This window comes from Cyrtonyx montezumae, unplaced genomic scaffold (genome assembly GCF_038088225.1).
Source record: "Cyrtonyx montezumae isolate F1298 unplaced genomic scaffold, pur_monq_1.0 scaffold_17, whole genome shotgun sequence".
NCBI classification, from domain to species: domain Eukaryota; kingdom Metazoa; phylum Chordata; class Aves; order Galliformes; family Odontophoridae; genus Cyrtonyx; species Cyrtonyx montezumae.
Genome location: NW_027071903.1, coordinates 5,027,981 through 5,172,159, shown reverse-complemented (window position 1 = coordinate 5,172,159; position 144,179 = coordinate 5,027,981). Strand labels below are relative to the sequence as shown.

Here is a 144,179-nt window from a genome sequence, read left to right as displayed (position 1 = left end):
CTGTCACTGCACTTCAGGTCTGATTAATACTATGTAAAACTGAAGATTTTTGCAGCGATTCCTCAAAAGGATTTGAAGTCTCCCAGTTTCCCACAGTGAAGAAAGCAATTGCATTATTTCAATGTGAAAGAGAGAAAATTGAGATCAATATCCCGTCGTAAATACAATGCTGCAATTCATAATAACAACTGTGATTTAATTTTTTTGAAAGCCAGGGGACCACGTATGTGACAGTTACTGTATTCTTTCATAGCCACATATTTATGTGCTAAACTGCCCCTGTTAGTTGTGTCGATGTCACAGGGCTCAAGGAATATGTCTTCTGGGGCTGTTCTGAAGAAAATGTCGTTTTCTTTTGCAAAATATGGGGAAAACATTCTGTCAGTTCCAAGCATCTGTGTGTTTTTCAGCCTCTGTGGTGATTCAGGTTGCCATTCACCCCTGGGCTACAAAAAAAATAAAAATAAAAGAGATCATACACTTGATCAGGTTGGAAATCATTCATGTGAGGTCTTATTAGCTGCTAGGTGAAGATTTAAATGGTGTCCACCAGGTTCAGAAATAGAAAGGCAATGATGAGTTGTTTGAGGGGTGACATTTTCCTGCAGAGAACCAGAAGGTTCCTGGTGCTGTGATGCTTCAGTGTGGAGGCAGCAGAAGTGACACTTGGGTATTCTTTCAGAAGTGATGAAGTTAGGGTGCTTTTGATTAAGTTACATGAGAGGAATTGCAACACCACAGATGTGCTCGTGCTGCTGAAGGAACAGGGCTTTTACATGTAGTGGTAGTACTCCAAAGACAGAATCCTGAAGTCTGAATTCTGGGAGATAGGGACAGCTATTAATGTGAAGCAGCAAAATCTCCTAGGGATTTTTGGGAAGTATACGATGCAGAGTAACTGCACAGTGAAAGTAAGATTAAAAACAGAATGGGTTACATTATTTGTCTCATCACATTAACTATATCAATTAATATGGATCAAAACATGAAAACTACTTGTTTTAGCCCTTGACCTCAGTGTGAATTATATAACATAAACATGTAGGTGATCTGCAGTTAGGCAGTGCACATGCAAGCCTCTATCTGAATAGCAAATTCATATTCCTATCATACACATCCAGAGAGATTTTCCTTTTCAGAATTCTTTCTGATGCTGTAAAATGGCTGAAAACCTCTTTTAGAGATGAATTGGTTCACTTTCTGTTTCCAGAGCCAGTGGAGATGGTAATAAATTGTTTTGGGAATGGAGGGATTGAGGGCATGAAGTATATTCAGTAGGAGTTGGAATTAATATCAGATCCAGAGAAGTCTGCATGTTGTAGCTTGTGATAACTCTCTGAGTCTGACCATTCTGCTAGATTTACTTGAAGAGAACCTATGCTAAGGGAGTGAATAAAGGTTAGGTGCCTCTCAAAGAGACTCAGGAAGCACAGAATTTATGGATCCACCCTGTGGCTGAGATTAGATAGCCAGCAACAGTAGCCTGGAGGGAAATGTACGATAATTTGCATGCAGCAAGGTAATTACAAATTCCTCCATTAAATCTTCGCCTCTGCATATGGATCTATGGCTTAGCTGGGACAAGTCCAATTACCTTCCTGCACTCTACATGGAAATCTACTTGAAGTTCACTTGATGCAAAATAAGGCTGCCAATATGTTGGGGAGTATTAGTTTGATGTGAATATACTGTACCAGCTGGAGAGCCGCGATGTGTTTCCATTTGCTTCCATGTATAATTCAGGATGTTCATAAGGAGCATGAGCATCCTGGATATGTGAAGGATACTTTGTGGCCATCATGGGAATTCAATTGATTAGTTATCAGGGGAGCACTTGCAGAAAGTTTCACTCCAGCTAGCAAAATAATTTCAGACTGGCCTTTAGTGTAACATTCAATCGGTTTCCATAGCAGAGCAGGAGAAATAGATGCATGTAATGGAGCCCTGGGTTTTTTGTAGGGGGCTTATTGCTTTAATGCAGCTTTGAATATTAATAATAGGAAGGTGTCATCAGTTCTTTCCGTGGGCTGTATTCTTCAGCTTTTTTCGGTGTACCTGCTTAAAGTTGTGCTTCTTCCTGTCTGTTTCTTATTCTTTCACAGCAACTTTGTTAAGACAGGCTAAAACAAGATTTACTTTCTGTCTGACAAGTCTTTTAAAGTTCAGCTTTGCCAATACTGTTTTTTCAATGGATCTGGGCTGTGTACTTGCTCCACTGAGAAGGAACTAATTCAGTTTTCACGTTCCTTCATTTAAGCGATCCCTGGAGGTAGAAGCAGTCTGATGTCACACTGCTGTCCAGCAAGGGCTGTAATAAAATAGCTGACCACGTTGTACTCATGCCAGCTTATTTTTGACTCTGATATCTGAATGATTAAGACTTTGCATTAAACTACAAGCTCTTCTTTTCTCTCCGTCTCTTCTTCAGCCTCTCCTTACTGATAAATAATAGATAAAGAAGAATGAATAAAGCACTAAACTTGTGCTCCTGGGACTGGAGTTTCCATCTAATCGGTGGTCCAGTCCAGCTTGAAATCTAGTTGGTCATTTAAGCTTGGTCCTCCTAGAACAGTATTCTTCCTGCAAAGATACTGAATGTAAGAAAATGCAGCACAGTGAGGCAATCACAATGTCTGTTTGAGAAAGGCCAAAGATTAAGTTAACATAGAAGCAGATTTACCTCCCACTCATATAGAAGTGTCTACAGGTCAGCCTTTGCTGGAATGCTGCAATGGAGTCGTTATTGTGCCTACTGCACTTTGACTATTTTCTGTTCAGTAGGGAACTTCTGGTTTTTTGTGTGAAGTTATTGATTTATATTGTAATGTATAGATTCATAAATGTAAATATGTATTCATGTGTATATATATATATGCAAAAACACACATCTATATATATGCATATATGTGTGTAGTGGATAAAAAACAACAAATACCTCGCCCACCATTGGCTTATGTAGAGGTAAACACCATTTTTCTGCAGCTGAAAAAGCAAAATTCTAATGCTATTCAAACATAACAGTAAGGATTTTTCTTTTATTTTTATTTTTTTAAGAGAGAGAGAGAAGAAAAAAATCTGTAGCTGACACAAATATGCTGTTTGCAAATCTTCATAATTCCAGTGCACAAAATGTACTGTTTTCATTTTTTTAGCTTAACATATCCTTTGTCTTGGATATTGAATATAATTAACCATAAGTTATACGTTTCAGCTCACATTCTGTTCTTTTCAGCTCCATGCAATCATTTCCCTTCCTTCAAATGAGTAATGATAATTTTATGTGAAGAATTGTCGCATGCCAGAGTGACCTCAGAATCCTAGCTAAGGTTCATTGGCAGAAAAATGCTGAAAAAGGGAACATTTAAGCACTTCTGTATTAATGTGGAGACAGTTCAGTGCTTTCAAAAATATTCAGAAGTGACAGTGTCAGAACTTCCTGAATGTAACAGTTGGTGCTGCAAGATGGAGGTGATCTGACACCATAGAATTGTAGAATATCTCAAGTTGGAAGGAATCCATACGATTCATCAAGTCCAACTGTGTGTGTTTTGTAGTTCAGGGTTAGCCAATGGGGTACTACCAAAATGTTCATGGCACTGCTGTTCTTTGAAGGTGTCCCCTTGGCCATTTTAAAAATTCTCTTTGTTTTGCTTTTCATCTGAGTACTTCCAAGAGGGACTGGATGTATATGTTGGTAAGAAAATTATGTATATGTGGGAACAGTAGGGATACTATGAGTGGGCTTTTCCCCAGACAGCCACTAACCAAGGCTTTGGGTGAGTGCTGTAAGTCATGGACTTTGCAAAACATTCCAACACCTAAAGACACTGGCATGAAGCTGATGAAGTTAGTGAAATCCAGGTGAGATTCATAACTTTGCAGTTGTGCTTTTAGCTGTAGATTCAGTGTAGGAGATTACAAGGTATGCCACACTTACTAATTATTGATGACAGTTCAGTTGTTCCTGGATCTTTAAGAATAGTAATAACAAAATAGAGTCTTCTAACGTTGCCTGTAAAGCTTTCTCACATTGCAGAACAAAAAAAAAAAAATCAAAGTGTGCTGAGGTCAACGGGAACTTTTTGTTGGCTTCAGTGAATACTGAAGCAACTGCCAAATGAAATTTTACTGTGAACCTGCAGTGTTTATACTTTCTTCTTGTGGAAAGAAGGCAGTAGATGGGAAAGGCAAGATATGCACAAAGGCTTTGCATTGTTGTTCACTGTGAAGTAAAGTACAGAGAAAAGCTTTCAGAAGAAAGGAAACAGCAATAGTGTCTGATGGAAGAACTTCAAAACCAGTGATAGGAGCAGCGAGGGGTTGCATCTTCCAGTAGTACCAGGATATGTCTCGATGGAAAAGCAGCAGTGCAGCAGGCAGTGCCAACAGAGTACAACAAAATCCCTTCAGTAACAAATTATTAACAAATAGCAACTAAATTTTGTGACTAATGTGCTAAATATAACTATGCTATCTCATTCTGTAGCACATCAACAACACATTTCAGCGTGTTCGCACTCATCACGTTCTCTTCTTTTGAAGGAAATAAATAATATTGACCTTTGGAAATATGTGGCTTAATAGTTTATCTTGGCTTTAGATCTTGCCAAACCTCATGACTATGTCTGAGGGGATTGTTTCAGATATATCCATGTCAATAAGATCTTATGTGAGCTAAAATAACCAATTTAAGAGTGCAGAACTCAGTCATCTTGTTGACAAGCTGACTTCACGCTAGATATATTTTCTATTATTGATGGCACTTTCAGCAGATCCCAGAACAAAGCTAGGTGAGTTCTAAAATTAATATCCTTTTTCGTGGTTCATTAGTTTGACTAGGGCTGGATTATAAATGGAGTTACAAAAACAAACAAGGAAACAAAGCCTGCATTCCATCTCAGAGCCAATTCCATAATTGAGTTCTGTGGGGTTATTTTTTTCTTTCATTGTTTGTTTGTTTAGAAAACTTCAACCATGAGAAATCTTCATGGAAACTCTGAAAATGACATCTTCATTTTCCTTTTCTTTTCATATGCCTTCTGAGCCCCAATCAGTGATAATTAAAATGCTAAAATGCAATAAAATATTCTGCCTGTAAAGTATTTCCAACAAAAAAAACTGATATCTCTTGCAATATGTATAGCTCAGTTTTACAGACCCAGAGGATCTGGCTATTTCTGATAAGCCAAGATAAGCCCTGGACTTCTGAATGCTTATCAGAGCTGAACTCAGACTCTGAGCTTGGTGAAGTTCACTTGTCTCCAGCTTTAATATTGTTTTATCAGCCATTATTATAGAATTTTCCTTCTTTCTTCCCCTTTAAATGCCCCAGAATCCTACCTGGCATTTTAAACCTAAATCCAACTTACCTGTTGTTGGCTGCAGTACAGTATTTTTTAGATCACTGTTTTTTAATTGTAATCTATGGGACCTGGGAGAGATTGACAACTATATTAAGCAGCACGATGTACAAGGAGTCAGTGCTTTGTAGATACCCTGGTGAGAGTTTTAAATAGCTTTATCTCCAGAACTTGAGACACGTAATTTCAACCCTCAAATATTCGGTATCATTGGAACTGATGTATTACCTTCTTATTTCCCAATGTGTGGTATCTATAATGTTATTATATTTAGGGCAATTCATTATAATGGTAGGTTTTTATTTTTATTTTTTGAAGGAGTAACTCTTGCTTACTAATCTGTATTTGGCAATGATTATCACTTCATTTTTGAAATATCTGAAGGTGATTACACGTATCTTGAGCTGTAATGAAAAGAGCATACAAGCTTGCTTAAGGGCTCTGCAACATTTGTTTTCTTTACCAGTTCTTCACAATTCAAGATTTATAATTGCCTGTGACACCCGCATGATGTGCTGAGCTGAATTTGCTTCCAGTGACCATTGGTGATGCAGATGTCTGGCTGGAAAAAAGGCATTCAGAGATCTGCAACTGGGGCCCAATGTGGGCCCCTGGAGTTCGACAGAGTGCCCCTTCAATTAGTGACTTTTAGAACATCTGTTTCCATCATAGATTTGGCATTTCATTATTAATATTTGATTCGCTAATTGCTTGACCATTAACTTCCTTATTCTGCATTGGGAGGGATTGAAAAAATAGTTGCTTTCTATGGGATGAAGCTTCTAAATTCTAATGTTAAATTGCTACATTTTCAGATATGAAATAGTTCAGTTTAATTATTCTGTCGTTTTAACTGCCCTTTCATTTCTGCCCAATGTCATTTCCAATCCCTATTGAATTCCTGGATACTTTACTCAGCACTGGAAAGGAAACTGTTATCAAAGAAGCAGAACTTTGTATTTCTAAGCAGCAAGGTGCATATGTAATCTCTTGCATCCTTAATGCAACTTAAATAGGAACATGAAGTTTATGTAAGCGAACATAAAAAGCTGGCCTTTTAAGATGCCACATCAGATGTTGAAGAAAATATAAAAGGAATTGGGTTATATAACATTGCAAATTCAAGATTTAGTGTGAAGAAACGTGCCTCATCTAACCAATATTAGAAGGATAAGGTCATGCCTATTGCCAAATGCTTCTATGCCGTGCGCTGATGACAGTAATGTGGTGTAATTATCATTTGTTCATGATGTTCTGTCTAAGAGAATGTAAGGGAATAACTGTTCTTTTGTCTGCAGAAAAAATCTGCAGAAATTGATAACTAAGGACATCTCTGATAAATACTGGAAGAGAAAGATTTATGCTCTGAAAAGTGAAGTTTCTGGTTTGCTTTTCATCTTTTGTTGGAAAGCTGAGATGAATCTACTGTGTACACAGGCAGCTTGGAGAGCTGTGTTGTTCCCCAAAGCTGAGCATTTAGAGGTCCTTAGGAGGCTACGTAGAAGACATTGACAGATTCTGAAAAGCAGGAACGTTGTAGATTCATCTGCCACGTAGATGAATCTTTATTTCTAACAATTATAAAGTAATTTTAGTCAGGCAAGCTTAAAAAGTGGTAGAGTTCTCACTTATTGTGCCTGTTCAGCTGAAATCACTAATTGAAAATGTAAGTTTCTGGAACTCCCATCTCAGAAGACTCGAAGCAGCCGTTCAGACTCCTTGGTGAATGGTGCTGCTTTAAATACAGAATGAAAACATGTAATGGCTGTAACGTTATTGATTCTTTATTGCAGATATTAATCTTTCTTTTAGCAGTAAATAGCAAACATAGAGGACGAGGGGATAAGGGAGAATAGGATGTGCTTCCCAGTGGAGAATTAAGTAATTAAATTTTGAGCTACAGGTGTTGGATGGAGATATTTCATACGTGGACCATGCTTTTATTACCTCTCTCTCTCTCTCTCTCTTTTTTTTCCCTTCAAAATCATTGTGTGTGCATTTTAGGTAGGAAAAGGGGAACTTAATTTGTATAGATGGAAACTTTACTGAACTTCATGACTTTGGAAATGACTCATTTATATTGAGTTTCCCCTGTGGAGTAAAAGGAAAGGAGTAGGATGGAGTCCAAAAGGAGAGTACTCTTTTTCTTCTGTATGTGTGTGAAAAACAGAAGAGAAGTGAAAAACAAATGTAGGGCAGTAGGATTTTTGGAGAAATACAGCCTCGGGTTAGATTCTTATTCATATTTAGGCTGCAGGAATGTTTGTCCTCATTTCTGAAACTGTTCAGCACTTTCTAAATTCACTGTGAGTGGATTGAGCTCAGCAGTATTTAAAACCTTGCCACTTATTTTGCCTTAGATGTGGACAAGAGACCAATTATAGCCTGTTTATTTTAGGCTGGGCCTAAGTGTGCTATATACCATCCTAGCATATTCAGTGAATCTCTACATAGTGGAAGATATTTTTTTCTATCCCTTAAGACATTTACAAAACCAATATGAAAACCTCAGCCTGGTAAAACGGTTTGAATTACCCAGAGGCAGAGCTTGCGCAGGCAGTTGAGTTTTGTGAGCTTAAAATAGTGTTGGTAAGGTGTGCTCATTGCCCAGCTGCTCCTCACTGAGCCATCGAGTGACAATGCCTTCCTCGGAGCGGGGGCGAGCACTGTGGGCTCTCCTGGAGCCTGAGTGGGACTGAGGTGTCTGTCAGTTGCTGCACTGGATGCAAACTGCAAAGGTCTGCCGTAATTGGGGACAGGACTCCACTTTATTTAATAGAGTCTGTGTGTTAGGTAGATAGTGAATGTGATCTGAAACGCGTCAGGTGGAAGACAGACTGGCAAGTTTTTGAGAATTGCAGCCAGAGATTTTCTTTATTGTAATTGACAGATTAAGGACGTCTTTACCTTTTTGATAGTGCTGTAACTAACACTTTCAGCTGTGACATGATCACTGATAGTAATGACAGACAATTGCCTCTGTCTGCCCATTTTAATGAGGTCTCATTGCAAAGGCCTTCTCCAAAGCAATCACTGTGTCACTAACACTCCCAGTGCCTATGAAATTAAACTGGGGTCTTTTTGAAAATGTTCAAAGGTTGTTTTTTTTTTATTTTTTGAAACTGTTTTCTACTCAGAAAATTGGATTTTCAGGACTGTTTTACACTGAAAGCTTGTTTTGGGGCCTGCTGGAGCTGGTTTCATTTCCATGTCCTGAGATGCTCCACCCTAGAAATATAAAAAAATCCAATCATGTTGAGCACCTGAGGAGAATGGGATGAAGAATACTACATTAATAAGCACTCCACAGATACTTTAGAAGTAGAATATTTTTATTCCTCATCACCCTATATCCTCAGACTACACGTTCCAGTGGAAAATGAATGGTCTTTAGCTGATTTAATTACAAATCCACAGTTCCAGTATGATTAACTTATTTAATGAATACCATGTGACATGGAAGTTTACTTTTGATGCATTTATCCTGAGGCTGTCCAGAGAAAGCACAAAAACATGCTTAAGACAGAGCCCAAACAATACCAGCACATAAGTCCTGCATTTTAATAGCACTCCTTGTACAGAGATTGGTCAATTTATACTTTTAGAAACATGTCAACATTCTATACCCATTTTGGTGGCCTCCTTTGAAAGATGTGAAAGTCTTTAATGTATTTAGACAAACATCGTGTTTTGCAGGAGAAATTTCCACATTCCTGTCCAAATTACTTTTAATTTCTGAGCCAAGCACAAAGCCACGCCTGCATGCCATACAAATTAGGTAAGATTCTGTTTTAAACTTCTTGTACAAAGCGTAATAACACTGTCTGTGCTGGTGGAACTCATCATTTACTTTGCATATTACACTGCATGTTAATGTGCACTGTAGCTGGTGTTGACTAACGCAGCTCAAATAAATGCAGTCTTCTGGATCAGAATCGGTGATTGTGAAAGCCATTCCCTAGAGGTATAGTTCATGCTAATTGTGCTGCTGAAATGCATGGGGTCTTCATGGATTGTTTTTTCTTATAATTCCCTCACCCCAAACATACTGACCCAAGTGCAGGTTTCTGGAGCTGTGCCAGAGCTGGGGTCCACGCTTTCAATATTTTCAATATTTTCAATAATCGCATATGTTTGCAGGCAATATTTTGAGACTTGGCATACAGTAATGTATAATGCCAGTTAAATTAGCAACAGAAACTTTACTGATTTATATATATATTTATTCTAGGGTGTTTTTTTTCTTTCCATGCTTTCCCTTTTTAGGCTAAGAATCTATAACATGCATCAGTATGTAGGAGTTGCACTAAAAACTCCCCTTAATGGGAAGACTCAATTATTAATGCAGAGACTGGGAGCTAAATGCAGGGTAAATTGTGCCAAAAATGAGGGCAGAATATTGCTGATGTACTACAGTCATTCAATATGGCAGTCCACAAGTGAATTTTCATCCCATGCTAGGTAGACATGTTGAAAACTTCTAGACAAACGTGTTACAGAGGGGCAGAAAGGAGTTTCAGCCCTTAGCTGATGCTAGGTCCTCCATAAGTCTAAAAAAGGCCAAGAATTTTAGATTTACTATGTTGTTTCCAAAATCAAATTGATTTGTGAATAAATATGTAGAAGTGGTAGTGAATGGTTTCATTGTTGTGCAAGTTATGAGGGCTGCTCTGAAAGCAGTATCTCTTATTTTATTATAATGGCCCATGACATTAGAGGTGGGTGTTGGTGGTAAGGCAGCAGAGGTTGAACTTTCACACCAATATTCCATTACATTTTGTGGGCAGATGGCAGCAGAGGGGCAGTCTGACATAGTCTTGTGTGATGTGGAAGAGTGTATGAAGCAAAGATGGAATTGAATTTCTCCATAGAAATAATTAGGAGCCAGTACTTTTGGAGCAACCTACATGAATGTAAGATACTTCAAAATCTCTTCAGCCTGGGGTCAGAATATTGCTAGTACAAACACCACTGTATTTTATCATTAGAGCCAATAGTCTTGAAGTCAAATTTGTCATTCGTTTTTATCATTTGTGTTCCCTGATAAAAAATAGAAATTAAAGAAACAGATTTGATCTACAAATATTTAATGTTCACCTCACTGTGCTAGAGTACACTTAAGGGTCTGCAGGCAAGGACATAGCTCTGTTTATGAAGGAATATAATGAAAACATTTCCATCAAATTATTTTCTCTTTGTTTTAACAAAATATAATGTGTGAGACCTGGTAGCCCTAGGCTTTGGTTATCCATGTGGCTTTTCATGGGTTTCCTTGAGCTGAATTTCTTTCAGACTGTTTAGGATATGCTGAGTTCTGATTTTCCTGAGATGGGCTGATCCTACTGTAATCATGCAAAACTTTATTCCCAATTTCAAAATGAATTGTGGCGTAGAAGAAAAGGAGTAGGAACAGGAAATTATTCTGTTTTTAAAACAGGCTTTTTACGAGTGCCTTCCAGGAGTGCATTAAGCAACATGACTTACATCTGTCTCGTGTTTTGTTCTCTGATTCTCTCCCTAAGGGAGAATTGTGTGTGCAGCGAAGCATTTTGTTTTGGTAGGGTTTGTCATTTGATTTGTTTTATATACAAACTGTCTGTGTTTATATTGGACAAGAATGTGCCTTGAATTTGGAGCACAGGTGGTAAAATCTGCGATGCCCTTTTGGGCCTGCAGGAGTCACTGAGGGGAACACCACAGTGCAGACCCACTCTGATCACTTTAAAGTGTGTCTCGAAGTTGTACAGTGCTTAACAAGATAATTCTGGTTAAATATTTTGAAAAATCATGTATTCAATCATTCATTTATCTCATGGAGTGTTCTCTTTGTTTTGATCCGGAGATTCTTTTTCATAGTCGCATTAGTAGTTCCTAGGGCTAAATTGAAAACCTTAGTAACTAGAAGTGACTCTGTGTTGAAGCATCACACGAGTCCTATAAGATGAAGGAATTTTCTAGGAAATGTCTACCAGAGCATCCCTCCTAAAGGCCAGCAGTAGCAACTAAGCCTTTGATTTACTAACAAAATACATTTTGATAGACTTAGTGAAGAGCGCAAGAATAAAATAATAGGAAGAAAATCTGATGGGAACAAGTATGTTTTGCTATCATTACCATTTTTCATCTGGTTTAGATAGAGTTCAAAAAGACCAATTAAAATTAGACACATCTTGTATTAGATTTTATATAAACCAGAACAAATTATACAGCTTTTTCTCAGCTGTATATCCCTTAGATAAATGAATGTGTGATAGAGAGGCTCAATACTGAGCAACACTGAGATGTAAGAAATGTGTGTCCTCCTTTACAATGCACATGACTAAGTGACGGAGTGCTGAGTTCTGCTGTTGTATTCACATCTGTATGGTAGAAAAGTACATGTGTAGCTGCTCTGAAGTTTCTTGGTACATTATCAACAGATAACAACAGTAATTAGGCTAGGTTTATGTACAGAGTGATGTTTTCAACTTTTCAGAACTAACTTATGCTGGAGTTATTCACATAAGGATGCATTAAATTGAGCAATGAAAGAGAAAAGAATGGACAGTATCACTTTTAATTATCTGAAAAAAAGAAAGCTGTAAAATATGGTCAGGAATGCGAAAAGACAGAGAAATACCTTTGTAAGGTGAGGTTCAGATTGGGTCTCATGTCTTATCCTGATCTGAAACAAGAAAGAATTGAAGTTTTAGCAGATTTATACAGCCTTGCCAGTGCCGCTCTGATGCTACAGCTATAACAATGAGATCATTTCCTTTAGTCATCTGGCAGAAACAGAAAGGATGCATGCCCTTCTAGAAAGAGTCTAACATAATTCTTTGTAATTTGTGGGAATGCAGCATTCCTCATGCAGTCAGCATGGGAAAGCCAAGAAAGAACCACAGTCTGATCTATAGATTTGTTTGAGAATGGACGTTACAAAGGTCAGAAAGTTTTTTATTGGTATAATATGTTCTATTCACAATTTTACCACTTTTTTAAATATTTGAAAACTTAAGAAGAATAAAGAATACAGCCCCATTTTATTCTAACTGCTTTAGCTTAAAACTGAATCTGTATGAAAAGCCCATCTTCTTACAAAGCATACCTAAATATTTGCGATTGAGAGCATATAGGTGTCTGTATGCATCTTTCAAGCATTTGAAAAGAACATCTATACATCATTAAGAAGCCATCTCAAACTAATAAAAACATACACTATTCTTACATCACTGTTACTTTTGAAATGAGAAGCAACGGCCTGGTGTTTATCGCAGTACATGAAGCTGAAAAGCAAATACTGTGCCAATGAGTTGTGTGGCTTCAGGTGGCAATGCTATGCCTGGATCGCTACAGCCTGGTGCCAGGGATGGCAGGTCCTTCACCCTTGACAGGCACTTGTCTGCCATTTTCTGATAGCAAATATTCATTAAGTCACTAATGTACTTTGAAAGTTGTACATTGCTTAACTTACATAATTAGGGTAGTTTCAAGTAATGGGAGTCTAACTTGTTTATTCTTTTATTCTCCCTTTTTTTTTTTTTTTATGTTGAAGGCAGAGGGAAAGCATATTTTTACCTTACCTTTTTTAGAGAAATAAAACTTCCTTTGCTTGGGGAACTGGGCTGTAAGAAAAACATGCAGTATGTCAAAATTGGCAGTAAAGTAATGAGCTCTCATTAACACTGCATTGCACCCAAAAGTTTCTTACTCTATCTAATAGCTTTTCATTCTAACATAGTTTTTCCCAGTACAATTAGAGACTATGTATAGTATCTAACCTTATAATGACAGGTACATTCAAAGACACTTGGACTTTTAGTTATTGATTACTTAAAATAAATACACATTTCCATCTTATTTTGTCGACTGGCGAAATAAAGATACACAATTGCATCTTGCTAAAACGTTAAGTTTTTTAGCTCTTCTGTAACTTTCTACCATGATCAATCATTTGAAAGTATCTTGTATAAGATACAATGGTAATTGAATTCTGGCAATAGCTTTTAGCAGCATTTGTTTGGAAAAAAAATAATTGAGAAGGCATGTAGGTAGGGATGGGAATTTTATTTATTTTATTTAATTCAATTTTGAAGTTACGTCATTGTATTTTAACTCAATCTATCACCAGTAATAACACAGGAGTAGAATATTTTAAATGAAACTAACGTACAGTATATGAGAACTAGGTGCAAGTGTATACAACTGCAGTCTGTTTATTCAGGTCTTAGAAACTAAACAAAAATGAGCTTGTAAAGGGGTAGGCAGCATGTGTGGGTGGAGGGTGGATGTAGAGTGAAAGAGAAAGTGGGTGATAGTTTGTTGCATTATAAATGTTTCAGCAGGAGGTACTTGGATTGGTTCCCTCACTTCCATGTTTTGAAATCATAAGGGAGTTATGCTGCATCCCAAATGAGTGCTAATGAAACCTTTATACCGAGCACCATCATGTATTCTGCATATGTTACATATGATGTGGGAAAACTCAAATTAAAATTGAGGGAGAGAGAGAGAATATATGATGGAGTGGCATAAAGGTTTTATCAGCATGAGATTGGGAGGGAGTGCCTTACAAAAGCAAAGCTGAATTCATTAATTCTTATTTTTCTCTCCCTCTGTGCCCTGAGTCTTGACACTCACTTTAGAACTTGGGTTTATGGACATTGGGTCCAGAAATAATGCCAGTAATCTGTTTTAGAACTCCTTTTAATCTTTCAATAATAAATACTTCTGTGACAGAATATATAAGATGATTAGGAGACTGAAGTCTTACCAGCACTTGTTTGGAATGTTTGACATTTCTTGCTCCTCACTGGAAAACACGTGTGTGTGTGCGCGTGCATTTTGAGTGCTTCTATTTTCCCTTATCTGAGCTTCAACTATTAATCCAGCCAACAAAAACTTCCCATAGAAAAGTAGCATTTCTTCATCCTTTATTGTTTCTCTTCTCTACTACAGTATTCTGTTCCTTCTCTCCACCTCTGTCAACTGCTCTTCCCTCTAAACTCTCAGCGTCTGAACTCTGTGTTTCTGGATTGGGGAGTTTCCTGTTATGCCCTGACAGTGATCAGAAGTTGTAAGTGTGAGTGTGTTGCTTAAGTCATTGCAGGGTATTTAACATGTAATGCTCATTTCAGCTACTGGGGTATTTTTCTACAGGTATTACATACACCTCCTGCTTCCCACTCGTGCCAAGCTCTGTACAGTTGGGAGTCATGGTGGCTTGAACAATCAAAAAATATTTTAAAAGTCTTGTAGAAAAAAATGCTGAGGTGAAATGATTTATAATTCAGCTTGTAGTAACGATAAGAAGTCATATATGTAAAATTAAGCTTTTTGAGGAAAATATCCATTATGAAGTGCTTGTGCCATTAAGAAATATCTTTCTCTCTTCACCTTTGGCTTCTGCCGTATTATTTCTGGTTTCTGCCTCTCTTTCCGTGCCATTTTGTTTGACCTATCCATGATTACAGTTCTAGATCAACCAGTAGCACTAGCATTGTTTTAATATGTTGTCTGACTTCTGATTTTCAAACTAGTAATGGGCAGAAACAGTCTTTAAAAAAGATGACCTTTAGTTATACTGCAAGATAAGCAGAGGGAGAGGGAGTGAAAGGATGCTAAAGCACAAGGAGTTAGTGGTACTTATTAGTGGCAGGAGGAAGCAGTGCAAGTCTTTTATTACTCATTAAGGTCAATTGGTCATTATGTCTTTGCATCTATTGACTTTGAATCATGGAAGAAGAAAATCTTTGAGACTTTAAAGAAGATAAGGTAGCATGGAGGAGGAATTTTCCTCCCTAGATTTGTTGTCTTTCTGACCTAATGCTTTCTCTCAGAAGCAGAAATTCTTCACCACACTTCCACCTCCTAGCCCAAAATGAGTGCTGCAATAACCAAACAAATCATACACTGTCTACAAAGAAAAAAAACAACAAAAAACAGGAAGGTGGTCCAAAAGATTTGTTCCTGCATCTGTTAAAATTTCAACTTTCTTCCTGTGGTTACTCTACATGGATACATTTCTCACTGATATGTGGATAACAGGGAGAAAAATCAAATCATGAACAAAGAAATGGAAACTATTCCTTCCATAAATCTTTCCTTTTCCTTTATTTACTGAGATAGAACATTGGCTAGGAGTTGAAATGCAGAGTGTGTATATGCATGTGTGCATGCTTCTGAGCCTTTCTTACCAATGTAAGTGACATTTTCCTAATTTCAGTTTATATAAAGAAGGCTTTGCATGACTTTGATTTTAATAACATGAAGGTCAAACAATTCAGAATAGAAACAATAATATTCTTCAGAAACTGACCCATGAAAATATATTCGTTTCTGGAAAACTGCCCTTCAAAGCTCCTTCCCAAGTAAATTTGCAATGACATTTCAGAAACAGAACATGGATGCCTGTAACTATGGGGAATTTTTGGATTGTTTCTGCTCATTTGCTAACCACACACAAAATGCCTGTTACACAAATCAAACTCCAGTAATTTACTATCCAGGTGTCTGATCTTCTAACAGCCAACACGCTGAGAAAACATTTGAGGATATTCGGCTCAGTTTATATATGTCCTGTATTGCTTTTTCTATTACTTTGATTGCAGATCTAACTTCCTAAGGCCTTTAGCATTGGGAGAGATAAAGCTGCTACCCCATTAAGGCAGAAAGAATAGAAATTCCAGAGTACTTCGATGTCAAACAGATCATTCTGTTAAGAATTAAGGTTTCATTTTTGTTTTATATCATTTTCTTTTCTTTTTCATAAAGAAACAATATGTAGTGCTGCCTAGCTGGGCTCAAGTGTTTGGTTAAGATAAATGTACTGACTGTGTAGATATAACACCCCATGCCTTTAGCAATAACATGGACAGGAAGGATTGTAGGACTGGAAAATCGCAGGTCTGGACTGTCCAGGGATCTGGGTTATCTTCTCATCTCTGTCAGACTTCAAAAATGAAGTTTTTAGTTTGTTTTGTTTTGTTGTATTTTAGAGAGGAGAAAAGAGAAAGACAGAAACTCAAGAACTAAAAGCAGTGTGTAGGTTTTACCTGAAGACATAGAAAAAGCCTGGCAGAGTTGGAAAGCCCTCCAGAGGCTGGCAAATTCAGCCTCAGTTTTCCTTGAATTTAGTGTCAAACTAGGCGTCTTTGCTCTTGTCAAAGATGAGATACTGCAAGAGGGTGAAGAAGAGGAAGGGATTCTGATGGAAAATTTGTAAGGATTAAATCTTAATTTAACCTTTCATGCATATTCTTTCACCAATGCTTAGAGCACTCTTTCCTTTGTTGCAGTTTATTACCTGGTATTATGAAGTAGGTACATTTAAATAATCCATTACAAATATATTAAATAATGTATTGAAAAATATGCAAGTAAAAGCTCAGTCATGAAGATCTGGTGAAGGATAAAAGATGAAGGGGTTTTAGGAAGAGGCGTTTCCTATTCTGAGATAGCTCTGTTTGGTTCCACTGACTTGTGCTGGGTGCACAGTCATTTAAAGTTGAAAGCCATGATTCCTATGGAGAATCTTGAATAATTTTGAGAGTTTAGCCTTCCTAGGTAGCACAGTACTGGCCTAGTGTTTCTTTCTGTATAATGCTTGAATTTTAGACTTTGATTACTTGAAACAAGCTCTCACCAATATTAGTGATGCTAACATACCATAGATATTTGGTGGGTGGCTATTTAAAATATATATTTCCTCCTGGAGACTAAATGTAGCTGTGGATAAGTACATGTGGGTACATTGACCGTACAGAGGCATACCCATGGAGAGAAATGCTGAGTTACCTGTTTCATTTTTATCCTTTTGGGAGTGATTATACTGTGAATCTCTACTATTTCTGCTTAGTCCTTACTCCTAGACCTGACCAAGTTTTCCTTTTCTCTGCTGTTTTAAAGCAAGAAAAAAATATTTTCAGACTGAAAACCCTGTGACATGATTTCTAAAGGAAATACCAGCCATTGATCCATAGCCATGTGGTCTGTTGCGGTTGGCATTGTTTTATTGCCAAGGTTTAATAGTTTTTATTGGTTAAAGCTTTTAGTCTCAAGTCACAGCAGTTGCAAGGGAACATTGTGAATGTCTTGTGGATGTAAGCAGGGTATTAACCTGTCTTGTTTAACTGCTAGCTCATTTCTCTAGAGGCATCATGTTTGTCAGATCATTTTTCAACTGTGCCACACAGGCCTGTGTGTGATATTTATTCTGCCTGTAACAAGTTCTTTAATTAATTTATCAATAGGGCACTTAGGAGCTCCATTTTGTTAACTGCTATTATTACCATTGCATTTAGATAGGTTTGGGATAAGTCTTCATTTTGTCAGTTGTTTATTATTATTATTGTTATTATCATTAAGAATGTATTCTACGCAGGGTAACCTTGCTATTGTCATGAATTAACTGAGAGCTATATGGTTGTGTTCTGGTGTAAGGATGAGCACAACTGGGCAGTATAATGTCTCCTGTTACTGCTGAATTTCTGCCTAGCTTCCCATAGATCTCCAGGTACTTTTCAAGACTTCTCAGGAGGAAGGAGTCATGGGGGTATCACATTGCCAGTCTGAATCTGGGCTGAGGGAAGATGGCTATAGGTTTTCCCCAGACTTTCCATGTTGAGTTAATTGTAGGTCCACTTCAGAGTCAAAGTTCCCATCACACAGAAGCAAATGAGGAAACACGACTGTATTAGAAAATCTGATATACAGGGTGAATGGGCATGGGCAGAAGCAAAGGGCAGTTTCTTTGTCTGAAATATGTCTTTTTGAGGTAAAGCTCAAATAAGTATTTCTTCATTGTGAAGCAGCTTGCTGCTTCCTTATAGCTCCTGTCAGTCACCTTTATCTATCCCAGGTATTTATAAGGCACCTATCACTTCAGGATCTAAATGGCATTGGCCTCCCAGGGAAGGGAGTTGAGATAAAATAACTACATGGAAAAAACTAACTGACAGACTGCAGAATATCTTTGGATGTGACTTTTCTTGGGAGAGTGAATATATCCCACAGTGCTGAACTACAAATATATAAACTCATTTGTATGTAATTGTGCTTTACGTTAGAACACAGTTTTGTTACACTGTCTATATAAAATTGTAGTATTTTGAGGCTGGTAGGATTTAATTTTCATGTAGATTATGCATCTATATTTTTAATCAGTTTCACACAGAATTCTGTGCAGAACTGTAGCAGGAGTAAAGTAAATATTAATGAAAGCATATTGGAAATAATTGTTTACTAATGAAGAAGTACTGGGTAATACCAGGGTAATTGTATGTTTGTATATAAAAATATGCTTGGCTAAATTCTGAAGTATTACTGTGAGTCAAGTTTCCAGAACCTCAATTGGTAGTTGATAAGTGCAGGAATGATAGTCCTGGGGCAGAATATGTTTCCTGTAGGCATGATGGCTAGAACCATTCAGTGGTTTGACTGGATATCACTGAAATGCTGATTTCTGCAGCAATAAAATTCAGCTTCTTAAATCTATTGCTCTTTTACACTTAGCTTGGATTTACAGAGAGAAATAGTTTCATTGATCTCTGATCAAATATCCAGCCACTTTAGTGGAAAGTGGAACTGCTCTGAAGATAGAGGCTGCTTTAAAAGAGAACTTTTATCTGGGCAGAGGGAAATTAACTCTTAACACCTTTCTAGTGAAAACGCTTAAAAAAAATCTAAATGTTTCTGTATTTGAGCTAGAGGTTTTGGCTTGCAGTCTTTTTTGATACTTGAAACTGTTGTCCCCAGTAATGCTGAATTCTGTATTGAAGGAACTATATTATATTATATAACTATTGTATATTTAGTAATATACAATGAGGAAATAGATGTAAATTATCTAGATAAAATCTAGAAATCAATGGAAGGCCAAAAAAAAAAAAAAAAAAAGAAACAACCTGCTGTTTTACTGTTATTAGAAAAGGTGTGGGACATGAGGGAGTTTTTTGTTGTTATCACTGAATCTTTTCCTTTTGTTAAGGAGTTCTGTAGGTAAGAATACTACCACGAGCTGAGAGAGCTTCAATTTATCCCATTCTTATGTCTAAATCTGAAAAATTGACAAAAAATGGTAGTTTCAGTGAGCTCTTTCACATCATACTAGACCTAAAATCGAGAATATCTGTAACACATGTGCCATTCTTTGCAAAAGTAGAATGCATTTTCTATTCCTAAACAAAGTTTAATGTTTTTCATCTGGAGTTGGTTTTCTACTGTCATCAAGAAAAAAAAGAAAAAGATCATGGATGCAGTTGTGTATTTATGGGCAAGTTTTATCTCTAAACAGATTTGTAACTAAAAACAGAAATATCTTTTTATGGGAGACAGCTGGTTGGGAGATTAAAGAAACACAGCAAGGGAGGGGAGTTCAAATTAACAAACATTCCTAGACAAGGAATGCCTGTGAGCATTAGCAAGCCTTTAGATTGCGACCTAAAAACATACCTAATCTCATCGAAGAGTCTGTACTGATGGGTTTCAGTTTGTTATTCGATGATAAAGAAATCTGTGAAAAGCCCAGTGTGGAGCCATAGCTCTTGTACATTTTGAAGCATCAGACAGACCCTGCAAATGTGTGTTTGGGCTCAAACAGTGTCAAGCAATTAAATTTGGCACTGGAAAAGTATTTGCTGGGACAGACTGCTCTGAGTCTTTAGCAGCTCTTGGGATGTTTTAAGGTCCTTAAGAAGCGTTGCAGAGACTTCTTACAAAAGCGGATATTTTGTCCTAGGGAAAGCAAAATTTGCTCCTGGAGGAGCGTAACATCTGAATGGGCAGACAGGGATCAGCTTGTCCACAACTCACAACGTAACATCCATCATTTTAAAGCCTTTATCTCAAAAAACAGTGTAAGAGAAAGTGAGTGATATTCCTGCTGGTATACAAGATGGCCGCCCTCACATGGAAGTTTCTTTTTTGATAATGATACAGCATGAACTCTTGAAAGAACAAACAGTTTTCATATGCAGTGAATATTTGAATTGCAGGACCTCAAGTTATTTGACAAATCTAGTTGAGCTTTTCTCATAAAGTATACAGTAATATGTCATTTTAAAATAGTTGGAGTATGCCTGTGCATATTGTATTCTGTCTTTCCTTGTTTAAATATTATTATAGGGAACGCTGCCAGTTTCTAACAGAGCTATTGTTTGTTTTTAAATCAGTAAAGTTAGATTTGGAATTGTGTTCATCCTCATACTGTGTTCATTTTTATATGATTTTTGAAGCTTGTCTTATAAGGGCACATCTTCTGCAGGAGTAAGCTAGCTCAGATTTGTTGACTTCCAATTGCACCATCATGAAATCTTATCCATTCAGAAAATTTCCAGCAATATTTGGACCAAAGGGACATACAGTGTATCATTAATCTTAACATCAACTGTGTTGAAGGCAGTCTTCTGAAGTCTCACCCAAAGTATGATCTTGGTTTTGTGCTATCTCTCATATGTACCCCTCTACAGAACTGAAGGGGGGAAGATTCTGTCCCGTCCTCAGTGTTGTTTGTTGTATGCTTCCCAGTATCCACATATTCAACACATCTGATTTTGTTGTTAAAAAGCCCTTGTTTGCTCTGAAAGAATGAAGAGAAGAAGGGAGACTAAAATTATCATTCTGATATTCATTAAATGCCTGAAAGGAGGAGAAGGTCTGTCAGTATTTAACTTTCTTTAGGTTAATGACAAGAACATGAAGGAAAATGTTGAGGAATCACTATGCTATAACAAGTGTACGTGTGCTCTGAGTGATCTTTGTGCTCTGAGACTCATTTCCCCACAAGTCGATATTTGGCCATAAAACGTGGACTTATTTGGTAAATGGATATGAATGGCAACAAGATGAGATCTTTTAGTCTCTGTTCTGTTTGGAAACTTGCAGTAAATCACACTTAAAATATCAGATATTTGGGTATTTTATTCAACAGAAAGAATGAGTCTGTGCTCTGCAACAATTCTCATTATTGTCTTTTGAATGAGAAAACAAACTATGCAAATGAAAGTTTAAAATGGAAGTGTTATAAGGTTCTCAAATTATGATTTTGTCAAATAACATTCAATGTATATGTAGTGTGTGCGATTTTTTTTTTTTTTAAGTCACAGAGATTTACAAAAAGAAAATGATCTTTAGGTACTGGGATATTCTGGGGAGCTAACTATGGAATTTTAGAACAGTTCTATTTACTTTTTAAAGTGAATTGATCACAGGTGTTTTTAGCAATTGATGCTTTCTCCTTTGTAGTTACAATTATGTATATACTCTATGAAATCAGAATTTAATCTCTGAAAATCTGTTTCTTTCATTGCTTTGTGAGAGTATCATCAGTTTAGATCTTTCTCACACATGTTGCTGATTATATCCTAACGAGGAAACATTTTTCAAATTCATAATTAAAAAAAAAAATGGAAACAATATATTCTGATTCTTCAGCTCAAGAAAGTAATGTGGGGTTTGCTTTATTTTGGATAGAATTCTTTCTTCATTATGTGCAAGTTTAATCCAAAGCACATTTTTCATTTCCCTCAAATTGACATTTTTAGTTTCAACATGCTTGGACAGAGATTTACCTCTATGAAAATTCTGCAGTACATTGTAAAAGTGCAAATTTTTATTACAGAAGAATAGTGTTGGTGTTTATCTATCCTATATAATTACGCAGGTAATAGTGCCCTATACATACTGATTTCAGGAGGCTTTTCCATCATAAAAATGGAGATGGAATGGACTGTAAATTATTTGATGTACGTATTTATCAGTATAGATTTCACTAGATATTTCAAAACTAGATTTGCTTTTTCAAAACTATCTAATAATTTTTTCAATTTACATTTCTGCCATGTTAACTAGTCTTGGCAACTCAACTTTATGGCTATTTCTGTAGGCAGCAGAAAATACTAATTTTATTCATTCTACGAGCATGTCTCTATAAATAGTCAAAATTGTATGTTTCATAACCATAAGAAAATGTAATATAAAATTTTCATTTGAACATTTTTTACTTCAATATAAACAGTCTTTGCTACGCTGACAAGGAATATTGGTGTTGAAATTATCAGCAATAATGGGGCAAGTTCTGTAACTGGCATTTAATACATACGTAGACATAAATGAATAAAAGATAGTAAAACTCCCCTGCTAGCCTTTTTTCTGTACTAAAAAAAATAATAATAAAAAAATCAATGTGCAGAACAATAGCAATTACAAGTGAAGAAGCAGTATGGAAGAAATTCCATGTGTAGTGCAGTGCAGGCATTTATAAATGCATGTGTGTGGAGCTTAGAGACCAAGTAATCAAAAAGGGTTTTTAATTTCAGGATTGGATGGAACCATTAGATTATATAGTTTGACCTTTTAGATGTAATAAATCTTGCCCTTTTACTTCACTGTACTGTGCCCCATCATATTAATGAAGCAATATCATTTTAATAAGAAAAATATCTAGATGGGAAAAAATGAAGACATTGTCCTCCTTATTTATTACTAGTCAGTTATCTATTATAAATAAATACCCAGTTTGGATTTGTCCAATTTCAACACATTTTGTGCCAGATACATTTAGGATTTCCCCCATATAAATTTGCTGTTTATTATGTTAACTGTACTCGTCAAAAATTAATATTCTTCTGTAAAAATCAAATTCAGTCTTTTCATTTGTCACTGCAAGTTCCTGTTTTCACAGTGACATTACTGAGACAAAGTAGTATGTTGGTGCAGTTCTAGCTACCAAACAAATTGTTAAACATTAGTATGGTTTTTTGTTGTTATTGTTGTTTTTGTGTTTTGTTTTGTTTTGTTTTTGCAGAGGGTCTGGTTAAAATGATTTGAAATCTACTCTTTGTTCTGTCTCATCTGCATTCCAAACCATTTCCAGTGGGCGTAATCACGTTAAATGAACTTCCTAATGTTTCTGAGAGTGAAACTCAAATATTTCCTTAAAGTGCAGAGCCAGTAGAAATATGCTATTTAATTTCGGAGTTTCGTTTGTGTGCACTGTTTATTTTAAATGCTACTGCTAATATTTTAATACTTGACAACTTTACAACTAGTACTCTCTTAGTAACTGAAATACTTATTAAATCTGTTAAGACATTTATACTTTGCAGGACTAATTCATAAAAGCCACTGGTAATGGGTAAAACAATAGGATAGCCAGAATTGCAACAAATCTGAAAAGTATGTTACTTTTTTCTTCCTCTTGCACTTCTTGCTCTTATTGGTAGGGCTCCATCAGCTTCAGTATTAGAGCACTTTACTGTCACTTTGTCAATGAGAATTCTGAGAACTTTTAAATAATTCTGATTTAAATATTGACTGATGCAATAATTAAACAGTTGTTGCCATATGGACAGACGTAAAGTTACACCCAGATCAAAAATAAGTCACTGGCAGGAAGAGTAAATTAAGCCAAGATCTTAGTTTGTACCAGGGAGGCATTTATCAAAATTTGAAAAATAATTACAGTAACAATTGAAAGCACTGCAAAGAATGGAAAATACATTTTCATCATACTGGGAACATTAAAAATGTTGCATTAAAAAGAAGAAAACCTCCTGATGTTAATGCAAAAAGCAAGATTATATACCACCGTATTGATTTAATGTAATTATTACTGCTGTTCAGTGGTTACTTAAATGGTTAGCTTAAGGTTAAGTAAGAGTAGTAGTAAAGAAAGAAGAAGTAGCAGAGGAAGAAACAGAAAGATAGAGTGGAATTTTATCATTAGGGTGGATCAATTATTTTTTCTCTGTGAGACTTTACGAGGTGCCCCATCATCATCCATAATTATCTCCTGCTACCTCAATAGCTGTTTCCCTCTTCCAGCAGCCAGACAGTTCTGCATCTACAGTGCTGCATCCAATTTATTTTTATGTTGTATTCTTCATTCAAGGAATAACAAAATGCTTTTCAAATAGAGACAGTGTTGCTTTTTTTTTTTTCATAAAATTTCCATTACTATTTTCCCCAGTGAATTTTACCAGGTGCGAACATTGTTCACTATAATGGTAGTATAAGATGTGCAACATCTAGATGTTTTTGACTTTCTGAATTGATACTGCTGTGTTGTAGTGAGCAAGTCAATATCAATGGGTCACAGATGGCATTAGTCTAATGGGAGATTTTAATAAGAATGTCTAAACAAAACATTTCTTCACTGGATGTTTCAGTATGTTCTGATGGGTATTTTAGTCCATATAAATTCCTGAGAGCTGCTATAGTTTGAGATTTTCTTTGGCTTCCCCTGAGGAATCTGCAAATGCTAGGACTTTTAAGATTACATATTCTCAAGATGATATAGAAGATTTGAATCATGAATTGTGGAGCATGTGCTATTTATTCTCATACTAATAAATGAGTCATTTTACACAAGAAAATTCAGAGGAGGAAGTTGACTACAGTGCAGCTTTTCTACTTGCCATAAGTTTTGTGACCTGTTCCAGCAGGACTGAGGAAAATCGAAGAGAAATTTTTTAACTATAGATCAATGACTAAAATTGAAATAATTATTTCAGCTGAAATGAGATGAACGTTTCGAGATGAGCACAAGTTTGTGCAGTATCTGTGAAATAGGGGAGATTTCTTGTAGATAGAGTCATGAATGGCAGAACAGAATCAGTTGTACAACAACTTTTATGCAAAGGTTAAAAACAAAATAAATGATGCCTGCTAGAGAATTCGGAACAGTAATTTTTTTTTCTTAGAACTTTATCTTTCAAATACTGCTGAGAAATAATGATAGAGGACATCATGTTTATTACTGCTATACACACCATATTGTTTTTAATCTAATTTGAGAAAACAGCATCTGCCTACAATTTTGTATTTACTATTGTAAAACATGATTTCTACTGTTCTTGATCTTTTGAAATGTTTTGCTTTAAACATTATCTTAATGGACATCTCATCACATTTGAAGAATCAGTGGAGGAAAACAGAGTTACTTCTCCTGTCAGAAGACTTCCAAAATATATGAACTCTTCCAAAAAGTTTGGTTGGATATAGGTACTTCTACTCCATAGTGATGGGATTGTTCCCAGAACAGTTCCCTGAGGAGCTACTAAGAGGAAATTTTATCCAGTGTTTTCTGAGACTGAGAAGTGATTTCAGTCACTGAATTAGGGCTGTAAGTGTATGGGAAGAACTCCAAAGCTTCCATATGCTCCTTATTTCCTTGGCTGTAAACTGTACTGCTGAGGGTGTATTCTTCTACGAATTTCTGTTGAATAAGGAAACATGATACCTAAAATTCAAGAAGAAAATCAATTCTTATGTGTTTGTTTTAACAGTAAATATAACAGTTAGTTAAAAAGAAAACATTTTCTTTCTTAAAGTGATAGTTTAAGCTAAACTATGACAAGCTTTATAAAGGAACAAGCCTGGGGACTCCTTATCCAGATGGTCATGCTAAATGATACAAATAATCATCTTAACTTACTCAGTAAGACATTACTTACCAAAAAATGATGTAATGATTAAAGACAGTGCACTTTCTGATTTTTATTTTATTTTTTTCCAAATTCAATGGCCTTTAGTACAATTTATTTAGAATGTTCAGAGCGTGGCTGTTATGGGGGAAGAGGAGGTTCTTATTCGATTTTTATTTTATTTGGCTTTGTATTTGAAGGAATCCATCTGAAACACTTTTTTCCATACTAACAAGAATAGTATGGCTAGTTATGGTGCTTTGGAAAATTCATATTTTTAAGCTGAATGGTGATTAGCACCTTTTTATTTTTGGACTTCTATAATATTTCTTTTCTTTTACCTTTGTATGTTGCCTTGAAGCTATAATCCTCACTGTTTAATATTGCATTTGATGTCTTACCTAGGTCTTTTCTGCCTTGCAACTCAGACATCAGGTGTTTGTGATTTCTGTAGGTCACTTCAATGTTACATTCATACTTCATTCTTTTAGGCAATCTGTGCTTTGAACAGAAGCAGCAATTTGTAGTTTCATTCTGTACCTTTAGTTTCATTTCCTTCATTTTATATTGCTTTATTGGGCTTCCCAGACAGCTTTTCATGTCTTTAAGTTTTCTTGGAGGATCAGCACTTCATTTTTTATAATCATGTTGTGAGCTGTAGAGGGGCTAGGATTACCATATACCTGAAGAAACATGGTATTTCTCTTTGCCAATGGCATAAATGTGAACGGGTGTAGCAGTGATTTGGGGGAAAAAAATAGTATACCAAAAGAAAATGTTTCTTGAATCAAAAAAGCATTACAAATAAGTTGTGGAGAGCAAATGGTAGTTTAAGCAGCATAAACTTCTGTCTGTGGCCTTTCTGTAAAGAGTTGTTAATCTGTAATCCAAGAACTAGCGCAATGTTGGTTCTGCACTGCCAAACTATTCTATTCCCTATCTGACACCTTCAGTAGTTTCATCTTTTGACCAACATCAGTAAATACTGTGGTAGAGGGATGTCTATCTCTGATGTGGAGATATTATACTGAACTATCCGCAAAATACTTCTCGGTATATAGGATTAGTGCTATGTCACCATTTAGCCGCTAGGATTAGCACTGTTCTAATAATTCCTCTGAATGATGATGTGTATGTCTGGTTTGCTCTGATGTCTGATCAGGCTCAGGACGAATAGCCATGTTATCTGTTTTGCACCCTGTGTACATGGCATGTGTGGCCATTAATTACCCCTAAAGCATTCTGTGCTAAGAGCTGAGAGTGCTGATAATTGTTTTCCAAGCCAACAGAAAGAGATAAAAGAAAAGATACTGTTCCCAAACTAGTCTATTTATTATTCTATTAAAGGTAGCAAATATGTTAATTTTCAGTGAACTCTAATGGAAACCTTTTCCAAATATCTGATATGATATTTCCGCTGAGAATTAACATTACCTTGAACATTATCAAGGCAAAATGAACCCATCGTTCCTTAGAGGAATTTACATAAAAATGAAGCTATTCCACCCCCATGTTGTAAGTAATACAGTAATCTACTCTTTATACTCCCTTGGCTTTTTAAGCTTTTTCAAGACTGTTGTACAATACAACACACTTGATTTAAATAAACTGGTTCTTGATAAAAACAAGGAGTCTGGCGGAGCATTTCTGTAATTGTATGATGTCAGAATAATGGGCAGAGTATTCTGCACAGGAAAACTGGCACAATTCCATTGACTTCAGTGCAGTTTTATGAATTAATGCCAAAATCCAACAGCTGTAGATTTAAGTCTCAGCAGGCCTCGTATGTGAAGACTGGACATGTTGGTGTTAATAGCTTTGTTTAGCTTTAAATTGATAAAAAAAACAATGGGAGTTTGATCCTTCCAAAGCAGGAACCAAGGATTTCAGCCTCAATAAAGTTACTTCCATCCAAGGGTGCTGCAAAATTTTTAATATACGATTAATATACTTTCTGTCTGCCCCTCAATAGTGACAAAAAAGTTTCAAAGAAATTCAGGAGAGAAGCAAAATGGAAAGAAGTAGTTAATTATGATTTATAAATGTATTAACTTGCTGAATATTCTAATGAACCAAAGCAGGAATTTAATTTTAATGCTTTTCAACTGAGAAATATTGCAAAAAATGCAGCCTATGGAAAAAAAATATACAACTGTCAAATCACGGTTTTCAGATCAATAAAAAATTTAACCTTTTAAACCTTCATGTCATTTGCTTGCTTTTAGATAAGTGAATGAAAGTGACAGAATACCAACATGGTATAGCTGACGCTGTGAAGAATCACTATCACTAATACTTTGTCAGTAGGAAATGCCAGTGGAGAAAACCATAACTCAGCCACAAGTCTGCCTGGAGAAGGGGTTCCCCAAAGTTTTGTTACTGGTGAGCAGCATCTGCAGTGCTCCCCACAAATCTCCCTGTGTGTGCAGATGATGGAATCAGGGTAATATATGGCAAAATGTGGATGGAAAAAGTCAGTATTTTGAAAAAAATACACATTATTTTTTAATGCATCTGCATATATATTTTTTTACTTTGGCACCCTCCCTGTGCATTGTTCTCTACAGCAGCATCTGCATAAGGGTAGGAGACAGTTGATAAGCACAATGTCCTAGAGGAGAGGTGCTCCTGAGCCACAGCTGCTGCTCACCAGGGTAGGTGCTGAATTGACAGACATAGACCAAATGTGACTGCACTGTGCAAAGCTGTAATTTAGATACAGCTCTCTATAGTAATGATGTCTTGGGGCTGGCAATGAAAGGATATAGTCTTGATAGTTTCACTCCCTAAATCCAGATTTGGATCTAATAGCAACAGAAGCTTTGCTTTGGAATAAGTGAGCTGTTAGAATCACAAATTAATTCATGTGTAAAAGTGCCCTTTCCTAAGGCACTTTGTTTGATGACAATGATAATACAACTTTGTATTATGGTGATAATACTTTGCATTTCCTTGGCATCTTTCATCTCAGGATTTCAAAGCGCTTCACGAATGTAATGAATCATGCCTCACGACACCCTTGTAAAGGAGATGAATGACAAGTCTCATTATAATTGCTTTGTTATGGAGACAGATTTTTAGAATTTATATTTAATGGAGTTACGGTACTTTGCTTGTTGAGAAGGCAGTATGTAAGTTTTTAGTACATTGGCAAGTCCATTGATTCTTTAGACAGTGTTTCATTTTCATTTAGATTACAAGGTATTTTTTCCTTTTTCTGTGATATGGATCATCATTCCGTAGATTAGTATGGTTAAGAACACGATTAAGTTTGCTTCTTGTTCTTTTTGACTTGCCACTTCATAGTATTTTAAAGTGTTTCTAAAAAATGCACTATCTCCTTACCTTGGTCACAAGTTTTTCACCTTTAGAAGCCACATATAACTCACCCCTCTATACACTAAAATTAAGTTGGTTGGGTTTTTTTTGGTTGTTGATTTTTTTTATTTTTATTTTTATTTTTCAAAACTTAGCCATCACCAGAGACTTCTATTTTTGTTGTTTTTGTTGTTGTTTGTATTAATGCCCTAAACACCCACCAGCCTCCTCAATGGCTTTCCTCTGTTTTGCATAACTATTTCATTAATTGAGGTAAGCCTGTTTGTGTATGTGTTTTTGGGACATAGATCAAATCTATTTGTTTTTTTCTGGCACTGCCTTATGAAGACTGCAAAACAATAACATATTTTTGTTTTCCACTAAATATATGTTATGTTATGATGACCAACATTATACATTTTTCTGTTTATTTTTAACTATTTCAGTAATTTTCTACTTACTTAACAATTAAAAAAAAATCTAACTTGGTCTTCATTGTTTAGATACTTAGGTTTTCAAATATGTGCCTTCAAGGACTTTGATTACAATACAATATTCTGATGACTGATGAGGCTTAGCTGTTATTCTATCCAGAAAATGGATAATGGTGTGATGACACTGTTATTTTTAACATCATGCTGCTATTAATAGAACTCCACTTAACCATCTCCATCAATCATCAGATGTCATATAAACTGCACCATGAATAGATAGAAATTTGTGCTCAAACTTCATTTGTGTCATTATAAATGTTTGTTTTTACACATTTAAACTGCTGCCTTTTCAAGTGTCATTGGTTTTTACATATCTAATATGTATGAAGATTGATAAAAATATGCTGGCTTTTTTTTTTTCTGGAATATGTACATAATGAAAATATATTCACTCTGGATATGTATTATCATGAGAACCCATCCATAAATTCCTGAAGAACAAACTCATGAAAATATTATGAAACCAGTGAACTTCATGATTTGAAAGTTCAGTGGAATATTTCTGTGCACATCGTTATCTCACTAATTGATGGAACCACTCTTAGGTGTTCTCATAAAACTTATACTGAGTAGTAAACTAATTTTTCCATTCTGCAGGCTGCAGGAAACAGTTCAAACAGCTATTTTTTCTTGGTGAAATGAAACTCGCAAATTATTTATACAACAGAACTAAGTGCTGTATTCTGCTCAGAGGTCATTGCAGCTAGATTTTAACCATGTAGATTTTAAAAATGATTTTAGCTACATTTCATTTTGTTCTTCAGTTAGAAATAGCATTTTCACACATCTTGTGTAAAATACATGAAAGCAATATATTTTCTTTTCTAAAATGCTTTCCTTCCCCATTTCCTCTCATTCAAGCGTGCACTCTGGATTTAATGGCAGTTTACCTATGATTTGTTGTTAAAATTTTAATTTAGTATTTTGACTAATAAAAAGAATTAAACTTCAAGTGAATCTATTATAGAAATAAACATTCTAAACCATAGATAATTGAAACAAGTGAACAAAAAAGGACATGTGAATTAATGCCAAATTAGACACAGAACTGAAAATTTTGTGCTGAAAAGAAATATTATTTTTATTAATTGGTTGTATAGTTGGATTTTTGCAAAAGCTGAAGTGCCAAGTGCTCCGAAAGGTGACTTCGAATTGCAAAGATGGAGTGTCAAGAGTGCTATTTGCTTTTGGACAATGAGGTGAAATGCATATAGACTATGTATATAACTCCAGGCTACACAGACTATATTGTAAAAATAATTTGTATTTAATGGACACTATTCAGAAGTGTCATGTGGGATGTGTTTGTGTACATGGTATATAATTTTTATTTAAATAGTGAATAAAAAATAAGAGTATTTTATTTCCTAGTGACAACTTTGCTCCCAGAGAACAAAGTTGTGTTGACATTTGAATACTTTATGTAGTCTTTTATAGCAGGCTCCCCAGCCTCAATGCCTGATTTCAGGGTGTAATTTCTCTAGGCAATAGAAAATAAGCTATTTTACTCTGTATGTGCATTTTATTTCAGAAAAGCTGTGACATAATTGTATGAAGTGTGAATTAGAGCATTGTTGCCTTTACTGTCCAAATACTGAGAAATCACTTCACTTCTCAATTACAGAAGATGCTTTCTTTAAGACTTTTTTTCTAATCCAAATTTAAGGGTAATAAATTTTGGAGACATCTTCATATTACGCCACTGTGTATTGCTGCATACTTAATGTAGGATGTCTGTATGTAGTTTAGATTATTTAGAACTTGGTATCTTTAAAATCTTAGCATTTCAGTTAGTGCAGTAGCTCCCTGAAGAGGATGATTTACGGTGCTTGATTTTCAAGGTGAAAAATGCAAAAAAATGTGTTTGTCTTCTCTGTGTGGATGTTATTCAATACTTCTGTACACATAACCATCATAGTTTTACTCAGAAACCATATGTGCCTTTGCCCAACTTCATGGTTATTCATTTTGTACATGCGTGCATAGATATACTGAATGGACACAATACTAAAAATTGCAGGTGTGGTTTGGGAATGTGGCATTAACCTCTTATCAAAAAATCTGTTATCTGTAGATCAACACCAGAACAGAATTCACTGTTTGTTAATCAATTCTTTGAGATTCTCATTTATTGAGGAGAAGTTATCAGATGAGCCTATGACTTTCAGAGGAGAAGATGGATATTGTGTCTTCTTAATGCCAGATGAGAAATTAATTTGGGTGAAATGAAAATCAACTTCTTCCTCAAGACTTACAAGTTAGATTGTTGCACTCATCTCTCTGATGCTCTTAAAAATATGCTGCAAATGGCAGTATAACATCACAGACCTGCAAGAAAAAATACATTTTCAATTAAATTCTATAGGAATATGATGTTATGAATTACGAAAGAAAGGAGGATGAAGTACTTTCTTTATATCGTATGAATTAATATTCAGATGTGAAAGTGCTGAATTCAGTCTTGTGTCCAGCAAGAAGCAAAATAACTCAGATCTGTCTTCTGAGCTGATTTCAATCATATGAACAAGAATTAAATATTTGACATTTTCAGGGATGTTGAAATATATATACCCGTGCTCAGAGCCTCTGCACAAGGTTTTACTGAATAGCTAAAAGAATAATGTAAACCTCTCCAATAACTGTAATGGAATGAATCCAGCTACATAGACATAGTCTCACAGATACCCATGGAGTTCCCTTCCTCTTGCTTGCAGACATACGTGTTCTGTTACGCTCTGCCATGATACTTGGTTTCACTGCCAACTTTCAGGTCCTTAAAACAGGTTCTTTTGGCAGCTGCAAATGCTCTTATCAGCAACTGCATTTGAAATTTATCCAGCGCTCAGACAGTGGTAAAATCTTGCAAATTGAAAATCCTTGGATCTCCTGGGATATCGCTGTTTAAGATCATGTTTAATCTCCTTTTAATATCCCCTCAGCAGTTTGATCCTGATCTCACAGTGATGTAAATTCAGCTCTCCTGAAGTCAGTGTAAAACCTAAGAAAACCAACGCTGTTTCTTTGGAATTATGGCATGAGAGCAGAATCTGGAATAGCATCTTTATGTTTTATCTCATGGACATAAACAGTGGAAAATGTGTGAAATGTGTAGTCTTGCTTCTTCATCTTTACTAGCCAAAAATGTTTGATTTTTTTGAGCTTGGTATGAAGAATAATTACATTTATAATTAATTGGTTATATTCTCCAGCTTCTTTATTTCATCTGTTTGTAATTCTTTACTTTGCAATTCTCCTATAGAGAACTTGTCTGTTAACTTTGTCTGGACAGCTAATATGCTACCATATAGTTTCTGTATGACATAAAAATTGAGTTGTATAGCCAGGACTCCGTTCACAGAAGGGGATAGGGAGACTCCACTGAGATAAGTGAATACTAATATCTGAGGAGTCTAAATGGTCATTTTACTTTCTTGTGCATATGCTCTTTCAATTTTATACCAATCTTGGTCCAACAGGGTGCCAGATGTTGGAAAACATGATGGGCAGCAATGGGAGATAACATTGACTTCTTTCTGAAATGCTTCAGAAGGCATCCACTGTCCAAAAAATGCTTAGAAAATACAAGGAGAGTCAGTATAATAGCTGAATCTCTAAAAGCAGAAAGCAGCTACAGAGAACCTTGAGCAGGTTACTGCACTGGAGAGGCTTGCAGGTACTGCTTTCCATGGAAATGAGTTCATCTAGATGCTAAACAGTGAGGGCTACTTGTGCATTCTTAGACCACAGCAGCGGAAAATGGAGAAAGATGAGACTTTCTCTGTGTATGTATCATGGAAATGAAATCATTTTCCATGGATTAAGGGCTCTGCAGATCCAGAACATCTGTAATTTTCTCTGATACTTCTAGGAATGAGCCCCTGAGATGTGTTAAATGGTATGAAATGCTTATGTGAAGCATTTCTTTGTATTCTATAATCTGAACGCAGGCTGAAGAGGCCTAGTTCACATGGAAATTTGCATTAGTTTCGTAATTAATTAGGCAGTTTTTCTTCCTTTGTTGAATTACATTGGTGTATTGAATTTTCAGATGTTACATATTTTACTTCTAGTTGTATTCGACAGTGTGTCAGTATAGTTTGAGCATGTTTTCCACAATACATTAACAACCACAGTAATTCATGGGAAAACCTGACATTGTTTGATGTTTTAAGCATCTGTGTTAATTTGCCTTCTGATTTTGAAAAATTGAAGGTAAACAGTAAGACATCTCAGATATTGAATCAAGAAAAGATTTGTGTTATTTTTTCTCTTAAAAGTAGAAAAAAGTTAACAAACTTGAAAAACAAATAAACCAATAGGATCAAATGATGAGTCAGCTAACATTTATTTTATAAAGTTGTATTTCTCATTGGTGTCTTTATGGAATACACCTGGGATAAAAATCTTGAATTTTAAATATGGAAACATAATAAATTAAACTGATATCCAAAATATAAGTTGCATAAGGATTTTTTACATTAGTTTACATGACATTTGAAGTGATCTCATCCCATAATAGTGGTAGTATATTTGTAGTGGCTGTTTGACCATGTGGATGCTCAATGAATCTATGTGATGAGTTGATAGGAGTGCTGAAGATGAGCCAACATGTCTTCTCATCAGTATGTGCTGGTTGCCCACTGCATAAAAACAGCTTGTTCAGTCCTATCCCATGTGTGAATGCTGCAAAGCTGCTGGGCCTGATCCAGAGCTTGCTGAGGTCAAGGCAAAGCCTTTCACAACTCTTGTAGTCATTGGACGTGCCATATCAAGATCTCTCTTCTCAAATTCCTCCACATTTTTAACCTGAATGTTTGCATGGATTTCTAACAGATAGACATGTCTAACAGGACACAATTTTTTTCTTAGAAATCTGGAAGGGTACCTATCTAGACATCAATTAAAGATAAATGTATATCTGAGATTCCTGAAGGAGAACCTATCATTTTTCAATATGGCTTTTATCACTTCTTAGTATGTAATTTATAACCCTTGATCTACTTGTATATAAAACAGAAAATGAAGTGCAATATTTTTTTATGTTATCAGGAAATTTAGGAAAAAATATTACAGGCTCTTCAAATAGTTATCTGAATTCAAGCAAAACAATGCTTATTATGCATTGGATTTTAAAAAAAAAAATATGCTCTTTTATTTAACAATCAATGAAATTTTAAACCACATGGCAGGTTTATAGTAAAGCAGTGACATTTCATTTTTCAACAAGTTTAATAAGTGAGATTGTTTTCCTGTTTTGTGATTGATTATTGTGTGAATCATCTAATGTTTTTAGTTATGACTCATCTGACAAACTGTAAAGTCTAGTTATATTTTTATCTTCTGATAAAAGCAATATTAAGAAATTATAATCTTGTGGACTTTAAATAGTCAAGCAAATCTATATTTCTTCTTATAACATTTTTATTCACTTCAGCTCATTTGAGAGAAATGACAGTATTTTTCAGTAACAGATAGATGTTAATGCAGTGATAGCATATCACTTGGTTTAGTGTTCTATATGGCATAAACTAGAATTTATGGCTAGAGGTTTATCATTTTGTTATTATTTTTCTACCCTATATGCAACAGCTCAATTTATAATTGTTTACTGAACTCTTGCAATCGTGATAGTGATTGATCTCCTGGATCTGTGCTACATGGCCATTCATATTCTGGTGTAAATATGCCTTTGATTATGGCCTTGTATGGACAGATAAGTAGCTACTGACTCATAGTACCTGGAAGAGCGTGGGGATATACACAAAAATCACAAATAAAAATCTGAAATACGTGAGGTACATGCTGGGCGAGATTGACTATCTCAAGCTGCGGGCATTAAATGAAGAAAGATCTTTGTGGTAGATAAGCATGACTGCCTGGTGTTTGTCAGTACAGAAGGGTTAGCAGCTGAGATTACAGGAACATCATTCTCTCTTAAATCTTCTTGGACACAGTTTGGACTATTTGCAAACTGATGTTAGATATATCCAATATACATGAGAAATTATTCATAGCAGAGCAGAAATATATTCTAGAAATGTGTATTGTTTGGGCAAAACACTGGAGAGTGGGAAAAAATGCAGAATTATGTAGACGAATTTTTTTCTTATGTTTTGGGAGAACTATCTTCATTGATCCTGCATTATTTGCAAAAACAAAAAACAAACAAAAAAACCAGCGATACTCAGAAATGGAATTAAAAGACTTAATTACAACCAATTATTTAGCTATGTTATATTCTGCTATCAAGTGATACATGTTGAAGCTGTCCATACTCCCTAGAAGATGTAGTGATTTTTTTTTCCAACTTGTTTTCTAATAAAATAAATTGTATACCCTGTCTTCTCCATTAAAAAAAGAAGTTGAATAGAGGAATGTATTTGAAGTACTCATCCTTCTTGACAGCCCATTCAGACAATGACATATGCACAGATGTGTGTAGCTACACACATATAAAGAAATGCAATTCTTTATTTAATGTGCAGTGTCAGAAATAAATGAGTCTGAAGTTCCTAACTAAATAATACCTTGTCTAAGTGAGAAATTTAATTCTCTGATCTCTGTTTCTAAAAACCCATTAGTGAAAGGCATCTTTCTTGGGCTCAAATGGTAAGTTGGACAAACTTCATAAACACTGTGATGTATCAATGTTTATGAAGTTTGTCCAACTTACCATTTGAGCCCTTTTTCCCTTCTCTGAGTGTTTCTATGCTGTAATTTGGGTGTTAGGTTGTAACTGTAAATATTCTATAGTAGCAAATCTACATTGGTCAAGCAGACTCTTGTAGTTTTTTAAAATTGAATGCCCTTATTAATACTATTCTTTGATAATGTTTTTCAGTGTTGTACAAACAATCCATGGGGAGCTTGATCCTAGGTTGAACCTGTTCTGTAACCCAAGGAAACTAAAAGGATGTCTTGGATGCCATTGGAATTTTCCTGAGCTTGAGAGACCCCTTCACAACACAACAGGTAAAGAATCCAGTCCTGCCTTGTCTTCCATATACTGCAGCAGAGCTGAGGGAGTGGGACAATGGCCAGGGTGCTGAGGCAGTTTCTAAAACTGAGTAAAATAGTCCCAAAATATCCTCAAGGCTGTATCAGGGTAAGATGGTCTCAAAGTTCAGAGAATGACTGAAATGTTTAATTGTGTATGCTCAGTACCTGTCAAACCACTTCCTTAGATTTTGTAAAACAATGTAGCTCGCCACATCAAAGTCTTAATAAAACCAGAGCTATCTTTAAAAGCTCTCTGAAAACTGGAGAAAAATGGACTTTTCTTCTACTGCAGCTTGAGCTATTTTGGATTTGGTTTTGCTGTCTTTGATGGGTAGGCAGGTTCTTATCCTGGGGCCCATGTCTGGCCACTTGAGTTAGACTGAAAATGAGGAATTTTATCTTCATTATGAAGATGAATTAAAATGTGGAATGCCATCAGACCAGACTCCATCAGCAGTTTAAAGGGAAGAGCTTTCTTTTGCTCTGGTATAGGAATGAGGACTTTTCTTGCAGGGGTCAGAGAAAGGAGATAACCAAACCTCAGATCTGGATGTCTCCTTGATATGCCAGGCACATGAATCCTGGTTTTGAGAGTGCTGTCCTGTGTACCACTTGGAATGGGTTATTGAAGCTGATTATTTCTCTGTGTAGCTGGTGCATTGATAGGGAGGTCCATGTGCACATCTGGAATGAAAACAGAACAAAACTGTGGAGCACCCATTTGTATTTCCACAGTTCACTGGTTCTTTCTACTTCAAAATTCCCTTTTCTTTCCAGGTTTCAGTCCTTCAAGGAATATGCTGGTATATTGTTAACTTTGTGGAGATAGCTTCTGTATCTGTTGTTTTGCACTCTTTTTTTGGTGTTTTTGCCTTTGTTTTAACCTTTCCCAAGGATATCAAAACATAACTACACTTTGTTGTTATAACAACAACAATATTCTTCCATTTCCACAAGGAAAAGTTTTTCATTAAAACAAACAAAACGAACAACAACAAAAACAGCTTTGGATAATGGTTGCTTTGAACTGTACATTCTACAAGATGCACACTTTTGTTAAGTTACTTTCATCTTGCATACTTTTTCTCAGTGTGCTAGTACTGTGGCTTTCATTAGTTTTCCTTCTTTTAGGGTCATTAGGAAAAACTTTCTTCATCTCTCCTTCAGTCCTGCATGCTTTATACATATTCACATAGGAAGCAATTTTTTCTTTGTTTCTGAATTTGAAGGACATTTGGAACAAACACTTTGTTTAGTCTATGGAATATCTTTTACTATGACTCTCTTCTATCCTTCTTTTTCACAGTCTCTTTTCTTCCTGAACTCCCAGCTCCTGCTGCTAGCAATATGCCCTTTAAAATTTTGAATACTTTCCAAGCAAGAATAAAAGTGAAGGAAATTACAGGTCTTTTAGAGGTAGCTGAAGTTGCATGGGAAAACAGCCTGTAGGGCTTGGAAAAGAGGGTCAAAACGTGGAAAGAAGAGTTTTCTTTCACATTTATTGCATCGGTGTGCCTAAGGTATTCAGTAAATGAGACACTGATGAAATCTTTTCAGCTGTGGAAGGCTTATTGGTGTTCCATTTCTGAAGTTCACAGTTCAAGGTTTTCTATACAAACACTAATAAAAATGCGCAGCTTAAAGTTATGATACACCTGTGTATGTGTATTTCATGAACTCAGTTGCAGTATTTCCGAGAACAATGATTCAATTAGCAGAAGTGCATGTACCCCTTCAGAGAGTGAGGAAGCAAACTGGCTAGCTTATTTTGAAATGATAAATGAGTTAACTTAACAAGCAATGAGCAAGATTTTAACTTCAGACTCTGTAAGCCCACAATAGGTAAAGAAATCTTTTTTTAGGTTTCGCAGATTTGTTATCACAGATGTTCTTAACCTAAATATATGGATATTCAAAAATAGATACTGTTTAAAATATGTATAAACTTCCTTTATTTATGTCTAACACTGATTGCATTTTGCCACCAGGTTTCAAGCAGCTGTAAGTACAGACCTTCCTGTACACCCCTGCTGCTCTGCCACGACTTCCATGGCAGCAGGATAGCTGAGGCCTGCTTTTAGTTTCATGTGTAGCATGTTGTAAAGATGGGTGGGGATTGTATTTGGAAAGATTTCTCATTTTAAGCTGGGTTTATTCTGATACTGTCCACGTTGAATTTATATTGGCTACAACATGACCTTCCTAAAGGTAGTATCTTGCCTAAGGCTTTACAGGTGAGAAGTCATCAGGAGAAATAGCCTGCAAACACAGAACTTTGCGATAGTTTATCCTCATTTCCTCACCTTTATGTGTGGTAGGAATCACAAGGCATGACTTGGGTGTCTGTGGAGTTATCTGTCCAACATGCTGTGAGTGCACACATGAGCACTGAGCCACCAGAAGTTCAGCTGTGTAGTTCTGCAGATGTTCTGGGGTACCCTTCCTCCCTGCATGTTTCTCTTTATGCAAATCACTGTCGTGTCTTGTGCAAGGACTCTGCAGTAGTTTTCCTGAAATTATGACAGGATTGTTGTCTGAATATAGTATATAAAAAAGGGAATATGATGAAAGTCCTCATCTATCGGTACCACATAACTGTGTTTTTTTTCCGTATCTAACATAAAAAACAGAAATCATCTCATCAACTTCAGATGGTTGTAAGGTAGGTTTCCAGTATAAGCTAGTGGTCGAAAACTTTCAGCGCATAGAGAAGTGTTATCTCCAGCTAGTGGCCCAACCTGGTTAGAGAGACTACTTTTTACTGACATAACATACAAATTTAATTATTAATGTGGTCAGAATTGAGACTCAGCAGAGTGATGCAAACATACAGTAGGAGTTATCTGTGAATTGTGCAGATAGGACCTTCCATCTATAGGTCTTATCAGAAGATGGACAAATAAAAGAAAAATAGTATTTGATCTGGTTAGCTTAACTCTGATATTTTAGTGCAGAAAGAAGAGAGGAAACTGAAGGCATTCACCAGATCAGATGTTACTGCCCTCATTTGTTAACATGCCTCCTCAAATGGAATTAATGAAACCTTCCATTATAGATCAATACGCTCTTTGACTAGAGAATATTATGGGTACCTATTGTATATGCTTAATTAGATTGAAATTGCTTTCACATTTCCTTTATATCCAAAAAAACCCTGATCTCAGCAGTTTGAAAAAGGGAATTACAAAAGTCATCCCCTCCACTGTGCTGCTGAAGCCAGCAGGAGAAGGGAAAAAGGGAAAATTCTTCAGCCAACTGCCCAGCCCTAGGCTTTAGTGAAGTGGTGATTTTGGCAGCCCCAGCAGCAGAGCTGTGCTAAGTAGAACTGCTGCATTGTGCCCATAAAGAAAACAAATGGTAATTCTCATATTATTGTCACAGGAGACTGATGACACACTGAAGTCAATAGGTTTGGGCTGGAATTGTATGAAACTATTCTGAGACGTTTCCCTTCCTCTCATGTTTTCTCTCCAAAACCAATTTCTTGACAAAACTGTTCTAAATTAATGTGCATCACCTTTCTTTCTTAGCTACTTCCCCTCAAAAACTTCCTCAAATGCTATTCTTTTCATGCTTTATTTCTTGATAGTAATTTATTACTCTTCACATTTCCTATCAAAAACCACTTCTTCCCTGAAGCTAGTTCTCTTACCACCATGGCCCTTTTCCTATCCAAATAAAGCCTTTAGTACTTCAGGATCAGTTAATTAGCTGTCTGGTTACTTCAGGCTCTCAGCTCAACCCAGGGTATTTCTGGTGTTTCCAGTGCCTGCCCCAAGCTCTGAGCTCTCTGCAGCAGCTGCTGTCCCTGTGGCTGGTGGGCACCACGCTCGGGGGCTGGATGTCAGGGCACCCCAGGCTGCCTTGTGATGCAGGCAGGCTCTGCTTCCTCTGTGGATGAACTGGGAACTCTCAGCATCTCTCTGAAGCAAATGGTAGCTTTAATTCTCAATCCCCAGCCCTGCAGTCAGGAGGAAGTTGCTGCTCCTTCCCCAGGGCTGACACCAGGCCCAGGGCTAGCTGCTTGCTGGGCTGAGTTCAGTGCCTGCTGGCCTCCCTGGGACGTATTGTTTATCAGCTTCCCTCCTTCCAAATTCTTTGTTTGTACAGTGGGAGCTTTTTGTGCCAGTATTTTTTTTTTTCTTTGCCTGGAGTTATTGGCAGAGCTAATTAACCACAGCATATAAAAGCCTTGTTCTTCGGGGCTGAGCGGTGCGATCGCTGAGCAGTGCTGCCTGGTGGCATGGGGGATGAGCGGGAGGGTGGGCTGCCTGAGGACGGGCAGATTCCTTTTGCAGAGGTGTACACCAACCTTTTCCAGACTGATTCTTGAGGGGCTGTGCATCGCATCCCTCCCTGCACTGTGCTGAGCCTCCGAGTGAGTGGACCTCGGTGCTGCGGGGGAGCTGAGGGCTGAGCACGTCTCGCAGGCCGGGGTAGGCTTGCGTGGTGGTGGGGCAGGGGACAGGCTGTGCTGCCGCTGGGGTTGGCACAGTGCATCTGCCACCGAGGTGCAGAGCAGCTCTGCCCCACCTGGGCACTGTGCCCCAAGTTTTACCTTTGTGTGAGGAGGGGAGGGCTCACCCCTGCATCTCGAGGGTTCTGAGCAGCACAGGCTGAGATCTTCCGTGCGCAGAAAGGCATGGGAAACTTTTATCTTTCCTCGAGAAATATGTAATTATGTGAGGAAACGTGACTGCGTTTAGCACAACGCTCCCCATCTGCTCGCCCACCCGAGCTGCTTTCTGTCCGTGTCAAGGTGTGTCCGGGCAGCAGAGCCCCACGGTGTTGACCGTGCCCAGGGCTTTGCGTGGGCTCGGGCCCACCCGCGGAGACGCTGCCGTGGGGTGGTCCCGGGCCGTCCTCAGAGGAGCCGCTGCAGGGCAGGGACGGGGCACATCCCGTCGGCGCAGCGGGGTGGGCGGCCCCGTCCCCTCGCGGACGCGCGTGGGTGACTGCGCGGCCGAGAGCAGCGGAGCAGAGCCGCGTGTGCGTGGGTGGGCTCCGCAGCCCCTCACCCCCAGCACCGCTTCTCCCTGCGCGGACACTCGGGGCGCGGCCCCTGGGCGGGCTCGGGGGTTCACTTCCCTCTGGGCTGGGGGGAAGGGAGAAGGAAATAGAGGAGAAGCAACAGCCTCCAGCTTCTCCCTTCCTCTCATCTCGCTTCGCTCCCCCTTGCTCCCTCTCTCTCCCTCCCTCTCCCCTTTCCCCTCCCTCCCTCTTTCTAATTCCTGCCACTAGCTCGGAGCCTCATTCAGCAGCCGCTGCCGGTGGAGTGTAATAGGCTGAAGATGCTGCCGCGTCTGCTCGGCGTCTAGTTGTGAATGGGACTCGCTTCCTCTCCCTCCTTCGGAGGTGGCCCCGGGAAGCCTCCAGCCCCGCTGGACGCGCAGGTAGGCACTGCCCGGAGCCGCGGGAGCAGCGCGGAGCCGTGCGCGCTCGGCGGAGCGAAGGGGCGGCCGCGTGAGCGCTGCTCTCCCGTAGCCCTCAACGGCAGCAGCGGCAGCGGGAGGGAGGATGCGCGCGTGTCCGCGCGTGGGTGCGCGGCAAACTTAGCGGCGGCAGCGCGGGGCCGGGCGGGCAGGTGTGCGCGGGGAGCGCGCCGGGCCGGGCGGTGCGCGGAGCTGCCGGAGGGGCCCGAGGGTTCCGCAGCAGCGGCGGGGAGAGGGCGAGCGAGCAGCGGCCGCCGTTGGGTTCTTGAGCGGCGGTTCCTTTCTTATTATTTTGCTGTTGTTTTACTGTTATTTCTGCATCTTGCCCGGGGGAGCGAGGGGGCTGGAAGGGGAAGGACGGGCATTTGTCCGTGTTACAGTGTTCCTCCGGATAAGCGGATACGGAAAGCTCCGAACTGCGAATCTTTTACTTGTGCTGTAGCTCCCAGGCATGAAATGGATATGCAGAAATTAGGAGTGCGTGAAATGAAGGGATATTCTATCCAGAATGAACGAGGGAAAGGCTTTGATTTATATCTTTCTCCTTTTATTGTCTTTTTAATTTGCTTGCTGGCTTTCAAATGCATTACTATTCACAAGGTGCCAAAATGGTATCTGTCTCAAAACACGGGCTGGTGCAGAAAGCATCAGACTCCTGGGTGAGATGTGCGTGAGCACATCCCACAGAAAGGCAAAATAGATCGGGCTGTGGGTCCCCATAAATACCATTAAGTTTCAGAATAAAAGTGCTTCCTGTGCAGTCCTTGGGGAGCACATATAGCAATCTGACATCATGATACAAATGCCTTTACCTCCTATAGAAGCCCCCCCCCTTTATTGTCTACTCTTTTAAATATTCATCTGCTGAGAAGAGGACCGGTATATGCAAGGGGATCTTTCTAGTGTTGCTACAAAGGACAGAGTGGCTGTGTAACACAGTATTTACCTACTAAGATATCTGTGACAAAGGAACCTCTTTAGCAAATGAGGTCACTAATTCAGAAATTGGCCTTTTGTAAAGGAGAATGCTCATTTCTTTTTCGCATTCCAGTGAGTAGTAACTCCCTGGGAAAGACTTTCTTCCTGTTGCTTTGTGATGGCGATACAGACTGTGCAGCCTCTACTAAGAAATTAAATATTTTTAATTCTTTAATAATGAAACTGTTGAATGAGAAAAGCACTAACAGATCCAGAAGGAGGGAAGCAACCACTCAGATGTTACTGAATGTCTGTCTGCCTCTTTTCCCCTTCCCTTGCTTGCTTCAGCGTTTCCAAAGTCTGTGTGATTTCTCCAGGTAGGGACTTTGTTCTCTTTTTCCACACCGGCTGCCCTATATCAATATATAAATTTACTTTCAGTATGGAAGTTCTGCAATATTTAATCTGGCATCTGCCTCAGTTCTGTCCACTGAGGTTTGAAACACAAATCGATGGCTCTACGCAGTCCTTTGGATGATTTTATAAGGAGAGGTATGCACAAGTACATGGCAATGGAATTGCAGATGCTTGATTATGGAACAGCATTTTCATAGCAGAGCAGTGCAAATCGTGTTGCTGGGAGATGTTGTTGAGAACGGAGAGAAGAAGGTCTAGTTTGGGGCTTCAGACTTTAACACACAACGTTTTATAGCGTATGTCTTTGTCTACCATACTACAAAAACAGAAGTTTCTGACTGTACTTCTAAAGCACTTCTCCTTCCTCTTGAGGGAGAATGGCAAAATAAAGTTACAGAACAAAGAGCTATATCTCCAGTTAAAAGAACTGGACATTCTTTAGGAAAATTACCTAAAAGGCAGCTTTCTCCCACAGACTCTTGTTCTTAGGCCCTGGAATGAAGTTCTTTCATGTATTTATTTATTCGTTTATTTATTTATTTTCCCCAGCCTTGCACTAGAACATCAGGGAATTAGCATGATGTTATTTATAGACTTCTCTGCATCAGCTTCAACTGTGCTAACATTTTAAGTGTTGTCTGTCCATAAGAAATGACCAAGAACTAGATTAATTCATTACCAGAAAAGCTGCTACGATAGAGCATATCAAGAGATAAGTCATTCCAATTTGTCGTCAGTAGTTTCAGAAGGAAATACGTATGGGAATGGATGACTGAGGGACAGAACAGCCAAACTGAATCTTCTTTTGCATAACAATGTGGAGAAACTACAAAAATTAGAACAATTTTTTGATCTCTCAGATAAAATGCTTTATAATATATCACATGATTCCAGCTTCAATTTATATACCATTTTGACAACATTTGACATATTTTAGTTTGGGTGAAGTTCAGAATTCCAGGAAGTTCAGAATTCCACTAAAATTTCTCTTTTCTGAGATGCTGCAGCATGGCATGCATTAGGTAACAGATTTGCACAATAATCCCAGAAGTTATTTCCGGCACAGACACCATGGAAATCTGAAGCAACTTCAGACTTACTGCTGATGTCTGCTCCTCCTGGGTGAACCCCTTCAGATGACTTTGAATCCATTTTGTGAGCTGGATGTTTTGCGAAATATATTCAGTGTGTGAGAAACAGAGGTCTCATCTGGAATCAATTAATTTCGAACCGTTTAGCAGCATACTTTCTAGACGTTTTATGTCTGAGTTTTTCTGTTAGTATTTAAATATAGCTTCCTGTGCTGTGCCCATTTCAAATGGCCCATTTTTTCATGGACCCTTTGTTGAGTCCAACCCAAAGATTAAGGAAATAGAGGGAAAAGTCCATCGGGACAGCTTGAATCTTGGTCTTAAGAGGGCTGACTTTGCACTTAAGTCTCGGAGTTTGTGAGGCGTAATTTATTTTTTATTTCACCACTCCTCAGTTAGGGAACGTTGTAGTCATGGCAGTTCTAATACTCTTCAACGCTACGTTAGGTCAAAACATAGCCTTGTGTTTGATTACGAAACTCTCTCGCAGCCTGTGAAATTACCGACTCTTGTAAGGATGCCGAATTCCCAATCCTTTCGTTTTCCTTCCCCGCTCAAGAAAGGACTTCAATCCATCTGACCGCGGCCGGCGGATGCCGCAGCGCTGCGCGGTGCCCGGAGCGGGGCCGGGCGGGCACCAGAGGGCGCTGTCGCTCCGCGTTCGCTCCGCCGCCGCCGCGCTCCGGGCGCCTGAAAGGCGTTTTGTTACCGCCGGCAGCGGCGGATCCCCCGGGGGAGCCGGGATTCAATCTCGCCGCGGTTCGGGCTAATGCTCAGGCAGTTTGTCAGGATTAACATGTTTCTAGTCGCTGGATCGCGTTACCTTCGGCGTCGTGTTACCACCTTGGCGCTCACTACAAAGTTTAGAGATGGTGTAAGTTGAGATTGTCAGAGGAGCGCCGCAGCTGGAGTCTGGGTCTGACACAAACAACGGCGGTCCTCCCAGCGCAGCGGTTTGTGAGGGATTTCATCTCTCTTCCTCCCTCTGTCAAAGACGATGTCAGTTCCTGCTATGCTAAGGGCAAGGGTATAAAGGTAGAAAAAATGATGCGTCGAAACCAAAGATATATTTCAGAAATATTTTCAGAGCTCGGGATATCCTATGATGACGTCTTGGAGAGGAGAAAGGCATAGCAGGCTGAATTGATCTCGTTTTACCCGTGCTCATCTAGGTCAGTGGAGCTTACAACGGAAAAACAGAGAACAGGAGGTTGTTCAGATCATTTCCCAAAATCCCCTAGCCCCTTGAAGCAGAAAAGAAGATGTTACAGCCCGTCATCTCAAATCCTGACTGAAAACACCGTATGCAATGGTATAGATCTTAAGTGATTGCAGAGTTTAAAGGAGTCTCGTTTCCAGCTGTCCTGTTCTCATGTTCCTCCATAGAAACCCACCCTGGATGTGGGCTACACAGGGCTTTGTTTTGACTCAGACTGATCGAATTCCTGTGTATAAGAAAGACCACCTGCACGTATCGTAGTGCAGAATTTTATATCATTATATCATGTCCATTTGGGCAGATACACAACCAGAGAAGTGAATGTGTCTAGTAGAAATGGTTATGCGTGACTTTGATGCTAAAAATGGGGAACTTGATTTGATAAGAATTGTACTGTTCTCTGTCAAGCACCTGATTTAGGATACTAGTTAAGAATTATCTTATAGTGGTAATTCTTGTTGAGAGTGTTTATAACTGCTGTGCTGAAGATGAGTACTGCTTTGCTGAGGAGCCTGGTGTTGCAAAGAGCGGCCTGTGACTTGTTAAAAGCCCATCCTCTGAGCTGAGCTCCAAGGCAGGGAGCACCCTTTCAACTGTTAGATGCACTCAAGGTGGTGGAAAAGTTAAAGCTGCCCTCCAGAGTACATTACGCACGTCTGGGACTGTAGCAGTGCCTCACAAGCCAGCAGGAGTTCGGAGACAAGTATCTAGAGCAGCCAGCCTGCTGCTGAGAGTGCCTTTGGGGAGGCAGACATTATGGCTAATTTTGCCTGACAAAGGCGTAAGGCCTTCCATAACTGCTTGGGTGGTGCGGTGGCTTTCAGGCATCTCAGCACCACTGAGCTCTGCTGGCTTCAGGAGCCATAATTTAGTTCTTCTTTAAAGTGCTAGCTTAAGCAAATTCCGAGGGGCTTTTGTGTTTTGTTGTTTTTGTGGGGTTTTGTTTTTTTTTTTTTTGTGGTTTTTGGGCGTTTTTTTTTTTTCCCGAAGTTTGGCAGAGTAAGAGCCCTTTTCCTTCTGAATCAGTGAGGGTTCATCAGAATTCTTAATTGTAATGCAATGGCAGGCAGAGTTGGAGTAGCAGAAATCAATGTAAATGGATTAAAAGAAAAGGACCCAGTAACTGACTATAAAAGAAGAGCCAGTTTTTTCCAGAGTGATTGGTGAACAGAGCTGTAATAAGCTTCCAAGTAGAATTTACTATTATAATGATGTTCTAATAGTTCATAAAAAAATAAACAGTAGCCACATTCTAGACAAACTGACGTAAAATACAATCATGAATCACAAAGTCTTATAAAGCAGACAAAATTGAACAGGACTTCGAAGCATGAATGTAAGCAGTAGGAAGTACCTATCTTTCACTTATGTGTATTGGTACGGCCTTACACAGTTCTGCTGAACTCCCAGTGATTATATGGAGACACAAGCCCACATACACAGACCAGAGTGATGCACAGGAAGAATTACATTCAATAACCCTTTAAAACACAGATCACAGATTTTTCATACCTGTAAGCTTGATGGTCCTGGGAGTCAGGTCCCTTCTATTCCAGCTTTGTGTAGTGCTATTAGTGCAAGTTTCCCTGCTTTACCAGCATGCATCACTACTACTCCATAGTTTGAAAGCAGCCCAGCTTGGATGGTTGTGCTCAATTTGGTTCCTCGCTTCTATCCTCACACAAACAAGTAGGATAGAAATTCAAGTTATGGGGTACATTTGGCAGCTCCTGTTCCTTTCCTCATGAGCTAGCTTGGTAGGCAAAAAAGTTCCTTATGTCGGTCATACTGAAGAGCTGTTTCTTCTGCACTGAATTTCAGTAGGCTTCATTTTATGCAGAGTTATCATCAGATATTCCATTAGAAAGTTTTACATTTAAGGTTAAACTGATGGCATAGAAACTCTGGTTCAACATAAATTTTATCCCAGTGAGGCTGCTGATATATATTTTAAAATAAAATAAAATTTCAGAAACGTATTAATTGGTCTCAGTGGTTAAGTTAAATAGTTAAATACATGCACACATATCATTCTGCCAAGGATAAGTCATTAGTTCAATATAAACCAGAAATGATAGCTCTATTTGAATCAGGAGACTACACCCTATTTCCATTAATGCTAACTGTTTTATTAATACATGCATGTGTCAGCATTGAATCATAAATTTAAATGGTCTGTCCCTTCTTGATTTAAAGTAATTATCTCAAAGATCTTGGCCGCTGAATGAATAACTGTAACTGTGTTACTTTCATCTTTTATCAACTAACCATATTTTCTTTTGAATGTAGATACTGTCATGCAAAGAGTTTATGCAAAGTTGGATAGCATTTAATAATGAAATATTGGAAACAAAACTCTCAAGTATAGACCAGAATGCCTTTAACTGTACCCGCCTTTATACAAGCATCCTTGGATCTTCTAATCTGTTTAGTCTCATACCCTTGCGTACATACATACAACCTGTGTGCACTTTATGCATACATTTTCATTTCACATTTATTTATTTATTTATTTATTCTTGTGTTTTACTGGCGAACTTTAATTGAAGCAATAGGTTAAAAAAAATGGAGCCTTTAAATTGTTTGTGAACAGTGACATTCAACAAGTTTATCCCTAAATTTTGGAGTTATAATCTAATCAGAGATAGATCTTAAAGTAAATATTTCAAATGGCATTTAACAAATGAAAAGAACTACTGGTCTCATTAGCATTAGAAAACACGCTCGAACTTTTAGGATTAGATACTGTCCTTTTCTTGAGAGCCCTGATTCCAAGGGGCAGTCTTCAGTTTTGGAAGAATTGACCGAATATTGACTGTAGTTAGGTGTTCCTAAGTATTGTTCAGGTCATCTTAGTTCACCAGTCAAAACAAGATTTTAAGGTATATCTTTGCTACAGGATAGTTTCTAGTCAGAGCAGATACGTTTGTCAGCTTTCTCTGAGGAATGACCGATACTAAAACAGCCAAGTGCTTCTTGGTTGATAGAATACGCGCAGTACAGTGATCAAAGCTTCCCGTCTCATGCTGCAGCCATCACTGTTAACTGTCGAGATGACCACTCTGATGTTACTGAAAAACTACTCAAACTTTTATCCAATGCAAACAGTGAGCAGATACTTTTAAAGATAGCTTTTCCTCACCATTCTCTTTCAGCATGTTTGCTTGCGACTGACAATTCAGTGAAGATCTTCAATAGCGATAGTGAATGTTACTGTTCATTCAGCTTTTCAAACCCAATTTCTTCCAGACGTAAGAGGCTCCAAAATTTTGAAAAGCTGTTGAATGATAATTCTGTTTGGGGCCCTGATTCAAATAGAAAACTTTGTCCATTGCTGATTGTTGCCTTTTTATTCGTTCCAGTTATAGCTGGTATAGCTCAGAGAGTATGTCTGATTAGTATGCATTTCAATTCTTTTTAGCACGGTGGCAATTTACATAGCATTTCTTTTTCTAAAGCAGGAATGAAACATAGCAGACATTGGCATTTAGATACAAACAATTTATCATTTACATACAAAAGGGCTGATTAGGTAACGGGACAAGTGACTGGAGTTCCGATTTAGGATGGCCATTCTAGTTCTTTCTGTCCTTAAAATTGTGATTTCACAACATTGGTTTAAAAGTTGTAAGTATCTAGACAAATTCTGAGTATTAAATTTAACAATCCTCTTTACAGATCTCTAGCGTGTGGTTTTCCATGGAGCCATCTTTGCCTATATCCTTGTAGTGAAGCCAATTTGAGATGAATCCTTCCTCAGTTATGTTCCCAATTCACAGTCCTCTAACCTGTGCAAAAATGATTTAAAGACTGCACAGCTAATTGAGGCCTCTGCACAATCTGGGTTAAAACGGAATATGCCTGCTATTTAGGGTTACTGTCGGTATGACCTTGGTGAGATTGAGACTGTGCTCCTAGGCAGTGTATAGCTCCTGAGAAACCAGCATCATCTCCTTGAGTTTATTGATCTTGCTTATGTTTAGATGATATTTCTTGTGCCTCACTTTATTAGCTTCCGCTCCCTCTTTACAGCATGAAATCAAATACTCAGTGAACTTCTAACCTTCAAGCGTTCCCACTTTGCCCTGCTTTCCCGTCACTTCACTTTTATTGGAAACATTGGACTCTGCTTTTCTAGCATTGTTGTTTTTTTCTGCATTTTGCTCCTTTGCTAAACCAACTCCACTTGTCCTCAAACCAAATGTGAATAAATCCTTCTCTGACTGAGGTTAGGCTAATCCAACACTTAATTTCTCCGTTGGCTCTTAATTCTACCTGAATTAAATGAAGACCTCCCATTCTTAGTCTCCAATGTAATAAAACCCCTCACTGTAGTCTTGTAGTTATTATTATCTGGTTTATTTCTGCATTACTTAGAGTTGTTTTGTTTTGTTTTGTTTTAATTCTTATGCAGATAAATTCCAAGCTAGTGGGAACAGGTAGATATGATAAAAACTAACTCAATATCTTCAGTGGCTCCCTGTATGTTTACTTGACTTCCAGCCAAGCTCCACAGTCGAACAAGGTGGTAATGATGCAGTCTGGGTAGTATTAAAGCAATCTCATGAAAAGTGAAATGGCAACCAGCAATTCTGCCTTAATAGAGCTTTTATACACAAAATGCAGATGTTATAACTATGACATGATAAACTCAACTGAAAAAGGAAACACCAAGATGTACTCCATGCTGCAGTGATGTGCTGTGATTCTGCAGCCCCACAAATTAGTCAGCGGCTGCTGGCCTATTTTTTAAAAAGAGAAATCAAAGCACGCTCACTGAAAATCACAAGTAGAAGTACAAAGTTCTGTTCTTTTAATTATTTTAAATGGCATTGACATTGACACTTTATTTAATATATGCTCAGACTTTTGTTTTTATTGTTAACAGAGTTTTAAGAATGATTTCTATGACCAGATGTGTTTTAACTATATATTTGTCACCTATACTTGCTGGTTAAGATTCTGTCTGGTCATTCTGAAATAAAGAAGAGAAAAACTGTGTGAGTCTATAAAGTTATTCAGTTGACATTGGTATTATTGAACCTTACTATGTAAATTTAAGCTGGTTTTGATTATTACGTTAACAGTTTTTAAACAGAACATACAGGGAGGCGTGAATTTCATGGCTAAGGCAGTTTTTAATCATACTTGGGTTAGAAATGCAATCTATACTATACCATATGTCAGAAATTGCACTAGTATTGGTTTAATTATCCAATCAGATTGAACAAGGAATGAGTTTGGCTGAAATACTCAAGTCAGGCTCTGATACTTCCCAGGATTTGACAGTTGCTTGTTGTCATGACCTTGGATTCTTTCATGTTTAGCAGGAGGTCAGAAAGTATGCCAGCTGTAATTGCTGCCTTCAGAAGGCTCTGTAGGCCATCCTCTTGCAGCAGACATAGACCAAATTGCCTACATGTGTTGGATTTCTGATGACCTGGGTGTAAATCCGTATTTTGTTCTCACAGCCATTAAATCCTGTTTCTGAACATCACCATCCATAATCTGTAGACCAACTTAGGCTCTATGTTATTTCCCTTCAGAAATGAATGACTGTCAAGTTATGTCTCGAAAACTTTGACAAAATAGGAAACCTTAAAAAAATATGACTTGTTTATTTTTTGCAAAGCAGTTTCAGAAGGCCACTGATACTGTACACTTTATTATGAAAAACAGGTAATGTAAATGAAAAGAATAATGTTCTGGTAGTGTTGAATCATGTTGCCTACTGGAAGAGAGAAGACAAATTTTGTTGCCCAAAGGTATACCCCATCTGGAAGTTAAATCCATTTTTAATAGAGATGAAATCATTCAAAGTAAACAGCAGAAAAGCTTGTGTTTTAACTGTTTCTATGTTCTTTAAAGCGGGCTATCTTTAACCTATAAATGCCTCCGGTACTTTATTACTTTAGGAATGCTAATTGTTTCTTGAATTTCAGATTTTCCGTAGTGTTACTGGGGAGTATTTTTAGTCAGATATGAAGGGTTTCTATTTCCTAGTTTTTTATGCAGCTTCAGTGAGTTAATGGAAAACAAACAAACAAACATATTAAATTTCTTTCTTATTCATACCAATTGATTATACATATTTTCCCTTTGGGCTTTATAACAGGAACAAGCTTTACTTTCCTAAATATTAGAAACATGCCACATTTTTAATAACATATCAAGTGTCTTGAATATAAAGACACAACTTTCTATTCGCATACTCATGCCCCCAAATAATTTTTCTGCTGCCTTTAGTAAGCCAGGCATATTCATTATGCCTTCTTAAGGCTTTAGCCTTATGAATTGAGCTGTCAGTTGTCATGAATGCTTTTACCTGCTGTACCTTGAAGGACAGGCACCTTTCAGCCAAGAATAATACCTGAAAAAGTCTTACTGCAAAGAAGTGTTTTTCCTAGTTCTTGTTAGTCTGGTGATATTTCCATAAAATCCATGGCTATGTTGCTGAAGCTGTATAGGGAACTGAGTAAGAGATCTCCATATATTAATTATGCTTTCTAATGATACCCTTTTAGTATCCTCCCCATGTCCCTAAAGGATCCTGGAATGAATGAAAAGGAGCATAATTCCTCATTTATGGAGAGAAATTCTTTCTAGCACAGTAATCACGTTCAAGATTACAAATTAGCTTAGAGGACAGCATCTGGACTTGCTTCTAGTTTCTGTTCAGTTTTGCAGGCAGCTTGGCTAAGACTTCTGCTTGTTTATGGCAAAGGTGACTTCATCCAAGTGCTTGCATATGAGGGGGGAAAGAATGAAAGACTTATATCTATTTGGTTTTCTTATTTTAAGAGAGTTCTTTTACTTTACTAGGTGAATGCCTTTACTTTACTAGATGTATGTCACCTGAAGAGCAGCTTCCAAAACCTAACAGTAAGGCAAGTTAACTTGGCTGAAAAGTGAATTCTGCTTGGCTCAAAGGGGCAATTTGAGCCTTTCTGTAAATGTTCCATGAGGTCTCTAGTATAAAGATCCTATTGGACTCCTCTTACTGTATTTCCTACTGGGAAAGCAGTCCCAAATGATACTGTGGTGATCACTGTGAAATGCCAAAACATTGCATAACACTGCTGCTAGTGGCAAAAGGGTTAAAGAACATATGGTCTAGTTATCTGTCTGGAGCTTCAAACAGCAACATTCTACATCAAAAAAGGACTGCAGCAACTCCTTGATCAAAGCTCAGGTAATTTAATTATTTGCCTTCATGAATCAAGGGGTTCTTGAACAAGCTTAGTGTGTCTGGATATTAGAATATTGGAAATTTATTGTTTCTTCACTCCTTCTAATACTCCAACATCAAAGACAGTTTTTTCCTATAAACAAAGCAGTGTGAAATCAAAGAATTCAAGCCCAATCCTAGTGTGGAGAGATTCTGTTTTCTAGGATCTTTGTGAGCTAGAAAGTAAGCTGATTTCTGTGGGGTGTGATATTTACGACCGTGATTCTTTGTGTTTATTTTATATAACTGAATACCTTCACTGAATCTTACAAATGGAAATGCTTAGCTCTTATTTCTGTAAGCTGGTTTAGTTGACATTCTTATGTCGTCTCTCTCAATTTTAGGACACTTGTCATGTTTTGCTTTGCAAACCTCTGTTTGCTGAGCTCTAAGTGGCTCCTTGACCACATCATGCTTTGAGATTCCGATTGGTGCAGTGTTGCAAACTGTGCACTCTTAACACTGAGGGGAGAGATCCTAGCTGTGTTCTCCAGCACTCCCAGCCCGAAGTCAGAAGGAATTTAGGATGGTGATAGACACGTCTGGTTTGAAGGAGCAGGGCTCAGTCCCAAGTGCTCCCTGTGCTTCTCCCCATCAGTGGCAGTCATCTTAGTTCAGGATTAATGAGGCAAAAACTGCTTGGCATTTTTAAAACGCTAAACATAGCAGAGATGTGCACACTGTTAGAAGAAGAGAATTTGCTTGCGGAAGCAAATGTCACTTTATTTCTAGGAAAGATTCTGTTATATCCTTCCCTTTTATCTGTACTTTTGCACTCTCTTTTGCTTGCCCAGATGTCCTTTCACAGCCGAGGCCAAACCTCTCTTTTTCCCACATTCATGAACAAAACATAACATACTTAAATTTCCTGTGGTAAGTGCCAGTCTCGGTGTGGGAGCTGCATGTTTATTTGTCGTGTCATTTCTCTGTTAACTGCTCTCTCATTGCCTGTGTTTTCCTAATTTTGTATGTGTATATTCATGACCTGCAACCATGCTGTATGTCAAACTGCTATTGAAGACAGTGAGATGTCTTTGTGCAGAACAGGTCCTTATATCTTAGCAGGGAACAGAAATAAAGTAGTGGGAGACAAGTCAGTAGAGACAGGAAACAAGTGCAATCACTACGTGTGGTGACAAATGTTTCTAAGAATGATATGAGAGTTATATAAAGAAAATAAAATGAGTTAGCACATCCCACCTTCTCATATTTACCTGTGAAATAATAAATGCCACAGATTCCTGATATCGTGAATCCTTTTGCAAATGGAAATATGTCTTTTTCAAATTGCCATGGAAAGTTTTGCAGAACTAAGGAAGGCAAAATGCAAAATTATTTTAAATATTCTAATACATTATCTCATGTATAATTAAGATAAGTTATGCAGTATCCTGCATGTTATTGCCGTGCTGATGTAGAGCTCCCCAAAATATTTTGTTTAAACCAGTGCCACGGTGCTTGGAGTGACATGCTTCTTAGATTAGTGTGAAAGTAGATTAATTCTAATCTTTTGAATTTCTTCAGTTTGAGTGGAGACTTCCTTATAAGCTTGACAAACCTTGCTTTTCATTTTAGTTAACTAAGTTGTTCAGATCATTACCATATGATAGTCTCATTTCATATTTTCCAAGAGATCAGCCAATAGAAAGGTGATTATTGAGCTCAAAGGTACTTGGTTGGTATCACATCAAAGCTACAGGAGCTTTCAAGACAGTACAGTAGTAGTCAGCCAGGCAGTATTGCCAAAATTCTACCTGTATATAGGTGTGTAGGCATACATATGCGTGTGTATTTGTACACCTTTCTTGAATATCTGTCACAGTTTTACTGAGGAATCTTTTCTATTAATTACGACTTATATATGTGTGACTTTATGGAAGCTTTAATTTCTGCCATGTAAACTGTGTGCTGGTGTGAGAGGTTATGCTTGCCTGTGAATGATGTAGTGACTGTGCACATGCCTGCGCCATTACCAGAGGAGGAGGAATTGATTAGCAATAACACACTTCATTAACACTGCACTTTCTCAATCATTGTAATTGTGGCTCTTCCTCTAAAACATCAAGTGGAACAGGTTTCATTTCAACCAAATCAATCTAATGTGTTAAAATTTACATAATTTCCTCTCATTGCATTTATAGAGCAGCAGGAATTTTAATTTGCATTGTCTGTATAGTCTATAATCAAAGTGTTAAGAGCACAAGGTTTATTCATTATGTATGGCATGCGGTGATAAATTTACATAACAGGCTGCATCTTGCTGAAATATTCCTTCTTTCCCCACCCCCACCTTTGCAATTTTGGTTATAACTTATTTTCTATAAACCTGTTAATTCAATTACACAAGCCTTTGAGTTTTAGAGAACATTTATTACAGAGAAGTATCCTTAGAAAGATGAATAAGTAGGTAAAAAGTCATACTGAATTGCCAAAGCAAGATGAAAACTGGACTGTGTTCTCTGCCAGCAAAAGAGAACGTGTAAACCCACTACTGTTTGTGCTCCTGATATGTACTGAAGGTAAACATTCTTACACAGAATGGGAAGAGACCTTTATTGACTGTTTATATATAAAGTTTATTTAAAAAAATTCAGAACTATGTTAGGGACTAAAAGAGCAATTAAGAAAATAAGATGCAGTAAACAGAAATCTCTATTGTTGACTGTTGCCTGCTAAGGACAACCTCTGTTTATTGAAATAAAAATGATCAACAGGATATTTTGGATGGAATGACTGTGTTTTAGGAACTAGAGGATTGTTGCTTTGGATACACAGATCCTCTAAGACATGTCACAAGTGCATGCATCATGTAAGATTTGTCATTTAAGGCTTGAACTAGCAGAGATTTTTTAAATGGCATATGTCAGGAAGCTCCCTTCTCCCTTTTACTACCCAGGTAAGGATGTTCAATACTAAAATAAAAGATTTTTCTTCTTTTTTTTAGCTATACCATACTATCTTATAATGCAAAGATATAAACAAATACGTTCCATGTTCTAGCATGTAAAAAAGTTTGTTTGATCAAACGAAATCTTTGTAAGACCCCTTAAGGAGAAGTACAAAAAATACTTAGTTATTGACACTCATGCCTGTAAGAGGCTATATGGACAGTTAGTCCTTTACCAGAACATTCACAAAAAGAATTTTATTTAAAGACAATTACATTTCTAATCTGATGTTCAGAGATTATATAGTGTAGTGTATTTGAATTGTATTGTAGTCTATGCTAGGACAAGCTAAGTGCATGTAGTGGAATTGCATGAGTGATATTGTATTTTCATATTGTGTAGGCATAAGTAAAATCAGTTATTGTTTGAGAGAGGAAGAAAATCCAAGGAAGGGGAAGGTGTGCAACTTAATGAATAAAAGGGCCAAGTAAAATTATTATGAAGCTGCAGCATTGCAATGCTGGCTTTTTTTTTTTTTTTTTTTTTTTTTTTTAGTATTCACAGAAGTTAGAGCATGTGATACACAGTCCTTCATAGTTACCACCTGAATCTGCTTTCAAGTTCCTTTTGTCATCTTTCCATCTTTTTTCTTCCTTGTGTATTTTCCTACCATGTCTCCATGCCCACTGAATGTTCTCTTAAAAATTCTGCAAGGAGCTATTGAAGAGGATGTTTTATAGCTAGAGGCATGTTGCAAGGGCCACAGTGTAAGAACGGTTGTCTGTTTGCCCAGTCATATTCTCAGAACAGTGTATGTGCTATTCATATTCACAGAGTGGACCCATTCTGGTTACATGGGCTGCAGAGTAGGGGGTAAGGGACAGTGCAGCAGTTCTTAGATGACTTTCTTTCTAGGCTCAGTGCATAGGAGCTGAGCTTTGCAGAATATTAGTCGAATCAAAATCTTGATTGAACTGCACCTGGTTTTGGCCACTGATGTTTCCAAGCATCAGCAAATCTTGCTGTTGATTAAGCATCAGCTGAAAAAATGCCAGTAGGAAATGTCACCAAAGCTTTTCTTTGTTCCTGTCCAGCAACTGAGCTCCTCCCACCCATCTGCAGGGAGCCTGCCTTTCAGCCTGAGTGAGAATGGATATTCTCAAAAGCTGAAGTAAAGGGGAAAGGTGGAAATATGCAAAGAGATGTGTGGAATGATAGCTCATAGCAGATGAGGATGTGCCCTTTGGGGAACTGCACCTGGAGGCTAATCGAGTCAACAAAGCTTTGTGTTTACAGCAGATACGGGTGAATTAAACTAAGTTCAGTTGGGGAAATTTCAGTTCATGTAATGACACCTCAGAGTTGGCTTAGTCCTGCTGCTGTGAGCTTTCTAGGAGAACAGACCTCTGCTAAAGTGTAAGTGAAATGTATTTGATCTGCTCCTACTCATGAGAATAAAATACAGTAGGCAAGGTGGTTTATCTAAACCACTTCAGCAATGCACTAACTGCTGAGGATGCTATTGTTTATATCGTGTTTCATTTGATTTGATATAAAGTTTTAACTTGACCATGCCTTCAGTAGTCAGGTCTTCAGTCTTCAGTTAAAATCTGTTTGTGATGTTTTTTTTACTAAGAGCAATGTATTTCACAACTTGAAATGAGAGATAAAAAATAAATCAGATAAAATACTTTCTGAGTTTAACAAGTTCTTTCTTGAATTTGGTAGAAATCTTGGATAGCCAGTAAAATAAAAAAAAAAAAAAAACATTCATCAGTTGAGATAATTTAAGATAAATAGTGTGATGCTACAAATAAACAGAAAACTTTTTTTCTGCACACAGAAATGCAGGTTTCCTATCAACTCAGTACTCAAACTTGTTTGAAAAGATTACAGGTACTCCAGTTAGAGAGCTGCCCAAGATTGCTGGAATTGAAAGACCAATAGTCGGAAGAAGGCATTTCCTTTCCAAACTCCTGGGGGGCAAGTGGACAGGGGAGCAAGGGAATGGGTCGTCTTTCTGTGAGATGCTGAGATTTGGGCAGGACGCAGGCAGAATCAGGTCAGGCTCACTGAGCTTGGTTTTGGGTTTGTACTGTTTCTGTAACAGGGGATAGGATTTTATAGTATCATCTGAAGGTGTTATGTAACAAGCATGTTCTTCCAGTATGTGCAGTAGTGGTGCAAGCTGATTTCTCAGGCTCTCCTTTTGTGCCACATTAAGCTTGAAAATGTTGGTCTCTTATTGCATGTCTTGTTTGCTGTCTATATGCATTGAAACTTATCTGCTGCGTTCTGTGTGACTGTGCTTTGAGTGCATGCACATTTTTGAAGTAGCTGTGCCATAGCTGCCTGAGTGGCCGGGGACAGTGACCAAGGTCTGAATGTGTACTCCTCCTCTATGTTAGTTACCATTCAAACCCACTTTGCATTGAGACAATTTCTTTCCTTTTAAAAACTTGCTTTTAAGAAAGTTAACAATACTGATGTTGGCAGCTTTCAAAGGAAATAGCTACAAATAGAAAAAAATATTCTACAAATTTAGTGATTCTTTCATTTCTTGATCCTGTTTCAATTCAGGTGCTATACAAAATTCAGTATTTAATAGGTTTTTGGAAAGTTAGCTTTAAATCAGGAAAAGATCAGCAATATGACATTGCTGGCTCCAGAGGAAAAATGAAATGTCATGTAACTGAAATAAGTGCTACAACTCTTTGTGAGGCAATTTCTGTATTTTTTTCGATCATGATTAGATTTTATAAATATCCTACTGTGTACAGGTATGTTCTCATCTCCCCTTCTACCAGCACAGGATGATGGGCTGTCCTCTGCTCTCAGATGACAAGCAGCCAGCAGCAGTTAATGACAGCGCTGGGATTTTTGGCACCTTTTTTACACTGTGCTGACTCTGTGCTCAAAGGATAATTATCTCTCAGCTTTGCTTTATGTCACTGAATACAGGACATGCATCATTGCTCCTTCGAGAAATATCCAAGGATTTATTGGGGAAGCTATGATTTCTGAGTGTTCTTGGAGAAAGGGAACCTTGACTCCAAGTGTGACTAACAAACATTACTGACTGAAACTGATGTATTACTGACATCACTGTCTCGATTTTTCCTTTCTGAAGCGTTAGCAGTGATTTCTAGCAGGGTATAATGTTGTGATAGGGGATTATAAGCAATTTTATGTCATCTTGATTGAAGCTGATATCAAAGGAATTTCATTACATATTTATGAGGAAGGGGTCAATAATTTTCAGGATATATTAATATGTTTAAATATAGGTAAAAGGAAAGTTTGTGGAGGTGATGTGCTTAAAATTTCTGTTTCATGTTAAGTTTAATTCTGCAGCGAACTATGTTTATGGGCTCTGTCATGAGAACCGAAATAAAAGGTAGAGTAAGCGCTGCCAGAGCTAGGAAGAACATGGATCTTCTTTGTTCCATGTGCACTCTATCAAATAAAATTTCTTTTTATTCCTCTTACATTAAAGAAGACAGAGAGAAAATGGATTCTTATTCTTGACTTTTCACCCCCATATTGCTTTGCCTTTCATCTTTTCAGTGCCTGGACCTTTCTTTTAGCTTTTGTCTCTATTGCCCATTTTTAAATACTCATACCATGGATTCCCTTTCCACATTATTGAACTCCTTGAACTCAATGGGATTTTTACTGTTGAATTTTAATGGGTCAGATCTAAGTGTTCAGACTGCTGTGTACAGTAGATTACCAAAACTCAGTTCAAACTTAAAACACATTTACTGTAGGGAATATCCTCTTTTATTTTTATTATTATTATTTTTACTCTGACCCTGATTATATACTTCAAATTTTTGGGTATTATATGATCTGCAGAGCACTAGACCAGTTAGATAATATGCATCTTATCCTCAGAAGCAAATAGTATTAGAAGCCTTTTGAAGAGGCCACAGATTACTACGAGGAAGCTGAGTGAAGAGGATTGAATTACTTATGCCAGACTATTTACATGGCACTGAGCCTAAGTGGTTGTCAGAAGAGTTTCTTCTGTTGAATGATCAAGATAAAGCTACTAAAGCCCTTCCAACTCCTTCAGCTGTACAGGCTTTAATTACCTAAACCTGGACTGCACCCTGTAAATCAGTCTGGTTCTTCCGAACTGCAGGCATTAAATAACAGCATCCTAATGTAAGCTGTTTCTTCTGAAGTCAGCTAGGAAGAAAAACTATTGAAGTAGAGATTTTCCCGTTGGGGAATGCCAAAGCTGACCTTAAAATATTCTGATAATAAAGAAATAGGGAGTGGAATTTAAATTGTCACAGTTTTTCAGGATTGACATTCTTCAGCTCATTGAAAAGAAGCTCTATTTTTTCCATGTAAAATGACTCTCATGCTCTTTCAAATTAGATATTGCATATCTACCTACAGTCTCACTGAGCCCGAGAAAGCCAAGGGGTGTATTTTTGATTAATTGTCTTGTATGTAAATCCTTAACCTTTGCCTTACCATTGAGATGTGAAAACTCTTTAAGGTCTATTAGATCACTTGCAGGTTTCCAATTGAAAAAAACCAAAACTAAACCAAAACCACACACACACACACACACACACACACACACACACAAAAAAAAAAAAAAAAAAAAAAAGCCTACTGATTCTTTTTTATTATTTTTCCCTGGCATTTGAAGTGGAGGAAATGTAAATATTTTATTTCTGTGGTAAACTGTTTCTCAAGATGATGAGGATACCACTGAATGAAACAAAATTCAGATAATTATGACTGTAATAGTTTCCCAAGGAACTTCTTTCAAAAGAAAAAATAATAAATCAATATAGTCTAGAAATTTCTTCAAAATATTTTCTCTAAGTATTATTGTATGGAATTTCAGTAGATTTCTTTTTTTTTCATGTTCTTGAACTGACATTATTATCTCTTTTCTTTCATAATGTTACAAAGCGTCTATTTCACTCATTGATCTGGTAGTGGTATTTCTTTGTGCAGAAAAGAAGGGACATTTACTACTTGGAAGTAATTGCTTCTCAGATTCTAAAATAGGCAAAATCATAATGCAACACACTTGCTGTGATTTTTAAATACTTCTAGGTTTCTTCTTCCAGGAGAGAATTTTTAATTCAGAGGAAAATTAATTCCTTCCCTTAGTATTGTTAGTAAATGACTCATGTAAGAGTTGTCAAAGGCAAATTTTCCCTTTGATAAGATGGAAGATCAAACTTAAGAGGGATTGCAGCTCCCCTATCATGTCAGTAAAATTCCTCTGAAATTAGTTTCCACATTTGGGTTTTTCTGCCTCTTATTTCCGTTTAGGACAGAATATATGGATATGTTTGCAGGCACACATTTTCCTCTTGATATTTTTGAGAAGTGCAATATTGCCTAAATCCTGGTTTTGGAATGGGATTTACAGCTGCATACAATCATACGCATGTATGCATACATATATATATTAAACGTGTTACAGTTTTAGTTATAACCCTAGTGGAAATAATGGTTTGATTCATCAGATGTGTTGTATACAGAGAATCACCCATCATGCTCAGTTTTACACTGCAGGTTCTATCTGTTCTCTGATGCAAAATGCGTTGTCAGTGCTTGTATGGCTTTCCTCAGTTACTCAGGAGGGCATGGAACTGTAGGTGTAGTCAGTGGAGAGTCTTCTGTTTCATTTAACCTGGTAGGAGCAGTCTCAGTTTAGCATGCTGAGTACAGGAGAAATCTTCCAGGTTTGACTGATGGAGCAGAAATGGACTTTATGGGTCAGAGTTCTAAAATTATCTCTTATTAGTATGTCTAATTAGTTTTAGGTTGGGACAAAAGCAAAAAACAGAAATTGCCTGAAAAGACACTACATTTATTAATTTCCTATGTTAACTATCTAATACAGTCTTTTGCTCCAAAATTAAATCATTTCTCACTTCAGAAATTTAAAGAAAATAAAAAATCTTTCTGAAGGAGGTATGGTTTTGGACTTGTTCTGCAGCAGAAAGTGTTTGCTAATATAGTTATACCAGGACATCTATATCAATAACAATCCTTCGTTCAAGCACAGCATGTGTTGGCAAAGCAGTGCTTTTATCAGCTCATGAATAAAACTCATATAGCAGAAATGACTCCTCTTTGCCAGCTGAAATATTTATTCTCAGGTTTTGTCTTACACCAGTGTAAGTGGGGAGGGGCTGAAACCCTCCATTTCTGGCTGATGTAGACTGGGCACGCATTTTCAAGGGTGCCAGGGAAATTGCAACTTTATTAATTTGGACATCTGTTATTTTAAAAAAGTATTTTGAATGTCATATTTTTTTAAAGAGATGCTTATATCACCAACTTGTAAAGGTATCAGTTAGAAGGGATTTTAGATCCTGTTTAGAAAAAGAAAAAAAGATAGAACATATGAGTTAATATTACATTTTCTAATCTAGAGGATTCTTACTAAGATGTGAGTTCTACTATTGCAGATTGTTTTAATGGCTTGTTTTGTCACCTTTATCCGGGTCATTCATCTCTTTACATATCCTCAGATAGCTGTACCCATTTCTTATAATACTTTTATTTTAGAAAACAAGAGCCTTTTTGAGTAAAGGTCCTACTGGCAATCTAGGAATAATTTGTTGTCTAAGTAATTCAAAGTGTCTGAAGAGTTTTCCTATACATTACATAAAAACTTCAGTAGGGGATGCTACATGCAAAACCTTTGGATGTAACAGCCTGAAAAGGTCAGAACGTGGCCACCAGTGGCCTGAAGTTCAAAATGTGTGTGAGGAAGTACTGTTACTGTACGCACATTTAACATTAAATTAGCAAAATTGATCACTTCTTAACTGGGAATTGTCAGTGTCACTGGTAGGTTGCTGATGGAAGAGGCATGTTATTTATATGCAGTTGCATTCAGTTGTACTTGCTTGTGGTTAAGCAATCTTTTGCAGTCTTATCTGTAAAACTTTTTTAGTACAAAAAACTCAGACCTGGAGTGTTTTGTTTTGTTTTCTCTCTCATAGTCTGTTTCTGAAGGTCTGATTGTTTAGGGAGAGATGGGACAGAGAAAGAACGGAAAAAGCTCACAAACTTCTTTTCTACAGATGTTTGGATATGTCAGTAGTAGTTACACAGGTAGAAAACTATTAAACTGGTACAGATTTGTTGTTTCTTGCCCACCAAGAAATATAAAATTACCACAGCAATTCACAGCATTCTAGCATTTTTCTGCTCTGCAAAAAGCATTATTCTTAATAACTAAGGAATTCTCACTGCTAAGTTTTTGTTTTTTCCAGATCAGTTGCCTGGTGTTTTGCTAGGCCAGAGCCATCCCAGGTAACAGTTATCTTAAGATGTGCTAGAGCTGCTAAGCAGCAGTGAGATGCTGAGGCAGATGCTGAAGTAGAGAAAATATGAAAATGACACAATACAAATATCAGTTGCATTCTTTTCTCTGGAAACCATTATAGGTTTATTTCATCCTTGCCTTTATTTGTTTATATGCAGTGCATCTGTGAGTTTATATTATGGGGATTTAGCACTGTACAGATAAGAATGAAATACAGAGGGTCAGAATCAGCTGATGCTTAATTTTTCCTTCGTCTGTAGGTTGAGGAATGAGCTTCACAAACAAAAGAAATTCTTTCCATTGGTATTATCCCTCAGCATGATGTTCTCTGTGTGTTCTTTTGCTAGTCTTTCATCAAAAATCACTTTTAATGCAATTGGAGTGTAGAGTTGTTTTCCTCTTTGCATGTGTGACGCAGTTCTGCCTGAATTATTACACGCATTCCATATATATATACACACACAAACATTTATTTAGCCACAATTTTATCCACAAAAAGTCCTATAAAAAGGAAAAACATGTTTTGGGGATTTAAGAATAAGGAGTGAGTTAAGGCACAACAGGAAAAGCATGAACAATTCATACATCTTTCTATCATCTGAAGTTTTAAAAAAGAGAAATAAAAAGAATAAGCAAATAAAGTTATCTCAGCTTGGAATTAAAAGAGGATGGCATTAGTAGGACAGTAACTGAACTGAAGATGCTATAGTAATGGCATTTGGGCTATCTAAAAAATGTTGTACTCCTTTCAGAGATATAGTCATCCTCATCCTTTCTTCCTTTTCACTGAGTCTGGTTAATCCTTATGTCTGGTTAAATACAAAGTTTAGACAGTGTTTTATCACCAGCCAAAAACCCAAGGACAGTCTGAACTGGAAGAATTACTGGACAGATGCTAGCACTTTATGCATGACAGTAGAAAGGGTTAATACTTACTTACTGAATTGGATGCTTTCTCCCTCATGAGAGCAAGAATTTACTTTTGAATTGTATGCAATTAATTTGGGATTCTACTAAATGGTCATAAAGGAGGACGAAGTGTTTGTAACAAGAATACAGGCGTGAAAATGATCTGGTAGTGTCTTGCCAGGCTCACACAGCAGTACTAGTACTATGTCCAGAAGGCCTGATCTTTGAGGAGTAGTGAGTTGAACTTGTACTTGGTTTACCTACTTTTTCCTAATTTAATGAGGCTGAGCACTGAAAAGAAAGCAGATCTCATGGAAGTAGATTCCATCATGTTTTTTGTTTGAATGAAACAAAGCCATTTATACTGTTGATTAATAATAGGTACTTGAAGTATTTTATCAGTGGAAAATTAACTTGATCAAGTCTGTATTTCAGCCCAAATGATGGGAATCACCAAGCCTTACATGAGAAGTTTTTGATTGAGACAGTCATCAAATTGTTAACTGTAGCTAATTATCACTGAAATTTGGGTTGCAGTTTGTTTTAGGTTTGACAACATCCAGAATTGTTGGGCATTCATCTGAACACAGATAATATGAAATTCTGACTGTGGTTTTAACAGTTATCAGAGAATCATTGAGGTTGGAAAAGACCTCTAAGATCATCTAGTCTGACTGTCCACGTACCGCCAATATTGCCCATTAAACCATGTCTCTAAGTACTATATCTATCCTATCTTTCCCTCAGGAAAGGGTATTCAAATAGATGCTCCTAATTCGCCATCAAGTCATGTTACCATGATTGATTGTCCTTTCCTCATAATTTCTAGTTAAATTGAACAGATGAATGTAACAATCTCATATGTATTTGAGCTTTGTGTTTTTCATTATGATACTCCTAAGCAGTTATGGATCTCCATGCTATCTGACTCAACATGTTTCAGCCTTCTGTACCATGGCTGATACTGAAGTAAGCCCATGCTGTGCCACTGAGTCTTCATTAAAAAAAGAAGAAAAAAAGAAATAAGTTTATTTTGAATAGTTGAAATGAAAAATTGACATCCAGAAGCTTTACAACAATCTAATACTTTTCCTTTTCATATTTCATAACACTTAATATCAGTGAAAAATATGAAGAGATGTAGTGCAACTTTTTGAGATCTTGGATTGTTCATGGACTTGATGATAGTGTTGGAGTATGGGAGCATGTTCATCTAAAAGGTGTATATTAAGAAAATGAAGTAACAAGAGCAAATCCTGCTGAAGAGGTAGGTTTGGTGGATGAGAGTTAGCTACAAGTAGCTGAAGCACACTGTTGTGCTGAACAGACAGAGGAGTAGTGACCAAAGAATAAGTGTATGTATTGAAAGTGTTTTGATGTGTTATAAGTTTAAATTGATTTTCAAGTTTGTTTTGTCTTTGTGCTTGTGCAGAAGTCTTTACTTTTAGCAATCTTCATAAACAGTTGTGGTATTTTGCAAATTAAAAATCACAAATAAATATTGATTTTGTTATAAGAATGGATAATATGCTCAGGCACCAACAAGTAGCTGCCAATGGTGTTTATTTTACTGGCTTACTTTGACTTCAGCTTGGAGGTGCATCAGGACTAAAAATAAATAATATTAAACCACATCAACTTAATTTTCATCTGCTTATTCTAGAATTATCTCTCATAATGAGGCACCATGAGGGTGGCTGATCATTTATGGGGTTACCAGCTTTCCTCATCGCAGTTCACTGCTTGCACAAAGTCACTAACATATATTGTTACAGGATGGTACTTCATTCTGATAATTGCTGTGACCCATTTGATGCATTTTAAGCTGCGTGGCTGGGATGTACTTGCTGTGTGATAAACTTCAGTTCTCTAAATGGATAAGTGCAGCTCTTTGAATGAGTCTGCTGTGAATAGTTGCTTAAAATACGCTGTTTCAGCAAACATACTTGATAACCTAAATTCAGGGAAATATTTGAAGGAACTGAATCTGAAAATGTGTGAATCCGATCAAAAAGACTTAATATTGAATGAATATTTATAGATATGCCAGCAATATTTGCATAGCATTAATAATTGCTCATGGGTGTATCAGCATATCTTCGATTTCTTATCATGTAAAAGAAGAGTAAGTAAAGTAGCTAAATACAGACGCAAACTCTTCTGATTTTAGATTGCTGGAGTTACGTTTTCTTCAGTACAGCTCATAGCTAGAACAAGAGAATGTGAGGCACAGAAAGGCTTGCAGTAGTGAAACCCATGATAAATAGTGCTGATTCTGAAGTATAACACAAGGCACAGAGCTGTGCAGGTGCAGAACAGCTTCCCTGGCTTCCTGTAGCAGCCTGCCCACCTAGGCATTGCATGCCACGCTGCTCTGAGCATAAACTCATGAGAAAACCTTTCATATACCACTGAGATCCTACAAGAATTTGTCACTCCTGAAGGATTCGTCATACCCAGAATGAGTGTGTTTCATACTGAATACCGTTATTTTTGTTTATATTCTATACAGAAGCAGGACTCAGTCCTTCTTTTCTATTTAGAACTGACATTGCTCTGTAGACTCAAGAATCCTTCATGCCTTTTTATCTCAGGCTGTGGTACTTTGATTATGGATTCATTGTTTGTCTTACACAAAGTTAAAAATGGACTTATGTGTCTTGTCTTCTGTCATAATGTTGGCAGGAAGGGGACTTTAATGCCAAGTGCTTGTGCAGAAATTTCATTACAGTTCCCAATTTAAATTGCTTTACCGCCCTGCCATTGAAAGCAATGAAAAGTTTCCTGTAAAATCTTCCTGCCACTGTTTGAATACATAAAACTTATTTTTAACCTCTTACTTATTGTTACAAGCAGATGGCTTCAGCTTCCTGATGCTGTTTTCTTACTGACATTTCAGTGAGTTACACAGTCCCTTCTATTCATTGTTTTATTTTCCTTGTGCTTCTGATGTAACTTTTGATCCCTCTGGCTTACGTGTTCTTAAGCTTTGAATTCAGCTTCCAGGTTGGTGTCTGTTGTGTTAGACTGCTTTCAACTACAATTTGTAGTGTACTGTATCTAATTGGAGTTTGAATACAATTTTTGCAGCTGATTTCCTGTGAGGGCACAACTTTCCTCCAGGTCCTTCATTCATAGACATGTTCTGCTGTTGAGCACAAGTCAGCAAGACCTGCCTATCCTATCCCTAAGTCTTCAGATTTGTTGTGTGGTGACTAATAATCGTTATTTGTTTGATATACTGTTTCCTCTGAAGTTACTAGTTCTTACGTGCTGCAGTCTTTGTTTTCCTGCTTTAGATCAACTGGGAAACTGTATTCTAAAATTCATTTTCTTCCTTCCCTTAATATCAGAACGTTTCACACAGCTTATCATGGTACTGTTTAGAAGAACAGGTAATTTGGGGTGAAGGTTTAATACAGTGGGTGCCTGTCAGGAAGCACCACCTTAATTTTACCAAAATTATAAAATACTTTTTGTAAGATTTTATAAGATATAATGTGTTCAGTTTCTTAAAGACTGCAAAGAGCACAGCATTTTAGAAAATGTGGTAGATAACCTGTCAGTTAACATTTCTTGATAAGCCTAACTCCTTAGTCAAGTCTATGTTTTAAAAACATGCCTGTCATATGCTTTGGAAAACAGAATGGCTCTCGCATCCTCATTTTCCATGCAAGACCTTTCATTTCAACTGCTTAAATTACTCATTTTAAACACTGTGCTGTACAACTAATAAGCACAACTGCAGCCTATTTAATATCATGCAAATGAAAAGAGCGGCAGGAGCTCCTTCATTAGTGTGCTGCAATGTTGAAGGAAAAAAAGCACTGAAAGAAAACCAGTCTGCCCAGACCTCTCCTTTATTGTGAGGCGGGTTGCTGTGGCACAGCTCTGTCAGTGGGGCTGCACCAGTTGTGTTCCCACTCTGCTGCTGGGCAGGCCTAACATTGTGCTGCCCTTTCCTCATGGCTAGAGACAACCTCAGCACACGTCTCTGTGTGCAAGGTATTTTTTTAACAGCAGTATATAAAGAATGCCAGCAAGTGAGCTATTGCACATTTACTCTCAACTGACTTAGAACAATGTCATCTGAATAACAAGATAAAGCCTTGTAAATCCATTTTTCTGCTTGGAAATGCATACATACTGCTGCTGAACCATGTTAAGAACCCAATTCAAATAATCTTCTGGTTCCAAATGGTCATGGCTTTGTCCCTTGACAAGCTAGGTCAATAACCTTCATTTCAGAGGTTAGCTGGTCCTATCTTTTTATCCTCTTTCCAAGTGTAACCACACATTAAATCTGCTTGATCTGGAATCCCTTATCAAGAAATTACTTGTGTGGAGAACAGTAGAAAGTATTGTGAAACGTTTTGCTATACCAGCTCAACTGAAAAGCTGCTGTTGCTTTAAAAATATAATGTGGAAAATATAATGAGAAAAGTTTGGATTTTGGCCAAAAAGAAAAGCAACCCAACTTTATGGTGCTTAAACTGTTTTGCAACTAAAGATTGCTTTTCTCTGAAACAACTCATTCCCTCATGCAAATAAATACTGCCATATGTTTAAATTCTTGCAGGCCTCCTAAGGCTGACCCAGAAGAAATGTCAACAAATGTTTGTGAGTCCTTGTGGCCTTGTAACATTTTCTTTAAAAAGTGAAGAATAGAACAGCAGGAGCTGTAACACTCCCACAGAACAGACATATGAAGGCATATGGCTAACATGGGAGCCTGCTGGCTCTTCAAAACTTGCTGGCTTCATTCTTAAGACTCCTTTTTTCTTTTGTTTTTTCTTTTTTTTTTTCTTTTTTCCCCAAGACAGCGAAACTTATCTTCCTATTTCATGAGTTACTCTGTTCTGCTCGGAGCTGGGTGTAGCGAGCCTGGGGTCCTGTATGCTCCAAAGGTGCAATGGGAGAGAGGGCATGTCTGTTCCTGGAGATGGCAGACTGGGCAGTGCAGGTATGGGACAATGTGGGGCAGTAATTGCTCCTGAGTTTTGCTTATCCCTTAAGTACCTGTAGGCAGTCGTTTGCTATGTGCAAGAGCTCAGATAGCAATCTCTCCCCTACCTGGATAGATTCTGAGAAAATATGCTCTTTACAGCACAGACCAAGTGCTGGCTCTGATTTTGGAAATGAAGTAACATTGGCTGCAAGGCACTGGACAGCTACACTAAATTTTCATTGTACACATTGCTTTATTGCATTTAACTCAGAGATTCAAGTTTGATGTTGTGGCAGAAATTCTTCAAATGCCTAGGTTCTCAAGCCTTCTTTTAAATTCAATGTGATATAATGATATATTAAATTGAGACTTTCAAAAGAAATTATGCTCCTAAGTTGCTTGGAAAATTTGGAATTATTTTCTTCCTTGTAAATAAAATTTCCTGCAATCATTTTTTTTTAATTCATTCAGATATTTCTGTGCTGGAATGAGGTAGCTTTATTATTGGAAACTTAGAGTACAAAGAAATCCATAGGGAAAAAGTGCAGCTCAGCAACTCCATTTCCCTTCCAACTCTCAGTGTTTCATATTTCTGTTAATATACAATTTGGCTTCCTGTTCCAAAGGCACTTAATAACATCTGTATAGCATAAAGTAAAGCTTCTCAGGTTTATGTGGTTCCAGAGGCTATAAAGACCACGTTTGCAACAGACTTGGGTAAATGTACAGATTATTGCATACATAGAGAGGAGGACAGCAGCTTATGTCTGTGCTGCAGTATGAGCATGTGTCTGGGGCCCTTACTGGGTGATATGAAGGGGTGTTTTGCTCTGGTGCTGAGCAGATGTGTGGGTTTCCCTGCTGTCATCTAAATTTATATGTTCAACACTGCACAGGATTTTTTTTTCTGAAAGTCTTCTGGTCATTTTTGTTTGGTCTATTGTCATGGTTGCATGACCTTTTGAGTCACGGCATTGTGTATTTCTCAATACTACAAGATATTTCTTCACAAAATATTTTGGGAGGTATTTTATGTGACCACTCATAAAGTCTCTGTCTTGATGTGGGGAGTTGTTGAGGTCTATTTTCTCAAATGTGGTTGCTGGGGTTCCTGTGCACAGAAAAATAAAATATAAAAAGAGCACAAATCTAAAAGGAAAAATCTAACAATTATGGAATTTCTGTGGTTCACTCCTCATCCTCTCTCTTTTTCTGTGCACTACAGTTACAGTAATATGAAAACAATGGACATGAGTATCTTCATATTTTCCAACTTAAGAGCTCACTAAATTGAACATAAAGTACATATATAGCTTTATTTAGCTCAGTTCTGTAGTGTACTGGGCAATAAAGGTTTAGTACCTCAAGTAATTACTATGCAGCTACATGATTCTACTTTTAGAGGTTTGTGAGAGTAAATTAACTTACCTTCACAATAATCATTTTCAGATTCAGGCATTAATTATTATCTCCAGTTTAGTGCTGGAGCTGAGGAGCAGAGGGCATGTTGACAAAGTCTATTGTTGGCAGATGGAATCTCAGCCCACCGGAGCTACACAAATGTGTTTATCATGGTGCCAAATCTGAATTAGCAGGTTGGAACAGAAGCTCATATGCCTCACCTCACAGTAGGACTTGGTGGGTTGGATTCAGTGCTGTGCTGACCACATTTGTTCAGCTTCAGCTCAACTTGGAACTTGGGCAGAAAGAGCTCACATCTGCCAGCAATATACTGCGTAGATAATCCCAGAAAATCTGCCCAAGGCCACCCAGGAGGTTTAAGTTAGGGCCTGGAATATTCTTCCATCCCTGTCCAATTCAGCTGAAAAGTTACTGCTGTATGAAAATTATTCCAAAAAATATTCCACTTAGATTTTTTTTTTTTAGATAATGTTTTGGCAAAGAGACACTTCCATTCATTTTCTGGCGAGCCACATTTCTGCACAGTTAACAAACAGACTTGTTTCATTATTGTAAAGTTATGGTTTAATTTATTAGGCATTAGGATGTTTCCAGTCTGCCATTTTGTCTGGATATGTTAACATTGAGCATTCCTGGCTGAGTCACAGAAGAAAACTATTGAAACTTAGAGAGTAGCTGCAATTTTGAGACATGAATAGAATAGACTACTTCAGGTGAAAGGGACTTTCAAATACTGAGTCCAACTGACTACTTCAGGGCTAATAAGTTGTTAAAAGAATGTTATTGAGAGCAGTGTCCCAATGCTCCTTGAACGCTAATAGGCTTTGGGTATTAACAACCTCACTAAGAACCCTGTGCAATAAACAGTTTTTTCCCAGTATCTGGCCCTCCCCTGACACAGTGCTATCCTCAGTTTGCAGGTAGCAGAGACCAGCGCATCTCGCTATTTAAAGTAGTGGATATAGCCTTTAGCCAGCTGTTTGATTTCATTTTTAATTTTTTTCAACCCTCTTAATTTCACAAATATATCTTCTCATTTTGCTGAGTTTGAGGTTGAACAGTACTCTGGAATTCGTTTATTGTTATTCAATGCAAATGCCTTTACAAGTACCTAGGACTATATCTGTCAGGCAAAACTCCCATTGACATCAGTACAATTCTTCAGGTTTCTCCTGAATATGAAAAGCACTTACTCTGTTATTATTTGGTTATGCATATTTCTATTTCACAATCATTGTTTTGAAGAAACCTCATAATGCACTTGCTCATTGCTCTTAATAATTACACTACAGAAAACTAAAGTCTCTGTGGTATTTTGGAGGCATAATGAATAGCAGACAAATGTTAAATATTAATAATGTTGAACACTCTTGTTAATTTTGACTGAGAACTTCAGTGTTACAAGCACTTCCTTACCTGATGCAGCTGAAATATGGATTTGCATTAGTGTTTCAACTTTCAAGCATAGATTGTAGCATATTGCCAAAAACCATCAAAGTAACTCCAGTTTAAAAAATAAATAAATAGAAGAATTCCATAACTTCTAGAGTGCAATATCCTCAAATAATAGAAGGTAGAAAATCATATAATCTTTGCCATAAAAATCACTTCAGTTCTGGAAATCTGCATTAGATGTGAGTAAAAATTGTACAGCAGGCATCATGGAACCTTCTTAGTGCTTGTTTAGTGCTTAGGTATATTCCAAATTTTAGAGTTACCCGTTGATACTTTCCTTTGTGTTTAATTAGCATTTCTTGAAAATGATATGCTGTTGGGAATAGCATGTAAACACCAGTTTTTAAGTATTGTTCAGTCCTGAAAGCAGAAATGTACCATTTAAAGGCACTTGTATTCAGAATCAATAAGTTTAACTCATCTTTCTTCGTTATTTAAGCTTTCTTTTGTCAACGTTTAAAGGCTGCTTCATGGACAAATTAATGTATTTGACATTGGCTTGTCCTGACTGAGAAGCCAACTGTGTAATGTCCTTGGAGAAAACACAAAAGGAAATGAGGAAATGAAGACTAGGAAAGACAGAGAGTGAATGCCTTTTGGTTGACCTAAAATAAGTTTACTATCCATTTTTTCGCTCATTCCATCTTGTCTGCTTCTAGACAAGCTATGATGAGTGAGAGTATGGGGGGAGGATAGGGAAAGAAGTACATTCAGTTCAGAAATAAGACCAGATTAAATTAAAAAAAAAAAATCTTTACAAACGTTTGAAGAGTCATTGTTGGGTTTGCAATAAGCTTTCCAGAATGAATCATGTATCATTCTGTGATGACAGAGATATTCAGAGAGTTGAATAAGGCACACAGATATTCAAAAATGTCAGATCTCTGTGGTGACTTTAAATAACTTCTTTTCTTTATTTCTTATTAAAAGAAAAAAGTTGGAAAAAAACGTTCCTAAGACCAAAGACCTCTTTCTCAAGTCTCTTGGACAAATTCTGAGCTATTCTCCTTTATGGTATTTCTGATGTCCCAGAATTATTCTTTCTTGGGTGTCTCCAGTGGACCTGGAACCAGCAGGAACATTTGTTGAACATTTATATAAAGATTTTTTGAAAGGTTAGTTGATTTTTTTTTCTGTGCTGAGTGTCCCCTACAGCTTAGCTAATGGGGGCATTCAGCATATACTTCAGTGGCTCTCAATTTTAGATTTTCTTTTCAGGTCACTAGAAGAGGTTGATAAAAGAGAGCAGAAGAAAGCCAGAGGAAAGAAATAGAAAACAGCCTGCTGAAAATGGCAGCAGATAAAGATAAGATAAAGAGAGTACCAAATGCTAGTAAAGATGCCCTTTGCTCTAACTTTGCTATTGATCACAACAGAAGGTTCTGGTCATTTATATATTGTGGAAGAAGAACACCAGTGAATATGAATGTAGTGACAGAGAGAGGAAACAAATAAGGAATAAAAAATTCTGTAGTGAAAATGTGCTGTTATAATATTTCAGTGATGACAAAATCCCACTCCAGTAGTCTCTGACATCTGCGTTAGGTAGAAGCTGTTCCAGAATAACCTAGAAGGCTTTGAAGCGATTCTGCATTTATTTATTTATAAATTTATTTATTTAGTGGTACCAACTAACAGTGTCTGCTTTGCATCTGTAATATATTTATCCACGAGGGAATAGATCTGAGCATTTTAGTTGTTGTGGTTTAAGAACCTATACTTAATCTATACATACAAATGTACATTAGGAAGATGTAAATAAAACTTAATAAAATAGTTTTATACATGTATGTCTATAGAGATATGTATGTATAAAATTATGTATCTCCTTGTTGTGGATCCTCTTCTTCCAAATTCAGTTTTCAGAAGAAACTCAGAGAAGTTGGAAACATGGAAAAGGAGGACTTGATTTATGATATTTAAAATGACAGAACATACCTGCCTTCAGGCCTCCCAATCCACTTGCATTCTTAGTACCTGGATACGATGGGACTGGAGCAGCATGAAGCTAATTGATACAGACTTTATCCTCAAGGGCCTCTGATCTGCCTTCAGGCACTTGTGACCCAAAAGCAAGGGAGGAACTGCTGAAGTCATGTTGCATTGGTTGAACACAAGACCTGGATGTTCATGGGGTCTGTAAAGAGCTTTTTAGATTAGGGGACTGATTTGTTCATTGGAAGCTTACACAGACTGTTTCTCTGCTATGTAAATTGGTTTTGGACTCCTGAGATTTGGACTTTAGTGTGCAGCCTGTCAGCATTCTAAAGAGCATTAATACATGCTTTTGTCTCTTATGAGAACATATAGGTATTTCACTTTCTAGTTTGCTAATTTTCAGGCATCATTCATGGCTTCCCCATCTCACAGGACCCAGGATAGCCAGCTACTTTTCAGGCCATGTCGGTGGGCAGCTGGGCTTGCAGTTCCCTGCTTATGCACTGCGACCTGCTGGATGTCAGCCAGAACTCAGCAGTTTGGGGAACCATAACAACTACTTACCTGCTTTGAACTGAACCTTGTTTTCGTGGGACCTTCTCTGCAGCTCTTGGGTTTTGTCCTTTGCTTGCAAGTCATGCATTACTGCAGGGTGTCTTTGATGGGTGACAAGTTCCTTGTTTCCTTCTGGATGGAGGTAGAGCCTGGGGCAGTTATTTTGTTTGTGTGTACAAAATATGTTCTCAAGCCTCATTTTATGACAGACCTCTTATGCAAATCATACTTAGCTCCTCTGGAGCCAATTCTGTGCTGTAAAATACAAATTTTAACACTTTCCTTCCTCGGAACTAGATCTCTGAAGTGTTCAAGTATTGTGGTGATGGAAGTTAGTAAGAGAGGCAGTATATGCTTCTCCATTGCTGCTCCTCAACATTGAGTCTGGGTGCTCAGGATACATGCACACAGCTGCACAAATATGCCCAGTCCCTGAAGTTGGTCAATCATCAAAGTCATTGGCAATCACCTGCCAGCAGACCATGTAACTGCATGCGTATGTATTTATAAGGCAGACTATGTGAGGTTGTCTTGTATTCTTCCCGATGCAATGCTTGCCCTTTGTTTCATTTTCTGACTCATTTATTTGTCTGTCTTTCAGCATAACATAGTAAGCCCTTGCAGCATTCATGTCCACGCAGAGAGCACTTGGTTGTGCTGCAAATGTCAACTATTAACATTGATGAAGTGACAGCTTTAATTATCTAATGCTACTTTGAAGTTGGTGCTGCTTTCAGTGGTGGAGTTGGACCAGATGACCTCCAGAGGTCCCTTCCCACCTAAGTACTCAAGGATGCTATATTGGCTGCGGCATATGGGGATTCACATTACTGAGCTTAGCTGCCTGCAGTAAATGGAAAAAGATAGATTCTCTGGAAAGGTGGTTCAGAGCATAAGCCTATTTAGATGCTAAAATAATAGCTTACAGGAGCAATTTATACATAGCCAAGGACACTACCCTCCTAGTCAAGGTACCCATATATATATTCTTTAACAGGGTTAAATGCTGGTTTGGCACTAAGAGACTTAACAGAGGCTGCTGGCTATATCAAAATGAAGTGTGGTTGTGTGGCATGTAGGCGAAAGTACAATGAAGCTGGAAACAGTTTTTTGTTTAAAAGTTAAATGAAAAGACTTATTTCTGAATCGTGGATTAGTCAGTAATTAGAAAACCTGAATGCAAAACATATTCCTACAGATATGCATGTTCTAGAGGGAGGGGAGATTTGGTGTTGCATAGCTTAGAACTGCAAGCCTGAAAGAATGGCAAATGAGGTTGGGTGTAAGTTCTATGTTAAATCAGATCTTAACTGTTCTAAATATATAGGCATAATTATTCACTGAGGAGAGAGGGTGAGAAATAAATGGCAAAGCTTTGCACCCAAACAGAGATCCTCAGCTGGAACGTGGGAGGTCTGAATTCAGTCCTCCTTCCTCTGATTTTTGTACTGATTACTGCATTTTTATAGGTGAAATGTTTTATGGTGCACTTTTGTTCACTTCTAGAAGTGGCTCAAAGGTTAAGTGGCATGGGGTAGGGTCACACTGCAAATTCATGCAACAACCACAGGAAGCCTTGCATCTTCCTAAATCTTGTGTTCTGTCATCTTCTGGTTAAGCTTAAAACTGTGTTGTTTCTGTTAAGTGCTGTTAAAATCTTTGTTGTATTTTAACAGTATTGATGTTTTTTGGTGGACGTTCTGAATATTTCATTTTTCCTACTTGAATGTCTGTTTAATGTTCAAGTTGGAAGTACCTGTATGTTTTTAGGCAAGTAATAATTAGACACAGTAGACAAAACAAACAAACCCACCTAAAAAAAAACCCTCTTCAACCACTCAGCCCACTTCCTGGTCTGGGTAAGTTATTGTTTCCATATTGGTTTTGAGTAAATAATTTATGATCAATATTTCAGTCAGGAAGTTTCAGCTGCTCCGTGTTCCGAGTCAGCCATTCAGATTACTGCAGCACTTTGGATATAGTCAGCACTGAATGGATGAAAATCAATGCTTTAGACTGATAGTTTTTTTCCTCATAACTACGCGTGGTGGAAAACGTTTTTCCATCAGCACTTTCCTAGTGAATTGTAATCAAATAACTTTATGTGAATATCTGCTGCAATGGAATTCTGAGCATGTCAGAAATGCTTTTTTAAGTTGCAAATTTGCCTTTCTGGAATGTTTTATTGTCTCTCATTCACTTCCATGAGAGCTGCCAGAATTGTCATTGAACTTGTTGGAAAAAAAAAAAAAAAAAGGATGCAGTAATGTGGCCACAATTTCATTTCAGAAATGGTTCCCTTTGTCTTCCTTAGTAACAAGCACTGAAACATCTGTGGTTATAAACCCACTGTTTTCTTTTTTTCTTCTTATAAGTTTTCTGTCTCCATTTCAGCCAACTCTCAGATATGTCCCCACGTTTATTTCTTTAATTGCTCATCTGGAAGTACGGAACTTTAAAAGCACACTGGACAGGATTTTGCTTCAACCTGATCTAAAACTTTCCTGTTAGAGAGAGTTACGTCCCTCAGGCCCTTTTTCAGTGACTAATGTGTGTTCGGTGCAATTCCATGCAATCAGGAAAAGGGAAAATGAGAGGTCTGGTAGGGTTGTTTAGGGTTTCCTTGATTTAAATCTCATATTTTGCATGGTTCTTGATTGTATTAGTTCATTCTTTTTGCCAAACAGACCACAAAGCTGTGAATATTTATTTAGTTCTGTTCCTAATAGTTTTTCTAATAGGGAATTATTTTGGTACAATGAAAGACATTTGTAAATGAACCAGATAAGCCCTTTGGCAGACAAGGAGTGTTTTGTTCAACACAAGAATTCTATTGTCCACTGCTTTAGTTGTCAAGTGCCTGGGGAGCCCAGGATTTATGATGATGTTACAATGGCCCTTTCACTGCAAAGTCTAAGAAGCTGTGAGATTCCGTTCCTCTGCTTTTCAGACTCTCCAATCTTTTTATCATGCAAGGACAATGCAGGATTCAGCTGCCTCTTAGGCCACAGGACTGCCCATTTAACATCATGCATTGTGAAATAATTACCATAGTGACAATGGGTTTGGCTTTTTTTTTTTACTCTCCCTAACTAGCAACGTTTCAGAAATTGTTCGAGTTGTCACTTTGTATAAAACGACTCTGAAAACATGGCTTATTTTACAAAAAAAATCGTGTTAGAAGATTCGGTTTAAAATGCCACTGTGTCAAATCTATTTGGAGCATTAGAACTGTTTAATGGCTGTTTTTCTTTTTCTTTTTCTTTTTTTTTTTTTTAATATATATATAATTATGACAACACTTTGAAACAGTCTTCTGTAAATACAGCAATTTTTTTTTCCTTTTGACTTTTCTCCTTTTTTTAAAGGTTATGCAGTCTCTATTACTGAAGTCATGTTAATATAGTAGAAAATAAGAAAAATAGCATACAGAAAAGGGTGTAATATCTGATGCTTGTGTTTAAAATTAATCAGCTAAACTATTTCTTGTGCTATATTAACAATGGAAATTATTCAGCAATCTTAAATCCCATCTCTCATGTTTCTCTCTCTTTGCTTGATGTTAATATGAAAATTTATTTGCTTCAGATAATGATCAGTACTAGAAAGGAAATATTGATTTCTAACCTCCCACATCTATTTAAATTCAGCATAACTTGAAAACAGAGCCTTTATTTGACAGTTCTGTTATTACATATGTAGGCACTTCACTGTCTCATGCCTGGGTATACATACAGGAAAAAGCGTGATACAGCAGGTCAGACTGAAGAGTGGCCGTATCTTTTGCCAACTACGTTTACTGCTTTTAAAAGGAAAAGCAGATCTTGGGAAACAAATTAAACTGTGGAGATATGTAAAAGGGTCTGAGAAATACATATCTAAGTAACTTCAATTATCTTCAGCAAGAGCAAGCCTTGAACTGCAAAGCCATTTGCAAAGATGTCATCTGTAAAGATAAGGAGCAAATTATCAAAATAAGAAAGTTTATTCAGTTGCAGTCTTTCACACAGATGAATTGCGAATCGGTTCAAAAGGTCCTTCATGAAAAAAAAAAATGGTTCCAGAATTAACATATTTAAAATGCCATATGCACTTCATAGGGAATTGCATAAATGTTATGTGTGTCAAGTATTTTAATAAAGCACGTGCTTTGTATATTGGCAGCTGTCATCACAGAAAACATTCCTTATTTCTTGGAGCTTATCAGGAGACTTCACTATCTTGGAATGTTTTTGCTTGAACATATATCACAAATTTTTAGGACAGTGAGTCAACATATCTGCAGTCACAACTGACAATAGAAGCCACATGGCTTTATGTCTCCCTTTGGTGGATTAAGTGTGAAGTATGATTAAGCATAACATTGCAGTATTTAATATCCAGTATTCAGAAAATGCCTTTTAACTTCTGAATGCTTTTGCTAACAACTTTGAAATTTACCAACTCTGCTGCTGAACTATTTGTCACCAGTAAAACCCGATTGCTTTAATGGGGGTGAAAGGGAGTGAAAAACTGAGGACTGATATAGAAGAGGTAGCATTAGCAGTTTAATGCTGCAGAAAAGAATGGACTTGGATGCACGTAAAAAATATTTTGAAATGGTAAAAACCCAAATTGCAGAGGTTATTTTGCTGTAATTCCTCCTAAAATTTCTCACTGATGAAGTCTGAAGGCCTTGTGTAACCTAGCCTGAATTCCTTGGCTAAAATGAATCTTAGCTAAAGGATTAATATAGTACTCTTTAGTACTATCAAGGTATCAAGTGAGAATCAGAAATGCAGTATTTACACTGGTACATAACAGTAGATCATACAGTGTATTTCTCTGGCATTTAGTCATTTTAACTCTATTTTTTCCTGTATGGGAACATATTGTTGTAAACGTGCAGAATGATGGCTGTCTGTTCCTCTGGTCCTGTGAACATTCTGAACTTCTTTAAATGCAGAAGATACACTTTGCCTCATAAGAAGTGATGTAGCCAGTTTATCTTTCTTCCTGTGCCTTTTGTACTAAATTTTTCAGTGCACTATCCCATTTAGGAAAGAATGTTGACTGAAACTGATGGACTTCTTACAGAGGCACTTCTTAATCAACTTCTTATTCAAATGTCTTATACTATTACCCCTATAGTGCCAGTTCCACTCACTAAAACAGTCTACTCCCTTCTCTCTCATAATGGTAAAAATACTAATTTTCTAATATGCCTTTTGAGCACTTACAAGTGTTCAGAGCACATCATATTGGCTATTGGTATCTGCAGCTGTTCTTGTTTGTTTTCCCTGCAGTGTGCCTTATATTGGATAATGTTCCAAAACGGATTTTTCCATATAAATAAATAAATAAATATATATAGATATATATAGATATATATATATATATATAGATATAGATATATATAGATATAATTATATATATATAATTCTTTTCCTTGGAGATAACGAAGTAGATGTGAAGGCATATTGAGATGGCCTCCAGAATTTTTGTGCTGGGAGCATTCTTGCAATAGTCTGATAAGATAAAAGCTATTCATTAATTCTGATCTTTATGTTCAAAGATTATTGAATTACTGTTCTTTAAGCTCTCTTTGGGCTACTGGGATAGTCTGTAGGTTGGGCTTAAATTTTATTATTATGGTACTGTCAGTGCCTTGGATTTCAAATGAAGTTTTTCATTCTTTGCAGCCAGAGCTGAAGTACCGGATAAGTGGCAGCAGAAAGCTTTCATCTGCATTGTCTTCAGCGTATCATTAAGTGGCGTTTCAAATGTGTGGAATATGCTACATAAATTGGCAACATGATTCCAGTGGGTGAAAGTAAGTAGCACATCCAATTGTGTGATCTTCTGAATAACAAGTCGGATATGCTTATCTCCTCTCTTCTCTACAGCCTACAGTACTTGTGCAATACAGGGAGAATTTCTGCTGTGACTAATCTCTTGCTTGTTGTGAGCTGTCAGCTACTGTATCTCATGCAGTTTCATGGAGTTTAATCATTGGTCTTGAGCTCAGGACAGCTGATGCTGTAGGACATGGAGGGTGCTGCTGTGCCTTTAAGGCATGACATTATAACATGCATTTTTTGAATCATGCATTTAATGTCTTGTTTGGAACATCAGTGAACCTCTTGAAAACTCACAGCAATGTAGTAATGAAGGACAGAAACATAATACATTTTCTAATATGCAGGCTTAATTTCATCAGTGAAAAAGATTAATGCTTTTCTTATTCTGGGCCTCAGTGAGTGAGTGATTAATTCCATACTTGGTTTATTTCTCTGATATTTTGCACAATAGCTCTCAGCTTAATAGAACTGTTCAAACATGGGTTAGAAGAAGAGTTTGGTGGTGACTTAGGCTTCGGAGAAGGCCACTGCAGAAAGTGTGGAAATGAGGCAGTACTGGAAACCCCAAACCTTAAAGTACTTTATTTATTGCCCTTACTGCCTTAAATTTTCCATACTCTCTGTGACTTCCGGTTTTGCTATTGCTGAAACCAGAGATTCTTCAGAAGTGAGAACTGTCCACCTATAGAAATATCCCTTTTTTTTTAATATATTTTTTAATTGAGAAATTGAGTAAACGTAATAGGTAACAAATACATAAATGCTACCATTTTTACAGTCAAATGCACAATCCCATCAGAATTGTCTTGGATAAAGATTACAAAGGCAGGATATGAAAGCTGTGTGTCTAGCTGACTCATTCACAGTTTTTACGTTCAATGCACTCAAGTTCTGCTTGACAGAAGCTTCATTTCAGTAGAAATGTCCTTCAGTGGTGATAATTTCATTTCTGGCAAATCCGCTGTATAGTTCATCGTCCTTATGAACGGCTATATAGGATATGTGTAAATGTTCTCCACCAACTTGTTAAGGTATCAGGATGTATTTGACAGTGATACAAGCATCATTCAATGTACTTTAGCTGGGAAATGTGTGAGCAACTTTGCTTCTTCATTAGGAATGTGGGATTGATGTCCTGTCCTTCACTGAGCTCAAGGTCCAAATTTTTGCATGCGGTGCTCTGTTCTTTTTCAGATGCAGCTTTTCAATTGAACAAAATTAAAGATGATTTGGTTTAACCAAAGGCTTTCAAACTAGGCTTCAGATTCATACATGAGCATTGAAAAGACACAGTAAAAATATCTAAAATTGGTTGTGCTTTAAGTTTCAATGAGTTTCCACTCCATGCACAGCTTCATGCGTTTCCTCATTCCTGTTCCTTCAGTTCATCCCTTCTGTCACTTTCTTATGATTTGGTTTAGGTCTTGTTATACTCTTCTTTTTCTTGACTTCAGAGCTACACTTCCAAGCATATTTAACAAATTAAAGGACTGTGAAGAAAAACCTTAAAGGAAATTAGTATATGAAATAACTGAATTTAATAAACTGAGTCTCCAGTTGAGGTCGTGGGGCTTTTTTCCCTGTCTTATCTGACAAAATGTTGTGTCTATTTTCGTAGACATTTTTACATTTCAGAGCAAATCATTTCTGAAAGCAAGCTTCCTGCAGAGTGACTGTAGGATGTTCCCTCTGGTTGGAGTGTGAAGTGGCTCCTTACAAAAGAGGAGGAACAAGCAGCTTTTGTTGATTATCATGTAAACCTGGGCATCCATATGCTTCTTAAATTCTCTTCTCTTCCTTTGAAGAATCTCTCTTTCTTAAATTGTTTCCAGCTGTGCCTGTTCAGGAATGCAAATTTCCTGTTACAGTATCCAGATAATCAAATGGTTTACAAGCTAAATATTCATGTCTAACCATTGTTAATGGAACAAAGAGTGACAGCCCAGAGGAAAATACATTTCTGAGCTCCTCTGGAGCTGTGACATAGACTTGGCTTCTCAGTCACACAATAGATGCCCAGCAGTTCCCTAAGTGGGAATATCCTGACAACAGATTTCCTTCCTGTGATGCATGGGATGTACATACTGAAGTTCTAATGAGATCAAGAGTAGGAATGACTGACGAGCTTCTCAATTATGTGTCTTTGATAGGAATTTTATCTGAATGGTCAGTCCATGGGGTCAGTCCATGATCCCTAAGAAGTTAATTTATACTCTCAAAAAGGAATACTGCCATAAGTAAAAATCTTCAGTATAGAATGAAAAACTGAAGTTAACTTGCTGGATTTATAAATTCAGTGTTGTACTGTTTTTAAATTGCCTTTTTCAGATAAAACATCCTTCTTATTATTAGTTTCTAATTTTCTCATAGTAATCCTAGATTGTAATAGGAAAAATACAGCATTTCTTGTGTACACGGTAGATCTTGGAAGAATATTGCACTCTTGCTTTGTTTCTGAACAAATGCCTTAAGGAAATGAGAATAATTTTCAGTTGTGTAGAATTGCCCTGTCTTATTACAGTGCTAGTGTGTTTAATGAGGCCTCCATACCAGAAAAGACTACATCTCCAATTGCCTGCTTTAACCTGTATTAGATCTCACTTCATTTCTATGCAAGTATCCATTTCTCTGTAAGTTTTAAGACTTGAATTTTTGAAATCTTGACCCACAAAACTACAACACAGAACAAACACTTAGGGTATCTGCAGGATTCACAGTGCATATATTTTAGGTATTACAGGTCTGAATGAAATAGGCTCATATATGAGTACAAAAGCTTGGATTTTAGTGGGATGATGCTCCAAAGTACATCAAATCCAAAGGTTTTTCTTAAAGTATGGCCTGAGAGTCAAATGTCAAGAACAATTTGTTTGTGTCAGTCTCGTTGCATGCATTTGGTGTAATGAGCTAGACTCTGAATTTGTTACCTCTGCTTTGTTGATGCTTTCGAAGGCTTGCTTAAGGTTATTTCCAAGCACCTTAGGAAATATTGTTAGAATGCTGTAAGGTGTATATCCTGGTGAAACGTACCAGAGGAATCATTATTTTGTTACAAATCACTATGCCTTCGAAAAGAACTGAAACTCAGGTCTTACTAACAAAAAAATTGTTTTTGTTCAAATGCTGAAAATAATGCATTGTCAAACACTCATCTCTGCCTTTTCCCAGCCTTCTGGGAAATCCCAGCCTTATTTGGGCTACAGCGTGCTCTGCCCTGTGCACTGGAACACTTTTGCTGAGCCGTGTTGCAGGAAACTGGAGGCTCCCATGAGGCAAGACATTTTTTCTAAGGAGTGACTGCACTACACAAATTGCAGACTGGCTGTAAGAGAAGAAAAAGGCATGGAAAGGCTCGTGCCTTGGCTAAAAAACTCACTGAAAGTCTAAGATTTGGTGAGTCAAAACAATTTGAAAGTAATCTAGTATTAGTTGTGCAGTATGTGCTTCAGTAAAATTAATTTCTGACAAAATTTCAGTAGTTATTTTAAACATAGGAAGTGCGAACCAACAACTAAATCAACGTTTCTCAGGAAAAATATTGATAGAAATCTTCAAATTGCTTTTGTAATGAATTCATTATATGTTTACTGAGATAACTGATGTCAGTTGTTACTAATAATGCTCTTTACACTTCCTCCCATGGATTTCATAAGAGTAATAACAGTAATAATGGAGGACTAGAAAGTCTAAACAAAAGGAAGAACTAAATTATGTCTTGCACACATTTTATATATAGGAAGACTACTTTGTACTTAGCTGTTCAAGATTTCACATGCTACAAAAGCTGTCTTCAGTTCTACTTAGATCATTTGCTGTCTGAAACATGGATGTATTCTTCATGGCATAAACCAAGATGAAATGTAGTATATTCAGTTATTTTGAAATGGTTAACCAAACCTATGGCTGCAGTTTTAATTACAGTTGAAGAAAAACTTCCTGAAAATAGCTTCAGTATCTGTCAGGAGTACTTGCTAATATAGCCATGCAAACATACGCAGTTTCTGTGGCTTTACTAATTTGAATAAACACTAATAAAGTCACACAAGTTGCAATGGGTAAAATCTAATATAATGCTTAGGATTTTCCCACTTCATTCCTGACAACCTGCATTTGCAACCATTCAGTTACTTTACTTTAAAATGGCTTTTCAATTATATTCTAGTGCTGTAGGGGAAAGCCTTTTGACAAAGGTATGACATAAACCATTTATATTGCAGTTCCATCATAGTTCCCATAGCTAAACTAGACTGGACAGTTCATTAAAAAGAAAAATTAATAGTACAAGGTTGCAGGGAAACAATAACAGATTATGACTGGCCTGTGGCAGCCTACTGAATTCATGCAGTGGAATAAAAATGATTCCCCTGTCTCATAAATGAAGGTTTGTTCCAAGGTTTTAGGCTAAATCTATACTTCCATTCCTTTACAGGAAAAAAGCAATACCGTTTCTTGTATGTAAAAGCAATACTTTGTAATTCCTGCTGAATATTACTATGCACTCTTTTGACATGGAAAGTACATATTTCATTATTCTTTGAATGCATAATAATTTACATTATATGAAAGAGACTACACTAGAACACAACAAAGGAAAAAACAAAACTCAGAGCTGGGCAGAGGCATGGAAGGACAAAATGAAGGCAGAATAGTGACTTTTTCCCATCTTTTCTTGTCTAAGGTAGTAGGTGCTCCAGACTAGTCTTAAATTGCTATCTCCCTCCATGGTAAAACCCTCAGATTTGTAATTCAATGGCATTTCTTTTAGGTCTGTTGCAGCCACATGTGTACCATCATTTGCGATATATCTCTTGCTTAAGGTTGTTCTTCAAGGTATAACAAAGTCTTAATGGATTATTTATAGAAGTTGCTACATATTTTCCTAATTTCCTCTGAGTTTCATGGCTGGATTTTCTGCATAATTCTGGTATGCATGGCAAGCACACAGACTGGTATTTTATCACTGAAATATGAGTTTTACTATAGCAATGCTATAAATTCCTGTCTCAGAAGATATTTCAAACAATATAGGCTCTGGGATACATTAACTATTACTTTTGGCTAGTAGCCACGACCTTCTAATGAATTCAACAGGATAACATAGAGGCCAGAAAATGAGAAGTCTCACTCAATATAAAGTTTGGAATCCAATTCAGGACTGATCCTCTAAGGTATTCTGCGGTTCTGTGTATGAATGTGACCTCCTTTTGCAAACAGCCTAAAATGCTGAATAGTGATGGTTCTGGAATCTGATCTCATTGTGCTTTTACAAGCTTATACTTATTATTATGAGGGAAACTTGGTTATTTGGCCTCCCATCCTCCTTCCCTTCCTCCCAGAATAGAAAAACAGATTATGTAACCTCATATGTCTGGTCGCTGGTCATAGGCCTCCTGGCTATCTTGGCTAAGTTTCATTCTATAAGCTATATTTTGGGATCCAAGGCTGCAGTGAAGCAAGAATATCCAACCAACCAGAAGACTCCCTGGAAATCCTGAGCGGTTTTCATACTTTCAAAGCAGGCACTGCATGCATGAGCAGCAGTATGTTGGAGACATATTGCTCTTGGTTTTTAAAGGCACTGTGTTTGTGTGAACACTTATCACTCATTAATGAGCTGTTTATTTCAAGATTGAATACTCAAAGCAAATTTCATTACTGTTTTCTTTTTACATGTCCAAAGGTGCTGCTTTTGTCTTCTCTCTCTCTCTGCTAAACATAAGGCACAGGAAAGAACAAACCCATCACGTGGAGCAGTTTTTCAGTGAATCACTACTCACCCCAAAGCGAGTTCAACAAAGACTGTGTTGTGCTGCTTCAGAGTGAATGAAGCCAGTGCCCAAGTGGCTACTACTACTCTGCAGCTTGCAGGATAAACAGTATTGTCCAATAGTTGTGTTTTCAAGGAACCTTGCATAAAATGGCATTACCTTTTTTCTCCTTGTAGACCTACAGCAATTTAATTTGCTTAAAAAGTGCTTTTCCTTAACAAATATAATAATAAATCAAGTATTTTAGTAGGAAAACTTCTTAGCAAGGAATAGAATGATAATGGCTTTTTGGAAAACTGCCAAAACCAGTTCTCCTGAACAGGGGTTGGTGTACTGCTGGCCCAAGCATTATCTGGCTTAAATTTCTGCTTTCTGCACCATGATAATTCCTTTCAGCATGGACTCAGTTTTCTTTAGTTCAGTTCTTTGGTCCTTTGTCCAGGTGAACCACTTTGCCTATGAGCTGTTACTTCTGTGCTGTGCCCAGGTTACAGACTAGTAGCTTGATTTCTTTATCAGTTTCTTTATCTGCTGCTGTGTGTGCAGCCCATCCAGGCTGAAGGAAGAAAACTTACATGCAAAGCCAGGAATATCTCACCTTTCTCTTTCTTCATGACTCTGTGCTTCCACTATTAAATAGACATTTAGAAAATATTTTTACTACCATTTTGATTTTTACGTAGTCATGCATATTATAGTTAGCCTTAGCTATAGCTGTGTTTACAAATAATGTAGCATGATACAACTACCTGCATATGATCTTCATAAGTCCTACTTACTTCTAACATATATTTATCATTCTTTGGGTCTATATCTGAGCTCACCTACTGAAGCTTAACCTAAAACGGGACCACAAAAATTGCACAAATAGCTTTAAATAATCACAGTACATTTTTTAAGGCAATGTTTAACCTAACAGACATGGCATTTGAACAAGGAATATGACTGTCTGTTCAGAAAGATGTTCCCAACTCTTGGATGGATCCCCAGATCCCGTTTCTCCAGCTGGTGCCTGTCTAGTGCTCTGACCACTGGATTTCCAGGAAGCTATTTTTGGTTGTAAGTGAAGGACAAATGGTACCAAATCTTTCATTTTCCTTTTTGCTCTCTCTTGTGAGTTTTTATGTTCAAAATAATTTTTTTGTTCTTCAAAGTGGCAGGAAAACAGAGGGTTAGCATTGTAGAAAAACAGTACATCTCTGTCCCTGGATGTGATATTGTAAAACGGAAGGAATATTCAAATACCGAACCATGTGGGTTTGTCTTATTCAACTTTACATTGTTTACTATAAAGATTTGAAGGAAATAGAAGATAGTTCACTGTTATTCATTAAGGAAAACAGTACCCCTGAAGGTTTACATATGCTTTTATGGGAAAAACTCCAGATTTTCTTTAATGTCAGCAAAACCAGCAAGTAGTGCATTCAAATTCTCTGGACTCTGAGGTACCAGGCCACGAACAAGGCCAAGGTTCTAGCAGTCGGTTTTGATTATTAAATCGGTGGATGCCACAGGTTGCTTGGCTCGTCCAGTTTCCACTTTGGAGAATCTTTAGCAAAGTTTAAGGAATTTATTTGAAGAAAAACAGAAAAAAAACCCTCAACTTGTGGTACACTCAACACAGCGTAACTAATAATTTTATCTTGTCTTGCTGAGCAAGAGAAAAACATGAAACCACGGCTACATATTTGAAAATTGATTGGAACTGTAAAAGGCCCATTTTTCCTTGTCTGATTGGATATACAGAGGTTAGAGGTAGTTGAACTACTGACTTACTATGCAGAGAACTTTCTTCTTCATGCTCTAAAAAACATGATGTATTTCTGCTTACGTGGAGAATGCCATTTTATACCAGACACTTATGTGCTAGTCTTAGGCTTTCAGTCACCTTCATATTGTCCACCATCTACTCTCTTCTAAGACAGTAATTTGGGCTTCTGCTTCACACTGTCTCTCTTGGGCTTAACACATATGGTCTCTAAAAGCTTTCTACTGACTCATAACTTCCTTTCTTTTTTTCTTTTTTTTTTTTTTTGGTTTTCTCTTTACACTCCCAGGACTGTCAGCAGTCATTTTAGTTTGTTCCTTATTTCAACTGTCAAGTAGAAATTTCCTTCTAAAAAATGAAAAAGGTCGAGAGTTTGTAAGTATTCTATCATTTTTCCAATAAATGAAACAAGTACAAATGTATTTAGAAAGATTATGTTTAGTGACAGAAACTCTCGTCTCTCTTTACCCTAACAGTTCCTTTTCCAGAAAAAAAGCATTAAGAACTCCAAGAGCAATTTATTTAATTACCATTATAGGAGACTTCAAAGGAAATTGGTTGAAGTGAAATAGTGATATCACCCTGGCAACTTTTTGAAGATAACATTTTTGTACAAAATATGCTGAATGTTAGAGTTTGTTTAATGAGGGAAAAAATAATATATATATATATTATTATTCCACTCTTTTGACTGAAGCCTTTAGACATTTTTATGTATACATGTATGTTAATTCTTATTATTGTAATTGGCTTCTTTTTTCTTCAATGAATATAAATTATTTTTCTTTTATCTGCTAAATATTGAAGTCATTCCATCCAAAAATTATATTGTTTTCAATCCAGCAATTCTAGCAAGTGTCAGGTTATTTTCTCCTTTCTTTTTCATGAGCTCATTTGTAAGTAACACTTCACTAGTCTCCAATAGAGAGAAAGCCATTTTATCAATGTAGAGTCTAAAGCTTTACCTGACTAGCCACGCACATAAATGCTTTCCTACTGTCTTACTTTATAAGGACACTGGTAATCTAAGATGTAGATACACGCCTCAAATCCTGATTATTGCTCTGTTAAAATCAAAATTTACCCTCAACATCCTGTTACCAAAGCTTGTAAATCACTTCTGGAATATATCTAATCATAGCTGATTCATTGCCTCGGCTATGAATAACACAGTTCTAATGAAAAAGCTACCCATTTCTGCCAGTTTCCCATGACCAGCTTTCTGTGGAAAATCAGTTTCTGAAACTAGGGTTTTCATTGCAAGAGAGTTCAACTGTATGTTTGAGATATTTGACGTATGCCTCTTCTGCATTATATCACAGGCTCCAACTACAGTAAGCTGCTGTTTCACAGCTCTTGTTAGTGGTATTTATCAAATGCATAGAAATGTTTTGTCACAATCATCTGTAATTACAGGTTACAAATAATTCCAATCCAGTTTCTGGGATATATTACTGTTTTATGCGATGAGTTAGAAACGTATAATTTGACATAGAAAAAAAATGTGTTAATGACAAATATACTGAATCATTTGCCCCTTTTTTATTTTTATATTTTTTGCAAAAATATCACTTGCAAGAGAAACAAATTTTAATAGTAAGCTGGCAAGCCTGTCTTACTCTGAGTTATTTGCACATTTAGCTTCTAACATGTAGTACTTTAGCACCTCATTGTCTATTTTTTTTTTCCCTAATAATACCGGGAATTATGTTTTAGGCCTTACAGCTCTGGATTGCATCACTTGGAGCACTGAAAATAATAATGGTTCCTCTGATTTATGCTGAGAGCAGATCATGATGCACAGGGAGCCAAAGGGAAAGTTGTATCTAATGCAGGTATTATTTTGTTTCTGTGTGTGTGCTTTTTTAGAGTGGAAATACTCTATGCTGACTGCTTACAACAAGGCAACTCAGAAAATACTAATGAAAATATGTTGTTTGAATTATAATCTTGTGATTTAATGGATTTAAAATAGCTAAATGTTCAGTTTTCATTCTTTCTGCTTTAGTGTTTCATTTGTTACCTAAACAGTAATAGTCTCCTTTATTAGAGCTATTGACACGGCATTAAGAATGGGTTTGAATATTCTGTTGTTACTGCCCCATGCTGTTGAGCCAGAATAGTCTCTTCACAGTCCCTGTCTATGAAAAAATTAATTATTGATTCAGTTGTTCATTCAAAATATCTCAAAGTGGCTCTTTATGGAAAGAAATTTTCTCTAAACTGGCGCAGTTAAGCAAACCATCAGAGAGAACCTTACCTGTGTGCCTGGCTGAAAAAATGCGAACCCTTCTCTCTGCACATCCAGGTAAGCTGAGAAAGAGAATTTGACTACAAATTTAGCTCTCACATTTCTTTCTTTATCATATATATTTGAAAATGAAAGAGACTCTAGGTAATTCGCTAACTTGTCAAGTTTTATAAAGATAAGAGTTCCAGAGAATCTAATTACTTGTGCCTCTCTAAATGAGAGTCACTCTGCTTGCTAGGCATAAGCAAACTGCTGTCTTTTCAAGGTGGTTTACATGTGTTTCTGAAGTGGTGATCTTTTCTCAGAAGCTTCCCTACTTGAGGGGAGGTCAAATTGAAGGGAAGCAGGGGGATCAAGTAGTCTTGTAGAATTATATTCAAAGTGGCAAAACATTCTACAGAAAAAAAGCTTTTTGCAGTGAACAAACTGATTAAAGATTCAGCAGAATAATGTATTCCCCATTCAGACATTTTGCAGAAATAATTACTTCCATCACAAGCTAGAGTACTTTTCTTTGAAGAGAAATAATTTTTAGAATATTTTGTTATTCCAGAGAAATAAAATTCTATGGGAAACTTAATTCTAAGTTATTTCTGTATGTGGGTTTACCAACCACACATGCTTCCACGTGTATATGGGGTGTGCAGAAACTGTAATGCCCACTTCCGTTAGCTGGCTTCACCACTTAGCGGGACTTCTATCAAATAATCAAAACACTTTGGCACTATGAAATGTATTGTAGAGAAAGCTGTTCTGCAGCTTTCATGTTCCTTAGTATTGACTTTTTTATATATAAAGACCACAGAACATACTATAATAGTCCAGCATTTCAACAGCACTGCTAAAGTTGCCTCAAAGTAAAGCTGTAAGTACAACACTACAGATTCAGTTTAGATTTCTGATTGTGTGGAGATTGTTAGCCCTTCAGCAAGTGGTTGTAGAACAGAGCAGAAATTAATCATTTGTTGGAATTTGTTTTGGCTTGGTTTGGTTGGTGGACAGGCCTGCCTGTAGTCATTAGTTTTTGCTAGGTTCTCAGTTATCATTGTTTAATCTTGAGTTTCTGTCTTATTTTTGTTATAAACCAAAAATGCTCAGTCACAACACAAGTGTTATTTATAAGTTCTTAGAGAAAAATAAATATTGAGGGTTGGCTTACCATGTGAGCACAGTATTAGTAGTTGGAGCTAAGTTGATTTTAGATGTCATTTATTTCTTCCTTGAGGTGTTGTTCATAACCACTTACATAAATAGGAAAACTATATTGTAACTACTGTGGACACAGGCTGCAGCTATACCGGTCACTGAGTCTACAGGAAGTTAAGATAATTCCAATTTTGACTGAGATGCACAAGAATGTAATTACTATTTAAAATAAACTCTACCAAGAGCTCAGTCATTATTTCAAATGACTCTATCAATCACCATGTTCTTTAATATAACCACCTTTCTTATGCTGGTTGTTTTCCTGTAGAGTTTATGCTTAAAAGCAGACAGTCTCTGTCACATTTATCTTAAGTTGATCTCCCCAGGGCAGCAAGTAAATGTAAAACTCTGTTTACAGCCATTTTTCATTTCCCAAACCTTTTAATATCGCTCTCTCAGGCTTATTTCTATGTCATTCACTTCGTAATGTACTAAGTTGTCTTCCTACTTTCTTCTGCATTGTATGAGGAACACCAAATGGCAATTTCCTTGTTCTTGAATGAGTACAAATTAAATCAAGTCTGGTGAAAATACTTTCCTTCCATGATGATTTCAAAGGTAGATACTGAAGGATATATCATATCATCAGGAAGCTATTTTTCTTCCTCCTTCCTGCAAAATGATTTCTGTTTTCAAAGAACCATCTTTTGTGGGGCTTTGTCTGTGGTTTCCTAATACTGAATCTCAAAGCTGCTATAGAAAAATATGGCTACATTTCAGAAACTATTCTTCAGAGCAGCTGGGGATTATTGGCTTTAAATATTTTAGTAATCCAATACGGTGTTATAAAACATAATTTAAAATTGCAAAGGATTAAGATTCCCTTGCATAGGATTCTACAGAACTCAGAATAGGATTCTGCAAAGCTTACTTAGCATTTTTAAGGTACCTTTTATTGCTGAAGATGAAAATCTCCAGGTCTGTTCAGATTTTATTAATATATTTAGAACATGCAAATCTTACTATAGAGGAATTTTGGCTGTTGCACACCATATAGAAAATTATACTTACATATATACATACATACATATATCTATTTATATGTATGTGTGTGTGTGTGTGTATTGCATATTATGCAATATACACACACACATATATACATACGTATATATAGATATATATATATACATAAACTGCAAGCGTGGGTTGTAATTGTTTACAACTGCATCATGCTCCTAGCAAGACAGTGGAATATGAACAAGGCAGGTGTGGGGGTTCCCATTATTCGATGAGAATACTAGCAGATTTTTTTTCCAAAATGTCTTTAAAGATGAAAACTTTCCCTTTTTGGACTAATTTTGCCTCATAAGACTAGTTCTGTTTCATGAATGACACAGAAGACTTTATATCAATTTGCATTCAGATGAGGGTTATTTGCTGTTTGCTCCAGTGAGACCTGAAATACACTACAACACAAAGAGAGATTCAGTCCCTCAGAAGGGCTCACAGGGAGTTAGTTGCTGGCGGTCTGCTTTAGAATATCACACTGGGAGAAATGAGATTTACCACTTGCATACATAGCATGAAAATCTTTTCCTGTATCAGAGATCAGAGCTTTTGTCTCTTAAACAAAACGTTTTACATTAGACTACTGGATACTGGCTTTGAATGCTTGACTCCTAATTGATAATTATATATATGACTAATCTCATGGGGTTAGTCATATTCATGAAGTCAGATTGCTGGGTTAGGAGGCCCTTAATTTTTCATTTTCCTATTTTGTATGTGATAAGTAAGGAAAATGATTCTAGTGCTCAGAAGAGGAACTCGTGATATATGAATAGAGCTCTATGTCTCCTTGCTGCAATGGGAGAAGGGGTTTACAGGAGGAAGCAAATATCCATCTCCTGATGGGATGATTTCTGGACTGGAATGATGTGCTCAGAGCCATCCTATTACTGTAGTGCAGCTAAAATTTAAAAAATGCCAATACTGTCTTGTCCTATGGATCAGCTCATTACATTTAAAGTAGACCTTGCAAGTGATGATATGCTTGTGTTGCAGTTTTCTGCTTATCATATAGGTAGCTCTGGGAAGGAGAGACCAGGTGTACTCTGGTTCTGGTAGAAAATGCAGTAACCCTGATTCTAATCTTGTTCAGATGTAGGGTATCAAGGATCTCTTAGAAGGAGATTGGCATATTTCATGACTGAAAGACTTGCTTTCCTAAATGGCTTTTCCATATGTGTCATGCAGACTAAATGTGCTGTGTTGAAGATGTTTCTGTGTCATATTTTTTTCAAGTAAATAAAATGATGCCTTCTTTCTGCCACATTTTTTTACAGTGAGTCTATCTAAGCTAAAAGAAATATTCAGAAGTTGGTCTGATAATATGTTACAGCTTAAAATCAAAAAGTAATGCATAGGATTAAGTTAAATGTGGAGATTACTGTTTCTCAGTATTTTATCTTGTTTCATATTCAAAAGAGACCAGACTTATTTTATACCTCTGTGTACCATTTTCTTGAAAGGAGGCAAAGAGGAAAACAAAGTTGTAATTAATTTTTAAATAGGAAAAAAATAAATTGAAGTCAAATTTTAGGCTATCAAGATGTATGAGACCTGATAGATAGCTTTCTGCAGCACAAATTGGCTTCACTCAAAAATATTATTATATTAACTGTGAATTTCTTGAAAATACTTAGGATCAGGTATTGGAATATAGCAGTCTACAAGGGGATAAAAATACATGGCATGTTGAAATTCTGTATTCATATATTCACTGTGCTGCACATACCAGTGTAAATTCAGCAGTGCGTGTGAATATGAGACAGATACATGCTGGCAAACAGAACTAGTCCACATCCCTCAATTCGTGTGTTTTGTTAAAAACTCCTAAAGTGGTTAAATCATGCTATGCCCTAAAGATTAACTAGTATGGGCTCCATGGGATTCAACTGATTATTAGATCTGGAAATCTTCTTCCCACCTTCTTTCCACGGGAACTGTTCCTTTTTCATGACTCTGATTCTCACATTCATGGAAGAAAGAGCTAACCTTGAGTCCCAAGCCTTCTCAGAAAGCTCTGTCTCAACCAGAGAGAAATGTCCAGGTTCTTGCTGGCTTTGCTATACCTGGCTACATGGAGGAGAGAGCCTCATGCAGCTGGGACACTGCCCGCTGCAGGAGGTCCTTCCCTGCTGTGGGGAAGCAGGGGCTCAGCCAGCTGTGCTCTGTCCTTCTGTCCAGATCTCAGGCATTCTGAGAACTGCAGAACTAATAGGATCCAGTATTTATTCAGTCATTACAAAACTATTAATTTATTCACCGGACGATAAAATTATTTTAAAATGAATCATTCATCTTTTTCAGCTAATTCTAATTACAGTAAAAATCTCCTCTGGACTGGGAGTTTGCTCTATTTACTTGAAATTCTTGCAAAACATTTCAGAACATAATCATCTGTTATTATATCGCTTCACTGTGCTCTTGACTGCTTTCTGCCAAGTGTAGTTCTGAGAACAATTGATATTTTAATGTATCATCCAGAAGTTACAGCCTAGACAAATAAAAAAAATGTTTAGTCTATTATAATTTGGCATATGGTCACTTAATAGCACACAGGAAGTCAGCATGAATGTTTGGGATTATTTTAGCTATAAAGAAAAAAAAAAAATGGCTAGACTTCACATCCGCAACTGATCTTGTCATTAAACTAGTCATTGCTGGCTCTCTTTTTTTGTCTATTAAGTCATCTATAAACAGTCATTTGAATTTGTGTGTGAAGTTTTGTAGGGCAGACCGACCTTTTGGATCAACCTTATTGCTACCACTACTTCTCCACTGTGCCATGCTGCATTTGAATCCCTGCATTCTGTGCTCTCAGTGTGAGGATGCAGAAGGATGGTAGAGTTGATGCCTGGAGGGAGGAGCAGGCAATACTCTGGATCTCCTCTGCACCATAGTCTGTGGGTATTGTTGTATTATTTTTCAGTTTTATGATGGATGAGTACTTAATTACTTGAATAGCACATTTCCACTCAGAGTAATGATGGATTGTATTTTCTAGTGTTAGAAAAATAGACTTCTCTTACAAAGAATAACTGAACCATTTGAGTTGGAAGAAGCCTTTAAAAGTAATCTGGTCCAACACCCCTGCAATGATCAGGGACACCTACGGCTCCATCAGGTGCTCAGAGCCTGTCCAGCCTGACCTTGAGTGTCTCCAAGGACGAGGCTTCCACCACATCTCTGGCAACCTATGCCTATGCCTCACCGCCCTTATGCAAATAATTTCTTCCTTATATGAAATCTAAATCTCCCCTCTTACAATAAAATTGACACTTATTAACTTTACATTTCCAAAACTAATTCACAACTATAAATAAAAAATAGACTTTATCGTTATCCTCATAGCTAAAAGTGCTTCTTCTAACAACTGTTTAGGGAGAAATATTTCTGTACAAACACTATGCATGATGTTCTTCAGGGCATGGACTAGATATTGCTTTATTTCTCTGTCCTGCATACCTTGACTGATTAAGATACACTGTCGTATTTTTAAGTCCCACTGTGCTCATGTGTGGGTCTGATGTGCTTTGATCATGTGTGCTGGCTAGTTTCCCTTCATCCTTCATAATTTTCAGTACCGAAATTGCAAAACTGATTTGTATGTATCTAAAATCTGCTAATGGAATTCTACCTGTTGTGAAAAACTGCATCAGTTCAAATGTGGTATCCGTTCTTCCTTCTAAGGAAGTGGGAAGCAGGATTGGATTTTTACAGATTTCTAAGGAAGGCTTTCAAAACTACATGTTGTGCAATTCTGAATAATAATGAGAAAAAAAATCATGATGTTGCAATTTGGTCAAATGCCTACTGAGATTCAGCTTGCTGTAGCTGAGGAATATAATCTGTATGCAGAAACAACTAAAACACTGAGGATCTCTCTCAGATCATAACTTCAAAAAAGACAAGAAAGATTCACAGCAAATCGTTTTGACAGCTCACTGTATGTCTAAGGTTGTGCAGCGTCTGAATAGAAGCACTGCCCACAGTGAATGTGCGGACACTGAGCAGATTAGCATTGCAGCCTCAGGTCTGTTCCATGCTTAGCTGCTGATGAGGTATTTGTCCCTCAGTGATGTCCACGGGAGAAAAAGAAATGTTTATACATTGTTTAGCTGTTTTTCTTTATTTTCCGCTTGAAGAAATGGGAAGCTATTGGCTTTCAGCAGCTGAGTTACATTAAAAAAATGTAACTCAGCTGCTGAAAAACAAAAGAGAAGATGACAATTTCTTTCTTGTCAATAACACTGCTTCCTTTTTAATGCAGTTTAGTTTATTTTAACTATAGCTTAAGAGCATCTTGTGCACCTTACCTTTTAGGAGGAAAGCACTCTGCAGAAAGCCAGGTTGTGGCTGTTTGGAATTAAATAGTTCCACAGACTTCAGTGGATCTCTGCTTCTTTATCTTCTTAACTTCTCTAATTAGGAGGAGACACAGGTCTTAACTGCTGTGATGACCACTGCATAAGTGAACAGACAGACCAACTTCAGGCAGGGGGAAGGAGAGCAGCCAGAAGGCCTTCCAGCCTGCAGCTCGTGCTGTCATTGCAGCCTCTCAGCAGCAGAGCACTTCCCTAGAGCTCAGCTGGTATTTCTAGCATGGAGCCCTTTCCCAGTGTAACTCCAAACAGAAGCAATTGCCATAAACAAACAGTGATTTTTGTTTATTTGTTTTTTGCCCAGATTCTGTTCAGATACAATGTGAAGGCACCTAACCTTATTGCTCCTTTTCTGTATGCACAAGTGGAGGATAAAAACAAAAGGTAGCAAGCAGTCTTTGTTTTAAATCCTCATTAGTAAATTAAGCATGGATGTGTGATTAATGTTTTGTTTCCAGTACTTCATACTTGAATAGCTGATAATAAGCAGGATATGTGTCAGCTTGGCTCTTCCATTATTGTTAAGCGTCTTTATAAAGTGCTTACTGATTTACATAATGGTGTTGAAAAGTTTGGGAATAATGGCCATATATGTTTACTTATTTTCATTGTTGAGATCGTGATGAAATGTTAATGAAGAATAATTATCAGAGAGTTTAATTTTCAAAGACATCCAAAATCTATCAAAATGAGCAGTTTACTTAGCATTTTGTAGCAGTGAATTATAAAATGCACAGCAGTCTAGGTGTGCTTTCCTACCTCTGCTTTGGAGCATCTAGGCCCTGTTTAATAACCAAGGAGCACAAGCAATCATAACTTTATTACAAGTATTATGCTAGCTCCCTACAGTAAGCATACTTGTCCATTCAGGTAGGTGTGCTGGGTGTGGCATTGATGGCTGCTTGGCTGAAAGGGCACTCCATAGCAAACTCCTTTCGAAGCAACATAATGGGACTTCAATTTGATTTTTTTTCTTTGCAAAACTGGGGAAAAAGAAAAGTTCTTTCCTTTTAGAATTAACTGTCATAAAAAGATACTATAATAATTAGTGTTGAAAGGCTTCTCATACTCAAGCCACTTAGAAAACAGGTTAAATAATAGCTTTCAAGTCATTTACGTCCTACCTTATTTTACCCTCTTAACAAAACAGAGATATAAAATAAACTCTAAAAATACAAGCCTGCCTGATGTTGCACAGTTCACAGACACGTTGTATCACAGTAAATGGTTTTTAAAATCAAGTTTCTGACCAAAATAATACAGATTGTTTTCTTTTTCATCTCTCTCATGCTGCTATGAGTCGTCTGTTATGTGGTATCATGAAACAATAGTGAAAAATGAAATGCATACACCAAATGCTCTCCTTAATGAATATGCTTAAGAAAGAAAATTGTAGAAATTCCTTCCTTGTTGCCAGATTATATTCACATTGAAATGTGTCACTTTCTTTTAATTCGCTATACTGGTGTTGTAATTGAGATTATATTAGTTTCAAGTAAAATAAAAAGCAACTTTTTAGAGGAAATAAAAACCAACTGTTTAATTCCTTACTCATTAATTCCTTATTTATAAAACTATTTCCCAGTGTTGGATATTTACCAGGAGATGTGTATGGGAGGACATGACTGCTCAGAATTTGAAATGCTTCCCAAGATGAGTGGATTGTTTACTAGTGAGGTATTTACCTGTTGCTGGAGTTACAGGTTGTGATGCAGGTTGAAGCTTTTCCCTCTATTCATGTTTCCTTTGCTGCAAATGCCTCCTGTTTTTATTTCTCATGAAAAATGATTCTGTTTTGGAGATGGAAGCATGCATTTATACATATGCCTGTATGAATATGATATTCATTGTTTTGTAGTATCTTGCAGCAGAATAAAGTGACTTATGCTGAAAGATGAAACAAAACATTCTGTGACCTAGTAAAAATTGGTTGCTGTGTAAGGATTGAAAGAAAATGTTGGAAACCCCAGTGATAAGTCAAAGTGACCTTTAAGATGTATTGTTGCTGATGGGAGGTATAGACCTCAGTTGAGATTTCACTGTATTATGCAATTTTTGCTTAGAATATTAATTCTGACTTTGTGCTTTAAAAATTGTTAGAAAGTAAAAAAACCAATGCAATTCTGGGAATTTAAATCACAGGGAAAGCAGGAATAAATAACCACATCAGTTGCTATATTATCAAAGGCATTTATCATTACCAGAACAAAGACAGAAGAATTGGCAATCAGAGCTGTTCTCAGTTTTAGTGACTTGATCCTCAGCTGGAGCAGAAGGGCCGCTTTATGGACATCCGAAATGTAGGTCCTCCAAATTCTGTCTTGAAACACATAGGTCATTATTTTTGGTGTGGGAGTCTGTTGGTCATTGCAAGACTTTTTTCTAGGCACATGCAGGAATATTCCATTCCTGATAAGCAAGTATCTTGATATCCGTCTTACATCTAAACCTACAGCTTAATGGCTTATATCTGAGGCTTATATCTAAGCTCCTAAGAAGGCTTAGGTATAAATTAGGTATTTGTACAGTCATCTTGCATCTTGGGCTAAGTCTTTTTGGAAAGATCATGAGAGAATAAGATTCTCTGTCTTTCAACTTCCAAATGAGTGCCATAACCAGCTACTCAGGACATTTTATAAGCTGGCAGTTACATGTACCAAAGCACCAACTACACGGGGTTACTTAACATTTAATAATCGTTATTATATTTTCATCTTGTTATCTTGAGATCTTCCAAGTGATTCCTAATTCTTTTTTTTCCTTATTAAAGAAGTTATTACACCTCAAAGCCATAAAAGAACTGACATTTTTCTTCATTTTACTTTCTTTCAGGAATTAAGTTGGGAAGCTGCAGAGCATTAAAGTGATGCATTCGAGGTGTGGTGGCAACCTATGTGCAGAACATTTTATCTGAAACTTTTCAGTGGCCCAAAACTTTTTAACTTCCAAGGTGGAAGGGGTATATTCTTCGATACTCCTGTGCCTACAAAATAACCAAAAATGAAGGAGGACAATTGTTTACATGCCGCTCTTATCTGCCTGGGCATGCTCTATTACAGCCATGCCATAACTACAGAAAAACTAAACCATGCAAGGCCATCACTTCACGGTCACCATGAAAAAGGGAAAGAAGGACAAGTTCTGCATCGTTCAAAAAGAGGCTGGGTGTGGAATCAGTTCTTTGTTATAGAAGAGTATACAGGACCAGATCCTGTACTAGTGGGAAGGGTAAGGATTTGTTTTTCGTTCATCAATAATTATTGCTAATACCTTTATTTTGCGAGTTGCTTTTCTTTCTTGCCATTGCTTTTCTGTTGCATCTCCTTCTTCAGCAACTACTTATTTGCCTAAAATTATTCCCGGCATTGTAATTCAATTAAGGAGCTAATCAGAAATTGCCTAAGTGAAAGCAAGTTTTTCCATTGAGCTCAGCAGTCTCTGAATGAAGGCATATAGCTGTCACTTAAGACCACAGCAATCACTTGAACAACGGTATGTGCTAGGAGTATCTGGTATCATTCTCAAGTCTTGAAAAATAAGTGATCAGTAAAATTAAATATATGAAGGGTATGTTTAGAGGGAGATATAAATCTGTGTGCACCTATGTAATTAAACACACTCTGGATAGATCTTTTATTCTGTTACTGGCTAACAGCAACAGACTATATGTATATATATGTAAATAAATCTGCATATTTAATGGTTTATTCCGAGTCAGGTAAACTGTGCTGACTTAATATCAGCACGAAGAGTGGAGAATTGGATCAGAGACATAAAATTACCATTCTGGCTATTCCAATTTTAAACACTTTTTACAAGTGTACAATTTGTAGATGTACACGTAAAATCATTAAATACATAATTTGGCTCAATATTTCCCGCATTCATCAAACTAAAATGTGCAATTGTTGTGAAAGTGATATAGTTCAGTGAGGATTTGCTGCTATTTTTATTTAGTTTGTAATAAAAAACTCACAATTAAAAATAGTTGGCAATCAGTGGTTGTCTCATTTGTTACGTCCCATCTGTCACAGTTTTTACACTGTATAATGCTCTATTTTGTAGAGTATTATTGGTATGACATGTAAAAGATTTTTCTAAAAATGGCTCTTCCTTCCAACTTCGTTTGAATCAAGAACCTGTTCTAACTATCTTCTTGTGTATTTTCATCCTTAACTCTCAAAGCTTGGTCTCAGTTGCACCCTCTGTGCAGTATCATGCAACTGTGCAGGCAGCATCTGAAGACAGCACAGATGTGCTCACAGCATGGGTTTGCTTATGGATTATTGCCTAATGTACGACAAGATTTTTGAAAACTATGAAACTATAATAATTTTATGATCTTTTTTGTTTTATTTTGTAAACATATTAGTGAAATATTTGCCATCCTATTAATTTCTACCTGTCTGCTTCTCATTTTGTAGCTTCATTCAGATATCGACTCTGGAGATGGAAACATTAAATACATTCTCTCAGGTGAAGGAGCAGGAATCATTTTTGTTATTGATGACAAATCAGGGAACATCCATGCAACAAAGACACTGGACCGAGAGGAGAGAGCTCAGTACACTCTCACAGCACAAGCTGTAGACAGAAACACTAACAGACCTTTGGAACCACCCTCTGAATTCATTGTTAAAGTCCAAGATATCAATGACAACCCCCCTGAATTTCTTCATGAAAACTACCATGCCAATGTGCCAGAGAGATCAAATGTGGGTAAGTACTCATAAATGCACCTAAGATCCTGGTCTTATGGGGGATATTGCATTGTCAGTACCTCTTGGCTCGATCAAATTGTTCTAGAAATTTGCGTGGTAAATTTTACTTCATACTCAGTTAGTGATTAATTATCTAATTTGGTGACGAAATCAAACTTTGTACAGATACTATCATGGCTGAAGTCTCTAGATTGTTCCTAGTAAACAGCTGTTTCCTCCTGTGTGATGGTCCCCTACAATTTATAGAGTGTGAAATCTCTGGGGTAAACATAAAGATCATTCCTTTTGCTAAACTGAATGAGTTATTGCCACTCAATCTATTCAGTTTTCGTCTCCTACTTGAGCATGTGTCTATCATAGAGATTTCTACAGAATAATTTCTCAGAAACTTACTGGGGAAAATGTAAAAAGAAAGCTCTTTTGTTTGACCATGTAATGAAAAAAGGAATACAGTGCTATAAATTACTGAGGAAAAGAAACACAATGGTACAGAGTGACCACTGATTTTGACTTTTATATCTTCACTGTTTAGAAAATAATCTGCAATATAGTTGGTAAAAAAAGATTGTAGAAGTATATTCTGTCATGTATAAATTGACATGCAAGTAACTATACGATTTTCACAGACACATTTGTTTCTGTTTGTATTTCTTCTGTCTTTCCCTTCAATTTTTTTAGGTACATCTGTTATTCAGGTAACAGCTTCAGATGCTGATGATCCTACATATGGGAACAGTGCCAAATTGGTTTACAGTATTCTTGAAGGTCAGCCGTACTTCTCAGTGGAAGCTCAAACAGGTATTATTGACCAGTTTATTTGAGTAGGACTTCATAACTGGAGTATATTAAAATGAATGAGATATATTGATCAAGGTAGCAGAGTTGGCTGCATCTAATGATGTATCTGAGCAAAGCTTTCATTCTCTCTTGATGTTAGTTAAGCTGTTTTACAGGTTGGTCCTGTGGCAATTGGTAGAGTTTCTGGGTGCACTGCACTAGACAAAAAATTCTTTCTTTTGTAATGTAATGTAGTATGATAGAAAAAAGTTTCAGTGCTGAACTGTAATTCTTCAGGGTAGTTTTATGCTCAACTATTTAAAATATTTGGATTAATTTGAATAGCGTGATGCACAGTATGGGGAAAAGAGAATCTGCAACATTACTGCAAATATTGCTGCATTTTAATGCATGTTAAAAAACACAGTGTCCAATTATTCATCATGTAAACATGTGAAAATTTCTATTTATGTGACATATTTTCTTTGTATTTGCAGGAATTATCCGAACTGCCCTTCCAAATATGGACAGAGAAGCTAAGGAAGAGTATCATGTTGTAATACAGGCAAAAGACATGGGAGGACACATGGGAGGCCTCTCAGGGACAACCAAAGTGACAATTACACTTACGGATGTCAATGACAACCCGCCAAAGTTCCCACAAAGTAAGTAACAAAATCCTTAATCACAGATACTACTACTACCACCTATATTTGTACAGCATCAGACATACTCGAAGCTTCCTAAATCAGTAACTAATGGAATATCCTAACACATGTGTGAATAGATAAATATTATTTAAACAATTCTATATAAAGCATATAGAGCTGTAGTGTCTAAATGATTGCCTTTGTGTTGCAAAGTGTGTTGTTTGTTAAGGTCAAAATTTGATTTTAAAGATTGACAGCCCTATACTTCATTTCTAAAACCATGGTAGTAGAAATAACCCTGCAATCTGACCATGAAGGCACAGTCTGGATTTCTCTGGTAATGGAGAAAGATTTCATGATACAGTTAAATCTGTAATAGAAAATGTACACTCCCCTGTTGTGGTGCTACAGGTTTGCTGCCTTTTCCATTTTCATAATTAAAGTGTGGATTTGAAAGTTTGTTTTAAAAAAGCAAATAGTGTTTACAGCTCTGCTCAGGCCAAGGGAAGATCAAGAAGTTTTTGTGGGGAAGTAGAAGGTTAAAACAAAATACCACAGTGTTTTGTATGGGAACGATTTCTTTTCTGGTGGGTGAGTTCCAGTATGTAAATTCACATAGGGTGTATGCAGAAGAAGGCTCTGCTGTGAGCTGTGAGTGTTTGAAAGAAGTCTCCAAGTGGCCTCAACTCATGTCTTTCAGCACTCACAGCTCATGGCTGTTTTCAAAGAACAAATCCATGAAGTTGGACAAAGGAAATCCACTTTATGTTCTTAGAGCTGCATTTCTCAAGCTACTCAAGCTTTGTTGTTTTTTGTTTCCTTTTTGATTCCTGGTAGAAGTGTTGCATAATCTATTAGCAGCTCCTGATTATGCCCTTTCATGTCTTTGACAGACCTTAAAATGAGTGAACTCATTTTCTATTTCACATAGCCTTTCATTTTCAGTGCTGATGCTTCATCCTTTACTTCTGTAAACACTCCCAGAGAATTACGTAAGGATAAAAGTTACAACTGGGTACTCCACATGCCTTGTATTTGCCATGGCAATACAAACCTAATTTGGTATAATTACGTCTTGAGATTATTGGTTGAAGTGTACTGCTAGCGGTCAACTAAAGTCTGCTTCAATAGCTGTGCTTTTTTTTTTTTTTTCCCTTGTACAAAATTCATCAGGGATGACATCATTAACAGATTCATTCTTCACAGCTGGGTGGAAATACATCAGTGTACCCACATAGCTGCCCTACATCTCATGCCTGCGTGGGATTTGTTTTGGAGTGTAGCATATGCACCATCCCACCTCCACTCTGTTTCTCCCCTGAGCATCCATACAGCACAGCTACATCCTCGATGTGACCATCTCTTTAACAGCATCTCTGCTGGTCATGCAGGTTCCTGAACTCTCCTACCAGAACTTAAATGACCAGCCAGTCCCTAAATGTAAAAATCTGTCAGCATTCTTTATTATTCTAACAGAAAGTATTGCATCCTAAAAGTCAGATCTTATATCTCTCTTGAAAATACCTCTTCAGTCCATTCATAATCTAGGACCCATTTTTGCACAGTAAACCATCAAAACGTGTATTTTTCTCAGCAAAATCTAGCCACTTTACTAAGTAAGTGCAAAAACATCTCTGTCTTGAGAGAGTATTTAAATGATCAGAAATGTGAACTAGCAGTTACTCAATCATTTGCTTCTTACTTAAAATCTTCATTTGGAATGCTCAGTAACAAAAGCAGGATTTGACTTGTTTAGGTAAACATCAGACTGATTTCTTTAAAGTGATTCCTCAAACCTTTAATGAATTATGTGTTTAGATTTTTTATTTTTTGTGACTGAAGTTAATGGTGTATTTCAGTTGTACATATGGGTAATGAGCCACGTCCCTGCCTTGTGTAAGTCTCTGGATGCTCCTGTAGCAACAAATAGTGGTTATGGAGGGGAAGGGAAGTTATTTTATTTTTCCTGCAGTTTTGTTGCTTGTATTATAATAATAAATAAACAAATAAATAATATAAATAAAAAATATTCATAAATATTGATTAAGTGGCAAAAAACTTTGAAGTAGGTTTAGGATCATGTTATGTTATTTGAAATCTGGAATGTTTGGGGAAGGTCCAGGAAACAGTGGTGCCTGAAGAGCAAACTGTTGGTGAGAGATCTAACCAGAAATAGTATCATTATTTTCTATTGTCCCTAAATACACAGGGAGAAATGTGTAGAGCATCATGAGATGTTTGGGGATGGCTATCCTATTTGAGTCTGATGAGGGAAAGCTTTCTGTGTGTGTGTGTGTGTGCGTGTATGTTTGCAATCTTCTGTGGTAATTATTTTAATAATAGCAACTATTACAATTGTTCATACACCAAATTAAAGCCACAGAAAAGCACACATTTATTCTTTAGGCTGTACAGGAGTGAGATCTATCCAATTCCTGTTATGTAATTTGTGGCTCCTGAATAAATGGGCAGAACACTTCTCGAGTATAGAATTGAAGGTCACACTGTTGAGTCATATGAAACAGAATTTTCCTGCCATTTTTGTAATAACATCTCTAATATGAATTATAACCTTGATGTTACCATAATTTCTGCACTCTGACTGATTGGTTGTGCTTTTAACCCCTTCCTGCACAGATAGGAAGACAGACAGATATTATGTAAAACGTCATTGAGGAGGTAATTTTACATAGATTAGATTGTGTTTTAAGATTTCACAGATGACTAATTTCTCAGAGCTATTTATACCATAATATTACTCCAGGGGATTTGAAAATATAAAAAAAAAATCACACTATTTAGTTGGAACTTATAAGTTAAATGAGTAACCATACAACTGGAAAGCAAGCTGCATACTTGAGGCAAATGCCTGTTCTTTGCCTTCTGCCAGGTGTGTACCAGATGTCTGTGTCAGAAGCAGCTGTTCCTGGAGAGGAAGTAGGAAGAGTGAAGGCCAAAGATCCAGACATTGGGGAAAATGGCTTAGTAGCTTACAGCATCATTGATGGAGATGGCATGGATATGTTTGAAATTACAACGGACTATGAGACTCAGGAAGGTGTTGTAAAGCTTAAGAAGGTGAGTAGAACTGTCCTTTCAAACCCTCTAAAGTGTGGTGTTTGTTTCTGACCAAGAATGTGGTAGTAATGGGTTAACACCTAAGCTAAAATATCAGTAAATGCAGTTTCAATTAACTTGTGTCTAAAGCTGTGATTAACTCTTAATATTCCATTTCCCCATTAGCTGAATTGGAATGGAAGAAAATAACCAAGAAGAGTTACATAAAAACTGTACAGTGGATTAATTGCACAAACTAAATGAATTCATAATAAAAAGTCACGGTAAAATACAATGCCATCAGCTTCATTGTTAATGAAGTTTTGCCTAGTGCTGATAAGTAGCAGACATTCACTGTTGCTTTATGTTCAGTCTGAACAGCTCATGCCCTATAGTTTAAAATCCTCAGCTATGCATTGTCCACAATACTGTTCTGAAGGAGTCACAGGCTATGCCAAAAGCAGCAAAACCACTGAGGTGATTTCATACATCAGTATTTTTTTAAAAGTGTTATTAAATGAACACTGGAATACCATTTAGAGATCACAAATATTATTCCTTGTTTAAGCATTATTATCTTGCCCTTGATGTATTCTTAGCTCTTCATATCCCTTGGAGATATTCAAAAGTCACAGCAGGAGGCCTGGGCAACTTCTCTAAGTTAGCCCTGCTCTGTGCATTGGGACAGTCTCTCAGAAAGAGACCCAGAGGTCTCCTCCAATAGGAATTATGCTGTGCCTCAATTACAGTATTTGTTCTAGAGATGGGAATGTATGTTTTGTGTATTTGAAAATGAGGACTGACTTACTATCACATCCTGCATTCCATCTATGTTCTGAATCTGCTTCGTGAATTGTGCTCAGCAGCTGTTTCTCAGATATTTAGAGGCATGACCATTTTGAGGCTACCAATAATGCAACACAGCAGCCATTTCACAATGATGACAGCACAGCTTTGCTGTGACATGAATCAGGCTCTCTAAAGGACTTGTGGAGTATTATTTCACCTCCTTTTTTGTAAAGTGATATGAAATCTATGGATGGAAAAAAGACCAAAAGGAAAGAAAAGCAAACGAACAATTTCACTTCTCTTTTGTGCATATCCATATTTAATGGAATGCCTGCCAGCTTGGGGTAGACCAAGCCTGACATTCTGTAGACAATCCTGTGCTATCCATCGCTCTTTTGTGCTATGCATTAAGAAAAAGTTTATTTTTCCCAGTAAAGATGATTTCCTGAAAGATGCAGGAAGCTAAGAGTAAGACGATGATTCTGTCTTGGTATATTCAGAGCGTTCATATGCTGCTCCATACATAGAATGTAGCTCCTTCTATTTGAGTCTTTTTGTTTTTAAATACATTTCAGTCCAAGCTTGTTGACAGATATGCTCATATTTGTTTTATGTTATTGAGTACTAGGGGACTGTTTACTGCTTTTACACTCTAGTTTTGCTAACTCTGTTCAGTGAATGCGTTATCATCTTGTTACTTACTTACAGGTCTTGGATTTTGAAACCAAAAAGTCCTACAGCCTGAAGGTAGAGGCAGCCAATGTACATATTGATCCAAAGTTCATCAGCAATGGGCCATTCAAGGACACAGTAACAGTGAAGATTACAGTGGAAGATGCTGATGAGCCGCCTGTATTTTTAAAACCAAGTTATATTTTTGAAGTACCAGAAAATGCAGCATCTGGAACTGTGGTTGGAAAAGTACATGCCAAAGACCCTGATGCTGCAAACAGTGCTATACGGTATGCTTCAGTAGAGCAGGGTGTTTCTTTCTAAGCACTTTAAGCTTTTAGAATTGTTATGCAAATTACTAGGATAGCATAATAAATCTAGGATAGTAATAATCTAAATTTACCCTGGCTGTTATTAACTAAATGCAACCACACAGGTATTCTTCTCAAAGTCTGTAGCACAAAGAAATATTTACCATTGCTATATTTACCTAAAATATGCATAAGGACATCTGAGTTAGACTCTATTCTATATTGCATTTTTTAGTAAAATATCCTCTGCTATTATCACAGCATTTTTCTTTTTCTCAGAAAATATAATTCTGTGCAGTAGAGTACAGACTACATTGGATTAATTGTAAAGGATTGATTTCTACTAACAAGTATATGCATGCACTTTCTGCAGTTGTTATATTATTAGGTAGTCTTCTATTAGTGTATATATCTGTTTTTTCTAAACCTAGAGTTGAACCTGGTGAACCTCCTTTTAAAATAAAGAACCATATATCATTACATTGATGATGAGTGCAGGGCTTACAATTATTTAAAAATGATACTATTATAAAACAAATTTGAATTCATAAACCTGTTAGGTCTTTCTGTTGTCTAATTACTCCCTTTCAATCTTCTTTAGGTATTCAATTGATCGTCACACTGACCTTGAAAGATATTTTACTATTAATGCAGATGATGGCAACATCAAGACAATAAAAGCTTTGGATAGGGAAGAAATTGCTTGGCATAATATCTCTGTCTTTGCTGTTGAAGTCCGTAAGTGTTTCACTGAGTTTTTTTTTTATAATCATTGATATAAATATATTCTGCAGTCTTCCACTTGTCTCAGTTTGGTATGCTGCATTAAATCGCAGTAGAAATACTTTAGCCCATTTCCTCTTTACTTGTATACAGCTCATACCATTTTTACTGGGATTTTGTTTGTTTCAAGGGGTTTTCCCCCTTCCATATCATTCTGATTTTGCTAACTCCCATAGACAAGCAACACCAGGAAGCCAAAGTTCCAGTTGCAATTAAGGTTGTTGATGTCAATGACAATGCTCCAAAATTTGCAGCAGCCTATGAAGCGTTTGTCTGTGAGAATGCTCGAAGCAATCAGGTATGCCTGTGCTTGCCACCTTCCCTGCACATTAATTTCTTACTTTGAAGGGTTGAGCCCAGTTTTGTGTTGTTCGTTCAACTAATAATAACTAACTAACTAAACATATGTTCTTAAATTTTGGCTAAAATATATAGAACAAACAGAAAGGGAATTTCCTTTGTTTTTATTTCATTTTGAATGAATATTAACAGCAATAGAGTGTTTTTTTATTTTGAATGTGACTGGTGTTGGCTGTGGGTGTCCTCCTGTAACAAAACTGCTTGGGAACATCTGGCCCAAATTGTGAGCTTGTTTCAGATATTAAGAAATACGAAGCATCTTATAGGGGTCACAGTAAAGTGCTTGAAGGGAGTTAGCCTAAGGAGTTAATCACCCCTGAAGAAAAATATTTCCATTGTCAGATGGAAATACAGCTCTACACACTATCTGCACTTCAAGAATGAGTTAGTGCAGTTTGGGAGAGACGTTGTGCTAACTCAATGTGAGCTGCTTAAGTTACGTTTCTGCAAAATTTTATTTAGCTTACTAGGTGAACATCAGCAAAGATTTGTATATAGGAATGTGTAGGTAGGTGTATACTTTTACATCTATAACCCTGTGTTGGTTAAATGTAATCCCAAATAAAGATCCCATTCTAGCTTTTAGTAAGTATGTACTATGTTTATAATTACATACATTTGTTGAGATACTTTGGAGTTTTCAGCTATATCATTTGACTTTCAAAGTTCTGTGTATTCAAATGATTTCTCAGAATGCTATCTGTATGTAGTACATCCAGAGAAGGAGCTGTTTGCTTACAGACTACTTTTGTTTTACAGCAATTTATTACAATTAGTGCTGATGACAAAGATGACTCGGCCAATGGACCAAGATTTATCTTCAGTTTACCACCAGAAATTATTCACAATCCAAATTTTACACTCAGAGACAACAGAGGTTTGTACACAGGTTTTCTTTATAATAATGTCCAAAGGAAAACTAATGGCCAACTTAATGTCATGCAACAGCATTTTCATTAATTTTGACAGAGTGCCTTTCTTCTAGAGATTTAGAGTAGAAGGAAGAAGAAATACAGCTCAAATATGGGGATGTGCTTGGAACAATGTAATGTTTGTTAACTCACTTTCATTTTCCTGAATACATATCTTAAATTACATAATAATGCCCAGCGTGTAAATCCACAGTGTCTTCATCTCCCAGGAAAAGGGTAAAAAGTACTTACAAAATTGTTGACTAAATGCTAACAAAACTACTTAGAGTAAGCTAAATTTATTGGAGGAAGAATAAATCCTCCAATACATTGCTTGTGTTTATTTGTTCATCTAATTCTGCTTGCTAGTTTTTGAGCCACAAGAGAATGTGGGCTGGAATAAAGTCACTATCATGCTAACTTAATGTAGGACATTATTGCCTTGAAATGGAAATCCAGAGTGGTCACCTCTCAGTACAAGGGTATCATGATCCCTTTGCCAATTTTCTGTTAATGAGGTATTCTTTAATGAAGTAGTGCATTCAGAATGAGTATGATAAGAGGTAAGAAATTTGTACAGGGAAGGAAAAAAAGGCAGAGATGAAAGCCAGAATTTATTTGATGTTCTAACACGATAACATCAGTGAACCTAACTTGCCAAAGGCAGAAAAAGCCACAGACAAAAAATAAATAAAATAATAATTAAAAAAAACAAAAACAGGAAAATACAGATTCAGCCATTATGAATATTTATTACATTTACTTTATGGTAATCAGTATGGCATTTATGTTCACTTGCTTTTGTCCTGTATGAGGAAAAAAATACAGTTTCAGTTTTTAAGAAATCGGTTTTAATTAGCAAATGTTAATGTCTGAAGGAAACTTGGCTTTTCTGAAATGTAGTACTCAGCTGAACTGGCTTAAATAACGAATCAAAAGGATATATTCTAGATTGACAGAAATACAAAAGGCAAAAGCAGCAGCAGCAACTTTTTTTCTTCCAAGTGTTTTATTCTGGCATGCTTTCCACCTCTATAAAAACCTGAAGTGAGGGTACTTATCATCGGAGTTCCGAACAAAAGCTCCATAATTCTTGAGGGATCAAAATTATATTCTTGCCTTGTGCTTGACACTTATACACACATACGCAATTCATAAAGGATCGAGTGGAGAGGATATGTTTATTATCTTCAATGTGGTAAAACAAAATTTAAAAAAAGAATTGATGAATGTATTTTTAGAGAAGTAAATAAAAATGAATTATTTACTCGAGACCCCGAGGCCAAATTTCTCCTTACGAGATAATTTATGGTCATCACAAACAACTGAAAGTGTTTTAGAGTATTTAATCTCAGAGAGAATGTGTAGGTCAGAATTGAGATGCTGAGATACAGCTGCAGGCAAATGATATTTTGGTCTCTTCAGACAATTCCATTCATCCTTCCTTTCCATATGCAGCAAATTAATTTTATTATTATTATTTTAATGGCAAAGTTAGTCCAGATACAGATGTTTTGCAATGGAAATGGTGATGTATGTTGAATGCAGAGGCTGACAGTCATGGTAAAGGTTATTTAAACTAGATGATATTTAAGACTGAATCTTCCTGTATAACTTTGTAACTAGGAAATAAATAGTGTGAAGCAATCCATCCATTTGCAATGTCTGTGATCCTAATTGCAGACATGTTAATTTAGCTATTCTGTATTTTGTTGTTTTTTTAACATAAAATAAGAATGATAGGATTTAAATTCTATGTACTTCTGTATAAAGAACTTTTCAGAGAGAGTGTGTTACTATTTGCAAGTCAAATAATTTACATGATCACTTAAAGTTTCTTTTTTCATTTGTAAATCTGAGCAGCTACATAGGTGCCATCACTTTCAGAGCAAATTGCTAGTTTCAGAGAAAAATGGCTTTATTAACTGTGGAGAACAGTTAATGAAAACTTCAATGTTTGGGACTATTACAGAACTTTAAAGTGAATACAGTCCAATAATTATCATTTAATAGAGTTTCTTTCTACCAACTCCTAAAAGTAATCACATATTGCAGTAATCCGAAAAAGTAATCACGTTCCACATCCTATTAATAGCCTACTGTGTTACCAAGTTTTTCAGCTGAGACTATCTTCCATAGAAAACATGAGATAATGTCTTATCACATGCTGTGATAAAACACCGAATTACTTCTGCACTGTTTACTTACATTACACCACATAAATAAACCGCACTGTGTTAGCCTGGGCCCTGTTCATTTTCACTCCCATTGAAGTCAGAGCTTCAAAAGAGCAGCAGAGGCTCGTGACACTTCACAACAGAAAGATGGATTTTTAACAGATGGATTTCCTGCTTTAAATCCTGCTCTGTCCTAGAATGAAATGCCCTTTACTTGGGCTCACCTTGTGTGAGTCAGGCGCACAGCCAGTACGGCTGGAGGTACTGCAACCACCTCACTATTACATGCTGCACAAGGATGCATCTACCACACACAATTCAACTGTAGCAATGTTATCAAATACGCCATACAGAGCTTTATAAAGATGGAAATAAAGTTTCTAAGTAAGTCTTCTAAAATCAGTGACTAAAATCCTTTTTTTTTTTTCAATATAAAAACATTTTCTTGCACTCAACCTTTTAATCAAGAGATTTTGAAGCATATGACCAGCAAAATACAAGGCTATGCCATGGGTTCTCTATAGCACTTACCAGTACCTGGTAATGATTTTAGGCACTTGGACACCTGGAATTGTTTAGGCATCCTGCTGAGTCAGCACTCACGTTCTGCTAAGGGTGACAATATTCACGATGCTCTCAGCTTCTTTCATCTAGAAACCTCTTAACTTAATACTGGGGTATACAAGCCCCCAAGAGCTAAGCTTTACGTAGAAGAAAAACTGGAAATAATAAAAAAGAAACCATCAAACAACCAAACAAAAAAAAAAATAGAAAAAGGAGAATCGAAAATCAGAAAAATCAAGTGTAAGGATCTTCATAAAGGAATGCAATTTTAACTATTAATTGGAAAGATTTCATAGAGAGTATGCATAGTTTTCACTTAAAACATTTCTGGATAGTGGAAATCCCAGGCAATAACAGCTGCAAAGTGAGAGTATGTGTATTTTTCTGGATGGCATCAAGATGAATATTTTCTTGCTTTTGTCTCTGTGTTCTTTTAAGAATGACAGCCTGGTAGCTCCCATATGTGTTAAGTAATGGTTCTAAGCCAGAATTGACATTTAACTTCTGTTTCTTGGCTTTAAAAATGCCATTATACCTGGATTATAGTTATACTCCTGAGACCTGAAAATGATGAAAAAGCAAGGATGGGAATATTAGCTAGGATTACAAGTTACCTTTTATCTAGGTAAAAGAGGTTTGGTTTTTTTGTTTTTTCTTTTTTTCTCTTGTGGATATTATGTCCCTCCTAAATGTGGGAACTGAACAGAGAAAGAAAAAATGTGGTAATCCTTCTTAATCTTTAAAAAGGCATGTTGACTGGATTTTAAATTTAAAAAATTGTTGTGAAAAAGAAATCACCCACTGGATCACATTCAACAGAAGTATAATGCAATCGACTGCAGCAGATCTGGCCATATTTCATTACTGAATAATTTGCCATCCTTTTCTAGTAGGAACAGTATTTAAGCTGCCAACATCCAGGAAAAATACAATATAGTAAATATAACAAAATTCATGTAACCTACAGACTACAAACAGGTTGATACTGAATTGCCTGTGCTTCCTTTCAGATTGCCAGTGCAGCCCCTAGGCAGTTATATCTCAGCCCTCAATTAATGTTCATATATTTTGCGACAAGAATCATCTGTGCTGTGGCACTCTTTTTGATTCAGTAGAGCAGATCTTTGTTCTCGTATCCATTAAATGCATAATTAAATACATTTTAGTCAACCCTTTGGAATTGTTTGACTCTATATCAATATACGTTAGTTTAAGTATTAGTTCATATGTTAATATGTAATAGATGTTACATTTCTGTTTATATCAAATTGTTAGAAGCCCATTAATTTAATGTCCAAAAATAAGATGCCTATCACACAAACACTGTTATCAGTAAGGTCCTTAAAATAATTGTCATAGATTCATAGATACATTTGGTTGGATTGCGCAACAAAACGTACCTGGGCTAATGTTTAGAAGAGTCAAATGACTGAAAAGAGACAAAAGGGCACCTCAAAAAAACCATAAGTAAGTGAGTGATAAGTAATCAGGTCTTTATCAGCTTCGCTATCCTCAGTAAATAGGACAAACAAGTAAAGAAAGAAGTTAGTAAGCTTTTTCCTACCTCCTTCTGTGGTACTTCAGTGTCTCAAAGAAAGATGTTCTGTGATGCAGACATAACCAGCCTGGGCGTCACTCGTGCTGGGCCTGGAAGGAGAGGCAGCGACATGAGGAGATGATTAACTTATTCTACACATATCAAACAGACTGTATCTGGGACAGTTCTAAAGAAATTCATCCTTTTTTTGGTGTGACCTCTGGAGAGAGTCCCAGTAAGCAGGGCCCTAGTACTGGCATTCTTCAAATCCCATAAATTGATCTCTGTGTGTCCACCAAATCTGGGGACTACATCAGACCTTCTGCTTCAAGGGTACTATCTGCAAAGGTGGTTAATATAAGGCAAGGATACTTAACTTTTAGTATAATTTATTCACAGATTTTCATGGAAAAAAACAGTGATTAGATCATTAAAAAGAGGTTTTATGGTTTGCATTATTAAATTCTTGATTTTTGCTGACTCTTCAACAGGAAAATGATTAATCTTCTGCAGTACCTCAAGGCAGTAATAAAATGGAGGTGAATAGCCCTCTATTAGTAGATAAAAGGCCCTTTCTTTTCTCTCTTCTTTCTTTCTGTTAGATAGTGGAAAATAAAGTCCATTCTGAGAACAGAAAAGGTTGTGTGCAGTGTTTGTCATAAACTAGTTTTTGAAGGTCTGAAAGCCATGCATAAGGTTGTTTCATTTCACTTCAGGACATTTACAGATTTATAAACTTTGGTTCAATCTGAGAGCTGAAAAACAAGAAATACAAATAGAGAAATGCTGTTCATGTTTTCTTGCCTTTGTCTGGTCAGGCTGTCTCATTCCAGTGTTTCATTTCACACACTTCCCTTTCAAATGCTCTTGTTCTTTGGAGGATGAAGGACTATCCAAAGTGGCCTCCTCTGTGCTGAGAGAACAGCTTGGTTTCCATGCCCTGGACTAGGAGGCCCAAGGCATGCAGTTGCTCAGAGAGAACAAATGGAAGTAGTGTTACAGTGCTACCTTAACTCTGTATCATGGGCATATAAATAAGTAAGTCATCACGTGCCCCAAACGTATATATGAGCAAGTAGTCTAAATTCTGGCTATGGGGAGTTTGGGTGAAAAACTAGCTCTGCCAAAATATAGCTTACTTCTGTGTGTCCTATGAAACAGATGAACAAATCTGCTAATACTTTCTTCCCTTCCACTAGAGGCTTTAATTGTGGAAAGAGCCTAGAACTAGCACAAAGTGCAGTAGCAAGGCCTATCATTCGAGCAGTTGATAAAGTATGGTGACTTTCCCAGAAAGTTAGTGAAGTGCTAAAGATACTGCTCTCATCATCTATGATAATGATTTGTAGACTATGCTTTCAAAACCATATGTACTTTTTAGTATTTATAGTTAACATATCAGATTGCCTTAGCTGGTATGTCTAATATTCAGCTGTTTATACGATGCCTGTTTTATAATAATCATAAACATTATGAGTCGTAAAATCATTGCTTTGTTTACTGTGACCATATTGCCTTATGGTGTTTTAGCAATTTGTGAATTCACATATGAAGGCTGCTAAGATTCTTTGAAAAGAGAACAATATATATGCAAATCAGTATTAACTAAGAGACTTAGATGTTGTGTTCCTAATCACCTTAAAATAATTAAAATGCATTGTAGTATTGTGTGATTGAAACATAGGGCTGCAATGGTTTTGGGTCATTATGCAGATGATACACTGTTTCTACATCCAATCATCCAAAAATTCAGAGCCATTGCAATAAAATTTATCTTTTTCATATTTACTAAGGGGATAGATGGCTTTGAGGAAAAAACGATGACTGTCCCTCTTTTTTAAACAGATAACACTGCAAGTGTTCTTGTTAGACGTGAAGGATTTAGTCGTCAAAAGCAAGACTTATACCTTCTTCCTATTGTAATAAGTGATGGAGGACTCCCCCCCATGAGCAGCACCAACACCCTCACCATCCGAGTTTGTGGCTGTGACAGCAATGGCTCCTTACTATCCTGTAATGCTGAAGCCTACATCCTCAATGCTGGATTAAGCACTGGAGCTTTAATCGCCATTCTTGCTTGCATTGTGATTTTGTTAGGTAAAAGAAGTTATTTACTTATTCTGCTACAATTATTTGTATTTAAAAGTTAAGCTTACCTTTAGTTCCAAGGTGGATAAATCAATCTCGATCTCTTCGCATCTGTTATAGGTGGTACCCATTTGGCAGACTGAAACACAATATATGACTGCAATACAAACACAGTGAATTTGTCTGGGTGTGCTCAGAGAATGTCCTTTTGTGGCCCAGTATCAGTTAATCAGGAATGCTGTTTAAAGGAGGTCATGACATACAGTTTTAAGTTTTGTGATCTTCCCTGGATGACAGGTTCCTTATTGAGGTCAGCCAGGACTAATGGCTCCTGCCAGCTATTTCCCTCCAACTTCTGTTGTGTTGAAGACAAATGAAGGACTTGGAAGATTTGCTTCTAAGAAAGCACTATAAAGCATTTCCTGATAATTTGAAAATATTCATATAAAATGTTTTAATTTGCTCCTATTATTTAACAGCCTTTGTTTGCTTTCTTACACATTTAAGTTATTTTAAAGAAATTTGCATTGAGAAAGAACACACCAATAAAGACGTGTTTTGAGCTGTTGCTTCCTGGAAATGCCCAGAACATGAAACTGGAGTTTAGCTTTGGGCATACAGGAGAGAGAGATTGATCCTGTTTTGCTGCAAGCAGACATGCGATGGGACTGTTCAAAGGCACTGCTGCAGCAATCGCATGGCACTGGGGGCCCACAAATCCTTGTCCTGAATTAGAGTTATGCAGTAATGAACAATTAGTATGAGCAATGGCATTCAGCCCAAAGAGAAACCTTTGAATCATTATGTTCAACTCTGTGTACAAACTTCATAGCTTTTACTTAGCTGGGTATGCTAAAAATGCAGATGGCAGCAAAAATACATGCAGAACTGGAACATAAGAGCTAAGATTTCAGTGAACACAGTAATCTATTTATAAAGCAGTTTCTGTTCAAGAGTGCAGTCTAACTTGCTTTTTTTTTTTTTGCACCCTTCAGTCATTGTAGTGTTGTTTGTAACACTGAAAAGGCAGAAGAAAGAACCTCTGATTGTTTTTGAAGAAGAAGATGTCCGTGAGAACATTATTACTTACGATGATGAAGGAGGAGGAGAAGAAGATACTGAAGCTTTTGACATAGCTACTTTGCAGAACCCTGATGGCATCAATGGATTTATTCCCCGTAAAGACATAAAACCCGAGTATCAGTACATGCCAAGACCGGGGCTTCGACCTGCACCTAATAGCGTGGATGTTGATGATTTCATCAACACAAGAATACAGGAGGCTGATAACGATCCAACTGCTCCTCCATATGACTCTATTCAGATCTATGGCTATGAAGGAAGAGGCTCAGTGGCTGGTTCACTTAGCTCATTAGAGTCAGCGACAACAGATTCTGATTTGGACTACGACTATCTACAAAACTGGGGACCTCGATTTAAGAAACTTGCAGACTTGTATGGCTCTAAAGACACTTTCGATGATGATTCTTAACAATAAAGTTTAATATTTGGCCTTAAGAACTGTGTCCAATGTTCTGAAGAATCCAGAAGAAATGTAAGCAGGTATTTTTTTAAAAATCAAGAAAAGTCTCATTTGACAGAAGGGATTCCTTTGATAAAACAAAAAGGACATAAAAGTGGTAAATACTGTGAAGTACCTTTTCCTACAAAAGGCAAACATAGAAGTTGGCTGCCAACTTCACTAGAGGAAAAAACCCACTTAAGAGATACAAAATATTTAAATGAAGGAAAATGCTAAAAGTGAACCTACAAACAAGGGAAACCTTTTATGTATTATGAACATCTAAATCTTTTATGTCAAAGAAGCTTCCACAAATTAGAAAAGTTAACAGTTCTGAGCTGTAATTTCGCCTTAAACTATGGACACTCTATATGGTAGTGCATTTTTAAACTTGAAATATATAATATTCAGCCAGCTTAAACCCATATGATGTATGTACAGTACAATGTACAATTATTATGTCTCTTGAGCATCAAACTTGTTACAGCTGATTCTTGTAAATCTTTTTGCTTATACTTTCATCTTGAACTAATACGTGCCAGATATAAAAACTCTGTCTTGTTGCAGTGGGAGGCGCCCTATTTCTATGTCATTTTTAATGTATCTATTTGTACAATTTTAAAATTCTTATTTTAGTATACATACAAATATCAGTATTCTGACATGTAAGAAATGTTACAGCATCACACTTATATTTTATGAACATTGTACTGTTGCTTTAATATGTGCTTCAATATAAGAAGCAGACTTTGAAATAAACTGATCCTTTTTTTTTTAATTCTTGTTCTGGTTATTAAGCATATAAGAACAAAACATAGTGTTTCTAATGTCCCATTTATAGTTCTGACTAATTTACTACAGTTGTGACCTTTTAATAGCCTTATTTATTATGTGTTTGTAGTTGGTTTGTTGCCTTGTTAAGTGATTATTTAAAAATCAAGTACCTTTTAAAAATGTTTTTTAGATTGAAAGAAAAAATGTAACGTCTGGTGAACATTTTGTACCCTCTATCTACAGCTTGTGGCTGCTCCCAGAACACAGTAATAATCTTCATATAACACTACTGTGTTTTCTGGATTAAATTTAAGTGTAATACTTTTAAATATGTCCCATGTAATACGCATTTATCTTATATCTTAGAAATTCCAGAGGTTTCAGAACTGATTTATAAGTGGACAGGAGTACTCTGTGCTTACAGCATACTCCAGGCTTGTGATTTTCTGATTATCTGTGCTAAGCTGTGGGTTTTAGAGACTGAAATCTGACCCCATTTAGATATAAGTAAGTTCCCTAAAGACTGTTCTACCTGACAATTACCTTACCTGAGTATTAATTAAGATTCTGGCACTTCCTTTTATTTTATTTTTCATTTACTGCAGTAGAATAGAATCATCCACTGATAGGAAGGCGTTTTAATTTGTGATGACAGAAATGCAGAGTGCTTTCAGAGTTGTTCTTTGTAATGTATGTTTTTAATCGACAAATGATCTATAACTTTTTTTATATTAGTTATGAATGAGCGAGGGATTGGAATATGTTCCGTGCATCCACATTTTCAGCATCTGTGTACAGCTGTAGTTCTTCTAAATTTACTGTAGTTTGCTGTTTTGGGTCAGAGATCAGCAGCTGCAATATGGGAAGAGGCAATAAATAGAAGCGATATCAATTTTTCTACTGTTCGTTTTGCAGACCCCGTCCTTGCAGTCAGTTACCAAACTGCTTGATCTGAGATGAGATCTGATCTGTTGCTCTATTGCTTTTCTGAAGACCCCCATGTATGTAGTTAGATTAAAATTTAACCCATTAAAATTATGAATGACATCTCAGCTCTATAACCACAACATATTCACTTGTCCCATTATATCCCTATGTTTTATAAGGCAGAGTTTGCTAAATCAGCAGATTTGCTCTATACTGTTTATTGTAATATTTCACTTCTTTATTATAGCTGTATGCATTCTATATAATTCTATAGTTTATTATTAACTTGGTTCAAATTTCTTTGGTTGTTGATTTTTCTCTGTTTATAATCCAAAGAATATTTTGCTAGATTTGCACATTTCTCCATTATAAATTTAAATAAATATTAAAAAAATGAAATGCCAATTTACAAATTAACAAATGGAAATAAAGTTAAAAAAAAAAGTCATTTGTAGGACTCCATCCTCATTGATGCTATCTATCTGGTTTTGTTTCACTATTGAGCAAGTTTTAGAATTAATAACTGCATTTTCTACATTTTTATGTTTGATTTTTAAGAAGGAATTTGTCAACGACGTTTTTTAAGTTTAAAATGCTTTGAGTTTTAGTCTCTTATTGTTTGTAGCACTCTCGTAGATGCTTGGAAATAAATTTTCTTTCCCTGCTGGTTTTGTCCTTTTTCATTTGATTATTTTTCCCTTTCCCAGTGAATATGCAATTATGACAGTGCTTTATTAAGTTAGTCCTGCTAATCTCAGCCAACACTACCTCTGAAATGCTGGGAATTATACTCATTAGGTATCATCTGCAGCACCCCGATGAACGGTGTGCTTTGGCAGAGATACAGAACATTTATTTGTGTTAAACTTCACAGCAGTGGTCACTGGAGTCTCAGTCTCATAACGTGAGTGTAAAAATCTGCCCAGCACAGCAGTACTGGGTTAGCCCCAACACAGATTGGAGAAGAATGTGAGCATGTGAGCTGGGGTTGCAGTATGCATGTGCCAGCCCTTCCAAACACCTGAGGGAACCTGGGAAGGGATTTTACCTGCAGGAGCTGCTTTGGGGGATTTTCTCTCACGCCGTGATTGAGTTTCACATCCCTGGAAGGCAGCAAAAAGATTCGTTATAACCTCACTAGGTTTGAAGGCAAACCATAATTAATAGGATCAGCACAACTCTGAAGCAGGTAAGTTAAAGGATCCTAGCAAGTGCAGATGATGCTTCAGCCATTCTTTCATTCTTGTACATTCTGCTTGCAGCATCATTTAGGGATGGAAGAGTAGGGGAGACAACAAAATTCTTCCAAATACCTTCAGTGAATGGAGTATGTGTACGTGCCCTTGTTGGCAAAAATACTCAGCTCCTTGTCTAGCTGCTTGTCACCTGGAAATCTTGCATCCGAGGAAGTCTGTTGCGTCCCCTTTCTCTTATGTATCCACGCTGTAAACATACACAATATTTCTCATCACTAGCAAAAAGTGATTAGGTATGCAGGTTCAGTGTTGGTTGCTAAGGGAACTCAAAACCTACACTGACATGGGAGGGAAGGGTTTGTTAGGGTTTTTTAAGTTGCTCTGTCATGTTGTTGCCAATATGTCAAGCAGGTTTTGATACCATGTCAAAGGGTACAAGCTTGTAAGCTTGACAGCAACATTTACATTGTGCATGATCATGCCTCAGAAACTGATATGACCACAGATGAGAAAATATTTTAAATAATTTACATGTTTTCTTGGCTCCATACTGTTGACTGATAAAATAAAATGCTCAGTTTTACTGTGTTGCTGATAAGTCTACTGAAACAGTGAAGAATGAGACTTGAAATCAGGCTCACAAAGGGACAACCTTAGCTTCCTGGGACCCAGAAGCCTGTAATGCTTTCATGCCTTTCCTATCCCAGCAAAATTCTCTGTTATGTGTTTTTTAATTGAAAACTACAGTAAGTAAAAATCTGTGCAAGTTTCCACCTTGATGAGGTGAGTACTGTAGACAGAGATGAACAGTCAGCACCAGAATCACATTCTGCATTAAAATAATAAGAATAACAAATTGCTTGTATAAGGCAATCAGTCACTCAGTAGTATTAGTTAGATGCTGGACTCTGGAGTCTTTCCTCTCTTATGACCTGGTTCTACTTTGAGAAAAAAAAAAAACTATTGAATCCAGCTTCAAATCAAGGAAGAAATTACCTGAAACAAGTAGAATTAGGACTTGGTGGGAGTGGAGTAAAGGATATTTTGTACCTAACGCAGTCAAATGTGGTATGTGGCTGCCCATAAAATTTTCAGATTTTCTGCAGTCTTCAACATATGCCCAGGCTCGTGATGCCAATCCCACTTAAAAGCCTCATAACATCTGCTGGATTTCCTGGTTTCTCAAGTATTGTAACATATGATGGACTTACTTCTTGGTGCCTTAATCCAACATGGAAAACAGCTTGGCTTTTGCATCTGTTTTAGGTGATGTTTTCAGCTTGTGCAGGTGGCATGCTGCCAGTCATTTATCTCAGGATTTGTTAGGGAAAACTTTCAAATCCTTCCCTGGTTTAGCTTGCCTGACTATGGACACAAAAACAACAATTTGAACCAACTTGGGTCTTCTCTCAAGTGAAATTCATAGTTATTTGAAGAAACATGTCCCTTGTAGTTCTGCACAAAATCCTGGGCATCTCCTGTATTTTTTTCACTTACTCCCTTAGTAACTTCAAACCCTGCTTCTGAAGTTAGCTCTTAACATCTGTCATTTCATATCATGGGAAGTGCAAAAGCTATGACTTCATGCTCAAATAACAGTTGTGTTATTTGCACAGTGGATTTCGCCAGTGTCCAAAATCCATCTCCAGTGCAGAAGCAGTAGGTTATACACGCCAGGGGCTGAGTAATGGTTTCAACAGCAAATAAGGACCATTTCATTTTTCTCCTTGGAAAGAAAAAGAACACAGAGGAACACCTCTTTCCAGGTCAGAAATGTGTCCTTTCAAACTTTCTATTCAAGATAATTCAAGTTGTATAAATAATTACATATTAACTGGGAAACGGAATTGAACCTTATTCTGAAATTATCATTGATGCTCTTGTGAGTTATCTAAAAGCTAAGTTCAAACAACAATTGTGTATTTTATATATAAATTCATATACATAATACATAGAGATCAATATAGATATTTAGCTTCCATTTAGTTAATTTTCAGTAACTTATAACCACATCAAGAACAGCAACATCACACCTAACACCTTCCAAGTTGGTGGGCAAAGCAATCCATGACCCTGTGTGAAATTTGCTTTGGCAACATCATAACTGATAGTAATGAGATATACACCATCTCCTTACCTGTCCTGGTTTCCGCTGAAATGGCATTAATAGCACGTCTACACCTTGGTTGCTGCTGAGTGATGGAAGCACAATGATCCTGGTGGGTCCTTATCATTTTGGTATATTCTATGAACCTGTGATTAAATGGTGAAAAAAGCTTTTAGATTTCATGACTGCTTTAGAGTGAATTTAATGATCTTCCTTTCGTTCTTTACTCCATTTTGTTTTCTCTATTAACAAGTGAAAAACATGCCTATTTTAATTGACCAAATCCACATAGGTTGGAAAAGAAGACCAAAGCAATAACATTTACTTGAAAAAAGGTCTGGACAGCACTAATTCCCTGAATCCATGACTACTTCGGCTGCTTATGCAAACTTTTTTCAGCTCCAGCACTAATAGATCTTGTGGACTTTCCACTCATCTCACAGAGCTGATTTTAAATACAAAGTGCTTCTGATGTGTTCTTTGAGAAATATAGAAGTTCTAGGGGGGTGGTGGAGGTGATTTTAGAGTCATGACATATTCATTTCTTCTACTGCAAAACTGGCCTTTCATGTCCCCATGCCTTGCTGAGTGCCCTGACACTGGGTGGTAAGGAAGAATTTTTCATGGAGTAATAAACTCCCTGGAGCTTGATAAGATGGCTTTAGGAAGCCCCATTGTTCCCCTACCACTGCAGAAAGTCCCTTCCAGGAGGCTGCTCACCCTGACACAGCCCAAGTTGTATTTTCCTCCTTATTAGCGTACTGAAGAAAGTCATCATTAATCAAATGTAAGCACATTTAGCAAAGTTCAATGTGTATGAAAAATTTATGTCAACCTTTAGGCTCTATGACAGCCCCAAGGCTTCACTTAATAAGTTCTATAATGACTTACTGTTAATGGCTGGTTCACATTATCTCTTTGAGGTCTATGGGGCCTTTCTGTAACATTTTCTATTATTGATTATGAAGCTGTTGCACATCATCCAGACATATAAGCAAAACTGTTGTTTATATTCTTTGCTTTCTAAAATGGAAATGTGGATGCATTAAACTATAAAAACTCATACAACATAATTTTCCCTCTTTGATGGCTCTAGTGTAGCACAACAGTAAATGAAAGAGCATGGCAACATGTGGGGAAATGGCTGAAAATTACATGTCTTGTCCATTGATTTAGAATAAAACTACTCTTCAAAATCCAGCATCATCCAACTATCAGTCACCCTTGCTAACAGTTACAGAAGAGGTCAAAGACAGAATGGCTGACTGCCTCAGGTTCTGCAGAATTGGTCAGTAATGAATCATATTTAATAACCAACATTTAATTTCTTTCACAATTCTACATGGAAAAAAAATACATTTCAAAGGGAAAGGTTTCTGACAACTATATACCACCTATTTCAGTGGCTTTACACAATGACCCAGCAAACTCTTTTTACTAAACACAATTTCTCAAAATTATTAGTGCTTGGAATTGCGGTATTATTTTTTGAAGCCTGGATCCTATATATGCTTACTATTTAGCACAATGTTTACTACTGTGAATAAATGGTAGCAGTCATAATAGTAAGTATAATGAGGTAACACTACTGTAATCTAAGCTCTTCCACACTACTGGAAGCTAATATCTCGCACTGCGTTGGAACATCATTAAATGAAAGAATATGAGCACTTTATGTGCTTACACATACTGCTACTGCACTATAGACCCGACTCCGAAGCGCCCCATGTCATGTAAAATTCCTTTCATGGAGAAAAATTCCTCCAATATCACCTAAGCATCTCAGTATGAATGGATAAAATGGCATATTTTTTCATCACAGCCACTCAAAGAGAACTGATTGCATGCTTCATTCATGTAAGCAACAATACACAACTGTAGTAAGGGGAAAAGATGGAAGAGGAAAATAAATAAAGCCATGGGATTTGCTTTTGAGAAAGTAGGAAGAAAGCAGAAGGAATTCATTGCATTGAGAGACACGATAAACTGCCAGCCAGGTCAGCACCTACTATCAAGCTACTACAACATGTAGCTCAAAATGGAAGGTGTATGTCTTTCTTGCTCCCACCCCCTCCTTCCCTTCACATTCACAGAATTGATCTCACTCCAAGTGCCAAGATGCAAGGTCGGGAGCCATTTACTGAACACACAACACATCAGCACTGAGAGAATAGATGTGAGGCATTTTTAGGGTGGGACTGCATTAAGTAGTAAAACTACCTAGTGAGTAGCTAGAGTAAATACATGGCATGGTTTTGTATTACCTACTCAGGTTTGTGATGCTGGACCAGCTGCTCTGCAGTGGAAGCGGCTGAGCACAGTCAGAAATCTGCTGGCTGCTTTGCAAGTGAGATCACAGCATAAACACGCTACTTATCACCAAACTCTTTAAAGAATTAAAAGCTGTGCATAACCCTGAATATTCCAAGGAGACTATTGCTGGGAAACTGCTCTCAGCCATAGCGGGTAATCAGAAATTTTGCAAGCGATCTTTGCTATTAGCACTGTTTCAAAATAAAGAGGGCAAAATGTCTGCATGGTAATAATAGAGACTTCAGTTTTAATGAGACTTGGGAAAAAGAAAGGCTAGATTTTCTGAAAGTTTATTTGCCCTTGGTGGGTTACGAGGTAATGCAAAAGTCCCTGCTTTTTTTTTTAGCATAGAAGTCAAGATGGAGTTGGACTAATAAAAGAACATTAGACTCCCAGTGCACCTATAGAGTTCAGAACCTAAACTAACCCTCTCAGCACAGTGCATGGAACAACATGACAGCAATTCATTGCAGAAACGCTCCTTTCCCATCACATATACAGAGGTGAGCCAAATTTCAGTAACAGTCAGCTGTTCTGTTTATTTGGCATTGAGGAGGTTACTGTAATAATCTGTCTCCTAGAGCCCAAACTATGTCCTTTCTTGTGACCTCCTCATAAGCCTCAGGCTTTATCGTTCTTTGCTATCAGTCTGTGCTGGCTGCAAAGCCTAAGTGCAAAGTTTATGAGCTATTTCTGAGTGTTACTAACTGCAACAGTCACAGATAGACAACCAGTTCAGGGCTTCTTCACACAGCACCCGGGGCAAGGCACCATGTGGGGTTGAGGCTTCAGGCAGTACTGACTGGGCATGGTGTAGCTGTACAAGCAGCACATCTGGATCTGCCATATCAGTGATATACTGGGACCAACTGCACTGAAAAACAAAAACAAAACAAAACAAAAAACCCTACAGCAACAACAAAAAGTAACTTTCCTGTCTAGGGAGTTGAGAAGCATTTTTAGGAAGACAGACTGTGTGTAAAGGACAGCCAGAAGAAGAGGTGTTCAAACAAGGCAGCAGGTGAAGGGAGGAAGCCTCATCCTAAATCATCCTCTTCTCCCTGCATTTTACTCTCTTGTCTTAGAAGCTCTGTTAGGGAGGAGTGAGAGGGACAAAAGATTCAGAAAAAAACAAACTCTGTCTGATTGGTACACAGTCATGAAGAGAAGTTTACAAGACAAGCAAACTGAGCACCTATGAAGGCATCAAAGAGACTTTGTTCTCAATGTCCTCCTCAGTTTCTGTTCTCCAGCCACCACTTAGCTACAATGGAAACCTGACACCAAGGCAAAACAATGGGAGACAAGGCAATGTGGGAAAGGGGTTTGCTTTGCATCATCCATGCTAGAAAAGAAACAGCCTCTGCTGGGGTCCAGGAGCTGTGACACCTCCATTCAGGATGACCAGAGCAATACTTTGAAGTCTCTAGACCACCACTGACTTCAAATGTAACCTTGCAGCTCTTAAAAGCCCTTTCTCACATCACCCCACTGATCTTTAAAAATAGAGACAGACAGAAAATGTTCACAGGCTCTTGGCTGGGCTCCTTTCCAATGGTGTTGTGGTCTGGTGGGCCCATCGGTTCAGTCTGTCTGTGTTGCCACAGCCAGGGCAAAGCATTTATATAAAGTATGATAAATCTTTTAGTGCTTAGATCATGAAAGCTTCCGCATTCACAGATGAACAGCAGTGAAGTGGGGTGTCCAGCAGGTAAAAGATTGTTGGACTTAATGGACCAAATTCAGAGTTAACTATCTGCCAGAGAATTTTCATTTCTCCCTCTATCAAAAAGTTCAGAATTAGCCACTGTCTGTCATTTTGAGTCCTAACATAATTTAAACTCAGACAACTTCATTGCCTGAGTCGGTTTATTAGATGTGAATTTCTGACAGATAAGCTCGTCACCTCTTTGAGGTTCTCCAGGCACAGTTCTGCATGCTTCTATCATCCCCACTCCCTTTCTGCTGCTCACTGGGGAAAGGTCACACGTACAATTTGGTCTCTGTTTTTGTTTGTTTGTATTTGCTTGTTTGTTTCCTGAAATATACTATTTTCTTTCTTAATTTTTCTAGATTGCATTTGAAATGTATTCTGCTTGGCACCCCGTGTACTCCATTAATACCTCTGCCACCCACATTAAGGACTCAGTGTATTACTCTCCATTAAGAAAATTTATGATACAGGTTAAATTTGTTTTAATTAAAGATCACTGTTGACATGGAAGAGCATAATATCACTCTCACAAGTTTAATCAACAAACAGGCTAAATACTAAATCATTGCTCACTTCTGCAGGTCCTCCTGGTTCATACGCAGGAACCAAGAGCAAGGAGGTTGCCTGAGGAATGAGGGCAAAGACTGCAAAGTTTAGGGATCATAGTGAGTAATGGAAGGCCCGAGGAATCACTTGTTACACTAGGGAAAAAGGTGGGCATATACAAATTTAATGCAGAATAGTTTCACCCTGACAAAAAAAAAAAATCAAAAACCAAAAAACAAAAACCCTCACAGAAGGCTTTAGGGGCTGCCAATGCATATTATTCAACTTTCATTAACTCTCCTAAGAACAAGCCAGAGAATTCAATTTGGATTCTTACTGCAACTGTAAACTGCAGCCCATCTGCTTTCCATCCCAAACAATGGATGGGCCAGCATTTATGCCAAAAAATTTGTCCTAGGATTTGAAGGTTTAAATAGCAGTTACCTAAAAAAATCTGGTGCAGCTCCCCTCTTTCAGAAATGCATTTTAGAAGAGCATTTTGTGTTCAGACTTCTTACGACTGTTTGAACACTGCTTGAAGTGATTCCGGAGTTTTGCTTGACAAACGGTTGCTGTGATCCAAGGCCCATATGGCTTGTTTTGGAGTGTGTAAAGGTCACTGCTTCTGTTAATACAACTAGTACAAATACTTCCCTGCCATCTGACGATATTCCTCCTTATTCAGATTGGCAGCCATTTCCCCCCCACAATCTGGAATTTCCTTTCAACGTGGGTTGTTGAAGTGTAGATGATAACAGTTTTAAAATCAAAGGTTGAATGCTTCTGTTGAGTTATACTTGGAACCAACCATGTTCCACGCAGTCAGAACATCCCATATGGAAAGGACATATGTGTTGGATACAATAATATATAAATAGTGGATGCAATTTTACATAACCCTTATATTCTTATAACTGTCACATATACTTCTGTAATGAGACAGGTGAAATAGATGACTTTGATACTGATATTTAAGTCCATATGTTGAAAGCTTACACAATGAACAGGCAGTTTTAAAGACAGATTTAGCTGCTCAACTCTTTAAACACTTGCACTGACATGACACCTTTGGAAATCTCATTGAAATGTTCTAACAAAATAACACCACAGACAGCACCGTAATTCCATAGTAATGGAGAGCCACTCTCAAGAAACACATGCATTCATAAATTGCCAAACATGAACTATTTAGACTGCTTTTTTTCCTGGATTCCTTTTTTTTAAAAGTTAAGTTTTTGAAGAAGCAGAGTTGATGAAAAGTTTCACGGAAAATTCAGAGCTGAGATTAAAGAATTCTGACAACAGTTTTGATATGAAGTTTCAGCATGGCTATGATATGGAGCAGGGATGTGAAAACTGGCAAGAGGATAACCACGTCGTCACTGATTTACACATTGCTCTCTAAGAAAACCTATCCAAAATGTAGAAAACATACAAGCTTTGGAGGGGAAAAAAATATCTCAGTTTGCAGTTGCTCAGAAAAGACCTGTTAGTACTTGGCTGCTAAATTCCATAAAGAGATTTGGCAACAAATGTGCTCATCCACACCGTGCCCTACCCAGGCTCTGCACCAGCCCCCACAGGCAAGGTGAGCACAATGCTCTGTGATGAGAGTAAGGCAGGATGGGAATGGGCTCAGTATAATTCAACACAGTGACATTTCTATTTATTTTAGAGTAGTTTAAACAAGTTTTCCCAACTTGGGAAATCACAGGCATTTTGTGGACGTACATTGCTCAATTTCAAAAGCCAGGATAAAGGAATGAAGTTACTTTGTGACGCTGTCTTCTTATGCTTACTTATTGGGGAGGAGGTCTGGGAAATATGTTATTCTCATAACAAATGTTCCCTGGAGATTGGCCAGCTCCCAGCACCTCATAGTTTGTGACCATGCAGTTATTACAGTCACAGCAAGCACTGGAATCGTAGCTGCCTTTTCCAGCAGCACTTCCATGGCCAACAAGCCCTATAAAAGTAACCCGCATGTTTATTATATGCTTTTCATATCTCTGATTAAAAATTAGCTGAGTGTTTTAACTGAGCTGTGTGCCAATAATATATAAAAGAAGCATTTTAGATACTTCAAAGTTGTGTTGGTGCCTAGTGCGGGCTTCAAAAGAACACTAAATCTGCACTGCCCTTTTTTTTCAAAGCATTTCCCAAAATCCCCCTTGTAAGAAGATCTGTGCTCCATCAACCTATCTGAAAGTTTCCTTCTTCTTGTGGAACTAAGCAATTTTTTGTTTGCCTGTTTGTTCGTTTCCTATCTAAATAATTGAAAATGCTGTGAGTCAAACTGGGTGGAAAAAAATCCTACAGTGAATTTCAATGGCCAGAGCCAGGCTATTAAAGAATAGATTAACACTGCAGAAGGGGAATGTTTTAACCAGCATGACAACTGCAAAGTGAAATCTAGCTTGCTGCACTATGCTGAGGAGCAAGAATGCGCCCTCTTGCTCAAACCAACAAATGTACAGCTTACAGACTTGCAAAACAAAATCCACTGACCTCGTGTACACTTACAAGCCAAGCAATCCAGCAGAGATTTGTTTTTGCTGTACCTTACTATTAATCATTATTTATATGATTAAGCTTTTACATCAGGTTATTGAGGGTTTTCATACCCACCTAAAATGAAAGCAGAAATTTCCATAGGCTTCCTGGCGAAACCACTGTGAGAGTTCTACACTTGTATCATCTCTGGTGCTCATCCAACCTTCTATACCATTTAACTAGTAGATTTTGAATTATCTATTTAATCACTTAATATTTCCTTAATTTCTAGATATTGTAATGAGTTAAAATGATAAAGCAATAAGAAAGTGAACTAAATAACAACATTTTCCAAAAGCCACCCAAATTGGATGCAGCGTTTTACTCACTGTGATGACAGGCAATCTTTTCGAGTCCTGTGATCACTGTGGCGAGGTGCTCTCATGCACAGATGCACAAGCATTCCATATTCCTTTCGTCAGTCCATGGTTGGTTCTGCAAGAGACACCGTCTGTTATCTTTTACATCTTTCCTTTCAAAGATATCCAGAGGTCCTGTGAAATTTGTTCTGTTATGCATTTCCAAATAAAACTGCTTCAACATTTTTTAATGCAAGCATCATTGACTCACACTGACACGTGCACATAAGTTTAGATTTCCAACAGATTACTGTATGTTTTGGCAGCCTTCAGTTATACACTATTAAACTACTTGTTTTTATAGGACTGACTAATTGTCGTGATATCCTTTAAATATAGCTTCTATAGCAACTGCTGAATTCAGAGGCACTTCAAGTGACCAGAAATTTAAACAGCAACATAAAAAGTCTGAGTTGATTATTAAAAAAGTAGTAACTAGTATAAATTAAAAAAAAAGAAAAAGAAAAAAGAAAATACCCAGAAAATTTCTTTATCATGACTCTGTCATAAGAGAGTCATCCAATACCTGCTTTCTCAGTCTGCTACTAGAATGATCACCTTTTTGAATACTCCTTGTGTTTTCTTTCTTTCCCCCCACTTTCTCCTTGTTTCTTTCTTTCTTTCCCTTTTCTTTATCCTTTTCTGTCTTCCTCTATCTCTTTTCCTTTTAATTTGTACTCCTTAAGGGCGCAGAGGAAAGGAAATCTGACTTTAAAGGCAAAAAAGAAGGCACAACATTCTTAAATTCTCAGTGTTTTCAGCTCATCACTTCAGAAGTCCTGACTCACTGCTTCTCATCTCTTGGGAATTACAGCTAGGGGAGCAGATTTTCCTACAACAACAACAAAAAAAACAGGTATAATTCATGTTATTTTTTTATATATATATCATTGCATAAATCACATGTGTCTAAAACATAAAGCAGAAACCCTGAGCACTATTTCCTGGTTTTTCCACACCATTTTTCTTACAAGTCAAACTGTTCTCCAGTACCGGTCAAACTCTAATTAACAAAGTGTAGAACTGTGCAATTCTTTTAAATAGCATTTGTTGTGTACTGATGCCCTTTTCTGTCAAAGTATTATTGCATGTTTTGGCTCAAAGATATCTGCATTTCTATATCTTCTACCAATTCTACAAAGGTTTTATGAGGCTTAATGAACGGAGAGTGCTTTGAAAAGCTGTAGATAAAAGGCAATTTTGAAGTCAGTCATTAGTAGTAAATACCCTCATCAAAATTTCTCTTGCTAATCCTTTATCCTCTAGCTGGCCAGACTGTGCTGACAGCACAAAACCAGCACTCCTCCAAGGTTATTCTAATGTTAACTTATGGATGGCAACTGTAAGAGTCACCATATTTATAACTTTGCTGGCATGAATGGCGCCCTCTCACCAACTCTGATCAGTTTAAAATGTGCCACCTTAACACTACAGATAAATGGCAAAAAATTCATAGTCTTTCTAATAGTCTCACCATTAAAACTAATATTGTGTAACTGGAAATCAACTGCTTCAATTAATGGGAATATATGGCTTCATTTTGTAGGCACAACCTTTACATTTGAGAGTTCTGTAACATATGGGTTCCCACTGGTACTATAATTACTACCATGCCTAAAAGTCATCATTAGTTTAAAATGTGGAGGCAGTATTTTTTTTTATTTATAATGAACAATCCTGTGCTGGTTGAAGAGCATGTGAGTCTTTTCTTTCAGTACCAGTTTGAATGGAACACATTCATTTATTTCACAGTTTCTCCAGGGGCTGACACATACCCCTTGGCATCAGTGTGGGATTTCCAGGCTGACAGCCGTACCTGTGAATTGCAGTTACAATGGTTCTCTTTACATGCTCTAGGACAATGCTGTATTGTTTTACGCTGGGTCACGGGTAATGACATCTCCAGCACAGTAATTAAAATTCAGCTTCCTAACAGTTCTTCACTGAAGAGGGAATAAGAGACAAGAATCATAGAATCTTTTGAGTTGGAAGGGACCTTTAAAGGTTGTCTAGTTCAACTCCTCTGCAGTGAACAGGGATATCTACAGCTTGAACAGGTTGCCCATCCAGAATGCTTAAGAAAGGTCCTACATGGCTTTGAAAATATATGGGTAACCTGGGGTGAGTCACTGTCAGAGAGGTGAGAGATGAAAACTCATTCCCAGCACCCAGCCACAGTTGTTGACTGCAAACTTTAACAGTATGGACAATACTTTAAGAAGTTCTTGTCTTAAGAGTTCATATATAATGACACCACCACGACATCTGGCTGCATTTGATCACTACTCAAATTGCCTCAAAATTAAGAGGTTGGCTGGTTCCTTTTGGGATTGAATAAAGAAAGTCAGATTTATCAAAACAATATATTTTTTTTTTTTTGAGAGATGCAGGAATGGATTAGAAGCTTAATATGGAAACTCAGCATTTACTTTGATCTGATAGAAACACTTTAAGATTTCAGTACTTTAAGGAGGCTTCTGTGGGGTTTGGAGGGAAAGTTTACGTAAACTCAAGAGAAACTTCCAAATGAAAACTAATGCAAATGGAAAACAGAAATGTGTTTAGAAGCTGTCAACACTAAATGTTTTGATTCTTATAAAGTTTTGTGCTAGCTTTACTTAAGCATGAATATTTCAATGAAAGCAATATGTGCTTTGAAAATGCATATCGAGTGCATTTTTAACCAAGTGCTGCCTTTTGGGTGTGTGTTGGTTGTGAATCTTGAAGATCCTCCAACCATGCCATTTTGTTACCTCAGACAGCCACTGTAACTCTAAGAAAAATTCCAGACAGGTTTCCAAAGAGAAAGCAGAGAAGCAATGATATTTCTAGTGGTGAGCAGCAATAGAGTAATGGGCAATGGGCAGAAACACATGGACGTTCCATACATACTCCTGTGTTTCCTACTGTAGGTAACTGCTTCAGCAGGGGTTGGACTCAGTGATCTCCAGTGGTCCCTTCCAATCCTTACAATTCTGTGATATTGTTCAAATTACAGAAAAGCAGTTGTACCCATTTATTTGCCCTCACCTTACCAGTGAATACAATGAAAGAAATCACATGTATTTTAAATGCATTTGAACCTGAGGTCAGCAGAGCCTGAAGACCATTTTTATTGAGCTACATGTTATATTAGACAGTGGACAACACCAGTCAGCCCCCAGTGGATGACTGTCTGTCTCTGATACATCATCACCATCTCCCATGACGCACTCATGGTTTGTGGCAGTGAGGACAGGTCAGAGAGCAGCGGGTTGAAGGAGATTATGTCCCTACAGGGAGCCAAGGGCAGACTGGAGGACACCGTGCTACACAGAATGCTGTGAGTTGGGCACAGACCCAGAATGGGATCCCACAGGACCATGCCTGAGCTAATTGTGCAAGAAGCTATAGGCAGGGAAGTGTTCATGACTCATTACTGCTCTGTGAAATATTTACATGCACAGTCTGTGTACTCCAGCTAACTCAGTCTGCAAGAAGTCCCCCCAGCTATCTGAGCCACATGAATACTCCTGTTTCCCAGAGATGTTTTTTTCAATCAGCAAAGCTGCAGCTTGCTTTGATACACAGAGCTCTAAGTATGTCTGAGCTTCCCCCAGCTCCTTCCCTGCCAGCCCAGGAGCTCCTCAGCCCACACTCCCCTACTGCCTGCACACTGACCCCATTCCCCACGCACTGCAGCCTCCCATGCATATTCCTTCAGCCAGAGCTGAGTGCTCTCGCACTGGCACAGCAGAAATATCCACTGCTACCAGATTTCACCTGGAGTATCCAAGTGAAATCCCTGAGGACAGCCATTAGGCAAAGTTAATTATGGCAATCAGCCTACCCAGTCTGACCTAATTATAAATAATTAGCTTATCCCTTTATTTCCAAACCTCTCTCCCTGGTGAGACTGCGCTTTTAAGGTTTTTAAACTAGCAAAACTCCCTGCACAGATCTTTATTTCTAGCAACCTTGACATTAAAGACAAGTCTGTAAGAAAGAGATGTTCAACAACTTGTAGATCTGTAACTCAAAACTTAAGGAATTATAAGCATTATTTCACAAGCTATTTCACTAGTGTACGGCATTTAGTGTCTTTATTTGTTTGTTTAATTGTTATTTTTTTAATGGGCAGAAAACTTCCACTGGATATTCATTTCTTTAAAAAAATGTCTTAAATATATATATTTTAAATCTTGTGCTTTAGAAAAAGTTGATTATAGTGATCCTTCTCCAAGTCATTGGAGCAAAGAAAGAGTAGCACCAATTATATCATGAATAGAGCTTCTCTTAGATTATCCTTTAAATATTCAGTTTGATATTTTTATTTTATGCTCTCAGGTTTTGTTTATATTAGTTACAATGGTGTTAAATTTTTTGTTAGTGAAAGAGTGCAATATTCATTTTTGTTGCTTCAAGCAATAAAGACTTGTCTCTGTAAATAGACATTATATCAGAAGACCAACTCCACATGAAACTCTGTAGTTCTCTAACCAAATTTCCTGTTGCTCTCCCATTACATTTTGAAATGGAGCGCCGCACATGTGAGTTACGTGAGATCTCATGGACAATGTACTTGGCATAGCTGAAAGTTGTATCCCTGCAGCCTCAAAATATCTCCATAAGTGACTCTTCCAATAACAGTTCCTTAATGACTCTTTTTAATGAGTTCACAATGCTACTCTTTACTTTTCTCCCTATGCCAAGTGGCATAGTCCTGACATCTACTCTTTTCCACCTTCAGCTCTCCAAGGCCACCAGCAGCACAATGGGTTTGCACACAGAGCATCCAAACCAGGAGCTTCTGGTAAAGCCTTATCAGTTGTGCCTGTCCACCTCTAGGCAATGAGGTCATTGTCCTTTTTAGAGCACAAGTTTATGTTGTCATGCACTGGTGGACCTTCACCTCTCACATTTGCCACTGGAAAGAGTGCAATGAAGCTCACTCAGTGCTGTCAGCTTGCAATCACTTTCAAATAATTCCCCTTCCAAAGAATTGTGCTCTTGGCTCATTTGTGCTAATGCAAACTACTCCCAAACGTGTCAAAATTTTCTACTTTGAAAACTAAGTCAAAGCTCATTAAAGCCAAATTATTTTTTCTCCTCCAACGACTCCCAGGTTCTTTGGATCAAACTCTGTTTACAGAATTCTCCCAAGTCTGTTTTATGCCCTTTTTTGCAAGCGACATTTGCAAAGTTTAAAGCCACCTTTATTTCTATGCATGGCATTTACCAACAGTTAGATCTGTAAATAACAAAGCTTTCTGCTTGGTCAGAAATACAATCTGTGTGATGACATTTTACTCAAGAAAAATATTCCAATGACTTCAAGTGGTAACTGATTACAGGAGGACTTGCTATGTATTTACTTACTTTGCACCAAGAATTCCAAGCATGGTCTGAAGAAAAAAATTAACCTAAAATATTTTTTTTTCCATTTGCTTGTGAAGCATATGATTCTGGACACTTTCAAAAGCATGACCAATTCACCTGAGTTTTTCTTGCACTACTACAGCATGAGCATTATTTTAAATAAATAAGGAAAATACTTCTGGATGTGTATACTCCTTCTGCCCTGGAGAAGTAGGATTGTTCAGCCTGGAGAAGAGGTGGCTCAGGAGTTACCTTATTGCTCTCTCTCTACAACTACCTGAAAGGGAGTTGTAGTGAGCTGGGGGTTGGCCTTCTTCTCCCAGCTGACAGTGACAGAATGAGAGGTTATGCCAGGGGAGGTTCGGATTGGATATTAGGAAAAAATCCTTCTTGGAAAGAGTGATCAGGCTCTGGAACAGGCTGCCCAGGGAAGTGGCGCAGTCACTGCTCCTGGAGGTGTTGAAGAAAAAGACAGATGTGGCAGGACATGGTCTAGGGTAGACTTAGGCTGATGGTTGCACTAGATGATCTTAGAGATGCTTTGAACCTTTGTATTACTACAACTCTACAAGAACACATTGTTTAGAATGGCCAGTTTGTGATATAAAAGAATGACTAAAGAAAACCCTCATGGCAAAAGCTCTCTCTTAAAGATGATAAACTATACTTTAAAAATAAATAAATAAAGCTTGCCATACCTTAAGCCTCATTTCTCTGTGCATACTTATTCCTGCTTTTTTTCTAACCCTCCTAACATTATCTGTCTTGTCTCCTGCTTTGCTTGAGTGCTATAGAATGATCCTTCACTCTCTTCCTCCCCTTTGTAGGCTATTATCTTGCCCAGAGGAAGCTGTGTATCTCATGTTTCTTACAGGAATCCCTCAGTTCTGCTAACCTTTGCCTCACTTGTATAAAGCACTGCACTCTGGCAGACTCCAGCTGTCCCTTATCGCTCTGATCCAAGCAGAGGTGTCAGAGTGGCCCACAGAGCTATTAATCAGCTGCCCCCCTCTGCCATCAGTTCCTTGGAAGATCTCCATGAACATGGAGTGCTTTTGGATGTATGTAGCAAGCAGCACAAGAGGCTTTTACCACCAATATCTTCTGTAGATCATTTAAGCTGATTGATGGTAATACTGGCAATTAAATATTTATGATTCAGGATCCTAGGAAAGTTTTTAAATACATATTTTAAATCTATACAAGAGGAGTAATGTCAATGCATGCAAGATGCTTTACATAGCGTTTTGGAAAGGAAGCAATGTTCTGCTGAAAATGCTATACTCATTGCTTCATCATGTACTTTCATAAAAAGTATACGTTCATCAAGCTAAAAACAAAAAAAGGAAGGAGAACAGACCATAAAAAGGGTAAGTATAAAAAAAAAAGATGTCTCAGGGTTTTTGTCTATTTAGCTATTAGAAACAAGAAAACAACCTGTCATATTTCATAATGCTGAAGTACCACTTAAGGCAGATGCTATCACAATATATCACAATAATGAATAATTTATTGTAACTCTATCACCTAGGTCTATGACCTCACTCTCCTCCTCCCATAAGGAATTTAAGCACCCATGCGTGATAGTTTGTGGATGGAAGACCTAAAGATGTAGAGAAAGATGAAATGGAGAAACCTCTATTAGCAAATCAGACTTGTTCTCTTCCATCAGAAGGCCTTCTCTACTTACACAAATATCAAACACTCTGGAGAAAGCTGCCTTTTAAAAAAATACTTTAAAAAACATCCCGTGACCATTTGCGATGCTTGAAGGGTTTTTAACCAAGTAAGCCAATTTCAGCTTTTATGAACTGCATTTTGCTGCATACAGCCTTCCTATCCAGGCCACATAACACTATTATTATTCATTCTATTTACATTAATGATAGAAAAGCAGTGTTTATGCAAGGTTAAAGTATGTTTCATTACTGCAGAAGAGTAGTGACATTTCTATAATCTAAAAAGTGAAGTTCTACATGTCCTGGATATAAAACCTGACAGTATAATCTTTTATTTCCATTCTAAGCAACAATTTGCATGAGTGAGCTTTCTCAGGATTAGTTGCATAGTTCAAAAATGTCCAAGGCTTGTTTAGGATTAACAGACTGAAGAAACAAGAAACTGCTGGGGTTTAAGGAATATTTCCTTAATGGGTCATCACAACCTTTTTCTTGACTGAATAGATTTTTCTAACCCATATTGTACAGAGAAAATCTTTTCACATCAGCTAAAATGCAAAGCATTTAGCTACATGATCTACATAAGTCAAACATAGAAACACTATTGAATACAATAATTTTCTTCTCTGCAGGTCAGCAAGAAGCCTGTGCCCTACAAAACTATTCTAGGGAACTGTTCTGAGAAGCTAATTTCACCCAGAATTATGAACATAGACATAAAATATCAAATGAATAAATTAGTCACTTCCATATATTCTGTTAATTTTCTTACCCACACTTCCGATCTGTCTCTGAATGTTAAAAAGTGATTCCAAGAATTAAATCACCAGTGTCTGAATTGAGGCATCACAACACCCCATGGCTCTCTGGCATCTCTGATAATAACGCAAAGTAAATCATAACCTATGACTCCCTGAGTTGGGAGCATCATTGCTTTGAATCAAATAATAGAATCATTAAGGTTGGAAAAGACCTCTAAGATCATATAGACTAACTGTCCAACTACTAACCAATACTGCGTAATAAACCTCATCCCTATGTACTTGAACTTAGCACACTACCTTTATTTTTATTCAAATTACTTTTCTGTCCACGATGTTTGAGCTGTTTGTAAAATACTTTAAATAGATTCTCCACATAGCCAAGAAATAGTTCTCTGGCTCCAGCAGCCCTGCAGCTCCTGCTTGGTCTCATGCCCTGTAACTGTGGGGCTCCCCTCTGCCAGCATTCCAGACGTTATTTTTGTAGGAGTCCCAGCACAAGCTTATCTATAGAGAAAGACCTGCCCATCTGGCATCAACAACAGCTCATTGTGAGATCAGTATCTTTTAAGGAATAGCAAATGGTAGGATCAGCTTAAATGGTATAAAGTAAAGAGGAGCATTATCTGCATTTTTCCTAACTTTGGTGAGCTCATTTTTAACTCCAGCATTCCACCAGAGAAGTCTGGTTTTCATATAGACAGACAGACAGCATGATAAACATAGCAGTGTTAAAACAAGGAGAGCAGGCACATTTATATCTTCATGGGAACATGGGTGTTATATTTAGTTTTTCAGCAAAAAAATTAAAACTGTAGTTTGAGTAATCATCAACTGCTTTATGGGCTGAGCTGGGTGAATGGAGAAGGCTGCTGAGCCACCAACCCAGAGCTAGGAGTCCAACATCACCTTTTGTGTCTGCTAGAGAGATCAATCACATCAACAAAGAATCTAGTAAGAACAGAGAGAAATTGAGGTGAGAGGGAATGAAACCCTTTTGGCAACGTTAGAAATGCTGAGGTCCAAACTAATGTGCAGAAGATCATACATCCTCAAGTGACAAGGACAGGATGAAAACTTGGGCTTCTCCAACCTGCTCCACTGCTCTAGCTCTATTACAATTAATTCAAGTTGCATATATCTGTAATGTTGCAGCCTATCCAGTAATGCTAGCATACATCCCAAGGATTTTACATCTCAGCACTTTTATATCAATGTTTATTTCATCTGATCAGCATATTCCAGTTGATAAGTTTTTGAAAGTTTTAATGTATCAGTTTAATACAAGTGAAAAAAAAAAAATTGGAAACTCAGAGTAGAAGAGAATAATATTGAAAAAGACCAGTTTGTTTATCAGGAATTTCTGACAATTCTATGTGTGGAATGACAACAGGACAAGATAACTGTCTTGAAAAGATCTAATACTAGGCACTGACATACGGAAGCCAGAATGCTGACAAACACCTCAGTGGCACAGCAAGCCCTATAGAAACACGTTAAAACCATGAGGGAAAACACATTTTCCTCTCCAGGTACAAGATTTTTCTTCATGCTACAGACAAGCAATTTTTCCTTTCTCCTCACCAATTACACTTCAGTTGTTGTGAAAGCAATTTGTGCCTTTAAGGTGTTCCTTTACCCCATCAAAAAATGTAAAGCCTTTAGTTGCAGGTGACAATTACAGAGAAACCTCTCTTGAAAATAGGTGATCTCAGTGTGAGACATGGAGCCATGTTTGTGCAGAAACAAAACCAAAGCAAATGCGTGAACACAAATGAGAGACTTTCTGACTTGTGGTAATTCAATTAGGTTTCAGAAATAAAAGAATACATTGTCAGCTAAGCAATTTTTTGAACCAGAAACGTTAATTAGGATGCTTATATAGTGAAATTAAATGTTTGAATAGGACCTATGATGTCACATTCGTTTAGAAAAATATCATCTAAAATGTTTCCTGCAGGTTAGAATATGCAAACAAACTATTTTATTCTCACATAATATTATCATAATATTTTGACATTTACAATTGTATTTATAAATTCATATAGAAGCCTTTAATGATGCTTATTAGAAAATTCTAGATAGCTATATGCTTCATGTTTAAAACATAAGTAGAGACGACGTTAAGTGTATTTCACTTACCTCCATGGATGATTTTCAAGTCCTGCTTGAACCAGTGTCAGGAAGCAAGAACAATGCTTTGCTTAGGAGATTGTGGAATATGAAGGACCTCAGAATTTCGAACCTCTCAGACAGCTTTTCCTTTTGAATGAGAGCAGGGAGATGAATTGGAACAGCCTTCACTCTTTGATGTCAGCTGTGATTTCCAATAAAATTATAGATAACTCATGTTAATAATCAGATCTATTTTTACCTAGATTCATTTTTATACTATAGCTTTGTAATCTTTGTTACATGAGGCACATGGAGTTACTGTTGTACAAAGTAATATCAAGACTGGAATGAGTTCTCTTTAGTCCTATGTCACGTTATAACTAATACCAGAATATGCATATGCATATACTGTACTGTGAAAACTACGGAAGAGTCCTAAAATTCTGGAAAAATGATTCAGAAAATATCATTGCTTCATAGTTATTTCTACTATCTAAGGCAAATCATTACTTTTTTGGGTTCAGAGAATGTGAGAGTGCTTCCTTGGAAAAGAAAATGTGCATGATTTTATCCATAAATATGTAATTTGTCTCTTCTACTTCCTAGAAACCCAAAAGGAAAAGAATAGTGAAAGTACGGCTGTGTTTCCTATGACTTAATGTTACTTTTGTTATGTTTGTAGGTCTGTTTGAAAAAAGCACATAACTTCTTTAGATATACTGTAATATTACTTTGATTTTTGTTGATGGAGGAAAGCACATCAATAGATGTACAAAGCTGATGATCATTTTCAATTTCCCCTCTTAATTGCACTACTTCTTTATTGTACTAACATTTTCCATTGGTTTTTAAATGGATCAGATGTTTTCCCATTAGCTTAGGATTTTTTCTATCAAAATAATGATCTGTCTTTTCTGTCTTTTAGATAACACTTGTGGTTGGTAGAACTTAATGAAATATCTATTCCTCCCTCACGTTGTCAATGGGCTTCCAACCTGATGCCCAGAAGATAAGTCATTGATAGTTATAGACAGTGTTCATGAGGTTTCTTACAAAAAACACATTTTTTCTGTTGTTTTAGACTATAAGTGATATAAATTGGCGTTTGTTAACTGATCCTTAGATATCTCTAACACTTTCTAAGGCAGTCCTCCCTGTAGGATTTTCTTCAAAACGCTTTTTTTAAAGCACTGAGATAAATATTTATTATTAAGGCATTTAAAACTGGTTATGAATATCTTATACAAAGTCTTCCATGGACAAATATTGGAGATTCATCCTACCAGTATTTCTGTTTACCTCTCTAAAATCTGAAACAGAGCCTCAACACTGTTCTCTTTTGCATTTACTTAGTGGGACTCATGCTTCAAAAAGCACTGACAGTTAAAAACAAATAAATAAATAAATAAAGATGGTTTATGTCAGACACAGCCAAATCTTAAATTTGACATAGAAACACAGAAACTGTACTGTACTTCAGAACACTCAGACTCACATATAACCAAGCCTGCATTCACTTTGTAAAGGATTTCTTTCATAAAGACCATTTGAATTCTACTAGTAGTAGAGTTGATGACATATTTTTCTTTCAAAATTTACAATTATTTTTTTTAAATTAAATATTATATAAAAATACACAATTTAAAAAAGAAATGTATCTGTGTAATAAAAGAAGGATTATTAGAATTGAGCAAAACTAGAGACAAATGAAGTTTTCAGTGCTCTTTGTGGAAGATAATGAGACAGTTTTATAGTCTTAAGCATTCCCACACTGGATTGCTGATGGTTAGTACTCGAGCTAGATACACTTCAAACTTCAGAGGCTTAAGATACTTTCTTTTCTTTCTTGAGTTTTTAATATTCCTATTACATGCCTGTATATTATGTTAATCAGAACTGCTCTTACACATTATAATTTTCAATTATACTTTAATCTTCTAAGTGCATAAATTGTAGTGATATAATGTAAAATTCCAAAGGTGTGTGAAATGCAGGATCAGAAAACTGTATCATAATTAATTGTTCTATAAAATGCCCTCTTTTTCATTACAGATATTATGCATCTAAATACTTGAGGTAAACAGTAGGTGAGATCATGAAAAGGTGCTGAAAACAGTTATTTCATAAGTCAGTGCACTCTGATAAGTGATGATGAGCACACTAGAGTATTCCAAGCTGCAATTTAGAGCCCCTTATATATATATATATATATATATATATATATATATATATACACACAAATACATTCCTTCCTTAACCAACAGAATCCTCTGTAATAACATCACTAGAACAATTGCATTGAGTAATTTTCAACTTAGCATTCCTTTGATATAATTGAGTACCATATGAAAGCCTTCAAATGGCAGTCCTCTGCATTCTAAAACAAAAAAGATTTTTTTTTGAGGAATAGCATTATAATTAACACCAGATTATTTCTCTCAAATGCATTAAGCCTTCTGTAATTAATCTTCTGTGGCCTGTTCCTGTAATCCCCATTACAACCACTACATACCTATCTTTTGTTGACTTCTTTGTACTAAATTTAAGTTTGCGATTGGTATCCAGATTTACATCTGAGGAGAAAAGTCAATAGGATCTTGTCTAAGTTATTCAATGCTTCTATAAAACACACACTTTTCTTTTTTGAGTAAAAGGCCTTATCACAAAGATTCTTCCTATTAGACGATAAACCTATTAGTGTTCATTAAAAATATTTTGCCTTTTTTATGCTCACAAAATTTTAATAATTTACTTGGAATAGATGGATGTCATGAGCTGACATCAAAACTTGAGGCAAGTCAGAGGTCTGTAAGAGAACCTTGCAGAAGGAAACAAAAGAGGAACTTGACAAGGAAAGCCAAAAAAGAGGTGTTTAACAGCAATCTGGATGGATGATCAGCCAACACAATCTTCTTAGTATTCCAGCACTATAAAGAAGCCAGTTGTTTGTGCTGAAAAAGAAGTTGAAGGCTCTAGGTGCAGACAGATTTACAGTTTTTGTTCCCCCTCCCAGTAATATAGGGACTTAACGCATACAGCTAATATTATCTTTCATTCTCCACAGTAAAATCTCAATCTGAACTGCATTGTTTTTAGGAAGGGATGGAGTTTTAGCTTGATCAAAAACATTCTTTCTTCAAGAAGGAATACCCAAGGAATGGAATACAGTGCCCAAACCACGTCTGTATTACTGGTAATTTCTGAGTACATCAGGGATATTCATTCCCAACAAAGCTCAGCACAGGAGAAAAAAGCTATCAATTTGATTTTCTAGACATACAAACTGATTATTTCCTTACTTTCTGGAGATAATTGACAAATATATCTAATGACTATAATACAAAGATGAATATGGTGATATGCTTACCTTGACAGAATATATTATGTACTTTTCCCTGATCAATTTTCCTTAAAATCTCTTCTCTAGACTCCCAGAGTCAAAGGATTCTCTGGACTCCAGTTCTTGTACTCCACAAATAAACTTTCTTAACAAATCTCCTGGCTTGAAATCTGTCCATAATACTATTCAAACATATGGCTTTCTGATACTTTCCAAACTCACATTCCTTTCCATGAGGAGTGTCTCAGAGTGAATTATGCCTTGGTACCAGGTGAGCAGCTCTGTTTGAAAAAGAAGTAAAGCTTCAAGAAGAGTCTTGGACAGCAAGTATTTTCATTTTAATTGCAAACTTTTCCTACTTGTACTGCACTTGATATATCTTGTTTATCACAGTGATGCTGCTGATACATTTATCTTTCTTTCCTCTTGCCAATATTATCTTGCTGTATTGATATAAATTAAACTTGTTGATTATTCTGTGCACCTATGTAAATCAATAAGCTTCCTATTTGCAAAACTTAGCAAGATTATAGGAACAATTACCATTAGCTGGAGCCTTTTGACTAATAAGCTTTTATCATTATCCAGAGCAATAAAATAACACATTCTTTAAGCGAACAACCTCGATTCCATGGTTGGCAAGATTTTCTACCAACTATAATGATATGTAGGCCAACCAATTTTGCGTATATAGGACAACCAAAAGGAAGGCTGGTCGTAGACACTTAATTTGAAGGGTATTATTTTTAGTCCCACTAAGGACAAGTGGCATGAAAACAATTAGGATCTTTAGTCAAGTTAATTAAATTTTACTAAGTGTAGTAATCTCACTGGGTTTAGTACACCAGAGGAAATGCTAATTAAAACTCGAATTCTTCCTGGTATAATAAGGAGCTCTAACACTAGTAGCAAATGAATGTTTTGCATACTGATAGATATTCAAACACTAATTTTTAACTAGATGAGGGTGAACCCTTAAATGGT

General features: G+C 37.0%; 1 protein-coding gene across 4 annotated transcripts; it reads left to right on the top strand.

Annotated features, from left to right (window-relative positions):
• Positions 1–41,703: 41,703 nt before the first annotated feature.
• CDH11 (cadherin 11) lies at positions 41,704–119,818 on the top strand. 4 transcript variants are annotated; one of them, XM_065733137.1, is made up of 14 exons: positions 41,704–41,966; positions 79,996–80,126; positions 96,839–96,918; positions 99,367–99,762; positions 100,959–101,253; positions 101,934–102,053; positions 102,530–102,697; positions 105,573–105,760; positions 107,237–107,490; positions 108,113–108,249; positions 108,471–108,592; positions 109,414–109,531; positions 115,689–115,940; positions 116,927–119,818. In XM_065733137.1, the coding sequence occupies exons 4-14, from the start codon at positions 99,535–99,537 to the stop codon at positions 117,421–117,423; spliced, it is 2,379 nt and encodes a 792-aa protein (XP_065589209.1). In that variant the 5' UTR covers positions 41,704–41,966; positions 79,996–80,126; positions 96,839–96,918; positions 99,367–99,534; the 3' UTR covers positions 117,424–119,818. The 4 variants fall into 4 exon arrangements, with proteins under 4 accessions (XP_065589209.1, XP_065589208.1, XP_065589206.1 ...); XM_065733136.1 differs by lacking the exon at positions 96,839–96,918 and adding an exon at positions 89,407–89,525; XM_065733134.1 differs by lacking the exon at positions 96,839–96,918.
• Positions 119,819–144,179: the final 24,361 nt, after the last annotated feature.

What these genes read in the sequence shown, in the direction of transcription:
- CDH11 (XM_065733134.1), top strand. Translation starts at nt 99,535, where the DNA reads ATGAAGGAGGACAATTGTTTACATGCCGCTCTTATCTGCCTGGGCATG. An exon ending in AGAATGCTCGAAGCAATCAG is followed by an intron (nt 108,593 to 109,413) that starts GTATGCCTGTGC and finishes TTTGTTTTACAG; the next exon opens with CAATTTATTACAATTAGTGC. An exon ending in TACACTCAGAGACAACAGAG is followed by an intron (nt 109,532 to 115,688) that starts GTTTGTACACAG and finishes TTTTTTAAACAG; the next exon opens with ATAACACTGCAAGTGTTCTT.